The 140,260-nt window shown below is 44.9% G+C and overlaps 2 protein-coding genes across 2 annotated transcripts; both read right to left on the bottom strand.

Annotated features, from left to right (window-relative positions):
• Positions 1–32,713: 32,713 nt before the first annotated feature.
• LOC119182873 (solute carrier family 2, facilitated glucose transporter member 8) lies at positions 32,714–105,913 on the bottom strand. Its single transcript, XM_075888092.1, has 8 exons — positions 105,905–105,913; positions 105,568–105,686; positions 49,612–49,870; positions 45,616–45,777; positions 44,505–44,768; positions 43,459–43,752; positions 37,068–37,313; positions 32,714–32,932 (listed from the first exon to the last, which is right to left on the bottom strand). The coding sequence occupies exons 1-8, from the start codon at positions 105,911–105,913 to the stop codon at positions 32,714–32,716; spliced, it is 1,572 nt and encodes a 523-aa protein (XP_075744207.1).
• Positions 105,914–106,723: 810 nt separating this feature from the next.
• On the bottom strand, positions 106,724–118,540 carry LOC119170616 (uncharacterized). Its single transcript, XM_037421837.2, has 5 exons — positions 118,453–118,540; positions 115,674–115,767; positions 114,646–114,693; positions 109,053–109,118; positions 106,724–106,904 (listed from the first exon to the last, which is right to left on the bottom strand). The coding sequence occupies exons 1-5, from the start codon at positions 118,497–118,499 to the stop codon at positions 106,785–106,787; spliced, it is 375 nt and encodes a 124-aa protein (XP_037277734.2). The 5' UTR covers positions 118,500–118,540; the 3' UTR covers positions 106,724–106,784.
• Positions 118,541–140,260: the final 21,720 nt, after the last annotated feature.

Here is a 140,260-nt window from a genome sequence, read left to right as displayed (position 1 = left end):
GTATTATACGGGGCAACCAGACGTCTGCCCCACCGCGGAGGTCTAGTGGCTAAGGTATTCGGCTGCTGACTCACAGGTCACAGGATCGAATCCCGGCTACGGCAGCTGCATTTCCGATAGAGGCGGAAATGTTGTCGGCCCGTGTGCTTAGATTTGGATGCAAATTAAAGAACCCCAGGTGGTCGATATTTCCGGAGCCCTCCACTATGGCGTTTCTCATAAATATATGGTGGTTTTGGGACGTTAAACCACACATATCAATCAAGCACTCAACCAGACGTCTAAACAAAAATATAATGACAGCTTTTTACTTAACGTAAAACAAAAAAAATATAAACGAAGAATAAACGAAGAATGAACGAAGAATAAAATAACGAAGAAAATATTACGACAGGCCCATTAATGTTCTACAGCGAATAAGTCCTATAAAGAAACAACCTGAGGTACTTCAGTGAACTTCACGAATGTCACAATGGGTGATCTCATTCGGCGTCGTTACCAAGGCTCCGCTTATTGCCTAATTAGGAACGAGGAATGGCTGACATAAGAAACAACGATGAGGTGGTGGTGATGATAATAACGATGGTCGCTTCAAGTATTCTACAAGCATTTAACATAGTCATTTGTATTTTTCGATATCCCCTTAATCATTCCGCTGTCCATTGTGAATGGTCAAGGCCTGTTTTAAGAGACGAGTTTATCTGTTTTACTTGGATACACTAACTGCTTAAGTTGTTGCTAAAAGCGTAGAATAATAGATAATACATATGACAATGCAATCTGCCCCAGGCTCTCTTTATGTTTACTCTGCGACAAAACAAAACAAATGGCCACGTATATTTTTGCTGTACAGCACCATTTACGCTTCATGATGCGCGTTTTCTAGTCTACGTAGCGAGACGTCTAGTATCCTCTAATATAATATTATATATTATGCAAAGCTTCGATTGGTTGCAAGAACGAGCAAGTGGAAGCATTCCCCCAGTGTGACACTTTTAAAAAGCCACTCTCATGATACCGAAGTTTGTCATTTGAACTGGAAAGAAAGGTGTCAATGTTGCAGAACTATGATTGATGAGTAATCTAGAAGGCGTGCTTGCGTTTTAAAGCCTTTTTCACAAACACACACATAAAAAACAACCCAATTATGTCGCCTTGAGCACAAATGTACATTATAGCAGTCGCAAGTACTGTTAGCGGCTTATCGGTGTTGCTGTGGCGGAAAGTGCAAACACCGAAGTGATGGGGGCTCGTGTCTTGAGAAAAACAACGAGAGCGACTGTGTGAAAGTGAAGGTGAGGGTACAGAAGAAGATATATAGATATACTCAATGCTGAGAATATAACGTGAGAATTTAGTTTAAATGGATGACACTGAGCTCTATTGACAAAGTTGTCAAAGAGAATGTCAAAATGCGTAAGCTGTTTGAACGGAAACGTGGTATGATTACTGCGTATGATACCTTTGCGTGCCGTTTCTGTGTATATTTGTGCCCAAGGTGAAGTGGGTCTCATAGACTAATGTGGCTAGTCTCATGGGCAAATTCTTTATGTTGAACGAAATGGAGGGTTGAAGACCGTTGTTTTTCGGTCCGGATCACGTTGACTCACTGTTATGAAAGTCTGTTGAATCTTTGTGTTTCAGAATTTCTCTAAGATAAGTGACAGCAGCGAAGCGAGGCTCCGATGGCTATGGCACTTCCACATGCGTCAAAAAGAAATAATTAATATCTGTTCCTGGCCGGTGTGTTACAACCCTATCAGGTGTATAAAAACCTTGTAAATGCGTGAGAACTATTTATGTTACATCAGCGGCTTCACTATTTACTATATTGGTAGCACCGAGTAGAGAATTTCAACTTTCCATCTTCCTCTCAGACTCACCAAAGTTATTTTCCGCTTGCTACGAACGAGCCCGGGCACTGAAGAAAAATGCGTTACTTTCGAGGTTCGTTAAGCTTCTTAATTATGGCTGTGCGAGTGACGCACGACCACCTGGACTCGAAAATGGCAGTAGCCAGAACGAACGCACCATCACGTTTTGCTCAGCAGGCTGCACTGTGGGCGCTGTCCTCCTTCCTACTGCCTACATAACGTCGTGGAAAGTGCATGCAGGCTTTCTCTTTCGAACTGTGCCTAGAGTGTGCAGCATTTTATTCTCTTCTGACAGCCATCTCAAAACACTTTGTGTATTGACCTCTTGGCTGGTATATATGAAGGTTAAGGTAAAAAAACAAAAAATCACCGCAAGCAAGTTAAGAAGAAATGGCCCCAGTGGACAGACCAGAAGAAAAAGCTTTCAAAAATATTGACTGGCATTGCTATACCACCGGTATTTGTCTATCAAACATCAAGATCGGCTGAAATCCTTGCTCAAGCAAGTACGAACAGCGTCAGAGTGTCTCTGAAGATCAAGAATCTTCTTGTTAACCTCATAAGATATCACGTGAGAGATAAATTTGAGGCAAAACATTTAGAAAAAAAATAGGCCGATTCCTCTTCCTTAGAATCGGTAAAACACGAAAGTTGAACGTGCGTTCACGGAGATAGTTGAGCGTTTGTTGTGCACTGTTTCGCCACAAGGCCGGAGGAATGAATACTACAGCAGCAAATTGCAAAGTCACGCATAGAACGGCAGGCGGCAGCAGCTCGAAACTTGCAGCGTGCGCGTGAAGCGGAAAGCACGCACAAAATAAGCATACGTAAGACGAGTGCGAACTTACAACTGTCAGAGCCCTACACCTAAAGCGCACTGTTATAACGGTAAGGCGCCCAAAATGAGCGCACAAGTATACTGAGGACAAGCATGAACAACCGTCTCAGTTTTTAGTTGTGTGAGCAGCGTTCTCTTTTCGCTAGTGCCATCGTGGCAGCGTGCGAAGTGGCCTTCGTGCTTTCTCGAAACACGAGTCTGATAAGCGTGCACGAAGGAGAGACTACGTCCGTGGAGGCAGCGCTCTCCGAAGCGCCAGAGGTGACTTCGAGCAGCTTCAACGCGTGCTATCTCTATCATCTCGCTACTCATGACGAAAACGCCCTGAGTCAGCAGAGCTCCGAGAACTGCTAAATGACCTATGGTGTATATAAATGGCTTGCTGTTGGCACTCTTGGCTGCATGCGCACTGTGGCGTAGTGGTTAACGTCTCGCAGTGCTGTTCGAGAGGTCAGTGGTTAAACGCCCCGCAGAAGGGTTCTTGCATATCGTTTTTTTTTTTCATTACGACACATCTGACGGCATATCCATGACGAAAAAAAAACAACGTCAGCGAGCCATGGTGGACCCAGGCAAAAAACGATTACGTGTTGAAAGTTAAAACGGCATGTCTTATAGACGAAGAAAAGGCTTAAGAGTGCAAACGACAGGAGGGGATAGAAGAGACGAGAATATGCGCTCTGTTCTCGTCTCTTCTATCCCCTTTTGTCGTTTGCGCTGTGAAGCACTTTCTTCGTCTAGCATACAGCCCCAACCAGTCCAATCAAGCCCTTTGTGAAACTGAATGCCTCAATTCATTAGCTCTGATTAACATGAAGCACATGACCCAGAGTTTCTTAAGCTTGAGCAAGAACTTCTATTTTCGAAGCAATCTCTGAAGCGAGAAACGTATGTAGAACGTTTGCATTGTCGGAAGCAGGTTGGCTACCGCAGTATTGATGAAAGTAGCCAGTGTCACTGCAAAGCAGCCACCAAACAATCGCCGCCAAAGTAAGAGGTAAAGAGTGGTACTAGAGTTCGGGGTGGCACCAGACTCTCTGTCATAGTGGTACCAGCCCAGCGACCAGGTGATACGTAAGGCGTGGTACCAGACTGACCGCCAGACGAAAGCGTTTCAGTTATCTGACTGGTAAATAATTTTCGCCCAGGTTCAAGGACTTCAAGCGGCTACCTGAGACACTGTAATCATCATCGACGGAGGGCGGCAAGGGACAAGGGTTAATCCCCTTTTCCCCCAGACTCACCGGAAGGACACTGCCAAGCTTTAAATAAAGATTATTTATTTATTCGGACAGTGGATTAGAAAGTATGCAGAGTTCCTTTGCTATGATGGCTACACAACGATATGTATTGCTCCGGTTTCTGAGCACCATGCCAACTGCACAACACTTCTCGCGCGGCTGACAATAACACCAAAGCAATTTTTTCTTCTTGAGCCGGCGCCAAATCCAAGACTGTTTAAATTTTTATCGTGTCGAAAGCTTATACTCTCAAACTTGAAACCTCATCGGGACAATGGCTGCTGCACGTTACGCCACGCGATGTAAATTGGAGCGAAAGCCGTTGCTCAAGAATGGCGAAATTGGGATTTTGTGTGTGCCTCTTTCTTTTGTTTTTTTTATTTTCGCAATGCAAGGTGAAGAACTCTGAGGGGGGTGCGGTGCAAGTTTTAGTTGCATTAAACTTGTTTGGCCTCGATACGAGGCCCAGTTGGTCTTTGTGATTAACTCAAACAGCGAACCGTTTCAACTAGGCGTGCCATGCTTGAAATTGCTCCCGTTTTTGTCGAGAGCAGCACTCGACAATAGACATTGTTAGAGCAACTTGGCGTGGCCATAGAGACCTGGCGGGTTTCGAAGTAGCGCAGACGCCAAAGCAAACAAAAGTGAACAGTCACCAATTGCAGTCTTTTTCTGTGGGGATTAATGTTTAGGATGAATTACACGTTGAATTTTTAAATGTCATTAAAAAAGCTGAGACACTTGTTGAGCAGTTACACATCACCATCATCAGCAGCAGCCTGACCACGCCCACTGATGGCCAATGGCATCTGCCAAGATCCAGGAATCAACCCGGTCTTGTGCTTTCGGCTTCCACGTTATACACGTAAACTTTTTAATCTCATCGGCCTACCTAATTTTCTCTCTTCTTCGTGCAATTGCCTTCTATGGCAATCCTGTTTATCCTGAATTATCAGCGGCTATCTTGCCTACGTGCTACGTGCCCGACCCATGTCCATTTCTTCTTCTTGATTTTTTTATTCCCAGTTTGTTCCTTGATCCACTCTGCTTTCTTCTTCCCTCTTAAAGTTACACCTATCATTTCCTTTCCATCACTCGCTGCTCGTGCTCAAGTAAACCTGAACCCGCCTTGTAAGCCTCCAGGCCTCCGCTCCCTAGGTAACACCGGCAAGATCGATTAGAAAAAATTTATTGCCACAAACGTCAATAACACTCAACAGAACATTTCCGTCTTAGACATACTCTAACGACGATGACAAGACAGACGTCATTTACATGAACATGGATATGAGATGACGTTGAAAAAACATGTACATTCGATGGTTCACACAAACACAACCACAAAAACACCGGCAAGATGCAGATGTTATATGCCCTCCTCTTGAGGCTTACTGGTACACTACCATTCATGATTTGTGAATGCTTGCCAAGTGTGATCCACCCCACCCTTATTCTAGTTGTTTCACTCGCATGGTTCAGTTCCATGGTCACTACCTGTCCTAAGTAAACATATTTCTTTACAACTTTCAGCAACTCTCCACCTATTGCAAAATGCTGTTTTCTGCCGATACTTTAGCACTATATTTTAGGTTTGTGCATATTTATTTTCAGACCTAATTTTCTGCGTTCTATGTCCAATTCTGCAATCATGCGCTGTAATTCGTCCTCTGAGTTACTGATCAAGGCGATGTCATGGGCCAACCTCCCGTTAGAAAGATACTCTCCGAAACTCTTATCTCTAACTTTTCCGAATCTAGGGTCCTGAAGACGTGCAGTAAACACGCGGTGAATAGCATCGGAGAGATTGCATTTATCTGCCTTCCACCCTTCTTTATTGGAATTTTGTCGCTTTCTTCAGGGAGAACTATGGTGGCTGTGAATCCGCTCTATATTTCTTCTAGTATGTTTATGTAGGGTTTGCCGATGCCCTTATTTTGTAGTGCCTGCATCACTGCTGAAGTCTGGATTGAGTGAAGCGCCTTCTCGTAATCTATCAAAGCTATGTACAGGTGTTGATTGCATTCCGTGCATCAGTTAAGCAGGTAAGAGCATAAATAGCGAGTTTCAAAGGTCTGTGGATGCGTGCCGAAAATATGGTCTCTTTACAAATTCAGGTTCGTTTCGAATCTAGAAGAGTGAACTGATTCATCCAGGTTGATTTCACGCAATACGCCTCGAAGAGAAAGAAAAAAAAGAAACTACTCCAAACCTTACAATTCAACGCGACGTACATTTGTTTAGACAGCGTAAGCAGAGCAGATGCAAGCGGATGTTCTACCGAAGGGCATTTACCTATGATGTAAGCAGAGCAGCTCATTAGGAGAGCCACTTTTCATTTTAGCCTCGATGTAGAAAAGTAAAGAGTTCGTAGTTAACGATGCAGGAATCTGTACAACATAACTTCTACCATACGTGTTGTGCAGCGATAGTTACTACTTGAATATGTCTACTGAAGTTCGTTCACGCACTTTGTTTCTTTAGTATGCCGGCGCACGGCAGCAAAATACCACCGTCGCCGTCACGCTGAGCACAGCTGAGAAAGGCACCAGCGCCGGACGTGTGCGATGGCCGTGAAGTGTCACTCAAGCAAGTAACGAGGAAACCGCCCTGAACGGATCTGGTTTCTCCCGCGTCGCTTCTCGTACGACTGAAACACAATCAGAGGTGTGTTACGCGTGCACCAAGTATCGACGGGCACACGCTACAAAGCGGTGGCACTCCCGAACGCACGCAACCATTTCACGCATTCGAAGCCAATATGTGGCCGACGCCGTCAGTTGACGCAATATAAACAATGCTCGCCTCTAGCACCTGATACACGTGTCCTGTACAGATTGTTTCGATTCGTTTCACCATCTCCACTCTCCAAGGTCACGTGTCACGTGGCGCGCCCGATTTTATGACGCGGCACAACATACTCGCGCCTCGTAGGGGAAAGCAAAGTTCGGTTTTATGTCCACAATGGCGCTTCAAATTTGCCACGAAGGAATCGTTGTAAAGATCACGAAATCTGCAGTGAGAGTTTCGGGATTGCAGCACCATAATTCCTGAATTTTTTTTACTCTACATACTTAGTGATAAAACCTTGATAGCTTCCAACATTGAGGTGCCATTTCTGGTATCTAAGCATTCAAACTTTGTTTTAACGAGTAGAAGGATTGGGAAGTATGCATCCTACCAGACACGCATCTTTACTCCAGCAATTTTAGAGACGCCCTTTCTATATACGCAGTTTGTTTTGAGCATTCACTATCTAAGCTGGCCTTATAAAACTGCTTGATATACTTGCTTTATTTTTCGATCGCGAAAGAACGTTAAATGATTGAGAAGATGCTTATGAAATTGTGAGGTTCCTCGTGTTTCCGAGTCGTACATAGTTGCCCAAAACAGGGTGTTGCACTGGCCTTCTTGGCTTCCTATTGTGCTGATTTTTAATAGGATTGTGTCAAACAAAAAACAAGGTCTAAAAACATTCTGCCTTCGTTAATAAACTATACTATGTAGTCACGATTGGCAATATTCACAGCAGAATTTGACATTAAATACTGCGTGGGCTTTATGATTTTGCTTTCACCTCTGCTTGTTTTATGTCCCTCCTGGGAATAGTAGGTGGTGCTCCATCAATTCCGAGTAAAAATATGCTTAATAATTCACATTCACGGATTTTTTCTTCATGAGATCCCTACGAGGCATTTTACCACCCCATTCACGGCATATCAAGCACAGGTCGGAATAATAATAATAAAAAATTGAACTTGCAGCGCAAACAAAATTCCAAGAAAGAAAACAATGTCAGTGTCACTAATTAGTGCCGTAAAAACAAGTTTCTTCCCACAAGTGAACGAATCAAATACAAACGCATTATTTCCACAGTATGGCAATTGTCAGACTTTTCGACTGAGCGGCAACAGCGGAGGCCTAGTCTCTCTAACTACTCGAAGGGACGCTCTCGCCAATGTACTCTTAATTTCAGCAACACCACAAGGGCGTTCTCACACATGTCTGCTGTTTGAAGTCAAGCAGAGCAGCATGGTCTGTTTCGTCGGAAGTATTTCGTTCCAGAGGCTGCGCTCTGCTGCAATGCGACTACCAGCTGGTCGGTCTCGTTGGTGTGAAGGTGAATTAGGCTGAGAAGATAAGTCATGCATTTGCTTCGCGGACCAAACTCTAAGTGAATATTTACCCAGGTATGATACGTATACGTTGTATTACCGTCTGTATTTCATAGAAAGATGTGACACTTAGAGTAACCCTCCACAAGGTGCGAAGTGTACACCATTTAGGAGTGCGTAGAGCAGACCCTCATAAAACGGTACAGAGAGCAAAGCAAAACTCACGAGAGGCCTTATTGTAAATCATTACTGTCAACGTAAGCCAAAATTAGAACGTTTTTAAAACACGTTTGGAATTTTCTGATCGAATGAAACCCCTTAAAGCATGCGTTGGTTGGTGTCTAGGCATTGTTGTCGCGCTGCGTTTTTTTTTGTGAGAACAGCAATGTGAACACAACACGTACTCCTATATATGCGGCGTAAACTACTTCTCAAACTCCTAAGTTGAAATAGCGTAGAAAAAAGAATAAGGCAACCGTTCTCTACTGTTCATCAACAGCCTCAAAGCTTTCAGATGCGTCATCGCATGGCAATATACCCAAGAAAACAAGGTAGTTGCTGATGCACCAGATGTTAAAGAAGCACGTGTTCTACGAAGCAGATGTATACATTCAATTAGTTACATTTAATTATTCTGCCAGCCTACAACACAAAACTTTACGAAGTATTAGTGCTGAAGCTGTGCCATATCTTCCGATAACAGCTTGTGCAATGAACCTGACTTGAAACTGTCTGGGTGACGAGGCCGAGTCGTTTCTATCGGTGAATAAAATTCTACAAAAGAACCGAAGAAAGCATAAAATAGCCTTGAGAGAGCGTTTCTTTTATATATGCGGCGTATTGTCAGAGACGGCTAGGAATTTACTTTTCCCTCTTTTTAGGTAACGCGCCATAGACACTGTGGCTTCCTAAAACGATGTCTGCCTAGTCGCATTGAACCAAAACAGGTGGCGCTGAAAGCTTATAGAAACTCGATAGCAAGCCTCTAATCAAGAGGAGGAAAGCTAGCTCTCCTCCTCCCACCCCTTTCGTTTTGTAATGCTGATGGTGCGATGATAGATTAAATAAAATTAGGGAAAATAAGCGTGTGGTTTAAAAAGTCAGTGACTTCAGCAAGTCTTCCCCCACTGAAAAAAAATATGGCAATGAGTTTATTCAAAGGTTCCACATTCAGCTTCCTTAATGCAAGAATCTACAGGACCATTTTTTTCCTGCTCGAGAGAACAAGCTTCAGAAAATAAAAGTGTGGGAAAACGAAGGCTTCCATAACGAAAGTAATTTCAATTTTTTTATAATGCAGCTGTATAGGTTGGGCAAAATGAGACACAGGCCAATGCACGGCATTGCCACTTTGCCGACCTCTATAGGTAAGCGAGAAGGTACTTTTCTTTGTTTTCATATTCCAGTGATAGAAGTTGCTACTCTTAAATGCGAAGCGTTTCTTAGCGAACTTAAGCCCATTGAGTCTATCTATCTATCTATCTATCTATCTATCTATCTATCTATCTATCTATCTATCTATCTATCTATCTATCTATCTATCTATCTATCTATCTATCTATCTATCTATCTATCTATCTATCTATCTATCTGTCTGTCTGTCTGTCTGTCTGTCTGTCTGTCTGTCTGTCTGTCTGTCTGTCTTTCTCGCTGCCTACGACCTTTAGCTCCCCTGGTCGTTTCAATAGTGGTATCGATACCGAAATAGGTTTGGCAGAACATGAATGTATGACGAGCATAAATGCCTACTTAATAAATAAAAATCATGACATGTATGTCGTGAATGTCATGAATAGTATTTCATGGTCTTGCTGCTCTTGCGGTGGTTTCATTCACATGACATGTTGCAAAACTGGTATGGTATAACATGACTGCATGGCAAACACAAGCAACTGACCTTAACATGAGAATCATGACATGCGCGTCATGTAACAACATGGCTACACGCCACATTCATGATGCACTCGAGTCCGATTCGCTAGCTTCACATATGCCAAATTTGGTATTACGGGATGTGAATCGATGACGAAGGTATGTAACCGGTGCAAACATGATAATATTGAGATGCATGTCATGTAACAACATGACTACATGCCACGCTCATGATGCACTAACGGCCGTTTCACTAGCTCCACATATACCAATCTTGGTATCACATAACATGAATAGATGATGCAGGTAGATGACACGTCCAAACATGATAATCATGATATGCGTGTCATGTAAAACATGAGTACATGCTACGCTCAGTGTGCTCGCGGCCGTATCACTAGCTCTACATTTACTAAATTTGGTATTACCCGACGTGTATCAACGATGAATGCAAATGAACCATCCAAACGTGATAATCATGGTATGTGTTCCATGTATTACATGACTACATGCTACACTCATAGCACGCTCGTTGCCGTTTCACTAGTTCCACATGTACCAAATTTGGTATTACCTGACATGAATCGTCGATGAATGTAAATGACACGTCGAAACATGATATTCTTAATTTGTGTGCCATGTAAAACATGACTACATGCTAAGTTCAAGGTGCGCTCGTGGCCATTTTGCTAGCTCAACATATATCAAATTTGGTATTACCATACGTGAATGGTCGATGAATGCAAATGACAAGTCCAAAAATGATAATCATGATATGCGTGTCATGTAAAACATCACTACATGCTACGATCAGAGCACGCTCGCGGCCGTTTCTCCAGCTTCACATGTATTAGGTTTGGTATCAGGTGACCTGCTGAGATGACGAAGGTAAGTGACACGTCCAAACATGATAATCATCACATGAAAGTGACATACGGCATAGTTTACCTCTGCCTTCTATTATTTTGTTTATTTTATAGTGGCATCTCAACCTTTCTCATTCGTACTTCGCATATCATCGATTCCCCCTGTGCGTATCATCTGCCAATGTTTTTCATGTTTTCATGCAGAAACGTTTATGATTGCTTCCACCATATACGCAGAAAGAACTATGTCGCCGGTGTCGGTGTGTCAGCGGGACCAGTGAAAAAGGATGAAATTCTGCCCTGCTAAGTTTTCGGATTCACGCATGAAGCTACTCCAGCATCAGTGGAACAATGCAGGCATTTATTTTGCTACTTTATAAAACTGCCTACTTACCACGAAAGTTAAGTTAATTTAGTACCCAGAGCCAAAGCTGAATTCTTTTTTGAATTCTGGGCATGTCGGAGTGGCAAAAGGAGAAAAAGAGACATCAAGTGGCGTTAGAGAGTGTTTTCTGAAGCGAAACATTTTCTTACTAGTGTTGCAGAGCCAGTACTTGGGAAGTGGATTGAAGCCGCAATATTTCCACATTTTCGTGACCCCGGAATGAAATGGGAATGAAATGGCGGCAAAGCTTCTAGGAATGAAATGGGAATAGAATCAAGTGCATTTTCCGCGGAACGGAATGAATGGTGTGGGAATGTAATCACCACTTTTTTCCGAAAATAGAGCACATTTTTTGACGTGCTGTTTTTGAAACTGCAAACATTACGATATAAGCACCAGAATTTTACATTAAAACAGTAACTTAAAAAGATTTGTCTGACTACAAGCGCGAATATAAGCAAGGCACCTTCTATGGTTTTGTGCTTGTATAGACTATGTTGCTCTGAAGTTTTTTTTTTGTTCTATATTCTTCGCGTAACCGCTGTTCCATGCCCTGGTATCCGTCCTGCGGAACTAAATGGTGGTGGCCCACCCAGCTTACACCTATTGATTGTTCTCCTCTCGGGGGTGCCTTAGCCGCCAGCTTCGCCCCGTCTTTATTAAAGCGATATGCGGGGTTCAACGTCCCAAACCAATATACGATTATGAGAGATGCCGTAGTGAAGGGCTCAAGAAATTTCAACCACCTGTCATTCTTTAACGTGCACCCAAATCTGAGCACACGTGCCTACAGCATTTCAGCCTACATCGGAAATGCAGCCGCCGCAGCCGGGAATCGAACCCGCGACCTGCGGGTCAGCAGCCGAGTAGCTTAGTCACTAGACCACCGCGTCCAGCCGCCCCATCTTTCACTTTGCTTTTGCTTCTACCGCCTTCGGTGAGTTGGGCTCGTATATAAAAAAAGTGCTTCCCCGAATTGTGATGAATATTGACGCCAGTACGATGCTTGTGTTTGCAAGCTTTCGTATACCAGCTTGCGCACAGGGTGCCTCTGCCTGAAACTCTATTGCAAGGGTTTGAACCCGCTACCTGCGGATCAGCAGCCGAGTACCTTAGGCAGCAGACCACTGCGGCGGGGCATTTCCGATGGAGGCGGAAATGTTGTGGGCCCGTGTGCTCAGATTTGGGTGTACGTTAAAGAACCCCCGGTGGTCGAAATTTACGGAGCCCTCCACTACGGCGTCTCTCATAATCATATGGTGGTTTTGGGACGTTAAACCCCACATATCGATCAACCAATCTATTGCAAGGGTGTGTAGGCTAAGGCAGAGCCCATTCGTACATGATGAACTGTGTGCTGTGTGAACTGTGTATGTGATGAACTGTTGTACAAGATGAATCATACAGAAAGGTATAGAATAAACTTGTGAATTCATTTGTTCGGGTAGCTAGCCAAAGCAGTAGATCCAACGTAACCAAGGCGGCACATCGCTGAATCTCTATTGGACGATTCACTAAGTCGTAATTTTAGCATTGACTAAGCTAAGCTTAAACAATATTTAAACATAATTCTTTAAAACGCACACTCTTAAAAAATAAAGACCTGAGTATTCACCTACTAAACACTAACCATTTGCTTGGCGCAAAAAGCACTCACCTTCTAGTACGTTAAGGCAGTAAAATGCTGATTAGTGGAACATGCTAGTTTGCAAATCAGTTCGTAAATAGTACCGACTCGAATAATTGTTACAATACTGAATTTTCAGTTGACTAGCGTTTGTATGTACATGTGCCTTCCCACATCAAGATAAATCAATTCGAGAAGTATATATAGGATAATAAGCGTAGTACGATTGTTCACAAAGATTATTTAATGACTACTAATTACTTCATATAAATATCATTGCAAGTACGCATGGCAGCAAAATACGTAGATGCATTAAAAATTCACCAACGAGGACATACACGCGAACGCGCTCATAGAATATCAAGATGTTGCCGATGTCGTATACTGAAGCAGCCGTATGAAGGCTTTATATGCTCCTACTTCGCAATAGCTCACTTTATACTAGCTAGCAGCCATAGAATTTAGAGAAATAATGAACGTTTTGTACACATCATCGTCTCTGTTTCTATATAAGTGTGTCATGAATTAGCATGATATTTTCATTCTAAAGTAACACAAAATTAGGATTTCCGCATCATTCTTGAGAGTGTTACGATTACTGCAAGATATACTACTACTAATTAATATTGTTAGGCTTTAACATCTCAAAAGCACCATAATAATACAAAAGACGCCGTAGAGGAGTACTCCGGACTTTTCGACCTTATGAAGGTTCTTTAACGAGCACGTAAACCGAAGCACACCAACCTCAAGCATTTTCGCCTCTATTGAAAATGTGGTCACCGTGGCCGCGATTCCATCCCGCGATCCGCGGGTCAGCAGTCCAGTGCCTTAGCCACTAGAACAGCGTAGTTGGTTGCCGCCAGGTATACGGTGGTGTTTACGAGAGATTTGGCAATGTATGTGGCTTCGTAGCTACCAAGTTAAAAAGACCAAGAAAGCATTCCTGGTTATAGTGCCGGCAAAAGTATCAAGCTTAAAGATCTGCTTGGTAGAGATGCCGCGAAGGCAATAAAATACGCTGAAAACAAGCAGACGCGCGCGTTGCGGCACGAGGGGCTAGACGCGAGCATGCGCAGTGAGGGTATGGACAGCAACACGGATGCCAAAGCATGGCATTGTGCTACTAGATGATTTTTTTTAATTTAAAAGCACTGATTGCTTGTGATATGCCAATTGTCATCTCCTACCAACTAGCCCGAACCACCACAGTTATATTATAAGTTACTCTGATTGCTTTTGAGACTGGACTCACTCCATTCGCGCTACATTGAAGTGGTTTCACGTTCTCAATGACGGATGCTCCCAAGAGATGCATGAAGAATTGAAGAATATCCAAGCCAAACTCTTGGCAAACATGTCTTGAATTCGAGTTATAATAATTTTTTTTATTACCAGGAACCAAAAAACAGCTCGAAAATCTGAAATTGATCACTTCACAAAGTGCGGCTGACAAAGCTGAAAGCCACAAAAAGCCCGTGCAGTCCTGCATCAAAACGGTGAAAAGAAGAGAAGACACGTCAAAACATATCTAGCTTCCAATCTTTAAACAATGCAGTGAAGTGCAAGTTTCAGCAAAAGACAACATGCTGACGGTGTTTGATCTGGAAGGAGTTCTGGCTCAAGAGATCGCTGGGCTATGTCTGTATTTAAAGCATGAAGTGCAGGAACCGGGCTCATGAAGACTGCCTGAGCGCCCACTAGATGAAACGCAGGACGTTCCACCAAAACAACCGAAGAGTTATAATTTTTTTACGCTGTCTTGTTATGGCTCGCAGGTTGGGGCGTAATCCCACACCTGGTAGTTTTTTTAATATTTTTGTAATTAGGTTATATGCTTTTGAACTCTGGCAACGTGGTCATAGTTGTATATCACATACTTTGTTTCGACACGAAAGTTTTAGCATTTACATTTAATGATAACAAGTGAAAAATAAAATTTCTTCACTATTTTCACATTTTCTAACATTTGGCCCCGCCTTAAATAATTCTTTCCTTTATTCCTTGCGCATGGTTTTTAAAGTTGTAAAAAAATAGCTCCCATGTTCTTCCAGACCGAGCGCCTTATCCCATGCAGGCATTCACCGTTTCACTGCATTTATATAATATATCCAGAATACTAGTGCTGTGTTTATTTGCCTGGTTTACAAAGTAGCCCTGAATGCCGACTAGCTTCAATTGCACGCAGTCATCGTGCACGCTTGGCTTCCTCTTATCGCCACTTTCGCAGCGAGCCTGTACAGAGTGAAATGCAGGGACATAATAAATTGACGGGCACTAAGATGTCCCCGTCAAAGTGTGGCACGGCTGTTCCGGAGACAGACAGATGGACGATGAAGGCAGTTGAACAAAGCCCTTCCTTGTTGCGCAAGCGGCAACAGATAGGAGGAGGACAGAAACGTGATGCCGTGATGACGGGGCCTGCTCTCACACTTGTCCTTTTCTGCTTGGTCGCCGCCGCATTTTATGCCACGTGCCGTCAAAAAGGGGCCGACGTGAAACTGCGGTATACGACCGGTGAGACAACGCTTCACCTGTCATTGCCCTGTCGGCGGTGCTGTTTGCTCTCTTTGCATATCACTACCTCCATTAGCGTTGAGAGACATCTGTGTGTCCTCGAACTGCTTTTGTTTGATGGCTGTAGTGATTATCCGATCACATAACCTTTGAAAAGCTGTTCAAATTATGGTGTAACGGAAGGGGGGAGCAAATAAATAACAAAACGCAGGAATGGTAACCTGAAAAGAGTGTCTGAATAGCTATCTTGTACTAGGAGACTAGAATTAGAAAACATGAGCGAGACATAGTTAAAAGAAAGAAAAGAAACATTTGTGCACGCGTGCAGTCGGCGTCACACAATCCAAAACGTCGACATATACCAATACCCACAGCAGAAAACACTGGAGGGACTTGAATGCCTTGCGGAGCGGCGCATTGAAGCAACGAATGGGCTACGAAAGTTGCGCTGCGGTGGAGTTTCTGGAGTGTTGTCCGACAGTCTGGGCGTCTCTCTCGTGTACGTGATTCTGAGTGCTGCCCAGAAGTATATGCGCACAGCTTCATGGGAATGCGCTCTGTGCGTTCGCATTCGTGTGCAATACATGAAGTAGAACACACGTTTAATAGTGTGCCCAATGTAATGATAGCGCCATCGACCATCTGTAAATCTGTCCACCTGACTTTCCGTCTATCTGTCCGTATGTCTGTCCACCCGTCCGTCCGCAGCTGCTGAGGGAGTCATCAAACTAGGCGGTCACGTACGAGCTATAGGAGGGACAGACCCCTCGGCTCTATTAGCTTCGCCCTTAAAAACCCGGATTGAGCGACTGGGATAAGAGGAGAAATACTTATTAGTGATCTCCTTGAGTGGGTGTGAGCCATAGTTAAGGTATCATCATCATTATTATCATGAATAAAGTAGTGAGCTGCGGGCCCCTATTGCCATCGGGGCTGAGTTCTCTAAGCCCTGGGCGCTCTTTCAAGCGTTACCCAGTTTGAACGTTACCGGGATGCCAGTAAGCTAGCAAATTAACATTGAGCTTGACCGAGCAAGGTACACGGCAAGGCTTGTTCATACCATGGAAGCGATCTCGACGGACTCCGAGCCTGCGAGAATTATATCACCGAAAACTTGGTTTAGCGCGAGTTGAGTGTTGTATCTTCATCCTTTCCCACCCACGCTTCGGGCGCCACGCCTCGTGTTCTCCTTGCGTTGCGTACGACGCATGATACGACGTTGAGTATTAAGACTTGGGCTTTTGTCTCGTGTGGAATAAACTTGACTCTAGTCTTTTTATTTCTTGAACTGAATCATCATGATGTCGGTCTGTCCTCCTCTGATATGAAGGACGTCTTCGTGTTTATCAGGCTGTCTTGGGTGTGTCCGATCACCTGCACTTATCGAGTAAGACTCTTACTCAGCACAATAGCCAGTGTCCGCCCTATAGCGGTGTTTAAAACACGACACGTAAACACAGCAGGCACGCACGCACCCACATCATTCCGTTAAATGCACGTGTCCATTCGGTTTGTACTCGCGAGGCGTTCTTTCATTGCTTGATCTTAAAGTTTCGCTAATATCTTTGAACTTGATTTCCACATATGCAACTATGCTACTGGTTCATTTAATGCCGAACCACCTCATGAGGTCCCAAATATTGGGAGCGTCAACGCCGGAAGCACTTAGACGCATTGAGAACCAATCAGCGCTCGACGGGCGGAGACTTCGCCTATACGTAATGACGTCGTTGCTACTACCGAAATTGCAGCCGGCTGTTTCGACTATGTGAAGTAGTCGCCATGCACTGCGTGACACACATGCGGCCAACTAAAGGCTGGTGCAGACCGGTAACTAGCAGCGGTCGCGCGACCATACGCGACTGGCGACCAGAAGCGACTGATATTCACACTGGCAGAGGGTGCATGCAATGCGACCGGAAGTCGAAAACCCGGAAAGTCCTATCGGGATCTCGTTATCAGCGAGAACTCTGGAGACCAGCGCAGATCAGCTGATCGCCGTTAGCTGAGTGAGCGGAGCGAAACGAGCGCACCGCATTTGTCGTTTTCATTCATTCGCACACAGCGTTCTCAGCACCGTCAAGGAGTCCAATTCAAGCGAAGAACGAGAGATTGTCATGGCGCTAGTGTGCTATGCCTTGGCGTCAGCGTTGGCAGCACAGAAGCCCCCCAAAAAGAAAAAGAAAAGCCGGTGGTAGGTGTGACCGTGCCTTCGCTCGCGAGAGTTGGCCGGCCATGCAAGCCGCCTACCTCCCAAGCTGCGCTGAGACGACGAGGAGTATTTCCGAGAGTGGTACATAATCAGAAATGGTCCTTGAACTTGGCTTGCTACAGCCTACAATGCAGCACAAACGCGCCTCGAGCACGGTGTCTTTATAGATGCCAAGGCATGAAACACAAACGCGTTCCAAGCACGCTGCATTAAAGGCGGTGACAAGTCAAGGTCAAAACAAAACAAAAAAAGAAACCATTCTGAATAAGGGTGAAAGATAGTGCACAATCCATTTTATCTTTATTTTCATGGTGTTTAGCTTCTTGGAAATGCCGCCACGTGAATTCAACACTTTGCTCGAGCTGCTGCGCCCCGCCATCTCCAAGCCAAGTATTCCGTGGTGGCCATGGTGCCACAGACCTAGAGGAATGCACTCGTTTGCATCTGGCGGTATATGACATGCAAAAAAAAAGCTGGGCATCGTTGATTGGTTTCAGAAGCTTTGTGACTGCTGTGGAGCGAATTAAAAATCGGTCAGGAAGCGACTAACCAAAGCTGTCACTTTGCGACCGTATGCAACCGTTCGCGACTGTTTGCGACAAGTAGCAAATTGCCGCGCGACCACTGCTAGTCGCTTGTGTGCACCAACCTCAACGATTGCATGTAACTTGGATTTTTCGTGAGAAGCTTCGACAGCAAAGCCCCAGTGATTTTTCTGCACCGTTTCCGAAAAGCCTACATACAGGGGACGATACCGCCATCTAGTGAACACTGCAAGAACTAAACTAGAGGTGGCTACATACAGGGGACGCACAGCCCACGCCCTAAGGAGCTTCTCCCTTAAATATAAAATTGACGCGCATACAGAATGACATTTTTTTCTGATCAGAACGTGAGAAAAATTCAGAAGCTTCGGCAGAACAATGGAACACATTTCAACGGAATGGTAAGCCTACTTGCATTTTGCAAATTCACGGTAAGATAGACTTCGGTGAGACAGCAGCCACTTAGCGTTGCGGCGATTGGGGCAGGTTAAATGGAAAATAATAGTTTCAATAGAAAAATAATCGGGCGTATGTGTCCGGTTGACAGGCAAAGCGTTATTTTATTTTCTTTATTTAATTTATAGAATACTGTGGACAAAAAGTCCAAGCAGGGTGAGCTACATGAAACACACTAAATAACAGAATGAAACAAGGTTGCAAAGCGTTTTTTACACAATTTCTTTGCTATAAGACAGAGGGGTTATGACTTAAAAAAAGTAACAGCTGAACAACAAGGTTATAATACAATTCAAGGAAATCATGAAAGAAGAGTATTTTCCCAAATGGTCAAGGGCGTTGAAGAAATGCTTCGGTTAGTTTCATCCAATTATCTATTGTTTGTAGGAAGAAGGAGTACCGAAAAGTATCAGTCCTTGCGAAGATTAGCGTTATGGAATGAGGATAGTGGTGTCGAGTGGGTCTGCTTAACAAGGGGGTACGTATGCTGCGGTGTCTAAGGGTAGCCTGTAGTTCACTATGTCTGAAAGAAACTGTAGCCGACTTTTTGTTCTTCGAATTTGTAATGGTTCTATGCAATTTGCCGTTAGTAATGCAGTTGGGGAGTCGGTTGACATAAGTTTACTATATATGAATCGTACTGCTTTTCTTTGAATTCTTTCTAGGTTTTGAACATTAATTTTTGTGTGGGGATCCCAAACTATGGAGGCGTACTCAAGTTTAGGCCTAATTAAGGAAAAGTAGGAGAGATGTTTAACACTAGGTGGAGCAGTCTTGAGCTTGTGGTGGAGAAGGCATAATTTACGGAAAGTGGCAGAGCAGATGTTATTTATGTGCAAATTCCAGGATAAGGTACTTGTTAACGTTAAGCCTAAGTATTTATAGGAGGCTGCTTTGTGTAAAGGTGCTTCAGCTAAATTGTATGTGCAGTCTAAGGGGACGTTTTTTGCGCGTTATGGGGAGATACACACATTTGTTTGCATTAACAAGCATTCCCCATTGTTCACATCATTTTGATACATTGCCTAAGTGAGTATTAGGATCACATTGGTCACTAATGCAGGTTACATCTCTAAACAAAACACAATCGTCAGCAAATAAACGAATTTGTACCGGGGTGTTAATTACATTGACAATGTGACTAATGTAGACCAGAAACAGAAGGGGGCCTTCTACGCTCCCCTGCGGAACGCCAGAGGTCACAGGAAGGCAGCCCGATTGTTTTTCTCCTACCAGAACAAATTGTATGCGATACAGATTTACACAGACATATTTACAGTTAACTTGTTACGAATCAATCGATAAAACAGTCGCTGCCGGGCGAGCGTAGGGTGGTTTTCTGGTATGAACAGGGTGGCTGATTTGATGCGAGCGCCAGGAAAGTCTGTGAGTGGATATTTATTGAATATAAACCTTACTACTCTTCCTTGCACTCCATCTAAATTGATAATTACCATATCAGTCACCAGAAACCAAACATCCCACTGAGTTCTAGACCAGCAGATACACCCACACACGCACTAGAAATAAAAAGGGGTTGGACTCTCAATACCCGCGATAAAAGTTCGAGGTACATGCGGCTAAACTGTAAAATTTGTCTATTAAGACACTGTTGTTTCAGCCTGCTGCAGGTTGCTAACACGTTCCTGAACGGAAGAATAAGGTCAATTTTTTTTAGGGGCGAAGCTCCTTAGGGCGTGGGCTGTGCGTCCCCTGTAGCCTGTATGTAGCCACCTCTAGTTTAGTTCTTGCAGTGTTCACTAGATGGCGGTACCGTCTCCTATATGTAGCCACCTCTCGTTTAGTTCTTGTAGTGTTTACTAGATGGTGGTACTTGTAGCTGATGATGAAAAGATGCGAGATGTTATAAACTAGAAAGCGGTACTTGTAGTTGATGAAAGACGCGAGATCTTATAAAATAGGAATGATGTCACATATGGCGCGTGTCATTGGTTGAAGGCAATCGTTTATTGCGGCGACGTACGCTAGGGGGAGCGATGTAATAAAATCGAGTGGGCAAAATGTACAGAGGATTCATGGTTTACCAGGTTTACCTCCAGAGCTTCGCCCACTCATCATAATTCACTTCGTGGATATGGCGGAATTTTTTTTCTTTTTTTAGCGTTTTCAGAGTTGGAGTCACCTGCATACATTCTGTTTGAACCTATAGGTGGCTCCTTGAAAGCAGCACGCAGTACCACTTGTGGTGAAGTGGGTGAACAACGTTGATAGTCCCAGCAGACAAAAGCGCCTCATCAATTTGGTGGCACAAGCCGTCACGTTGAAGCATCAAGCAGGATATAAAGAAATCGTAGGGAGATTATTTTTTTGCAATGCCACCTTAAATAAATTTAAAAAGCGACAAAAAAGCAGCCACCTTTTCTTGCTTAATCAACGCTTTGTGGGCCGTCATCAGTACTGAGAGCTAAGTACGTGGGTGAGAAGTGCGTAAAGCAAGATGCTTGCTTAAGCTGTCATTCTTTCAAATTTAGAATAGCATTGGTGCTTGCCTACTACCCGCGTACATTCAAGGAACTCAGAGCATTCAGAGAGATTAAATGGCCCCACCGCAGCGGCCTAGTGGCTAAGGTACCCGGCTGCTGACCTGCAGGAAGCAGGATCAAATCCCGGCTATGCCGGCGGCATTTTCGATCAAGGCGCAAACGCTTTAGGCCCATGTACTCAGATTTGGGTGCACGTTAAAAAACCGCAGGTTGTAGAAATTTCCGTAGTCCTAAACTGCAGCGTCTGTCATAATGATATGGCGGTTTTGAAGCGTCGAGCACGGCATAATAATCAATCAATCAATTTATTAATCAATCAGAAACATCGATGGCTCCATGGCCACTCGCCGTTGAAATCATAGTGAGTCGCCGCACGGTGTGCTTCTTTACTGCGGCTTCGTGGAACGACAATTTTCGTCACCGAGTCTCGCGAAGTGGCTTGCTTGATTAGAACTAGGATGTTGTAAGGAGCTGGTAGATCTAGCCTAGAATAATATGCAGGCAATTGCCCCGCCCAGTTTCCTTTTTGCTAATTGTACCTAATGTCCTTTCGTTTTTTTTAACTAAGCATGAGCACTCTTAAAAAAAGCCTCCATAAGCCTCCGCAAGCCTCCATAAGCCGGTGGCCCCTGTGCTATTCCACATGCAGTATTGTGCCGGTACTCTATCTCGCTGCACCATAGTCCAAACCTAATTGTCCCTTATTACCAGTGACATACGAGCTCTGTAGCATTAAAAATTTTAAAAGAAGTCGCGACACCAGTTTTGTGAAGATCGAGTGAAGTTGTCGTGGCATCATCATCATCGCTCATCATGATACCGGTCTTTACCTCGCTGTTTGCACTCATGCTACGAGCTTGAGGCAAGATTGCGCTAAGATGTTGGCGAGAAAGGATGCCACAGCCCCATTTCGTCTTTCCCTCCTCCTTGTAAAGCGGCGACGATGACTGCACGGTCACTTTGACCGCAGTCACGTCACACTCATTCACTACAGCCTCTTGCCTTCATTATGTCGCTTTCCAAAACAAACAGTGGCATGCACATCCGCTGATACAGAATTCGCAAAGTTTCGTTTTTTCGCCCATTAGTTTGGCTACCCTACGCCCTTCATGATTTCGTCCTAACGTGGAGATTATTTACTAATGAATAGAAAAAATACTTCTGAATGAACCACTTTCCAGAATGGGATTCAATTCATCCCTCCCGGTGGTCCTTTCTTTGAGGTTACATCACTAGGTTATAGGCGCAGGAGCGTTTGTGATGTCGTATGCAATTTACTAAGCGAGACGAAGCGAATTTAATGCTGAGGTTTTGAGGTTATTTATATAAAGCATATTCTTCCACAACATTAGTATTTTTGTGAATTAAGCTAATTAGTTATTGCGGTAACGATCCACTCCTAAACGTTTTGATAATATTAAAAAATGTATTTGTATAATAAAGCACCGCCAATTTCAATATGGATTGCCCAAAGTGGGTGGCACCACTTTTTAATATGGATCAACCAACCAACGTCTTAGTTTGATCCTACCGAGTCCACATAGCACTGCTGGGCAGCTGGTTTTGTTTACGGCATTATGCTACGCAACTCAGTTCAGCCCTTAACTGATGGTCCTATCAGCCCAGCAAAGCACTAGATAACCTGGCACTGCATCACGCGCAATTGCGAAGGGCAGATGATGCGTTAATAAGTATTAGGGTCAATTAAAACGTTCCATCAGCTTTAAGTTTAATTATAACGCATTGCATACGCTTCTTTTCTCCCGAGCTCCATGACAGCAGGCACCTCACGCAAGGTGATTGCACATGCACAGGTGGTGTCAGAGACCAGTTCAAGCATGCAGAGGCAGAACTCAAGACGACCGAGGCAGGGGGAACCAAACATTTGCTACGTCGCGCTGCCATGATATATACTTGTAATGGTGCCCATTACAGCAGGGACGAGGCAAAGAACTGCGCTCCGACAGTGTGGTCTAGTGGCTAAGGTACTGGGCTGCTGAACCACAGGTCGCGGCATCGAATCCTAGCTGCGGCAACTGCATTTTCGACGGAGGCGAAAATACTGCAGTCCATTTGCTCAGATTTCGGTGCACGTTAAAAACACCATTTGGCGAAATGTCCAGAGCCCCCCACTACGACGTCTCTCATAGTCCAACGGTAGCTTTGGAACATTAAACTGCACATAACAACCAAGCCGAGAAACTAAAACGTTGTTCTCGCAGGACACGACGTGTACCTGTTCGTACAATCGACTGCGCGACAATTCATTGTTACGATAAACTACGCACTAGCGGACGTTGGGAGGGCGTTTGGTTCTACTCAGGCTCCAAACGACTGTCTGGCGTGACGGCCGCACGCCAGCGTGCCAGTCTAAGTGCATAGAGTGTATGCACACAGTTGATCTATGTGAACTAAATTTTAATGATAACCTTTCATTTGCGAAGGTACTCTCGTTATCGTACACCTTTTCTTGCACTCTGTCATTACATAATAAATTAAGCAACGTTTATAGAAGTATCTATAAACGTTGAAACGAATAAGCTCCTTCCACACATTGAGCGCTACCTGTACAAAGAAAGTCGAGTTTCTCGAATGCCGCTCAGTGTTGAGATCAGTAGATGGCGGCACTTATCTATTCGAGTTGCTGTTGCGGGTTTTTTGTGCCTTGATTCTTGATGAAGAACTTCTATCGCGTCTTTCTTGTCTATTCCCTCTGGAGAAAAAAAAATTGTGAAGGGGCTCTGAGATACCTACAACGCCTGATTTGCAGAACATATTTTATTGAAAGCCTATTTAAACGCGACACAACGTTGATTTCCTGCCTTTAAGAAATTCATGTCGCTGTTTACACATGTTCCCCAGGCTGCTTGTTAAATTAAGCTTATTTGGTATGGCAAAAAACAAGAGAATTGACAGTTGGCGTCAGCGTTCAGCACCAGTGACGTCAACAATAGAGCTGCAAAATAACATAACATGATGCATTCACCTTCTGCCACAATGGCTTCATGCATTCCATGAAGCCATTGTGACATCATGGATCAACGGAATTCGCGATGTCACCTTGACATACACATAACGTGGCCTCGCATAATAACTTAATTCAGATGACATCGTCACTTATCGCTGCATCAACTGGTTAAGAAATGAAAGCACATACGCCGCAGCTTCTCCAAGACAGTATGCACGAAAGGATAAACTCTATAGGCCCGCACTTGTGAACTGCAAGCGCAGGAAGTTGTTGCGCTAGACAAAAAGTAGACCTTATGCAAAGTTGTTGCGATCTGTCAGCCGTCGTGTGCATACCGCCATGTTAGAGGCTCAGCGCAGCGCAGTATGCACAATCCGCGTGTGAATTTGCGTATACACTTTCATAAGACGTATAGACGTGAGGCGCATATTGTCTCATAATCACAATGCTGACGTATTGTTGCCTCATTGCACAAAGAGAGGAACTCTCAAGGCTTAAATAAAAAAGGTAGGTCGTAATCCTTGCATCTCATTTTATTGTGATAGTGTCAGTGTCGCTGTCGCCGACACTCACCGTATATGTATACGTATCAATGTATATATATAAATATGCAAGAAAAATTCAGATAAAGACTACAATGCGCTTCATTGACTGATATGTGAGGTTTAACGTCGCATAACTCCATATGATTATGAGAAACGCCGCAGTGGAGGACTCTGGAAATTTCGACCACCTAGGGTTTTTTAACGTGCACCCTAATTAGAGCACACGGGCCTACAACATTTCCGCCTCCAACGAAAATGCAGCCGCCGCAGCCGGGATTCGAACCCGCGACCTGCGGGTCAGCAGCCGAGTGCCTTAGCCACTAGACCACCGCGGTGGGGCTCGACTCTGATGCGTGGAGTCAAACTTGGGTCCTCCGTATCGTGAGTGCGAGGCGTTAGCCACTGCCCTACAGAAAAACACGTCGTTCAACATTCAGACGGCAAGCTATTTATATCTATCATTTGCCGCTGCTGACGGGCATCTCGGTGGGATTTATGTTTTAGCCATACCTGCAAGATGGCACAATGAGCGCGTGTCGCCACATCGCGGGGCGGCGCGCTCTACGACGCGTATGTTGCCGCGCTTCGAGGAGGGTAGCGAAGCCCCCTCGCGCACCCTAATCTCGCCGTGAGGAGGAGGGAAGGGTCATACGTCTTGGCTGGCTTTGGGCTTGGCCTGGACTGATTCTGTTGTAGTTACCGGGCACACAAACGTCACTGCAATCATTGCAGTCTCTGTTTGCGAAAAGTGCGTGCTTTTCGGATACAGTCAAGTAACAATTGAGGCGCTCAATCGCGTGCAAATGTACCCGTGAGTACGTTTCGTGTGTCATGTGTGCGTAAAAAACGTGGGACACGTTTCAATATGCTTTTAAATCTGCGCCTGACCTTCCAGTTTGTTGCTATCGCGTTCAATGCAACGCTTTTGCGGCAAAGCTGTGACATTTCTTTTTCTATCTGACGTTTCCAGAATGTGTTCCGGCTACTGCTAACAAAAGACGCCTTTGCATTCGCCTTTATAAACACGTAAGACGTGCAATGCCATTTGTATTTGTATTCCCACAAATTGCTGCATGCTGAATAAAGGAAGTTTTGCGAAATATTTGCTAGCAGCCGTTTACTAAGGGAACGCGAGTCGTATGCTCTACGCAGAAGCCGCTTTCACGCAATCAGCTTTATCGCGGCTGATTGGACGTGCCTGCATTTGAAATGCAGGCACGTCCAATCAGCCGCGATATGAAACAAACGTGCTTCAGCACCACGTCGCTCTCTCCTCAGAATGAACCGATCACGCGCACTTACTTCTAATTCAGCGTGTGCCGTTACCCAAACGTGATAAACGAAACATATTCAACGAGATGTCGGCATGCGCAATTAGATGCAATCTAGTTTGTTGCGTGAAGGTGGCTTCGGCGTCAAGGGTATGAATCACCGTCACTTCGTAAACGGCTTCTAGAGTTTGTAACGTTGTAAAGACTATACCTCACTTCGGCGTGCAGCAGTTTGTGGGAACATCAATACAAATGCTGTTGCACGTCTCACTTGCTTAGAAAACATGGATTTCGGGAGCAGTAGCTGGAGCACATGCTCGAAACTTCATCAGTTTGAAAAAATAACCAGGGCCCCACCGCGGTGGTCTAGTGGCTAAGGTACTCGGCTGCTGACCTGCAGGTCGCGGGATCAAATCTCGGCTGCGGCGGCTGCATTTCCGATGGAGGCGGAAATGTTGTAGGCCCGTGTGCTCAGATTTGGGCGCACGTTAAAAGAACCCCAGGTGGTAGAAATTTCCGGAGCCCTCCGCTACGGCGCCTCTCATAAATATATGGTGGTTTTCGGACGTCAAACTTCACATATCAATAAAAAAGTAAGCAGGGGCAAAGTTTACAACTTACCTTTTGTTTCCTTCACCATTCTGAGTTCCTCTCCATGTGTTGCAAAAGACAAAGCGATACGTCGGCGTTGTGATTGTAAGTAAATACACGCCTCACCTCGATACACCTTACGTATGCGTATACATAAACACGCGCGGACTGTGCGCGTTGCGCCGCGCTGTGCCTCTATATAACGTGGCGCTATGCACACAATGGTCGACAGATGAAAAAAATTAGCATAATGTCTATTTGCGGCCGGCATGTGACATTTCATTTCTTATTCAGAAGCGGCGCGAGGATTAAGTGAACGTATTATAACTCACATATTTGAATGCGGCGTCAAACACGAATATGTCGCTGCCGAGGAGCGTACTGAAGTGGCGCCCACGAACGTGCACCCTAAGCGTATTCGCCCGTGCCGTTTTCCAATTAATGATGATCTCTGGATCGTACACTCACAGGCAATCAACCGTTCATGATATACTAATTCAATCTTGTATCGACGTGATCTGTCGTTGCGGCGTTTCGTTCTCATCCGTATTAGAATCTTCGTAGATGTGGGCACGAAAAGACAGGGAGGAAAAGAAGAAAGTGCGCTTTCAATGGCGCTACAGACCACAGAATATCTATATCTGTAGCCGAATAGTACATCTATTTTTAACAAGACATCCTTGTTGCCACTTTAGGCAAGCATGCTGAAAACACCAAGAAACGAACCGCAAAACCAACGTGACACTGCTGAAAACTCCCCGTGAGAAAATTGAGCGCTTCTGGATAGCCGGCAACATGGTGGGTCTTGAACTGTGCGCGAGTAGTACAATGCCTTTTTGCTCAACGACAGTGACGTTTTGTTAACACAAGTTTGGCCGAAGTAGCCTATCAACTCAGTTTTGATCGCAGATCTAGTGATCTCAGACGTACTCATACCACCTTGAATGACTACTAGCGCGACAAGAACAAAGACGAGAAAAGAACAACAGACTACAGAATTGCAGTCTGTCGCTCGGTGTAGCCTGGTTGCCGCTCGCAGGCATCCAGGTGGTCCACACCATGGCTCGAGATCTCACTCACCGAGACGCGGCTGATTCGGTGGCCACGTTCACCTACGAGAGCGGGGCGATGTCATTATGCACACAACAACTGAAATGGTCGTGCGGTAATCGCCTGACCACATTCAACGACATTACACAACACTACAGACTAAACAGACTCCATTGCTCACCATCACACAACAAATTGAACAAAAAACAGGCCGTAACTCTCAGGTTATTACAGATAAATACGTACCACAGCCTGGCGATCCTACCTTTGTTATCCGCACCTATACCCGACGGACATGTGTAAAGCGTGCAGGGAAAGGGCCGCACTGCGGCACAAGCTTTGGGAGTGGGCCGGAATAGTTAACGTCACTGCCACCACTCCCTACGAAAAGCATGTTAGGCAGGGATGAACTAAAGTGCACTAGAAGTGTAGACGAGCTACCACCGCGCGAGGGCAGGGGCCGGCCTCCGCCGCGGCTGCGGTCACGGTTGCCGATCGGCGGCTGGGAGGTGGCACTCGTCAGCGATGAGCTGACGAGTGCCACCTCCTGACGAGTGATTTTCTCGCGGGGAGTTTTCAGCAGTGTCACGTTGGTTTTGCGGTTCGTTTCTTGGTGTTTTCAGCATGCTTGCCTAAAGTGGCAACAAGGATGTCTTGTTAAAAATAGATGTACTATTCGGCTACAGATATAGATATTCTGTGGTCTGTAGCGCCATTGAATGCGCACTTTCTTCTTTTACTCCCTGTCTTTTCGTGCCCACATCTACGAAGATTCTAATACGGATGAGATCAAAACGCCGCAACGACAGATCACGTCGATACAAGATTGAATTAGTATATCATGAACGGTTGATTGCCTGTGAGTGTACGATCCAGAGATCATCATTTATTGGAAAATGGCACGTGCGAGTACGCTTACGGTGCACGTTCGTGGGCGCCCTTTCAGTACGCTCCTCGGCAGCGAGATATTCGTGTTTGACGCCGCATTCAAATACGTGAGTTATATTACGTTCACTTTATCCTTGCGCCGCTTCTGATTAAGAACTGAAATGTCACATGCCGGCCGCAAATAGACATTATGCTAAATTTGTTCATCTGTCGACCATTGTGTGCATAGCGCCACGTTATATAGAGGCACAGCGCGGCGCAACGCGCAGAGTCCGCGTGTGTTTATGAGCTTTGGGCCACCTGGCAAGCTGAAGATGCCACCCGGGTCAAAGGACTTCGAGCGGTACCCTGAGTCACCAACATCATAATCGACGGAGGATGGGAAGGAACAGATGTTCATCCTCTCTTCCCCCTTCGCGCGGTGAAAACTGCCGGACTTTAAATAAAGTTCATTAATTCATTTATTCATTTATTCATTCGTCGTTCTTGTCGGGCAGTATTTGTTCAAGTTGAAAGCACACGAACTCTCCCAATCGGCAGTTCTGATGCTACTCATGCCCACTATAAGCCTCTTGAAAAATTGCAGGAGCCTTGACTCCGCCTTTAGGAGCTGAACGTGATTGTATGCCTACGCACTATAGGCACATGAATGCCCCCATCAATATTTCCTAAATGCGGCAAATAAATAATGTCCTTCGATATACACAATCATTTCGCCTTTGGAGTCTTGTGTCAGATCAAACAACCGAGTGTACGAAAGTATGCAAGTATTGCTGGTGTGCGCAATCGCAATCACGTGTAGTGTGCGCTAGGTGTGATGATTGTACCTTTGGTTTGTCATATTTATGTCACTGTTCACATATTGCATTTGGCGTCGTTCTGTATGAAGGTACTACATGTCCATGCTGTGAAGGCAGAGTTTATATGGAGCCATAGCGTGAAACGTTGAAAACATTGGAAATCCTTTGGATCAATCTGATGCGACCAACTTTTTAGAGGCGCCTCTATTCATGAAAACACACAACAAAAGAAACTTTTACTGCAACTAATATAACGAGAATACAGGCTTTTTGTGGCTGCTTGGCAAGATTTAAAGAGTTATTTAGCTTCACCATGCTGCACAAATTATGTCATAGTAGAAGCAGAAGATTAAACACGTACAATAAAACAAGTAAAAAATACCCCTAGGCTTAGCTTCTAAGAGTTGAATGCAATAGCGATATTCGGTCCCAAGTGTATATTTCCACCGCTGTGTGCTCACTTTTTATTGCTTGTTGTTAATCATAAAATATAAATTGTAGATTACTATGGCTGCATTCTGCGTAATTTTCGCCGTAGTTCAAAACATGAGCAATTATGCTCGTAAATTGTTTTCGAACTTGCTATGCACCCAGTACGCGTGGTATCAAGGAAATACGTGCAGTAACCTGTGTGCCTTTTGTATAAAGGTGCAGCCTTTAAACCACGTATTCATTATGATAATCACATGTTCTCGTGCCCGACGACACTGTACGCTTGTACAATCCAATATAACTGATTTAATCCATTACATTGTGAAGCCTGTATACAGGAAGCCTGCGTTTCTAAAGCATGAACGTTATTTTCCCTTGAGTTCCGAGCAGAGAAAGAAAGCATGTGCTCGCTTGGGTGTACATCCATGCAAGCACATGGCTGTTAACCAAAGTAGGCGCATGAAACCATGCAAACGACGTAGGTGCGATTCTCACCCAGACCCGTATTTTTTAATATTTACTTTATTTTAAATAATTGATTGATTAATTTGAATATTTCTCAAATTGTGGGCCACACGGAAAATTTTCTTGTTCACAACCAATGATGCCGATTCCGACATCGTTGCCGACTCCAGAACTGCTGCAAAAAGGAGCTTTATTGCGTTAAAGCAAGTTTAACAGGCAGTAGCGTAGCCAGGTAGTAAAATAAGCCCACACAATCCCCCCCCTGCCTCCAGAAAAAAAATTCCCTACGCCTCTAGTTGGAACGTGCATTTAAGGCAGTGTAGCGCCAAATGTGCATTAGCGGTAGATTTGACTTTCTTCTTGTGCTCTCTGAGGGTATCGGTGAGGCATGGTCGATTTGTCCAATGTAAAACCAGTCGCCGGACAAACAAATCTAGAAAATGACGCATGTTCTGCAAGGGAGAAATGGCTTGCTCTGCTTCTTCAGGCATACATCACTGACGTTCTTATTGAGATTTGTTTTCTTGCACAACTATGTATGATTGCACTCCAGATGTTAACACAATACCGTCGTTATCGCCTACAGAAACAGAAGCGTTGCGCTGCTATATAGCCTTGTGGATGATTGTCCCATTCGCGGCATGGCGGAAGAATCAGCTGGGACGGAGCACTGCGCTATGCGACAGAAGCGAAAGAAAGTAATGCGTCAGACACGAGCATGCTAAGCTTCATCAGCACCTATATTCCTCAAAGTTGTTTGCTCCTGAAAAATCTTTCTTAGGTGGGAACCACATTTTCGTCACAAAAACGAAATTTGACCGTTGGCGTCTCGGGTCAGTGGCGTCTTCTGTCCCGTGGCGTTGGGGTCACGTGAAGCAAGAAAAAAAATCAGTAAATGGTCGACGCCCCCATAAGATGTCAAGAAGATGTCACAGGGCCATCAAAGTTTGTGACGTCGCAAATACGTTTTCATGACGTTAGGGTGACGTTGTGTCACTTTACGTCACATGATCAGGTAATCGCATCCCATCGCGGTTTGGTGAAAGTTGATTTGATCTTGGATGCAGCGCAAAACAACATTAGGCGCAGAACATCGAGTTTCCTGAAAAAAATGAGGGGACTGTGGAGCTCCTATCATTCCGCGACCATGGGTAGTATACAAATTTGCCTAGTCTTCACGCTTGCGGGATTGAAACGCACCCTTGGCTTTGTTTATTGCTGTGCTTTGGTTTAGTTTCGAATAAAAAACAGGCCGTTGGGAACATTTAGAACGTCGTGACGCTAATTGAATTAATGAGTTTAAAACGTTAAGGTGGTGAAACGTAACTGCTTTACTTTTCCGATAGTTGTTTCGCAACAAAGTAGCTGCAAGGCACGCGAAGCCAACCGGAGCCGAACGTACGAAGATTAGACAAATTAGTGTACTACTCTTTGTCATGCTTGCTGAAACGACGTGCGTTGCACCTCCCGAAGCCACTAGGGCCGTAGTTCATTATAGTATATTTAAAGAAAACTGTGAGGTGCAAAAGCTTTCGAAGGGTGGCGGAGCATCATAGATAAGTCGGCTGAAAGTAAAAATAAGAGGCCTTGTTGCCTTGGAGCCGTTTCAAGCGAATGCTTAAAAAATCGTGCGAGTTGGTTTTCGGACAGGGTGCAAAGAATGTCTGGCAGCGAGACTGAGAGCTTATGCGTGCACGCGATAATAAGGTGAAAGGGGTATCAGTGTTTTTGTTCCTTTTACGAGAACAATACAGTGATGCATCTACTTGCATCGGTTGCACTGTGGGGCGCGAGGCGAAATGTGCAAGAGCTAATGCTTGCTTAAAATAAAAATTTCGATGACGCCATTGTTATCGCACCCCAGTCAAAGCAAGAACAGTGCTCACTATAGTGACAGGTGATCGGGGCAAGTGATGTCAAATTGAAACGACATGTTCATGCGCGTAATTCGCTAAGAGCCCAGTTACAAGTAAACACGAAACTTTCTCTGATTTATTTACTTCCAGTAGGCCTGTGATGTACTAATGAATCTCAACACAATGTATGAGGTCCGTCAATCAAGCAGTTCATCAATTAGGACGAACAGTTTACATTCATTACCAGTGTGTGGCCCAACATTGAAGAAAAACGAAATTCTTGTTTTGCTTTGGTTGAGGCACATTGGCACAGTGATACTCACGTACAAATTTGGGCCGGCAATAAAATGAGTAATTTGAGACATTTAATGTTATTTTCCTTTTATTGCTTGGTGTTTTTTGCCCTCTGCATTTATTTTTTCGACCACTGTGCAGAAGGCGCAAGACGTTGTGGTCAAATTTTTTAGAGTAAACACCGGATCTCTAGGTAGCAGTGGGGTATATGGACTACACGTGGACCATCTCCTGAAAACCCACAGTTTACAACTGCACTGTAAAACTAATTTTGATCGTAGCGCTGTGTTAATGATAACGGCATCATAAAAAAGACAGCGCGCATTCGACTCTTCAACTATTTCAGAAGGATTCACCTGGAGTGTCATTGCTTAAAACGAAAAAAAAAATGGGGACATTGCAATTGACGTGGCCCCACTGGGTTTCTTTCACTCTATATTTTTTAACGTAGATAAAGTGCGTACATAAAGGGCGTATAACGAAGCATATACGCGCAGAATCCTCTCAATAGAAGTGAGTGGAAGGGGGTTGTTCTTGAGTAACGCCCGGGGAGCGGTCACTCTTGAATGGGCTGGGCACCTCGAAGGACGTGCTGTCGGACTTCACATGCGGCCCCGAGGATGGTAGGGAGACACCGAGTCCGTAACCCACAGAGGGAAAGGTTGGCCGCTTGCCGCGACTCAGAGAACCCAGGGTAATCGACCGTCGTCGTCCAAGCATATCCTGTGCATGCCAGACCAACGTGCAAAGGTTGAGACAAAGTCCTTTTTACTTAGCGAATCTTAAGAGCCCAATGTAGCACTGACATTGGCATTACGGTATTCCGCGCGCTATACGTAATTCCTCGAAGCACGCTTTTTGAAAAAGTTTAACCAACGCATCCTGAGGCACTGGGTTGACTATACTGAGCACAAGGCCAGCGTTGCCATTGTACAGATACAAAAAGGTGACAAAATACAAAATATAGGGTGGCCAAAAATAGCTAAACCACTTCCGTTTAGTGACATACTCGTAGTCGCATAACAGAGCATTGATGATACTTACGAATAAAACTAGTTGTATCAAGAAAGCTATTCAATCCGTTAAGTTAAGCGAAGCGTAGAATAAAGCCCATATCTGTTTTTCGGGCGCTTCTTGTTCAAGTGAATGATAAGTTCGAAACAGATAGTTATCGTAAGATCATTTCAAAAAGGGAAATCTTGTTGGAGACAAGCATTTCAGGTTCACGTTGTAGGTGATCTACGTTTTCGCCAATTGCATATAGGAACACGTGCTGTGCATAGGCAATGAAACCTATCGCATGGCTGTATACAAGTGCGCCATTCTACTTCGTCCTCGCGTTGTGCCATGTCTACAGAGTTGCAAGCTTATAAAGGCGGCAACCCTATGTGCACCAGCCAGCTATCTGAAGAACGACATCTACATTTTTGATGGGGGTGGAAATGTTGTTGGCCCGTGTGCTTATATTTGGGTGCACGTTAAAGAACCCCAGGTAGTCAAAATTTCCGGAGCCCTCCACTACGGCGTCTTTCATAAACACATGGTGGTTTTGGGACGTTAAACCCCCCCTATCAATCAATGAAGAATGACATGTGTACGCATCCAATTATGCTTGAAAAGCTTGAAAACCCTCAACAATCAATCAATCAATCAGTTGACCTATCAATTTTCGCCACGTATGTGTGTAACGCGAGTAAATGTGCAACGAAAGTCTCACAAAAGCAGGCGTTTTGAGTGTGGGAAGTAAAGCACACGCGTGCAAAACGACGACTGAAGCATCAGCGCCGCTACCATCGCGCGGTGAAACTGACACGCGCCACATTGCATGACACATCAAAAAAAACGTTTTTTAAAACAGTCACGTCTGCGAATGCTTTCTGCGGAAGATTGCAATACATCTCAATGCAATACCTCTCAAGTCTCATTCACTCCTGTGAATCGCAATTAGTCGTGCGATTAAGTTGCAAAGCCACTGGTCGCAAATGGCAGCTCTAGTCGCAAACCCACTGCTTTTGCTTAGGGTTCGTCCACACGTGCGAGTAGAGCCAATCGTGTGACCATTTGGGAATGGCGACTAAAAAGTGACTGAAGGTGACTGATTGTCACAGCTTCACGAGAGTTATAAGAAATCGCGAAAAAAGAACTCACGTCTGGTCACACATAACTCTCGTTTCCCTTAATCAGCAAAATAACTGACTCTATGTTCGTGCGTGTAGGGTTGGTTGAGCGGTTTGCGAGTGCAGTCGCACGACTGAAAAATTGAGCAAGTAGTCGCTTTGGGCCTAAAGAGGCCACTTCTGCATGTTTGTCGCAAAGCGGCCATATACGACTATTTGTGACTAACTCGTTCGCGCGAACGTTGCTACTCGCGTTCTTGAATGAGTCCTATAGTCGCTCGCTGCTGAACTTTTTCAGTTGCCACTGCACTCGCCAGCTTCTGAACCAATTCACGACTCAGGTACGCAGGACATGAAGTTGTTTTACGTAGCAACTAATCCGATGTGCGGACGCGTACAGGTCACACAAAATTGTGAAGATCAGTCGCCTTGAGTCGCTGTTGGTCGACAGTCACGAGTCCTTGCGCAAGCCACGCTAACCGCAAGTGGGAATGATCTTGAAAAGGGACCAGTTTTCCAAGTATTCATCGAATGCACAACTCAGTATCGGAGTTTCTTTTGTGTGCACTACGATGCTTTTCCGCGAACCACCAATAACGAGTGGTGTTGCAGCAGTCTGTTGCGTACACTTTAACTGCTTTCTCAATGCTCTTGTCACGAGCAGTGTGCTGGAAGCTACAGAAGGAGAGATGGCGCTGGGGAAGGAATTTGGGTCTGGCAGAAGGAAGTTACTTTGAGTGCATGCAGTGAAACGCAATTTCCCCCTCCCGCAGTATGAAAAGCCCACGCTCTGGCTGGTGAGAGTATTTTGCAACAAGAAGCAAATACCATCGAAACGCATATCTTGAGTTGTGTCGGCTATTGGCCAACACAACAGCATGCTACCTGCGGTTTGACGTAAAAAGCAGGCTCTGGCAGCCTCGCAGAGTGAGCATGGAGCGAGAAAATAATTAGCACACCGCTCCTGAATTTCTATTTTCCTGCTCGAATACATGATCTTAGTGAGTTCTTCATAACAGTGTCTGTCGTTCACATAATGCGCTTTCTTGCAAAGCGTGAGCGTGACTCCTGACAAATTTAAAGCATCGTGCCCATCTTGTGCCCACATGCATTGCTTTGATTCTCCCTGTAACAGTTTTTCAACTTGCCAACAATGAATTAATTATGTAAAAAGCTTATTGCCTCACGTACTGACTACTGCAAAAAACTTTAGAATCTATCTAGTACGAGCGGAAGTACAAATAGTAGCCAGACGCGGCAATTGGTTATTGTTTTCTTCTCTCGTCCAGATGAAAGCGCTGGAAGCTATGTAGGAAAAATAACGTGCGATAAATAACAACCGAGAAATTGCCTATATGATTCAGGCGAAATATTCGACATACCACCTCCGAAAAAAAAAGACCACCTTTTCATTAGCTCCTGATTTATCCTTCATATTGTGCAATTGTCATTTGCTCTATTTCCCTCTTATGTCTTTTGTGTTATTTTGTACCATTGGTCATCAGGGCTTGTAAAAACAATTGTACAGAAGTGTTACATTGTTGTGTACTGAATACAGCAAGTTTTCTTATTGTGCTTGGATTACCTATATGGTAGGGGCTCTATGTTGACCATATAACGTTACCTATGTTTGCATATTTTCCGCAGTGTTTTACCCCTAAGCAATGTATGGGTAGGGGGGGCGTGTGTCAGGCAGTCGTATCTGCCTCTAGCCGTTTCATCCCATACAATCATTGACTGAAGAAAGTTCAAGTTCTATTCAATTCAATTGGCACGGGTGAGGAAAATACATCGCGCGTGCCTATTGACAGTGAACACTTTTTTTTTCTTTAAACAAATGACTTTTTAGTGTGACAGCGCGTGCGCGCGTGGACAAGCCACAGCGTCCCGCGGTGGCCTCAGAAACTTTAGAGCGTGTTGTGCTCGAATCAGCTAACTGTGAAGCTTTGGCCCGTGACGTAGCGATTTGTGAGCCTATCGTGAAAAAAAAGAAAGAAATTTTAGCTAACTTAGAGAAATTATTGCATGTGCCAGGGCGCCCGCAGCGCTCTAATATTTGGATCGCGTGTTCTCTTTCTCTACTATCGATAGGCAGCGTTTTCAGACCATGCTCGAAAAGTGTTTCAATGTCCGTGTATGAGCTTCCCACACGCCACTGATTACAAACAGGAGACCAATAGTTCAACAGAGACACAGAAAGGTGAAATTAATGGACTGAACTACACGATTCGCGGTACGTGCAGTGCATGGTCAATCATTGCCAATCACACTTTATATTGCCTTCTCTGCTTTGCCGTTATGATTTAGCTCCACAAGAGGATTCTGCGTTCAACGGCTTTCGTATTGAATTCATTTAGAGCTGACACGTCGGTTAGTGGTGATACCGAGATGTGTATATAGCATAATTGGATTGCTCGACGCATCAACCTCAGCCGAGGTAAATGCAGCGTCTTAAATGAGCAGAATATTCAGAGGACGTGCATCATCGTCCACATCTTTAACAAATCAAGGAAGGCCGCGGCACACGCCTAACATGCTGGGAATATCAGTAGAACCGCTACGCAAATAAAGGGAAAGTATCTCACAGCTTATATTTTATCTCGATCAAGGAAGCCGCTGATAATCGTAGTCTCACTTATACGCTGAGCTCGTCACTAGGGAAAAGAATTCTTAAGCAATTTTCTTACAGCTCGCGCTCAGTTCACGTGATGGTCGAAAATTGTCGCCTCGCATTCACGTACCTCAATGGGGCACTCGTCAAGCAAGATGCTCTCCAGGGGGAGGTGCTTGGTCTCCGGCATGAAGTAGTAGAGCACCAGTCCGTTGGCGAGCGTTAGGGTGCCGTAAAACCAGGCCATCTCACCGAAGCTGAAACCTGCGCGCACGCGCTCGAAGAAGGTGACGCTGCAGAATGCGCACGCCCAGTGGAAAGTGCACACACTGCCGAACTCCACGCCATGGCCTCGGAGAGGCGTCAGCTCTGCAGCCTGAAAAAAAAAACAGTTCGCAAGGACACGGACAATAATAGCCGCTCTGGTTTAACGTACAAAATACACGAAATTAGATATGGATACCATAAGAACAATGGTGCCCAGCGTTTTACGTGCCTAGACTTGCATACGAGTATAAACGCTGCTGTAGTAGATGCTGTGGGAAATTTCGACCATCTGGTGTCTTCCGACATTCACGGACATCGCTAGTTACACAGGCTTTAGGCACTTTGCCTAGCCCAAATTCCGGCGGGATTGATTCCGTGGCCTTCACGTTAGAGGAAGAGCACCACAGTGACTCAGTTAAGCCCACGTTACCTCGCAATCTTGAGCTCGTCATAAAAACAATTTACCACAGGAGATACGGATTGCTCCAAAGAACAAAATTCAAAAAAATGGTCCCGTATCTGAATGTAATCTGCAAATGTCGTCGAAAGACGATAGCTTCGCGTGTGGAGAAAATGAACAAAACAATAATTAAATGTTCTGCGCAAGAAATCGATGAATGGTATTCTGGAGGCGCTGCGTTAGAGTGTCTCGAGCGTGCAGCGGAGGCGAAAGAGCGCATCAAGTCACGTCGTACGTGAGACATGAGGCTATCTGGCAGCTTCTTGGAAAACGAAGCGCGTGGCTCTTAAGGCGGGCGTGTGGGCCCGTCTCAAAGGTGATAAGGTGTAGAACGCAAAGCGACGGGTAGGTGCCACCACCGTGTCGTCTAAGCAAAGCGTTGGAAACACTCGCCTTTTCGTGCAAGCGTTGCATGGTCAGCGCAGCGTGATAGACGCTACGGTCCTTAGAATTACCTTTGCATCCATTTTTTAGTAAAAGACTCACATACAGAATATATGCGTGTTGTTAAGGTGCCTCAGATATGTGCAATAATTGCTTTTCAATTGACAATCGTAAAAGTATAAACGCTGAATCTTGAGCAACATTGGTGGGTGCTGCGGATGGGGTCGGCCGTTCGGGGTATGGGTTAGTGCATTCAGAGTATACGAAACCGTTAGGCATGTACAAACAGACACGTGTACAAACAGACACAAGTACAGAGAGACAGACCAAAATGTTTGAGTGGAAGGTCCCCAAGAAAGATTAAAAAATTAGCAGATCCCACGTATACAGTCGGAACTGATGATATGTGAAGCACAAATGAGAATTGTTGATATGTCACTTTAAAATCAGCACGTTACGAGGCGGAGGTGCATCATGGCGTACGTGACGGCCGTGTTATGAATATAAAGCTTGGTTGTCTTGTTTACCTTCGTCGTCTGTTCACGTCACGTGGTAACAAATTTAGTATATGTAGAGGTAGCGAAACGGCCGTGAGCTCGCTATAAGCGATGTATGTTGTCATGTTCTTACATGACACGCGGGACAGGATTATTATGTTTTATATTTCACCATCCATTGACGTCACGTAACAACAAATTCAGTATATGTGAAGCTAGGAAAACAGCCACGAACACATCATAAAGAGCCCAATATACTCCAATGTAGCATTGATGCGTGCGCAGGCTGGGCACGATGACGCTACGTTTGCAAAGACACCCTGCGCAACCAGCGTCCGTCAGCGCGGCCCGACGGCAACCGGCGTGAAAGGCGACATGCTGCATTTCGTGCCAACGCGTTACCCAGACAGCACTGCCTCTCCCTCTTTTCGTGACTGAGGGACGCCAGACACGCTGAAACGCACATGCGTCAAAGCAACGCAGCGTGGCGCGCGCCTGCGAGTATATGGCAGGATCGGTGCCTGCAGTGTGGCAACACCAGCGTGACGCGACGAAATGAACGCCGGCAAGCACGCGCACCACGTCACGTCGAAATGTATCAGCGCCTTCATTGTGGCATGTGGTCATGTCCTCACATGACACGCATCTCATGATTACCAAGCTTCTGCCAGTCACATACCTTCGTCATCCATTGGCGTCACATAATACTAAATTTGGCATATGTGAAGCTAGCGAAAGGGCCGCGAGCGCATCGCAGTAGTCATGGTGTTACATGACACGAATGTCGTGATTATCATCCTTGTATGTGTCATTTACCTATGTAGTCCGTGCGCGTTGCGCAATACCGAGTTTGGTACGTGTGAAGCAAGCGAAACAGCCGCGAACGCATCATGAGCGCAGCATGTAGTTATGTTGTTACATGACATGCATGTCATGATTTTCATGTTAGGCTCTGTCACTTGTGTTCGCCATGCAATCATGCCATACCATACCAGTTTTGCAACATGCCATGTGAACAAAGCCACCGCAAGAGCTCCAGGACCATGAAATATAATTCATGACAGTAATGACATACATGTCATTATTTTAACGTTATGACTATGCAGTTATGTTCATAATACATTCATGTTATCCCATACCAAGTTTGGTATCGATACCATTATCGAAACGGCCAGGAGAACTAAAAGCCGTAGGCGGCTAGATAGATGGATGGATGGATGGATAGATAGATAGATAGATAGATAGATAGATAGATAGATTCAAAGTCACCGAAGTTTGCCAAGAAATGCTTCGCATTTAAAACAAGACGTCACACAATGCAAATGGCGCAACAAGTGGGACGTCGAATGCTCAAACCCCCATTAAAAAAATGGCAGCATATCCACGGAGTGAATGATGGAGAGTGGGGCGAAGCATTCGTCCGTCCATGCGTCCGTCTGTGTGACCGTCCATGCGTCTGTTTGTGCGCCCGTCCCTGCGTTCTTTCGTGCATCCGCCCCTGCGTCCGTTCATGCGTCCATCCATGCATCTGTTTGTGTGTCCGTTCGTTCATCAATTCAACACTCCAAGTCCCACCATCTCGCATCTTTTTATCATATATTCCCCATATAGAAGCACCGCCATCCAGCGGACATTCCAAGGACTAAACGAGAGGTGGCACACGCACACTTTCTTAGGGCCTGCGCTTTGGGTTCACTTCCCACCTTTAACCACCTCGAGTTCATGGTATATTCTAGTTCACTGTATTCATGGCACTGCGACCAAACGCTCGCTAAACCTTTCGAAAACCAAGGAGGTTACGCCCAGCGAGTATAACGTAGCAACCTTTCCCTGTCAGATAGGGCTCAATTTACATGCCAATGGCTGCTAATGAGAAATGAGAGACAGGAGAATTCGGCTTTTACTTTCTTACGGCTCGCGCTTCGTATCTACTTCTCATTTTTAACCACCTTGAGTTCATTCATGGTATATACAAGTTCATTGTATTCATGGCACTGCGGCTCAACGCTCGCTAAACCTTTCTAAAGCTAAGGAGGTTACACCCAGCGAGTATAATGTAGCATCCCTTTCTTGTGCTCAATGTACATGCCAATGGCTGCTAATGGGGATCGCAGCGTGTGCGTTGACTAAAAGCCGAATGCTCATGTCTCTCATTCTCCATTAGCAGCCATTAACATGTACATTGAGCACTATTTTTTATTGTTAAACAACGCACAGAAGAAATCTCTCACTGGCACCACCTTGGAGGTCAAGTGTTATACCTATTTCGGGTATGTGCCACTGGTGGTTACATACGAGGGACGCCCAAGCTACGCCATAAGGAGCTTCGCCCCTGAAACGTTATATCCATAATTCTTCATCGTAGGCAGCCGCAGCATCAAAATGTTGCACAATTCTTTGCAAGTGTGCAGCTGGTATAACGCTTTGCCGAAGAATGAAAGAGTAAATGCTTTCCCTTGGTATGGTACGAAGAATTATATTTGAGAATCCGAATATTCACACAAGTAATATCATTATTTATGACGTAGGGGAAAGAGTGTTGAACGAAATCACTGCATTTCCACAAATCTATTGGCGTTAGGAGAGCTTGCTCGGAGGTGCACGCTACGCTTTTTGGAGAGTCTACGGTTGTAAGAAGGCTTGTTGATGAGCTGGCGATTGTGTACGTTGAACGCATCGTTTTTGGGCACGTCCTGCGGCTGACACTGCACAGTGTTAGCCATGTCAATCGGCACGTTAACCACCTGCCCATTTATGCCATACTGGCCACTGCCGTGAGTCAAATGCCTAACGCTCATAAATGGCAGACGTGTAGCTATCGCGCTCGTCAACAGTGTTGATAGCTGGCAAGTGCGCCAGTATCCTACATTCGTCATCTGTTCACGTCCCGTAATACCGAATTTGGTATGAGTGTATATGGTATAATACCTAGACGACACAGCTTCTCCCTCTTTTCGTGACGGGGAGACGCCGGACGCGCTGAAACGCGCATACGTCAAAGCAACGCAGCGCGGCGCGCGCCTGCGACTATATAGCGGGACCGGCGCCTGGCGTGGCAAAGACGGCGTGACGCGACGAAATGAACGCCAGCGAGGACGCGCACCGCGTCAAGTCGAAATGTATTGGCACCTTGACTGTGGCATGTAGTCATGTTCACACATAACAAGCATCTCATGATTATCATGGTTGCACCAGTCACATACCTTCATCATCCGTTGGCGTCACGTAATACTTAATTTGGCATACGTGAAGCTAGTGAAACGGCCGCGTGCGCATCATCAGTGTGACATGGAGTCATATTGTTAGACGGCGCGAATGTCGTGATTATCAAGTTTGCATGTGTCATTTAGCTATGACGAATTTGGTATAATACCAAATTTGGCTTGGCAGAATACTGGTGCGTATACGTATACGGCGGTGGGTATTGTGTTGTATAACAGTGTGATCTCTGTGGACTAGGGCTGTAAGGGTGGTAGTATCTCCAGTGGCACAGCCAATTCCGTAGTACCCTGCTAATTTGGCGAAACCACGCGACTCCTGTAGAATAATATTAACCGGCTTGTTATTAACACGGGTGTATTGGGGTAAAACAGTTTTCTTATTTGCGTAGTTTCGACAATTCCACTGCCAGACGTAGTACGTAGGCTGCTTAGCCGTGGTGAGGACAGGGGGTATAAAAGTTGCCGTCTGAATCAAACCGGTGGGTGGCGAACTGGGTTGCGATGACTGAGTTTCAGGTGCCATTCCATTCAATGGCTAAGAGGATGTCCACGACTCCACTGCTATCATTCTTTGGCTAAAGTGTTTATTTTGGTGTTTTAATAATTGAGTAAGCGTGTCTACACAATCGGTGAGCGTAGGCATGAGGCAAGACGTTGTGGTCATCTATGCACTGAATTCTCTAACTGATTTCATCAGGTCAATAAATGTGGTATTACGGGTGGTAGAGTATGTCGGTCTGTCCTCACTATCCGAAGTTTACGCTTTACGTTTAGGGGGCGGGGGCGTTGCCCCCTTCTCAATTTGTTCCAGAGGTGTTTTAAGCATGGTTCGTAGAAGGTATTTACTGGGTGCTGTTCTGGGTTATTAAATTTATGAAGCTCTTTTCAAGCATGCGGTTTTCCTCGCTTAAAGCATTAAATCGGCCGGCATTTTATAATCATCACGGTTACTCTACCACTATGCCTGACGAGGAAGGTGTATAACAACTGTATCTTGATTTGATTGATATGTGGGTTTTAACGTCCCAAAACCACTATATGATTATGAGAGATGCCGTAGTGGAGGGCTCCGGAAATTTAGACCACCTGGGGTTCTTTAACGTGCACCCAAATCTGAGCACACGGGCCTACAACATTTCCGCCTCCATCGGAAATGCAGCCGCCGCAGCCGGGATTCGAACCCGCGCCCTGCGGGTCAGCAGCCAAGTACATAACAACTGTATCTTGTCTGTACTTACTTACGCAGCACAAACCTGGATGCTTAAAAAAAACTGGGTTTAACCTAAATTGACTGATACAGTGAGTGATAGAAAGGAATGTCATAGATGAAATATTAATAGGCATGAGGGAGCAGAGTAGGTCAGAGAAAAAAAAACGGGGCTAAGGATGTAATACTTACAAACAAGGTCAACAAATCGATATGCGGCGGGCACGTAGCGCTAAAGCAGAATAACCGCTGGTCGTTAAGAACAACTGAGTGGATTCCAAGAAAACGTAAACACGTTAAAAGGGAGACAATATTATGAGTTTGAGGAGATGTAAAAGTTTGCAGGTATATCGTGGCAGCACAAAGTATAGGAATGGACTGCTTCGACGAACATGGAGGCCTTTTCCCTGCATATGACGTAGTCAGGCTGTCACTGCTGTTGATGACTATGATAAAGATGAGGAAAACTAAGCATTTTATATTACCTGTATCCAGGTGACAGATCCAATACCCAGTGCATATCCGAAGAAAAAGACGATCAAGAAGACGAGTCCCAGCCGGCTCCCAGGAACGCTGGTCATGCCCACATCGAGTTCGGTGGCATTCGCTGCTGTAGATAGCGTGCTGGTAGCGGTCTCACTGGCAGCGTCAATTAGCATGTTCGGGTACATGCTGCCCAACGATATCATGCTTGCGACGCAAACGTTAGCAGAGACCACTAGCAGCCGCAGGCGACCCACCGTGTCTACCAGAGGAAGAGCAGCGAGAGCCACAGCCACCTGTAGGTGAAAAAAGGTCTTTCACTTTGACTGACTTCATACACTACTGAAACTGGCACCATAGTCTAGCGTCTGTCGCAAAATCAGTAGCACTTCTTGCTTGACTTGTCGGTTAAAACTGCGTTACAGACCGTAAATACTATTGCAACCTATGTTCAATTGACTTGATGCAAAGGCATTGGTAAGCGCTCCTCTTGTTCATTATTTTGTGCATATTTCTATTGCCTGAATAGATTGTTCATAGAAGACTCTGATACTTTCTAATGGGTGGCAGTGATATTGGTACTCGCAGTACTTGAAGTTGCGCCACCCTTGTTACGTAAGTAATGAAAAAAAGCCCCACTGCATGGCATGAGAAGATATCACAACCTGGTGAGTTTTAGATCTAGCTGGACCCTTAAACACTAGTCGACGGCAAAGTTGAAACTGGGGCTAACTTTTGTGGCAGCATTGACTATTTCTTCACCGTCTCTATCTATCTATCTATCTATCTATCTATCTATCTATCTATCTATCTATCTATCTATCTATCTATCTATCTATCTATCTATCTATCTATCTATCTATCTATCTATCAACTATCTATCTATCTCTGTCTGTCTGTGTCTGTCTGTCTTTCTGTCTGTCTGTCTGTTTGTCTGTCTGTCTGTTGGTAGTGGTGGTGGTGATGCCGATAGCAGGTCTTTTAAACTAACTCATACCTCTGAATATGCGCAGTACAGGGGAAGTCGCCTGCAGGAAACGAACATCACCTGAGTAATAAGTATGGCCAGATCGGCATCTTCTCTGTCTGCATAGACTCCCGCGGGACCCATCAGCACACTTGCGCACGTTGCTGCCATATTGGCTCCACAGAACTGTTGCGTGAACATGATGTGCGTGGATAGCCAGAAGTGTAGCGATGGCATGGGGGTTCCAGAAAATGCCTTCTCCATAAGCTTGAACTCTGCGTTGGCTTCCACTGGTTCTTTGCGCAGGTTTCGCTGCATTTCCATGGCTCTTTCCCGCTGGCCAATCTGCGAAATCAGTTTCATCGCTCATTGAAGCCCGTTTACCAGATAGCAAGGCTTTTTGTCAAGCAGCGTGGATCCTTGTGCACCCCCCCCCGTATTGATTAGTACTATGCGTGTAAACCACAGCTAATAGAACAAGACTTCACGCATATAGAAAACATCGATTTGATATGTTTCAACTGCGACAATTGTTATTTTTCATTTTAGGGTGTTCTTGTGAACATTAACGTCCTTGTGATATATAGCGTTGCCAACTGAAGTCAAAAAAGGCACTTGATGACCGCAAGTCGAATGATCCTCCTTGCCACCTTTCTACCTAAGCAAGAAATCTACTGAACAGCTAAAACCATTTAATGCTGTTTAGCAGAGGATTAAAATAATTTCTTTGGTGGTCATTTGTACATTCTCACACAATGATACTTTAAATTTTCTTTGTTGAATTCAGACATGCCGAATTGCTTGACGCGTGTTCTACGTTCTCACCCTGATACTTTGAAATATTAGGATCTGCGCTTTATTCATTATGCTAACATTGGTGTTTATTCTCACGCTGACACGCCAAAGACAAGCTGTGCTTTCAAGCTGCGAGTTCGCCTTCATCCAGCAGACGTTTTTGCCTAAACACAGACGAGAGGACTGACACGGTGACTATAATGAACAACTCTATAGAGACAAAAAAGTTCCTCTTGCGTGTACGTTATTTACGTTTACGCAAATGGAGTAATGGTGCAAACGTACTTGATATTTTGTCATTTAAAGTGATTGCGAGCTGTGCGCAGACTGAAGAAATCTCAAATGAATTTCTTTACTTCAAATATATAGACTGTACGGCTTCCTGTAGCTTTCGTACCTGAAGAAGCCAGCGTGGCGATTCAACAAGGAACCAGCACAGAGGAACCAGTACCGCCGCTGGAAGAAGACACGTGAATGCCAACGTGGACCACGTGACATAACGTCCCAAAAGTGTCACGTATATCGAGCCAATGAGCATGGCTATAAAATGCCGGGCACCCTGCGCAAACAAAGAATGATTAAATTGGAGGAAGTTTAGACACTCCTCGCAAATTTCGTACATGTTTAAAGCACGAAATAACAATGATCAGCCAAGCAACTTGTATATTTCAACTCTCTTCAAACACTGTTGGCCCTCTGATTGTATTATCTGGCGTTTTCCGCCCAAAACTGATGATATGATTATAAGCGGTGCCGCAATGTAGAGCTCCAACCACTTTTACCATAGGTTTTGTTTGAGGCGCTCTCACAATGCACGGTACACGTGCCTCTGGCATTTCACATTTGAGTCCTGGAAAAATTAAAAAAAATGTTTGTTGGTCAACATAATTGGTCACATGTACTCGGTGGTCATTGGGTGAAACGCATTCGTCTCGGAGTCTCCCATTTGTGAATAGCTCTTTGTTGCAGGAAAAGCCTAGGCTGCAGTTTGCAGTTGCACGTCGCTAGGTCTTAGTGTTGTGCTGGTTGGTGGCGGATCACACTAGAAATATGTTGACGCAAAGAAAAAAACATAATGGAAGCATAAAAAAAGTGAAGGTAGTCTAAGGGCAAGAAGACAGTGCGAAGAACGCTGTCTGCAGTCTTCTATTTGCTTCGTTATTGTTTAGTTGTTTGCTACTTTGCACTAGAAGTTCCCTACATGATTAAACGAGCACGTGTACGCATGGAATCATAAACGCCAGAAGGCGTTGAACTGCTGTTGTCGTTGTAATCATTGTCATTTGTTGGGCATGTTTGTATTGATGAAACAGGCATATTCATTAGTATCGCGATTACGGGCTCCTGTTTGTGCTCATTCAAGATAATATATTTTTTGATAGAGTTGATACATTATTGTGGTGCACATATTCTGCTGTTTTGCAGCTATTAATTTAGGCGTCATTATTACCAAACCACGTACTTCTGAGTCCTAACGTTGTGCCGTCATTTTCTTCATAACGTTGCCCTGCCGCGGTGGTCCAATGGCTAAGGTACTCGGCTGCTGACCCGCAGGTCGCGGGTTCCAATCCCGGCTGCAGCGGCTGCATTTCCGATGGAGGCGGAAATGCTGTAGGCCCGTGTGCTCAGATTTGGGTGCACGTTAAAGAACCCCAGGTGGTTGAAATGGCCAGAGCCCACCACTACAGCGTCTCTCATAATCATATGGTGGTTTTGGGACGTTAAATCTCACATATCATTCAATCTCTTCATAACGTTAGCGTCCGAAAACGCTAGGCCTGCGCGGAAGGAGCAGCACAGTCACAGCGAATGCTAGACGAGCCGCCTTTCATGGCCTTTTTTAAACTTTTATTTGGCAACCACTGGAAGTGCACTTGCTTGATACCCACTATGGCATTAATAAAAAATATTGGGTAGTAGGCCAGTAGTAGCTATGCTATTTTTTGTCATTTTTTATGAAAACCTTGGTATCTGCTAAACACTTGCTAGGAATTATGTGCCAAATGTTCATGCAGTGGCTGAAGACGGCTAGGAATTATGCCTGAAGTGGGTATATGCCACAGTTATTGGGTGAACAAGAAGTTTTTTTAATGGGTTGGGGCATTGGACGACCCACTCGTTAGGCTGTTCGATTTGTGCGATGACTGGTTGTTGTTTCGCTGTTTTGAAACGCTTCATAAGTGATATTAACTTGGTTGTTTTCCCGTTATCAAGCCTGCCTGAGGCAAGTTTGCGAACAGATTCCATGCACCGGCGTGGCTCAGTAGTAGAATACTGGGCTGGCACCCAGTGGATCCTGGTTTGAGCTCCACTTTGCAATTGGTACAAGTTTTTTTTTCTAATTGCATAAGAAGTGGTTATGAACACCGGTAGCGGCGGATATCTATGGTGGAGTGTGACCCGAGTTCTGATCTCATAATAGCTTTCGCTGCAAAACAGTCAACTTTACGAATTTAACAAGTTTATATAGTAGAGCAAGCGTATTCATTGCCCGGTTGCAGGTCTCGTCTGCACAAGTTAAAGCGAGAATCATGCTTTGTAGGCTTGACAGCAAAGAGTTCACATTAGCAATGCATGTTACCAGGAATTGGGGGGGGGGGGGGGGGGCTCCACAGATAATTTCTTCTATTTACTACACAGGAATGCACACTTTGTCAAAAAAAAAACACCGCCACTGTCCTATGTCAAAACAAAAATTAAGGGTTCGGAATACGTGGAAATTCCGAATCTGTTTTGTTTTAATTTTAACTATTTTTTCACAACACCTTTACTTGTGCACACAATATTCTGTTGAACTGCCTACCACGAATATACGGGCGAATAACCAAGTATCCACGAAAAAGCCAGGTGTATATGCTTGGCTCAGCCTGGTTACAGTAACAGTGCTTGTCAACATTGAATATAGTGACATATACTGCAATACAAACTTTAAGTAACTAAAACGTCATTTTTGAAACACGCCCTGGTCATTTTGCTGCGACAATGAATATTAATAGGTAAGGTCATAAAATAAACATCTAATATGCAACGCTCCACCAACCATACGTACAAAGTTCACGTGCTCTCTCAGGACTTCGCTGAACACGGCTTGAAAGCGGTATAAATCCGGTTTTTTTCGCACTCGGTGAATTGATATTCTCCAGCCCCTCTCTGAAACCTTTCTGTACCTAACCTAATTTGGTGTTGCCTCCAAAACCGGAGGCATTGCAAGTGATCTGCATCTCATCTGGTTTTGCATTGCTTCCGTAATCGCCCCGCTATTACCAAGCGACGATGCCATGTAATTACCCAATAAGATGACCTTACGTTTTGTGACGTCATATGGACATTATTGTGGCATCTAAAGTTTTTGCGATCCGTGAATTCTTCACGACGCCATATACCGATGTCACATTAGAATGGGCATCTAAGACTTTCACCTTGGTAATTATTTATCGTTACAATACAGCCACCGCTAAGGAAGTTTGGTTCTAAGCAGTGTTATGCAACATATCGCTAGTAATCCTTCAAAAAAAAAAAGACTGTTGAAAAGTGAAATGAATGCAATATCCTTTTATTTAGAGGTAGACTTCCAGATTGCAGCTTTTCTACGTGAAGATAGCACCTATGAGGACCTTAAGATAAGAGGGATTAGTAACAGCTCTATTAGGACATGAGCCAGAGCATAATTTATCATATATACAGGAGCACAAAAAGATCATGCCGACTCCTGTATTTCTCGAAGCCCCATATTCATGCCACAAGCTGCTGTCACGTACTTGTGCGAATTCAGTACCATTCAAAGAATTTACCCGGAAGCTTAAGGTATGCTGCGTTTCAATCCATAGCATTTGAGCAAATCGCAACACGCAATCCTACTATAGCGCCCGTATTTCAACTTAAGACAGCTTTTCTTACTGAGTGCATGGGTTCCAATATTTATTTTTTACGGGCATTTTCACCTGTGCATTTCCTGTGGTTCAACTGAATTCCAGGGTAGTTACACAAGTAGATAGAATTATATATGCAGAGAAGCAATAACGTGTGTACCGCAATCTCTTTCGAGACGGAAGTGCTGTCTTGAAGCCCCTTTATGTTTTTCCAGCGCTCAAGCACATTTTTTTATTTTGCTTCATCTCTAAAGGTGGTGCTTGCATTCGTCCATTCTGTGTTTGTGTATGGTATACATCGAAGTTTCCTTTCCTCGTCTAATATGTGTGCTCATAATTGTGGTCAAACAACAACTACTGAGATTTCACAGTGTCGCACTGAGGTAAATGTTGCCTAACCATGGATGTTTTGCAGCAGTCAACGCACAAACACTCTTTACCCTTGGCCTATCCTCTATTCATAGACTGACAATACATATAGGCTTCCAAACAGCTGACTAAAGACGATAATCGCGAGAGCTTACTTGTAGGCCTCGGTTTCTTGGGTCGGCAAGCTCTGAGATCTGGGCCGGCACCACAAGAGATAACATGCCGGCGAAGAAACCGTTAATGAAGCGTCCCGTGTAGAGATACCACACCTCCTGCGCGCAGCCGACGCACAACCAGGTGCAGAGGATCCCAATGACGCTGACTGCCATGGTGCGGCAGCGCCCAAGTGACTGCGCCGACAGTGCGCCTATTACAGCACCGCCAACGGCACCGACTAAACCGAGGGAGTGGAACCTGGAATGATAGCATATGAAAAAATCAAGACAAATGTCATAAGATTGTTTTTGTGAACGCACAGAGAGATAATGCAAAATATTATACCCAGATGTCAGCCTAAGTACGTCCAATACAGGGCGTGTGTAATTGTAAAGTACGTCCAATACAGGGCGCGTGTGCAATACAGGGCGTGTGTAAACTGTAATTACTGCCGTAAGAGAGTATACACATATTAATTTCAATTCGAATGCAGATGACGCACCATTCCCAATCAAATTTTTACTTAAAACGCTTGATAACGGGATCGTTAAAAATATTTTAAAAGTAAATATGGAGTGCGGCCTCACTGGCGACCACTAGCCGGTAACGCACTTCTTCACGAGAGCAGGATTGGCCACCCTAATGCAGCTCTTGGCAACTACCTTCCGTGATTACGGCAATTAAACCTTGGCCCTCAGGCCCCTGCGGCTGTGAAGCAACTTTCCAAAGCGTCGGTCAGACCTGCGGCGCAGAGGAGGCTGCTAAGAATCTCTGGATCTGGACAGGCTAAGATTATTTATTTATTTATTTATTTATTCACAAAACCCCCACAGGCTCCATCAGGAGTATTGTTTGAGGGGGGGGGGATATACAGTGCATATTCACATTTATTGAACTATCAAAACATGATTATACTCGTCATTTAACATAAAACTAACGTTATATATTTGTTAGCGAGAGCAGACATGACATGCAACTAATAAACAAAATGCAGAGAAACTCATTCGAAAGCGTGCAGCACATAACTACACAAAATTATACAATATACAGCAAACACCAATATACATGGTTTAGTGCAAGGTTCATGCCACTGGAGATGAAAAAATGATTGTTACTTCGTGACGAAACAATACAGGATCATGAATGTTGACAACATTATCGGGAGACCATTCCATATTTCAAGAGCTACTGGTAATGCTGAAGAGTTGAATGCGTTCGTGTGCCCGAAAATGCGTTTGAAAGAACGGCTGTCGTGCAAATAGCGAGAAGTGCGTGTTGGCTGGGTGAGAGGGAGGGTGGTTTTGTGCTTACCGGATGCTATTTTGTGAAACAGGCAGATCAAGGCGATCTTTCTGCAAGAATTTAAGAGAGGCAGTGATAGTGATGATTTAATATGAGTGATACTGGAATGTCGGCTGTAATCTTTCGCAATGAAGCGTGCGGCGCGGTTTTATACACGTTGGGGGGCATTATTTGGTAGGCCTAATGAGGTGACCAAACTGATGAAGCGACTTCAAGTTGAGCACGAACGAAGGCTAGATATGCAAGTGCTTTGGTTGAAGTCGGAGCGTAATGAAGGTTACGTTTGAGGGATCCGAGAGTGCAGGATGCTTGTGCTAAAATTTTCTCTATATGCGTGGACCATGATACTGAGGGTTAAAGATGCACGCCAAGGTATTTATATGATGATATGTGCTTCACGTAACAGTTCTTAAGGGTATAACTAAAAAGAAAAAATGATTTCTTGCGGCTGAAGATCATGAGCTTGCATTTGTCAGTGTTAAGCGACATTTGCCAGCGAGAGCACCAATTAGTTATGAGGTCTAGGTCTTCCTGAAGAGCGAGGTGATCTAATGTTGAAGTTATCTTACGGTAGATAATACAATCGTCTGCGAAGAGTCGTATGTTAGAAGAGATATGCGATGGTAGGTCATTGATGCAGAAAAAAAATAACAAGAGACCGAGAACACTGCCTTGCGGCACACCGGAGGTGACATCGGTTAGAGGAGATGAAGATGAATTAGCAACGGTATACTGTTTACGGAATGAAAGTTTCTTATCCAGGATAATGTCAAGGAGTCCAGATTTAATGATGACAGCTTAGATATGAGGTGGCAATGTGGAACACGATCAAGCTTTAGAAAAATCGATGATTATGCAGTCATTGTCAAGGTATTTATTCATGAGCATGAACATATCATTCGTGAATTACATTAGCTAAGTGTCATATGAAAAACCTTTTCTAAACCCGTGTTGGTTCCGGTAAAAAAATTTGTTAGCTTCGAGGTGCTGAGTGACGTTAGAGGCAATGACATGTTCTAGCAGTTTGCGCGGGACACTAGTTAGAGATCTGAACACGGCTACGTTCAACGCTTGAACGCTATTAAGGGGGCCTAGTGTAGTTGTGCTATTGCAGGTATTGGAGAGAGCTAAATGGGATGTAGTAGGGCACACAAAAGTTAGGAGTACTTGTGATTGATTGATATGTGGGGTTTAACGTCCCAAAATCACCATATGACTATGAGAGACACTGTAGTCGAGGGCTCCGAAAGTTTCAACCACCCTAGGATTCTTTAACGTGCGCTCAAATCTGAACGCACGGGCCTACAGCATTTCCACCTCCATCGGAAATGCAGCTGCCGCAGCCGGAATTTGATCCCGCGACCTGCAGGTCAGCAGCCGAGCACCTTATCCGCTAGACCACCATGGCGGGGCATCGTCTTCGGAGCCAGTGCGATACACTACCTCGTTTCGCTATCTCTCTATAATAGAGTTAGCATAAAATAGTAACAGCTCCCATTTGTCTCTATTCAAAAAAAAACAAAGCGTAAACTTACATTCAAGATGGCAAATAAAAAGCTTGCGTTGAAAGGGAAAGTACAGGAATATAGAGCGCAACGTAGCCAACTTTAGAACGTTTAACATGGAGAGAATGAAGCAGTCTGTAAAAAGTGGCAGAAGCCTGAAAGATGTGAAGGCAAACCTGTGCATAGGCAAAACTCGTATCTATGATTTAAAGGATAAGGAAGGCGATGTCATAACTATTATGAATAGGATAGCTGAGGTGGCGGAAGAGCCCTACACAGAGCTGTACAGAAGCAAAAACAATCAGTATGAAATTATAAGAAACAATTTTAGCGAAGAGGTATTCGACATCCTACCAGTAAGGAGCGGTGAAGTAAGGCAAAGACACTGATTAGAATACGTTAGCAACGGACCTGCTGAAAGACAGTGGAAAATACTGGGAACCTTATATAAACAGTGTATCTCGATAGGATAGTACCAACATCTTAACAGAACGTCAATATCTTTTCAATTTATAAGAAAGAATTAAGACGTCAAATACTTGAAAAATTACAGGCTGATTAGTTACTGTCTGCTCTCCACAATTTATTTACAAAAATATTGACTAGTAGAATTATGGCGACATTACGATTCAATCAGCGAAAGGACCAAACAGAATTTTGTACAGGCTACTTCACAATAGATTACATTCAGACTATCAATCAGGTAATAGAGAAATTCGCGAAGTAGAATGAAACCCTTTACTTATCTTTCAAAAATTACGTGAACGCGTTTCACTCAGTCGAGACTTCAACAGTAACGCAGACACTGCGAAACCAGGGCAGCATCGAAGAACCCTACATGAACATAATGTAAGAAGTCTACAGTGGATCCACAGCAACCATAGTTCTCAATAAGGAAAGTGACAGAATCCCAATTATGAAGGCGGTACGCATGGACACACGATTTATCCAGTGCTATTCACCACTTGTTTATAGAAGGTTTTGAGAACCCTTGATTGACAAAGTTAAGCATAAAAGTTATTGGAGAGCATCTTAGAAACCTTCAATTTGCTGATGACATTGCTTTGACGAGTAACTCTGGAGACGAGTATAAGCTTATGATTACTTAACTGCACATGGAAAGCAGTAGAGTAGGTATGAAGATAATATGCCCAAAACTTAAGTAATGTGCAACACTCTCGGTGAAAACAACACCTTGTGATAAGTGAAGAGACAGCAAGTTTTAAAGGAATGTGTCTACTTAGAATAGGTAGTAACCGTGGAGGCGAACCATGAGAGTAATATAAAGGAAGAATAAGGATGGGGTGAATGATATTCTGCCAGCATTCTGAAATGATGAATGGTAAAACATCACTAACACTATGGAGAACGGTATATAACATCTCCATTTTGCCGGTGCTTACCTACTGAGCAGTAACCTGGAGGCTCATAAAGAGGGTTCAGTTTAAATTGAAGGCAACGCAGCGAGCGATGGAAATCGAAATGATAATAAGAGATAATAAAGAGAGAGCAAAGCGCGTTAGGAAACGAACTGGGGCTATGATTATAGTAGTTGAAATCAAGAAGACGATACGAATACGGGCTGAGCACGTAGCCCGTAGACAGGATAACCACTGGTCTTTAGGAGAACTGACTAGATTTCCAGAGAAGGCGAACCTACGAAGGGGAGATAAAAAGTTAGCTGAGAATGTGGGATTAAGTTCGCAGGTATAACGTGGCAGCAGAAAGCACAAGACCAGGGTGATTGGCGGATCATATGAGAGACATTTGGCCTGCAGTGGGCGTAGTCAGGCTGCTGCCGATGACGATGACACATCTTAATATGCATTCTGCCAAAGTGAAGCAAACACCGTAGGTAGCATGAATGCCCACTTTCTACAGATGCTTCATTTTTGCCCGGGCACGATCCGTGGGCCGGGAAATGGCCTGGCTCGTCCAATGCTCTTGTGTACATGCGGCCGGCCACAAGACAGGCTACGAGTTTAAGAACAAGCTCCTAAAAAATGCCTACAACAAGTCACGTCTCTTAAAATGAAATATCACACAAGAGAAAATTGCGCTAGCACCACTTTGTATATAAACAAACTGCACAAAATTACAAAAAATGGAACTAAGGCAGCGATGTGTGGAATACAGGCCACCAGTTTCCTTATATCGTCAAGGACTCTACAGACTGATGGTGGCACTCGAGCAAACAACGTGTTCAGGAGGAAGGAAAAAAAATAATAATGGCTAACAATTCACACAGATTTTAATAAATGGCCCAAAATAATTTAAGACCGCAGATTATAAAAGTAAGAAAATACCTAGGGATCGGAGTATGCACACAAATTTGTATGATTTCTTCACCCCTAAATACGTTCACGACTAGAGACTTATATCTACGCTAGGTTATGTTATATTTAGATCATTACTATTTGGTATGTGGCGAACGAATAAGGCTACTAACGTTTTGCTACATATCAATTGGTACATTACAGTTTCTAGAGGCCCGATTATTGGCATCGATGTGATCTTTTCTTATGCCTTTATTGATGTAGCTTACTGCCACGAAAAAAAAGCGTTGGTCTTTTTGAAAAAGGAATGAGCCACTTTATATAATTAAACAATAAGAAACAGGTGAATAAGACCTAATATTTACATTCAGACGTCTCGCTTGTCATGAACTGTTGTGATAGTTATAATTGCCGATATCTGTGGTGTGCTCAATGTAATGGGGCATACGCCACAATAGTTCTAAGATATTGTGATTCAGATACGATTTCCGCCCCTCGTAGTACCGTTTATAGAGCAATGTCATCCTGTCCTTTTTGTGTGTGCGCATCTCTATTACATTTGCAGAAGCTTCGTAGAGCAAGCCTCACGCTTTCGTTTCGTTTGCGAGTCACAGCATCGTTACAGTTTTGTTTGATCGACGTCGGTATCATTTAGTGCCTTCGTAATTGGCAGCTTGTATCCACTTTCGAGAAATTACAGCATCCGCATTTTGCCCCCCCCCCCCCCCGAAATCAATGATCTTGTCCTGAATACTGAGCCTAAGGGATAATAATGAAGTAGATATAGTACGTATGTGAAAGCTATCAAAACAACGAAGCTTCTCGTGACTACCCCGCGGCCACTGGCGGCGAACGGTTAATTTCTCAGGCGTATGAGAATGCTGGCTCATCTTCAGAAAGAACAAGGCACACACAAAGTGCACTGCCCTCTTATAACCATAGCTGGGCTCTTCATCTCCAAGACGTCTCCTATCCTTACGTCTAACGCGGCCTTGCACTGGTTACCGCCATTTTGGTGAACACCTCTTAGAAATACACTTTCGTCTTAAAGCGAGGCACTAGCGCCACCTATGGCTGCATCTTGGAACAGTAATCCAAGAGACAGTAATTGGTCACCAGGCCTAGCCCTAGAGCAGCTAGTTTCTAAAAGATGCCTACCAGAATGGATCGATGTCAGCGAAGTCTGGGTCTCTCTTTAGGGACCTCCAGGCGGATGCCGCGTATCCGATCGACGTGCCTATGCACAGAGAGCCCGTCCAACAAGCGACCAGTGACTGAAGAAGCGCCCGACTTGCGGGCGGTGCAGGACCTGCAGTTGTCGTCTCCCCGACAAAAAAGGGCATGTCTTTCATACGTGGTGTCGTAGTGCTGTGACCGGGAGGCAAGTCCACCGCAAGAGCCGCAGCAGTAGGGGTTGTACGGGATTGGAGAGCAATGGTGCAGGTTGCGGATGTGGCATTCATACTTTTTTCTTCTTGACGTCTTAAACAAGGTGCATACCCACAGGGTAGTAACGAAGAAAAAGATAGCGATGCAAATTCATTCGTGGGCGTACACCCACTAAATGGATATTATGTACACCTAAACTGAGCTAACTAGGCACTAGAGCAAAAGCAGACAGGGCGAGGAGGAGGAGAAGAAAAACCTTATTACGTACAAAGACCAGACAGACCTGAACCTCCGTGTACCGTAGATAACATAAGGCTGAATATCACAGTCAGACTTGGTAGTGCCCCTATTCCACAGCCCCACTTGCACAAGTCATGGGTCCGGCCCTTGTGATCATTTGTCTCTCTCTTTTAACAAGCATTGTATCAAAATATACGTTACAAGGTACAGTGCGGTCAATTACCCTTGTGTGTATGAGCTAAGATCTTCTAGGTGACAAAAAAATGGCAGGCGTGCGCGGTATCCCCAGCAAAGTCACAGCGAAAGCTAGAAGAGCGGCCTTCCAGAGCCTTTCGAGAACACTCATTGGGTAACTACTCCAAGCACACTTGCTTGGTACCCACTAGGGCTTTAATAATAAACTTTTGGGTTGTAGGCCAGCATTCAATATGCCATTTTGTCATTCTCCTGAAAAGCGTTATATCCGATAAACACTTGCTAGGAATTTAGTACTAATTGTCCATGCTGTGGCTGACAACAATAAGAAATTATGGCTGAAGTGGGTGTGCGCCACAGTTAATAAGAAAACAAGAACAAGCTTTTGTAATGGCTTGGAGCATTGGAAGGCCCACTGGTTACGCTAATCACATTGTGCGATGACGTGTTTTTTCGCTGTTGGTATACGCTTTATAAGTCGTATTACTGCGATTGCTTTCCCGGCATCAAGCCTGACTAAGGCAAGTTTGACAACGAGTTACAAGCACAGGCGCAACTAAGTGATAGAATATTGGTCTGGCACCCAGTGAACCCGGGTTCAATCCTGAATGTGTCATGGTTGGAAGGTTTATTTTTCTAATTACGTGCGATGTGGTTACTGACACCGGCGGTGGCGGCGGACAACATTCAGCTGCACGTGACCCAAGTTGTGATCTCATGACATCTTTCGCTGTAGCAAAAGAGTCGTCGCTGATCTTTTAGGGCTGAGCTAGACAGCAGCGCCTCCAATTCATCTTGTGTGTCATTGGTGTTGTGCTCTTCTACGTGTTTTACACTTTCCCACGTGATATGAAAAAGTGTCGGTGTGGCTCCACATCACCATCAGCTGTCCCTATATGCCGTGGGGTACATCTGCTAGAGAGTGTGCAGATTCATGTAAGGGTTCTTTTGTAGCTTTCGTAGCACGGTCGCCTTTACAGTGTTGAGTAGATTTACCTATTTTCCCCATAATATGTGGGAAGTGTTGCGTAGCAAGCGTGAAGCTTAACAGGGTTCTACACTGCAGAATCTGTGGTGGCTTGGTGGTTGGTAAATCCTCAAGCCGCATCATCTGTGTGCAAGTTCTCAATGATGCCTTGATGCCCCTGTCCCCAAGAGACAATGTGGACGTATTTCAGTGTACGGTCCCATTTAGTGCCAACCAATTTTGGAAGCGCCTTCACTGCACTTTTTCTCTTTATATAATTCCTGCAAGCTTTTCGTGAGTCTGTAAAAATAGTTATACGAGCATTTCGATTACATCCCTTTTTTGTTGCAAGTGCTATGAAAACCTCTTTTGATTGTTTTGCCGATGCTCTATTTATTGATGCACCGGCTGTTATTTTTTCTTACTGTCTGTGACTACACGCACAGCTTTCTTTGCATCGACCTGGTAAAACGAAAGTGATAGGCAGCGTGTTGATATACCTTGTCATATTGTCAATAAATTCGGCCCTTGCCTTCCTTCTCCCAGCATACAGAAAAGGATCTACGTTTTTCTTTTGTATTTGCATTACGATGCACCATTCTCAGTCAGTTTAGTACATGTTTAGTTTTTTTGGTGTTTTTGTATGAATTTTCCCGCCCTAATTTTGTTAGCACTGATCGTCCAGTTGGAGTCTGGAGAAGTCAATTTTCTTTTGCTAGTAGCTAGGCCTCAAATAATTCCTAAACGGTGTTTTGAACCTCGAGCACCAGCCGCTTATCATGTCGAGTATTACGTGGTAATCTTAGGGCTCTTTTGTAAGCCAATCTCATTAGTTTTTGTCTTTTATTTCTCTTAGGTTAACATAGTATGGTACCGAAGTGAGTATATATTACGACCGATGATGACACTTTCGACCAATCGGAAGGTTTCTAGCTCTCTCATATGCCCTTACGGTTGAATGTTACACGTGAGATCATGCGCGATACTTTCTGTACCGTTGTTTTGAGTATTTTGAGTGTGTGTAGACATCTATGATTAGCTTGAAACTACATACCCAGTATTCATGCGGCTTCTTTTTCCGGAATAGTTTTTCCTTGTCGTCTGACAAGCAGTCTTAGACTCATGTCCGTTCTTTGCGCTTTTCTCTTTGTGAAGCGATGAAACTCCTACTTTTCGGATAAGCATTCAAGTCCCCTGATCCTTGCGTACTTCCCGATAGAACTATAGATGTCGGTTTTACGCAGACTAATAACTGTTAGTCTGCGTTCGTCTTGACTGCTTCTACTCTAGTGTCTTGACTTTAACAAATTTTAAAATACACATAATACACCTTACTAACCGGATAAAACAGAACCTTACCGAGTCAACTTAGGCGGATCAACTAACAATCGGAGAGCGGCACCTATATGGAAGAGTGTATTGAGTTACAGAATAAGCGTAGCCAGGCGTGGCACTAGAGACAAGTAGCCTCCGCCCCCCCCTGCCACCAAAGTTTTTTGACAAGGCATAGAAAGCAAAAAATGACCATTTCAAGGAAGTACCCCTCCAAAAATATAAAAGGTGCCCCCCCCCGAAAAACATTGCTTGCTACTCACCTGAATAAGACCGAAATCGATGATGGTGCGCTTCTAGTAACATCCTAGTATGTTTGATAAGAGAGCCATCCCAAAACTTAGGTACTCTAGGTATAGTCAATAAACCTGGTTAAAGAAATACAGTTGATCACTACGCCAAAGAAATTTGTCTAACACTGAAGCTAAACGTGCTGTTTCAGAAGAAGTTCAATTTTTTATTGTGCACTTATATAGGGTTTGACAGCTACAGCACCATTTTCGGTGAATGCAACCATACTGTTTCTCGGGGCTACATCTCCCTCCCGACGACTAATCTACATGATCAATGAAACAAAACATTGTGATAGAGAGCTGAAGCAGTGTGAGAGCCAGAAGAGCATCGCCATCTAGACGTCAAAGCGGGCTAAGGTCACTTGCAATTGACATGTTGAAATTATCAAACGCCACAGCTGGAGAACTTCTCTGGTCAACTATCAGGACGGTAATAAAGTTCATTGTCAGTCTGTCTGACCAATGCCCGACAAGAGGGAAACGCGACGTGGGCCTTGTCTTCTCTGTTGGCCGGGCGCGATTTGTTGAAGCGTGAACGTAAGTTTCAAACTTGCAGTTAAAGCGTCTTGAAGCAGGCGCACGTCACAGAGCAGTTTTCGGTATACACAGATGCTGTGAGCAAGGCCGGCGCGTAGAATGAGGTGGTCGCCTGACGGCTGGTAATGCGTTGACAGAACTGCCTTTCTCCGATTGTAAACTTGCCGATTGGTATGAATGACTAGAAATGGCGTATTGAAGGAAGTAATCGTTCATGTCATGGTCATAATGCATTACGTTACGTTAGCGAAAACGCAGTGTTAGTACAGTGCTAGATGCCCCGCCGTGGTGGTCTAGTGGCTAAGGTACTCGGCTGCTGAATCGCAGATCGCGGGATCGATTCCAGGCTTTAGCGGCTGCGTTTGCAATGGAGGCGAAAACACTGTAGGCTCATTTGCTCAGACTTCGGTGCACGTTAAAGAACTCCCAGGTGGTCGACATTTCAAAAGCCCTCCACTACGGCGTTTCTTAATCACATGGTGATTTTGAGACGTTAAACCCCTCATATGAATCATTAGTATAGTGCTAGATATAAAAAGGCGCGTTTTCAAAACCTATAGCGTGCGATGTATACTTATAGGACGTTTTTTGCGTGCGAAAAATACCCTGGCATAAAGCACTTTTGAATAAAAAAATCTCCAGGCCTACGCAGAACACACCGCGAAGCCACAGCGAAAGCAAGAAGAGTCTTTTCCGGAGTCAGTTGTGAAGTCTTTGGGCCACCAATAAAGCTACACATTCGTAGTGTACTTTTACCTTCATGTACGAAGTACGAAAATACTCACTACGCCATTATTCGTAACTCTGTGCATACGCGAGATGCCAGTAACACATATGTAAGGTATTTTGTGCACTTTTTGCTGTGGCTGATGACGATGAAGAATGCATGAGCTTTTTTTAATAGGTTAAAGTAATTGAATGACCCACTGGTTGCGCAAATCGGATTGAGTGACGCTGTGATTCTATTTCACTTTTCAACAGCGTCATTTCACGAACGTATGGTAACACTGTTATGCCCGACAAGACTGTTCTATAAGATGTTCTTGCGGAGGAGTACCAAGCGCCATCTTGATTCTACGGTAAAATGCTCGCCAGCGGCGCAATGGTCCGGCGTCCAATTCTATCCGTTTTTGAATTTTTTTCTATTTACACTTTTTACTATTTCTCGTGACAGCCGCAAAGGATAAACCTTCACACTCACCAGAGAAGTAAAAGAAAGAGCAGAGTGGCTGCATCCAGATGGTGGATGGCAGAAAAGAATAATAGCCAATAGTGGTGGTACTATATGTCACCAAAGTTGACGCCATTGCTTCATCATAAAAGCGAGGAAAGTGATTGGGCTCTGTAGACTACGCTTCAATGCCATTAGATGTCATCGTCGAGTATAGAACAAATATTTGACTATTTAGAGTTGGCAGGAATGCACCATTGGACAACATTCGGCTGTCCCGTTATTAGTAGTACGACCAATATTTTTTCACAATGCTACAATATCAAATAGCCAACAATGCAATCAAAATTGGCGGGGGGCCTTCCTGACGCTTGTACGTGGTCTGTTTGTGAAGCACTTTGAAACACGGTCATTGCTGGAGGGTAGAGTACGACACTGCCATGCGGAAGGCCTGGGTTTAATTGTGGGTTGAGCGGTGATATTACATTCTGTTCTGGCAAGAGATATTTGATGTAACCAGAACGCAACTGTAGCCGTCAGCACATGTTCGGTTATGGTCGCTGTTCTGTGCACTGGCTCCAACACGTGGTCTTTTGAGATTTCTGAAGACTCTATTATAGATACTCAAATTCACCAGCTGCGTATAACCGAACTCAATGGGTCCAAGTATACAGATAAGTGCCACACGCGTCGGCGAGAAAACGTTTCATGATGTACGTGACAGGATAGTCCGATTAATAATATTGCCATGACTTGCAAATCGTGCTCTTTACGCTTACGTCCTCCTAACTTTAACTGAGGCGGTTGCATTTTTATAGAGGCGACAATGTTTGAGCTTTTGTTATTTAGATTAAGGTGCACAATAAAAAAACCCAGGTGGTGAAATTTTCGGGGCTTAACCTACGCCACAACTTCTGAAAAAGGCAGCTCAAAAGTTTTTCATTCAACTTAAGACAATATGAAGGCAAGAGTGACGAAATTTTTAAAATTTTATGTGGTTATGGGGGTGCCGAAAAAGGCAGGCACGTTGAAACTAAGTAAACGGGAATCATTTTGCATTAGTTTTTCGACTTTTCCGTGCAGCAGTAGATGTATATCAAACGAAGTATTGTTGAAAGTGTGTAGCAAAACTATCCTGGTTAGAACATGTTTACGAAAAAAAACACAGGGGAAGTGGATTTCATAGTCTATAGCAGGTAATGTGAGGATGTAGCGTAGAAAGAATTTTCATAACTTGGGACACCTTAAGCCGCACTTTCGTGATGCACACATCAAAAATTGTAGTCGCCCTTGACCAATGCCACCTACACTGCAAGGCCTGCTACCGCCGTGACGTCACTCGTTTTCCACTAGTGATCGGCTGTGAATCTATTGCCACTGTCGTCTTACAGTAAAAGACAAAGTATTGGTGGCAAGTTAGACACAGTTAACAGCTTTACTCTGCCTTTTGAATCTAAAAGGGCACTGGTTTAAATAATGGATTGCGCTTCAAAGCATAAACAGGTTCACGTGTAGGTCATTTCTTCGACGAAACAGCCGCAGACTATAGGTGATATAACGTGTGGTTGAACTACAAAAGCAAAATATGATGTACCAACAAAGTGAACAAATAAATAAGGTGAAATTTATTCTTTCTTTAATTGTTTGCACACACAAACTATGCAGTGCATGCAGAGAAACTGTTCCTACGCACTTTAAAAGATTCTGCAGTTTTATTAGTACTCTTTCTAACATCTGTTTTCATAGACACGAAGTTAATGAGGCGAGCTTTGCTGCTGCCACAACTATGTTATTCAGATAACTATGAGAGTCAGGACCATTGCAAAAGGAAACAAAATCTTGTGTTTCAGAAAAAATCTTGTGACTGACAGAAGAAGCGGCGCCCCCTCTTTTGATTTGGGCACTCTCGAAGTGGTGAGTAGTCAGTCATAAAACTTCGGGCGTTAGAAAAATGTTAGTACTGGATTCATATTGAACCGCGTAACCTCTGTTGGTGCTTCTACTTCACTACCGGTTCTTGGATCGGTATATTTAGGTAGTGGTTCTGGAATATTCTAGCTTGAAGTGGAAATCACACCTGAAACCAATTAAAAAGCGCTTTACCGTAAGTGTCTACACGCATATAAATTTAATGAAAACACATTATGCTAAGGTGCTCACCGAAATAAAGTGGTATGAATACTGCAAAAAATATACAAAAAACCTGTACATTGGGTCATTCCTTTGATTTTTATCAACCAAGTGAACTGAAGTAATACGTGTCCGTGGCGCTCATCGCCAATAAAAAAGGTTTACAGGAAAATCGCATGTTCTGAAAATGTACTGCCATGCGCGTTTATTGTTTCAGTGCCAGTGCTTACGCCAAAAAGTCAGCATATATGACACCTTTATCTTAGAGAAAGAAAGAAACGTGGTGGATATGGGGTCATTTGAATCAATTAGAAATATGTAGTACGGACACACGTTCGTACCTACAGGTCACGGAATGTCGACGTCAGCTTGACGAATGACGCACGCTCATTTTCTTCTTCGGTTGTCCTTAGGAAACGAGAACAATCGGAACTATGGTCCCATTGCCACGAAAATTTGCAACGCAGCATCGCTCAGCTGTTTGGACTTGCAGCCGTAGAGATTGCGAATATCCCATGCAAAAAGCACGTCACATATTCACACTGCAGTTCACGGACACAGAAAAAGACGGTCTTCTCGAGTTGCCAACAAGTACACAAGGACACCACGAAAATGTTTGTCGGTCTTGCCAATCCTTGTTTGTCGAGTAACGAGAGCTAGCATAGGCACGCCTGTGCAGCGAAACGCGCCGGTCACAACGACGTGACGTCAGAGGCCGAGGCAGACACAGTGAGCAGGCCTGAAGTTATCTAGAGTGCATTGGCCTCACAAAGCTTTTTGGCGCAGGATTAAAGAACATCACGGTGATGACGCATACAATGAATGCCTATCCAGACCTCCGACCTAGCGCATGTCATGTCAACGATTCAAACAATAGAAGATGCAGGTGCCCACTTTTTGAAATTGAATTCGTGAGCCTCGATGGCTGAGTCTACAAGCTAAGTATAGTGAAGCACAGCGGCTAAATGTTCTGAAATACGTGCATGCGCACCATGAAAAGTCCGATAAAACTGGGTTGGCAACCGAGAACCACCGACAGTTCATTTGTTTGTTTCTTTGAAAGTGAGGCACAAAAACACTCGGGGAAAATGTTCAAGAAAGCGTAGCAAACATTTTCTATGAGCATTTCAACAATGTTGATGACCTGAAGAAATGGTTACCTTCATTCTCGTTAATATTTGATAACGTTGGCATCGAGTTGAAAAGACAAAGTCATAGCTTTGCCGCAAAGGCGAAGCAATAAACGCGATAGCAACAAATGGGAAGGTCATGCGCAGAACGGCAAGCAGATCGAAATGTGCCCCGCGTATCTCACGCACCAATGACGCACGAAACGTACTCACCGGTACAGATGAACACGAATAAGCATCTCAGTTGTTATTTTGCTGTCTCTGAAAAGCGTGTCCTTTCCGCAAATGGAGACTTTTCAACAATTGAAGTGACCTTTGGGCGCCCGGTAACGATACCCAAAGGCTATCCAAGACGTACGATCCTCCCCACTGCAAGATAAGGGCACGCGATCGAGCGTACACCCCTTTATTCTCTACGCTGACCAAAGTACGCATGAAAGTTGACAACCACCGTGCGCTCACTGGGTCATCTCGCTTATAATGCTGAAAACAGGATAGTCCCCCTCTAAGATACCCGCCAAAAGCGGTAAGTGGTAGATATAAATAGCTTCGCGTTTGGACGTCGAAGGAGGTATTCCTCGGTGGCTAAGTGGTTAACGCATCACATTCACGATGCGGACGTCCCACAGTCTATTGCACGCACCGGAGCTTTTTTTCTAGAATTTTTTATCTTGAGTTTTCATATATATATATATATATATATATATATATATATATATATATATATATATATACGTGTACATATACGGTGCATCACAATGGCGCTGACTCTCACGCCGACGCCGGAGGCGAAACACAGCCGAAAGAGTTCATAACATTGCTATCGCAATAAAAGGAAAAATGAAAACACTTCCTAAGCGCAAAAACGTCTGGAGGAGTGCCAGCCCCGTATATCTACCACTGAGCTACTCCGGTGCTTCTGGAATGTACCATTATTTTCAGGTGCGGCTTGAGCAGAGTGGTAGATAGACATCAGAACAGATTTAGTTGACCAGACTTGGTGAAAGTGAAAATAAAAACTAGCAGCCATGTAAATGACCCTCGCCCCCCCCCCCCGTGTTTATGAGGCACACACAAAGGTAAATGAAAACGAGAATGAGGTATCCAAACGAGTCTTGTTAGCAAATATTTCTACCCTGGTTTGTTCTGGTCAGAGTTCAAGAGTCGTCGCCTGATACCCTGAGTGTTAATGCATTATACAGGAAATTAGCATCAATGAAGTGGCACGGCAATGGGGAATAGCAGCTGATGACATAGATTTGCACCACTTGGAGAAAAATTTAGGCTTTCTGTTAACCTGTTCGGATGTAACCCTAACGAGCATGCTCACCGGATAGCGCGCGATTTTACGTATTTAGCTGTCCGCGAATAGCCATGCTCGTAACGAGGTCGACATTTATAAAAATTTGTTGTGTACTCTTCATGAAATTGTTTCCCACTACCGTCTGGCCGGAAAAACGTTTCCAGCCCCCAATCTCGATTTGACCAAGCCTCAGGGAAGCACACTCAGACTACTTCAAACCTGTTCGTATCCTACTCCTCGATCCCTTAACCTGATAGACGCCGACCATTCGCAGTCGTGCCCTAAATGTGCCCAAGACTCATCTTCTTTTGATCACATGTTCTGGCTGTGGCCAGCCCTTGATGCCTCTCAACCCATCGCGAAGGAGCAACGGGATGCATATCTGAAGAGCAGCAGCCTCCATACACAACTCCAGGCAGTCCAGAGGGCCCACGAAATCGCGAAGAAACTTAAATTTCTGGTCCCATCGTGAGCGGAGCCGCTGACTTGATATAGCGGGACGCCTATCGCTCCACTAAATATCTCTCTCTCTCAAGACTTAAATAAAGTTCTTGTCGTTTCAAGCATGTGTCAACGCGCTAATAGTTAATTCAATAGGCGAGACTCCAAAACAGGTGAGTAAAACTAAGCAGCAAGTTGCGCCAATAAATGTCACACCTTTATGGCTTGGGGATGCTCATTAATAAACATGAGACACTGCGACGCTTGGAGGACTTCAAAGCCACGCGATTTCTTTAGCATAGACACCATAAATGATACACTAAATTTTCGAACCCTTGACTCCGACGAAAGTAAGCACTATTGTCTCGACCGAAGTGTGAAATCTCGTTAACTAGAAGAATGAGTCAGTAGGAATCCGAGCCGAGCCACTACAATGCTGTGTAAAAAATTAGTCAGGCTGATCTAACTGAAAAAAAAAAGAAATGTTTATTCCTTTTGTGGGTGCATATTAGGCTTTACTTACTCTTAGCTCGTAAAGCGAGACTTGTAGTCTTGCTCATTGGCACATAACTTTCTTTTTGTTTTATTCTATTAAACATTCACAGTTTTCGGGACCACCGTCATTCTTCATGCTGTGCAGAAAATATTTCATATATAATTAAGCCGTTCCAGTGAGAAGAAACCTCATCACAGTATAAGTCAAAATGAATTGGTGCCCCACACAACTTTAGTAATAAATATGATTCACGCGTCATTATTATTGCGATAGCAATTATATTGGCACCCTCAGGTGGATTTTGCCGCCGGCCTCAGCGTCGACGTCATGCACCATATATGTATAAGTATCTTGTATATGAAACCTTGAGAAAAAAAGAAAGTTGAGAACGAAACACTCCGGCAAGCGGAATTGAACGTGGGGCCTCTGCGTCCTGGAAGTAAGGCGTTAACCACTGAGCCGCCCCTCAGCCTTTTTTTTAATTTATTGCCATCTTGACTAACGGTCAAGTTATTCTGACAATCACACATCACATGTGCTCTATGTGTGTTAACGCATCAAACAAAGATCTTACCTCTTTAACACAGTTGTTAGTCTTATACACATCTCGCACTTTGCTAACAGCTTCTACGAAACACTCATGAACGAATAGAACTTTTACATCACAGTGTTTGAACAATAGCATGCTATGCCAAACCAAATGAAGACGAAGTAAGAAAATAACGCCCAAATGTTGAACATGACTATCTTAAGGCAAAAAACGAATTCCATGTGGAGTAAGAGGTAAATCTTCCTTTTCAAAGTACTGTGTAAAGTGTACCCCAAAAATGGCGTTCTTACAGAAAATAAATACGCGTTCAATGGTCTCAGGTTTGTTACGCAGGAGAGAGCTGCCTCCCCACGGTACATACGACCCTCTCTCTTCAAGCCACGCTTATCGTATGAAGTTCCTCGTATGGTTCACATGAAGTTTGTAAAACAACGTCATAACAATTGGAGGTGTCCGCATGTTTTTCACTCGCTTTAGTGCGTCTTGTTCATATGATTTTTCAAACTTTGAATGATAAAATGGCACAGGAAAACATTCTGTAATACGTCTTTCATAGGGCGCTTTCTTTTCATTTTAGTTAGGTAACCTACCGAAAACCTTGCTCTTAAGAAACAATATGAGACCACAACTTCGCGATAGAACGATGACAAGATGTGTCGTTCATCCCTGTCTGAAGATACAAAGAAGTCAAGCATGTGGTGTGATAGCGTTGTTTCAAATACAGCACCTAAAAAGCGTCTCTCTGCTCTCCTAATAGCAGGAAACGTGATATTACTTGTCTTAGAAGCAGATGATACAAAGACCGCCCTTCTTGCTTAACACGCTGGAACGAGTTCATTCTAGATGTTCGCTCCCGTGTAGAGCTCCAAATCAACGAGGCGAATATCCTGTGAATTTTATTGATGCTTTTGCGCGTACAATTGCGTACAAATAAGCACATCCTTCACAGTTCACACGGCAAGCTACATATATGCATCACTTACCGCTGCTCACGAGCATCTTGGGTGGGGGCGGGTGGTTATGTTTTCAGCATTACCAGCAAAATGGCGCATATATGCGTACTCTGCCCAGCTTAGAGAAGAAAAGCAATGCTCCCTCACATGCCCTTATCTCGCGGTGGCGAGGAGGGGAATGCTGTATGCCTTGGCTGGCCTCGGGATTTACCTGGAATGATTCTGCTGTAGTTACCAGGTGCGCAAAGGTCATTTTCATCATTGCAGTCTCCGTTTGCGAAAAGCGCGCTCTTTTCAGACACAGCAGAGTTACAAACGAGACGCTTATTCGCATGCATCCATACCTGTGAGTACGTTTTGTGCGTCATTTGTGTGCGAGGAACGCGGGGCATGTTTCGATCTGCGTTTCATTCTGCGCGTACCTTTGAATTCTTTGCCATTGCGTTCATTCATTACTTCGTCTTTCCGGCAAAGCTGTGGATTTTTCTCTAATGCCACAATATGAAATATTCTATCAAGCCATTTTGTCCTACGTTGCCTTAATTTGAACTACAACCGTCTAGAAACAGAAACAAAATAAAGCCTAGAGCAGAAACCTTGCCTGTTGTATTTTCTGGAACGAACCAAGTTTCTGTATTTCTGTAATTTAACGGGGGCTTTTATTTTTATTGCTTCACTCGAGATTAATTCTGACCCCTGTTGCAGGCAAATATTGAAATCGAACTTGAGGACGCTCAAGTGACTTATTGTCTCGATACTATTGCTCAAGTGGCAGTCCACATCTCGTATAGTTCTCTGTAACTTGAAATGAGCAGCTATGTCTTCGCTTGCACTGAGCACAACAGTGTCATAGCAAAAAGAGGCAACAAGCAAGCATCACAGGGTGAAGATGCTCGCATCGTAAATGACGCTGTAGTGGAACGGAAGATTTAGTAGGCTTCTGCTCCATGCGCTAGAAAAAAAATTGCACCATAAGCACGGAGTGATTGATGATGAGTGTGGTGAAGCATCCATCAATCTGTCCGCGCTTCTGTGCATCCGTTCGTTCTTGCTTCCGTTCATCCGTACGTCCATCCGTGCGTCTGCCCGTTCATGCATCTATCCGTGCCGTGCGCCCATTAGTTCGTGCGTCTGTTCCTTCATCTGTCCGTGCATCCATCCGTCTTTCTGTGCGTCAGACAGACAGACAGACGATGAACAAACGTGGCCAGCAGATGATTCACAGTTTGCCGATAAAACCCTCCGAAGGTTTGCCCCACTCATCATCATTCACTCCGTGGATGTGCTCTTATGTGGTTACTACATACATGCACACATACAGATGAGGACCGATCCAGGCCTTAAAGAACTTCACCCTTAAAACAGCTGCTTTATTTGATGGCCCACGTGCTCGCCTCTTCGCGACTGCCTCCACCTCGTCCCCTTTGCTGCATCGGCAGTGTAGCAATCGACAGGGGCGCCTCACTCTGCAGACGGAGTCGTAGTCCATAGGGTTCAGTTTGATGGTCCTAGTCAAGAAGGCGGAATGACGAAAGAATTATCAGTTTCCTTCGGTATGGTAGTGCTGGGAGTGGTGCAGAGGACGGATAGAGAACTTTTTCGCATTTTGAGAGCCGTTGCGTTCACGACGTGTAGATGTAGCTGTAGCGTGTTCTTTCATATGCACTTGATTTTGCATCTAAAGACGTCCAGCATGAAATGGTTATAAGTGCTCGCAGCCTGGTGGCGAGGCTGAGATCAGAAGAAATTGGGGGCCTAAACTATAGTCTGAAGGAAAATGCTGGTAGAAAGATGCAGTGGTGCAAGAAGTGTCTCAGCTGACGCCTTCCATGAAAGCGTATAATTTTTGAAGTTCGGCAGCGTTGGCACTGGGACAGTTAAGTACAGTGGGAGCCCAGCATACGTGCTGCAGAAGTAGTCGCTCGTTGGCTGCAGCACGTACGCTGTAAGCGTCGAGAAAGCTCGAGTGGCATCGTGGCTTCTGAGCATAGAACTGTTCTTGCAGCCGACGATGAGGCATGCGTAGCTTCTGAGAGTTTTCGTGCGGCTGCTTGCGTTGGCGCAAATGTCGTGTCCAGTTGACTGAGTTGCACCGGTAAATGATTGTTGGCGTCGACAATGGCAGATGTGGTAGACAAAGCTGTTGGCGTAAGACGAGACTCATTCGTGGCATGTGACAACCTTAGCCTCATCTTGGGAGCCGCGTCTAAAGGGATGTCTTGCGACGACTCCACGGCTACCTGTGAATTCTTCGATGCCATAGTTGAAAACCTGGTGGAATCACAACTTGTGTTGGCTTGTCTGGACAGCAAGGAATGAATGATTCGGGGTTCGAAACTAACGTTTAACTGGGCAGGGAGTATGGACGTGGCACGGCCAGTTGCAGTAGGCCTAGCACAAAACCTCAGAGTTAGTCGCATGCTTGCGGCCCAAAGGGCACGACGCATCACAGATCAAGAGGAAGCATGGTTACTGTTATGGCATACCTCTCCTACTGTTTTACGCAGTTAGAAACCAGCTTTCCTTTTTATCAGCCAGATGGCCGGGAGTCTTTGGCAGAATGCGCGAAATCACGGTGGTAACACCATGCGGAGTGCAGAGATCGTCGTATGTAGTCGTCACGCCATAGTAAAAGTGGGTCAGAGGTTAGTGGGCCTAGTACGAGTGGCTGGTGAAAGATTATGCAATGTTATTCTATGTTCCAGTGACCAATATAGTGGAGAGGCCGAGAAAGAAGGCTGGTGAAACATTCCTTAGCAAAAACCAACAGTCTTTGTTCGGTGGCCCTCATGCTCGCCTCAATTTGTTCTTGTACACCTATTAACTGTAGCGCATACTCATGGTGACGGATTGGCTAAGAATCGGGTGGTTGGCTGGTTGGTTGATCCTTCAAATTTTGGCACAACCCATCACGAGGACCGGCCAGGAAACATGCCGTACTTTATTTAAGCATTGAGTAGTCCCCGACTACCTCTACTTTGTTTTCTTCACTGCGTCCGCACTGCAGCACGCGAGAGCGCCATGAAAAGTAGGAAGGACAGTCTTTATTGAGCGACTGAGTTTAAACCTTTTACGGACCCTGGGCCACCACACAGCCATAGCATTGCGATTTGCGCTCAGACCACGCCGGGCTAAGGCTCTGGCTTCTGGGTTCACACAGAAGCACTAGGCCCACATCCTGCGAAGCAAGGAGGCCTTTCATTTCTGCTATGTGCTGGTGTTGGGCTGCCCCCGCGGGGCTGGATCGGCAGTGTAGTCAAAAAGAATGTGGTCCAGGGTGGCCGGAGACTATTCAGATAAATGAAGGCAAGGTCAAACTTCTTGAGCTGTTCTTTCAAATGTGTCTTTTTGAACGCCTGCTGATTTTGCGGAGCTGTTTTTTTTTGTACCAGTTAGACCTATCTTTACTCCGTTTTCATTGTTTTGTTCCTTAAGCTACAATATATGACGCAACAGCCTTTTCTTCTTAGTTCAACGCTTTAAAAATTTATGGTGTGACTATTTGTTTACCCTTAGAGTGGCTGTAATGTGAAGATAGCAAAAAGAACCACAGTTAAAAATTTCTTGTTGCGCAAAATTTGAATAAAATACAGCATAAATGCCACGATGATCAGTCTGCTTTGAGCTGTGCAGCAAATGTTCAATTGGCCATCTAGTGCATTTCTTAAACTTTGAGGCATTGCACAAAGTGATAAAAATTCAGAAAGTGTAAACTTAGTTTATTTTAAAAAATCTAAGGATATTTCTCATGCTTTTATCGGTGCAGTGGGGAGAATAGTGGAATATTTGTGCCAGTCATCATCAAAATTTGTCTTGTAAAAAATAAAAATGTTGATATTTCGAAGCCATGTTACTCCCTTCAAGGAGTTGTATAAGATCGTGCCTAAACCGTCATTGCAGAACAGCCGACATCATCACGGCCAAGTTCGTGTGGTCAGCGTAAATAAAGTAGACCTGCAGGAATGCGGCTTTGCCACAATGACCGTCTCGGCTTTTGTAGGCCTGTGTTGCTGAGCTCACAAAGCGTGGATGTGGGTGCCGATGGTTCTACATTGTCGTTTTAGGATCGACCTTGTATGACCACTTTGTAACGATAACTACACCCAGTTTTCAAAAAGCTGAATAAAATAAAAAGCGTCAGTTCGTTCTTGCACAAGAAAAAGAAGCAAATACGAATAAGGAAAGTGCTCGTTTTCTAAAAGGAAGCCACAGTTTCGGCATAAAGCTAAACCAATGAGTGCGATGGCAACACATTGGGCTGTTCTAAGACCAGGACATTTATTAACCATATGAAGTGTAGTGAACATGGTCGATTGTGCTTTAATTGACAATAATGTTTTAACCACAGTATCTGAACAGATATTCTTGCGGATACTTAGCTGCGTGACGTCCGACAGGAGGGAAAGCCCAAGCTCAGCATCGACATACCAAACAAGCCGTTGGTTTTCACGTCGAAGTACATAAACAATAAAGTTTCCAGTGACTGTCATTGCCACATCCTTAAGGCACACCACAGGGATGTTGTGCAGCAAGAAGTTCCAGACCTCAGTCCACAAGATTTCTGATGTGATGTTCACTGTTGTGATGACGAAGCTCTGTGATGTTTCAATTATGCAAAGCACACCAAAATTCATCTGTTGCAGCGATTTTGGTTTTTGTCTAAAGTGTTAGTGGTGGTGCGCATTTCAACGGTAACTGAATTCACAGGCACTGGATTTTATGCGAGTGATTTATCCTGTTGCGTCACAGTGAAAGTAGAGCCACAGACATTTTCGAATGTCCTTTTGTTCCAACTGTATGTGCTTCAGTGAAACCACCTCCAATGACCGAGCTATCAGACATCTTAGGGATTGTGGAGAGAGTGTATGACTTGTCCAAAGTACATGCCTTGTTCCAGAATGTATCTCTTATATCTACTGGCAGTAAGCCATTGGCAAGTGGTGCATATACATATTTCGCCGTTAGCAAGTTGGACAGTATGACTTGTGTGGTCTACTTGGTTAATGCCTCGCCCCGAAGAGCGAGGGGTTCCTGTTTCGAATCTCTGGTTGGTGCCTTAGACTTTTTCCTTCAGATTAATTTTTTGTGTCTTTTTATAGACATATACACACTTATACATATCCGGTACATGACTAAGACGGCAATGGCAGAATGAAGCCGACGGTGTCCATATAATAGTCTCCAAATAAAAGAGTGCAACACGAACCCGACGTAGACGACGACACCGAGCGTGGAAGCGAGTACAATCAATCGAACTTGAAAACGACATCACAGAGCTGCAGCAGCACATGTATATCTGTGTATGTGATGGGATCCTTATGAATAAATAAATAGAAACAATGCGTTGCGTTGGTGACAGCAAAATTCTTAAGAAAATTAGTGAGGCTGTTGTCTGTTTTTTCCGCTTTATGGGAAACACATGAACTTAACGCGCACAATATACAACACGGCGCTATTGCAACATAAAAAAAACTTTGACAAGTGACCAAATTGATTATAGGCATCAGTAAAACAGTCTCACCAGTTAGTGTTGCTACGGCGATGAGAGACTCACAAGTGTGCGCTGAAGGTGCAGGCAGGTGATGAAAACAGGAGTTGAAGAAGTACCAGAGTGTCTGCTCGCACGAGCGAACCAGGAACAACACTCGGCGTACGTCCGACATTGTTACCTGTGTTGTTGTTGTCGTTCTTCTCCTATGGTATGTGGCGCATACCCATTGGGGTGGATTGGCCAAGAACCGAGTGGTTTAAAAATTTACTGTTCAGATTTTGAATGATGGAGGTTTAAAAGAAAGATTACCGATAGCCTAGGAAAGTGTGTTGCTTAATGTATTGCATGCAAATATTTACATAAAAGAATTTATTCTTAGAATAGAGGGATTGTCTGATTTTATACCTATGTAATTATGTGGACTTGTTAGGATAATAAAACTGGTTATTAGTCATACTATTAGTTTCATCAATATAGTCCCGGACGGCCGCGCATACTGTCGCATTAGAGAAACCAGAAATGGAAGCTCCAAAAGACAAAATTACAGGCAGAGATAAGTCCATACCAATACCAAGTAAAGGTATTTCTAATAGGGTTTTTCGTAATGTGTTAAACTGCCTGCAGGTCAAAAAGAAATGGGCTATTGTTTCCAGTTCGTCACAGAATGCACACAGTGGCAAAGGTGCCTGAGCAGACCTGTGTTTATAGAAATTTAGATTTGGTACCCGGCAGCGCAGCCTTATGATAGCTACTTCTTGTCTTCGAGTGCGGCAAAAGTCTCTTCGCCATTGATATAATAAATGGCGATATTCTGTAGAGTTTGTTAGTGCTGAATCTTTAAAGACTTGCATAAGCGTACGTCTGCGGAATCGAGCAGCAGTCACATAAGCGGATGATGGACAGAGTGGTAGAATTGGTTCGCTGATTGACGACTCAGCTAAGGAATCGGCTATTTCATTTAGAAACAAACCCTTATGTGCAGGCACTCAAACTAATCGTACTTTTCTCAAATGCACAGGTACTAGAGCACGGAACGCCTTTGTTACTTGATTATCAGCACCAACAGAAAGTGTCGCACAGAGATATAGGGAATCCGGTATTATGACAGCTGATGTAATTGCTGTATCTAACTTGCGTAAAGCGAGCACCACTGCCAGAAACTCAGCCACAAAAACAGGTATGAAATCGGGTAGTCGAAGGAAATAAATCCAATTTAAAATCAGGCTGCAAATACCAACCCCTAACTTTTCGTCGTATAGCGATGCGTCTGTAGCAATAATAACGTTCGTTGTAATACGGCGCAGGTGATCTTGTAGTAAACCATCCAAAATATTATGGGGAAGTAGTTTGGCATTATTAGTAAAAATGTCGTCGAATTGAATTTCCACCGGGGCTAACTTATCAGGACTCGACATGGTTACTTGTGGTTGTAGTAGCTTCCCGCTGGCTTCATGGACCCGACCCACTATTCAAATCGTCAAGCCAAGAGAAGTTTACCCTTGACCTCTGCCAAAGACTCGGGACAGCCTCCGAACGTGATGCTAGTGAACCATCAATGTCTTTCTAGCGCCAAATGAAACATCACCATCTGAACGACGCGGCACTCTCCTCCATGCGCACTTTCCTCTTCTTTGTGGCCTCCTGTGTCAACCCATCGTCGTTTTCTTCTTCGGGTAAGTTTTGTCACCGCACGACCCCGCCCATTCTTTTATTGTCGACTTCGGTCACGCCGCACGCGTCAAACACGCTCATCTCTCATTGCAGTGCCCCACCGCGGTAGTCTAGTGGCTAAGGTACTCGGCTGCTGACCCGCAGGTCGCGGGTTCGAACCCCGGCTGTGGCGGCTGTATTTCCGATGAAGGCAGAAATGTTGTAGGCCCGTGTGCTCAGATTTGGGTGCACGTTAAAGAACCCCAAGTGGTCAAAATTTCTGGAGCCCTCCACTACGGCGTCTCTCATAATCATATGGTGGTTTTTAGACGTTAAACCCCTTCTATCAATCAAATCAATCTCGTTGTAGTGCAACACAGGCGCAACCAATCAGAAACATCCATGAAAGTGTATGGGATTGAGATTGTTGGTGCGGCTTCAACTTCGAAAAAGAGAGCAAAAACGAGTATGACTTCATGACCGAAGATGACTATTGATACGTTCAAAATAGAGTACAGATCTGGCTGGAGCGACAGAGAGAGGCACTGATACGGCTGAGACAGAATGGGGTCGAGGAAGTGCTGAGGTCTTTTCTCAAGCCGCGGCTATCTCTCGCTTTCACGAAACTTATGAAGCTTTATGCTTTGTGTGCCACAACATGATTTTCTGGTCAATATAGCGTTTAAATGCCAACCACACGCCACAAGTTTCAATTCTGGCCACAGCGGCTCCATTTTCTATGTAGGCGAAAATACTTGAGGCCCGTGTGCTTAGATTTAGGTGGTTGGTAATGAACCCCAGGTAGTAGAAATTTTTGAGCCCTCCACTGAGGCATCTCTTATAATCACATTGTGGTTTCGAAACGTTGCAACAATCATTATATGTCAAATCAGCCCGCAACTTCTATGCAAGCCCAGAGCCTGTTATTTCGTATCAAAACTACGGCTGATAAACAACTACAGAGCAGCTATACGTTGATTTCTACTCGCCCGGCGCTTCCTTCTGTGTCCACCAAGACAAGATGAACTTCTCTGCTATATTAGTGGTCATGATCATCTGAACTACCGCGCTCATGCCAGTCGCCGGGACTCGGGCTCAATTTTCATTGTGGTGGCAAATATATGAACACTATAAGCTAGTTGAACTGGTATAGCGCATTACGGGGAAGAAGAAACGGCCGAGCAGACCGACACAAGAGGACAGAGCGCTCTGTCCTCTTGTGTCGGTCCGCTCGGCCGTTTCTTCTTCCCCGTAATGCGCTATACCAGTTCAAGTACGACGAACCAACTCGCCCAATCTTCAACACTCGTGGACTATAAGCTAGATTTTGCCGCTGGCATCGGTATTGACGTCAACGTGGGTGTCGCCATCTCTCACCGTATATGTATACGTATCTATATTATGAAAACGGAAGAAACAAATTAATTCAGATGAAAACTCAAGTGTGCGCAATCGATCTTCGGACTTCGGAATCGTGAGTAGGAGGCGTTAACCACTGAGCCATGAAAAACCACGTCCCTGAACGTTCAAACAGCAAGCTATATATATCTACCACTTAGTGCTGGTGGCGGGCATCTCGGGGAAGAGGGGGGGGGGGCTATCGTGTTTTCAGCACTACCAGCAAGATGGCGCTATGAGCGCACGTCGCCACATTGTCACCACGCGACGGCGCGTGCTCTCATCTGAAACAAATTCTTTGCCCCATGTACGCTCAACAGCTCTCCTTTTTCTCGCAGTGGGGAGGATTGTATGTTTTTTCTGGCCTTTGGCTTTTACCGGAACCATTATGTTGTAGTTACGGGCGCACAAAGGTCAGTGCAATCGCTCCACACATTCCGTTTGCGAAAAGAGCACGCTTTTCGAACACAGAGAAGTAACAACTAAGACGCTCATTTGCGTTGATCTGTATTTGTGAGTACGTTTTGTGCGTTATTTGGGCGCGCGAAACGCGGGAAACGTTTCGATCTGCTTGCCGTCCTGCACGTGACGTTCTAACTTGTTCCTATTGTGTTAATTGCTTCATGTTTACTGCAAAGCTGTGAATTTTAGTACATTTATATTTTGTTTTTTAGCATTGCGTAGCCTTGTCCTGTACGAATTTTGACTTGTTCGTTTTCTCTCTGTGTGTGTATTTTCATATTTTAGGAGTTCTTATTCTCCGTGAAACTACATATGCGTGTTTGTTCGTGCGTACCAAAAGTACTGCCATCCTTAAAACAGTTTCGTCATCAGCTTCCTTACGAACGTACATCAGGGCATCTACATTGACTGAATGACCTTTTTGACCTGCTAAATTCACAATGTAGGATTGGTAATAAAACGAGTGATGCCTTACTACATAAAAGATTTTGTTCATAATGTCAAAATAATAAGCAAGAGGTAGTTTTGACATCTGTAAAGATCCTTGAGATTGTGAACGAGCCTTGCTCACAATCTTCATTTTTTAATATTGACATTAGCACAATGATTAGCTTAACAATTTAAGAGTGGGACGCATCTGACATCGCATTCTGGCCAGTGCAACTCTGGAAATCAAAATTTGAAAGCCGTGCTAGATTAGTGAGCTAGATTTCTTTGAGAAGACTGTTTGTCAATCAGTTTTATCGGGTTTGTCTCTGTGAGCGACACAGTTGATCTCACGAAAGAATGATTTAGCGTAACTAGGAAAGCACGCATTTTGGACTGTTCGGTAGTTAACATGAGGTGTTTCTCTCAGTCTTTAGGCAAGTTTGTATAACGGTCATTTCTGGATACTTTAGTACTATAAAAGTGCATCCGAAGTTCCGCATCTCACACTGGGCTCAATGCCAGAACCATGACCTGCATTGGACTCTGGATCGTGCTGACGAGCCCCACGTTGCGGTGATGTAGGTGACACTTTGTTTGGGCATCACGTTTACAATAAATAGACTACGCTGCTTCAAGACGAATACTGGTGCAGGAGTAAAAACATTATTTCTGCATATAAGCATGAGGCAAGGTCCATACTTTCGTAGCTATCTCAATAATAAGACTTGTCATTTTCATTCTGGACGCATGTCATACCTGCTTCGTCTAGTACGTAGGCAGTTGCATAGCTCACGACATTCTCCGCGTTTTTTTTGCACTTGAAGAATTATGACACTTCAAAGAAGTAATCAGTATGATAGAAAAAGCTTTTTTTTTCAATAAATAGGAGAAATCATGGTGGAATACAACTTAATGAACAGAAAAGAGAAAAAAATGAAATAATCGAATAATTACGTAGAACGTGAAAAAAACAAGCTGACGAAATTGCTAGCCACACTGGATCTTTACTGAGGTGCAATAAAAAGTTGTATGTAATTATTCGCCCTAAGGGGTGGAACCTCTCTGGATTGCTAAATAAAATTCATCGTATTGTATCATAAACCACACCCCTTAAAGACTGCCTTCCAGTAATCTCTCTTTACTGTAAAATATTTTCTGAGCATTCAAGCAGGTCGGGGAACACTGCTTGGTTTCGGATCGTAATATTAAAGTGCTAACTTCCGACAAAATCCTTCTGAATTATTATAACTAGATTCACTGCCATTATTTGCCCTCGACGATCGAATAAAAGAAGTGAAGCAAACGGCGGGAATAACGGAAAAAAAAATGGTGTGGCATGCGCTTGCTCGGTCATTGGCGCGTATTTCAAATTTTCTATAAAATAGAGGAAGGCGCTTTCTCGGGAATTCACGGCTTTTCGCATCCTTTGTTGAACCATGTGAGATTGTTGTCTAGAAGACTTCGACGAGGAATTGTAAATATGAGGCCAAATGCTGAGCTTTGGCCCCGTGTTCTGAGAAACCTCGAATAATAATCAACAGCATTTGAAAACCATTTTAAAAAATGTTGCAGAACACCTCTAAAGTGCTATTGTGCATAAGGACAAAACCTGGAGAACGTTAGCTGAATGCTAGAATGCCCTGGCGCCCACTTTATGAATGGGGTGCGTTCAGTTGAAAAGTTTTTGCAGGAGCTTTGGTTAGAATTTCGAATGCCTTCGTACCCTTTTTACGCCTTTTATAGTTTCTACATTCATCCTACTAATATGTGATTACTGCTTGTTCGGACTTTTAGTTCTCTGCCCTCCTTGTTTGCGAGTGGGATCGGTATCTCTTCAGCTCCTAGAATTGAACCTTCGTTTATTGGGACACAGCTTGTAATGCTTGCGTTTTGGCCTATGACCACGCCCAACTTGTTCACTGCATTTGACGAATGGGTTAAAGCGTATGCATATCTCACCGTATTCAAATATTTCGTCGTTTTATCTATATAAGCTGTTCTTGTTTTATGCCATTCCGCCTGTAGAATCAGTCTACGTTATTCGATCCAGGGGATTTCTTATACCAGTCTTTGTCTAAGCGGGATGAGTTCCGACTTCTTCCATGTGCATATTTTATTTTATTTTTATTTTATTCATACTGTTAGCATACATGCCCAAACAGGAGTTGCTCATCTGGGCACACACATTTCAAAAGTAAATGCAAAAGTGGAACATCTCATATATACGTTTTCACCGAGGCTGATCCTCTCGGGATGTTCTCTGCCGGATGGCGTCTATAGCAGGTGGCTAATTCGGATGGTAACTAATCAAATACTGTGGAGTCCAAGTGCTAATAGCTTCTCACTTGAAGTAGCGCAGACACAATGTATGCTAACTTCATTGTTTCATGCACCTTTTTCTTTCCCTTCTCTAATCCGGTTGAGATAGTAGAGCGATTATGTCGGTCTGCTGAAGAATATACTATTTATTAGACGAAGCGCACTTTGCCGTTTCAGTCCACACAATTGTTTCTTATCAGACTATCATACGAATAAATTGTTGAGCTGTTCATTTTGGTGTTTATTGTGTGGAGGAATTGTTGATTGCAGTGTAGCCATGTCCTGAGGATTCGAAAGTTCCTTTCCACTGGAATATTATTGTTGTAGAACTTGACCTAAGGAGGAAGTTTTGAGTCTGTCTCTTGTTTTATACTTTTGGACCATCAAGTGAGTTGCGATTGGCATGCTGACTTACTGAAGACCCCTTTCTTTAGCTCATTCTTTGACAAATAGCTTTGGCTGGTCTAACAAGCAGAGATAATATCAAAGGCCAGCAGAGCCCTGGAATAGGGGCCAGACCATTTGGAATGCTCCGCATTGTGCGAAAATATTTTTTTTTCTTTGGGAGAGAAGCGACCTTGGTGGGTCACGTCTTGGACACGCCACTGGTTCATAAGTCACGCCTGGTTGTCAATGCTGCAGTCACTTTGGCCTATAAGAAGCCTTGATGCAGAGAGGGCTATACCCGTGTACCTTGTCAATCTACCGAGTGGCTTTGCCAAAGTCGAATAGTCTTTGAGCTCTCTGTCTGCAAAATCTCACAAAGTATCAAGAATAAAATGAGATCGTCAGATGCAAGTGCGTTTGAAAACAGTCCACTTCCTTTCTTTCTTTATTTTTCTTTAGACTTAGGCAGCTGCTCACAAGAATATTACATTGCAAGTCATGCAAGCTTTATGGTCATAATAAAGAGTTTAAAAAGTTGACCGCATGTTTGTTTGCTTCGCTGCTAATCTCGTGAAAAAGCGATGGTGTTCTGTCATCATAACTATGGTGCCGCTCTGGTTGTTCTGCCATCATACACACATGTCATTATAGAAAAGTGTTGTATGCGTTTTGAGGTTGATAGGTAGGTAAATATATAAGTAAAGAATAAATTAATAAATAACTGCACAAACAGAATTGTGGGTCTTTGATTTTCAACCATATTTTTTGCAATAGAATACCACAACCATGTAGCGCCACATCCCGTAAACTGGAACTTAACAGTGGCGCAGGTTTTCTTCGTAAGTTGATTACACTTACCTTCTCTGTCTGGCTGCCGGAAGTTCAATTTGAAGGGACAGTCACAAGAAAGATAGTTTATTCTTGCTATAAAAAAGAATTGTTATATATACACTTGTCTCACAATAAGTTACAGTGCCTAAGATTGAGAAACTGAACAGCACAATACAAATAAATGTGAACATGGGCTTAATACATTGAAGGTAGAGAGAGAGAGAAAATTTAATACGGAAAGGCAGGGAGGTTAACCAGAAAACATATCCGGTTTGCTACCCTGCACTGGGGAAGGGGTAAGGGGAGACAGAAAAGTAAGAAAAAGAAATGGGAAAGGGAGGAAGAGAAGCACAAACACACACACACATACGCGCACACAGGAGTGTCACAAACGTTCAACGAGGCGGGTCGCTCGCAGAAACTTCATCAGCGCCTTCGTTGCTTTCTGGCGTGAAGCTCGATCTTTCCGACATTCCAAGATTGACTGCTCAGAAAGTGGCTGGTCGTCGAGGCGAGCAAACACTGCTGAGAGGGACTGTCGCTGAGAGCTGTACTGGGGGCACTGACATAAAATATGTTCAATTGTTTCGTCATTGTCGCAATGGTCGCATGCAGCGCTGTCTCTCATTCCGATGCGGCAGGCAAAGGCGTTCGTGAAAGACACCCCAAGCCACATGCGGCAGAGAAGGGTCGTCTCGGATCGGGGTAGGCCAGATGGGATAGTAAGTCGTAGGCATGGGTCCAGGCGGTGAAGACGGGTGTGGAGAAAACCGGGCGTATTCCGCATAGACCTTGCGACATCCTGCGCAAGCGTATTAATCTTTGCTGCTGCGTCGCTTCTTGATAGTGGAATAGGTTCCATCACTCCATTTTCGTGAGCATTCTTAGCTGCATCGTCGGCATGCTCGTTACCGATGATGCCGCAATGGCCTGGTAACCACTGAAAAGATATGTCATGTCCTTCGTCTATTAGGTGATGGTACAGTTGTCGTATTTCGAGCGCCAATTGGTCTTGAGGCCCACGACGTAGAGCATTGTGTAGACATTGGAGAGCTGGTTTCGAATCAGTAAAAATGCTCCATTTTTGTGGTGTCTCTCGATCAATCCTGCGGAGTGCCGCGAGCTCCACGGCTGTCGATGTCGTCTTGTGTGACGTTCTGAACTGGATGGTTTCGGCTCTTGCTGGGAAGATCACAGCTCCTGCAGATCCTCCAACAGTTGTCGAGCCATCCGTGTAAAGTTTGACATGATCTTTGTATTCTTCGTGTAGCATGAGTAGAATCATCTGCTTTAAAGCTGGCGCCGAGAGCTCCGCCTTCTTGCGAATCCCCGGCACTGTCAAGCGCAGTTTTGGTCGGTCCAAGCACCAAGGAGGTGTTAGTATCCGTTCCGGAGGCGTGTAGACTGTTGGAAGGCACTCACGGAAAGTCAATACTCTCTTACAGAAGGAGGCACTCGGTCGATCTTCTGGAAGCGAAGCTAGGTGGTGGGCAGGGGCGCGAGCAAGGTGTCTAATATGAGCTCTAAGCACCTCCAAAGTAATGTGCACTGTGGCCGGATGATCTTTGGCGATTGCGATGGTTTCCGCTGTTGATGTACAGCGTGGTAATCCAAGACAAACTCTGAGTGCCTGGCCCTGGGCGTTTTCTATTGTGCGTATACTGCTTTTGCAAGCGTTCGTCAGAACCGGCAAGCTATACCGCAGGTACCCCAGAAACAGCGTTTTGTACAAATGCAACATCGCGTGCACTGATGTGCCCCACGTTTTGCCTCCGAGGAACTTGAAAAGTTGTGCGATGGCCGTTAGGCGCTTCTTTAGAGTGGCCACATGGGGACTCCAGCAGAGATTTCGATCGATCGTGACCCCCAAAAACCTGTGGGTCCTGGCGTAGCAGACACTGTGTCCATCGATGGCGATGGGATATGACGTCATTGCCTTCCGCGTGAACGCGACCAGCGCCGATTTCTCAGGAGAAATCTCGAGGCCTTGTTCTCTAAGGTACGCCGATATTGAATTCGCTGCTTTCTGGAGTCTCGCACGTACCTGAGGACGTGTTACACCTGACGTCCAGGCACAAATATCATCTGCATAGAGAGATATCTGCACGGAATCTGGTATGCGTTCCACGAGACCGATCAGAACCAGGCTGAACAGTGTGGGGCTCAATACACCACCTTGAGGAACACCACGGTGTGTATAATGTTCAGAAGTCGGCCCATCATCAGTTTGCATAAACAATGATCTCATATGTAGGTAGCATTGGATCCAGCGGTACACTCGCCCACCCAAACCAACTGACTCGAGGGCGTCAAGTATGGCTTCGTGAGAAACATTGTCATATGCTCCTTTGACATCTAAAAATAGTGCGACAGATAACCGTCTGCTCATTTTCTGGTGTTGTACGTAGGTCACCAGGTCAATGACATTGTCAATGGAGCTCCGAAGACGACGAAAACCGGCCATGGCGTCTGGATATATTCTATGGCGTTCTAGGAACCACTCGAGTCTGGCAAGGATCATTCGCTCCATCAGCTTCCCTACGCAACTAGCCAGCGCTATTGGGCGGTATGATGTCAGCTCTAGAGGCGATTTTCCAGGTTTGAGAAGTGCAACCAACCGGCTTGTTTTCCACTCTCTGGGGACCGTTCCATCTCTCCAAGACTCATTGAATACTTCCAGCAAAGCACTTCGTGCTCGATCACCGAGATTGCATAATAGGCGGTATGATATGCCATCCGGCCCAGGCGATGACGATCGATTGCATGAAGCAAGAGCCACATTCAGTTCTTCCATTGAAAAAGGCAGGTCCAGGTGCGGGTCAAGTGAATGTGGCGTGTAATCAGCAGTAAGGGCTTCTGTGCAATTTGACGGGCCCGCAATCTTCCTACAAAAATCTTCCGCTACCTCGATATCCCTTCTATTTTGGAAAAGGGCCAAGGCTTTAAACGGAAAACGTTGTTGGGGAAATATGCGTAGGCCTCGCACGGTTCGCCATATTTGAGAAAGCGGCTTGCGAGGGTCTAGACTCGCGCAAAACTTCGCCCACCGTTGAAACTCCAGTTTGTCTATACGACGCTGGATCTTCTTTTGCATGCGCCTGGCCATCCGTAGATCTTGAATGGATTTTGTGCGTCGATATCTGCGCTCCGCACGCCGACGAGTCGCACGGAGTCGCTCTAACTCCACGTCCGTTTCTGAGGGCCTTGAAGAATATGCCAGCGTGCGCATCGCACTCTGCGCTGCTTGTTTGATCGCTTGCTCAATGCCAGAGGTTAAGCCTTTTTCACAAGCGTGTTCAATGTTGGTTGTGAATGCTGAAAAATCGATCCTCCGTACGGTTTTCGGCGGGTGGTCGCTAGCAAAGCCTTCGATGGTGAGATAACTGGGGATGTGATCGCTACCATGTGTCTCGATGTCTAAAAACCACTTAACGCTTGTGGCGAAGCGACGTGACACAAACGTCAAGTCCAAACAGCTGCTGTACGTTGATCCTCGCAGAAATGTAGGGCTCCCATCATTAAGTAGAGACAGTTCATGAGTCGATACAAATGAAGCCAGCCTCCGGCCCGTGGCATTGACTTTTGAACTTCCCCAGATTGGGTGGTGGGCGTTGAAGTCCCCTATAATTATCCACGGATCCGGGACGCTCGAAAGAATGTCATCCAGTCTTTGGCAATCAAAACGGGCTGAGGGAGATAAGTAGACACCTATTAATGTGAAGGTGAGGGTTTTCTGCTTCACAGTCAGGCAAATATATTGGTTCTCATCATGAGGCGACACAGGTTGAATGATGTAGGTAAGCTCCCGACGAATATACACAATGACCTTGCTGCTTTCGTTTCGGGTTTTGGACGGGATTGATTCGTAGCCGGATAGCCTGATCGGGTTTGATAATTTCGGTTCACATATTACGATGATTGGGAAACGGTTAGAAAACACGTACTGAGGAAAATCGGAAATCCGTGATCTAAGTCCTCTTGCGTTCCACTGGATGACTGATGCTTCTCTGACGTCTTTGCGGAACGATTGTTGATCTCCTGCCATGACTCTACGCGAGGGAGGCGAGGACTGGGCTCAGCGCGTCCAACACCTGTAACCCGCTTCGAGCGGTTGGAGTTCCCAGGCTTCTTAGTATGTCTGCCATGACAGCGACGAGGGATCGTAACATCGGGATGATCTGTCGATCGACCCTTGACACATCCTCAACGGAAGTAGACTCGGTGGAAGGTGTAGGGCGGCGAGGCCTCGCAGGAGGCTCCTTTGCAGGCTGCGTACGCAGAAGCGTAGGCCACTCATCCGCAGCTGTGAGCTTCTCCACTTCATTTCGCTTCGTGCTTACTACTTCACTCGTGCTCGGAGGAAATGGGTTATGCGCAACACTTTGTCCTACACGCCTCCGTCGGCGACTACGCCGCCGCCGTACCCTTTCAGCAGCCTCTCTGTGGGTTGAATTGTCCCTAACCATTTGTTTGATAATGGCGATTTCCTTCTTAATCCGAGGGCATTCCTTAATCCAAGGGCATACATTGAAGGTATGTTCTACAGTGCGCTTGTGCCATTTTTTTCAGAAAATGATATTGCCACAGGCATGGAACGAGGTTTAGCTATGCCAATACGAGTATGTGCCACGGTGTGAAAAAAGAAGAAGACTGCTGGTGTGCTCGTGCTCTAACGTTCGGTTCGGCTCGACATCCTGCGCTGCTCCCATGAACAGACGTTGTAATAGATCTGTGATCGCGTGACATTTTCTGGTGGAGGTGCTGGGTAGTGTTGTATGCACTGAAATCAGCAGCAAGGTCCCGACACTAGTCGCGACTTGGAAGAACCAGCTGACCTATGGCGTAGCAGGCGACAACTAGGCCTACCCCCTGAATTCGGACCATTTCCACAACGCGGCAGTACTATGGCTAGTGCGGGAGCGCAAACCCAAGAAACATCAACGCTGCCTCCTCTATGGTTCTTCAACGCCCCGCGAACCTCGAAGCCTTTCCACGGTGATCCATACGAGGACGTCGACGACTGGCTTGACTACAACCGTTGCGGCAGCGTCAACGAGTGGAACAAGCAGCAAAAGCTTCGGTATGTCTACTTTTATCTCGAGGACTCTGCGCGCACTTGGTTTGAAAGCCATGCAGCCACCATGACAACCTGGCGAGAGTTTCGCAACCAGTTGCGGAATAGCTTCCAAAGCTCTGACCAAAAGGAGCATGTTGAACGGCTCCTCCATTCCCGAAACCAGCGTCCGAACGAGAGTGTTGCCATGTTCGTTGAGGACATGTCGCGGCTGTTCAAGCGGGCTGACTCCTCAATGGCGGAAGAGAAGAAGGTGCGCCTCCTAATGCGGGGAGTGAAAGAGCAGCTGTTCGCGGGACTAGTGCGGAACCCTCCCAGCACTGTAGAGGATTTTCTCCGCGAAGACACGACAATGGGGAGAATGCTAGGGCAGCGTTCGTACCAGTATGAGCGTCCTGGCAGTCTTTCGTTAGTGTCGTCAGCCCTACCAACACCTGACGTCACGACCATAAGAGACCTGACGGAGCTCGTGCGCAGTATTGTGCGCGAGGAGCTGCAAAAGCTGAACGGGGTGTGTTCTCCGCCCCATGTTGCTGCTCTAACGGATGTCGTTCGCGAAGAGGTCCGGCAGCTAGTGCACCCCATGACGACTCTGCGTGCAGCCGAAGTGCAACCTATGACGGCCCCGCGTCCAGCCGAAGCTTCGCTATTGACGTACGACGAAACAGTACGTACTCCTGCACCAGCTGTTGGCTATCCGTTCCGTCCGTCCACCCTGCAGACGGCGCCGTCATTCTACTCGGAACCACCGCAGTACGGCAACCCACCCCTTACACGGAAATCCAGTGTATGGCGTGCTCCCGACAACCGGCCTCTATGTTATCACTGTGGTGAACCAGGTCACATCTACCGTGAGTGCGCATACAGGTACATGGGTCTTTCTGGCTTTCGTCCGGATGCTCGTCGACCCAGAGATGGTGAGCGGCTCCGTGCTATTACCGAATACTTGGCAAGCCAACGATACTCAACCCTTGCGCGTCGCCCATCCCGCACACCATCCCCATGGCGTTCCACGTCACCCGGCCAACAATCGACCTTTGCAGACATCCTTGCAGGAAGATTGCCTAGATCCACAAGCCCGCGTCGGGGAAACTAAGAACAGTGACCTGTGGTGGTGAGGCCGCTGTTGATCGACAGTTACAAGACCCTCCCCCGATCTGCCTGCCGACATCCGACGTCGTCCTTTCGCCGACGTGTGCCATCGACGACAAACGTGTATCTGCTCGCATCTCTGTCTTTGTCGACAACCACCCGCTGACCGCTCTGGTAGATACGGGTGCCGATTATTCCGTTATAAGCGCTGACCTCGCTGCACAGTTAAGAAAGGTAACGACACCTTGGGGACATGGAACCAACCTGCGGACTGCATGAGGTCACCTATTGACACCGCTGGGAATGTGCACTGCCCGCCTCCGAATTCGTGAGTCGACGTACATAGTTTCCTTCGTTCTATTGCGCGAATGCTCCCAAAACCTGATTCTCAGAATGGATTTTCTCCGCGAGCATGGAACTATTATTAACCTTTGCGACATGCTCATAACATTAACTAACGACCATACAGCCCTACGAAAGGATGCAGTTGCGCAGACTACAACACTTCGAATTGCTGACGACACCGTCGCACTTCCGCCACGAGCCAGTATGTTGGTACCTGTGGAGAGCGACTGTGACAACAAGAGTTGTGGCATCGTGGAAACTAACCTCTCAGTGCTCTTGGCTCGGCAGATTTGTGTCGTGCGCGCCATCGTCCAACTGAAACATCGGAGGACTCCACTTCTGATCACGAATTTCGGCGGCCAGTACCAACACTTGGCAAAACGAACAGCGATCGCGAGCTTTGAAGCCATCGATGACGAAGAATGTTCCACTATCGCTCCGATTGCCACTGCTTCCGAAGGTAACACTGCATTAGCCAGTACAGTTGACGTGAATTGCCAGCTATTCTCTGCGCAGCAGCAGCAGATACGCATGATTTTGCGTACGTATAGTGACTGCTTTGCCTTCACCTCCAAAATCAAGCAGACCCCAACCGTGAAGCACCGCATTAAAACGCATCATACCGAATAGAGTATCCGACAGCACGCCTACCGCGTGTCACAAAAAGAACAAGAGGCAATGCGTTTTCAAGTGAAACAGATGCTCGACGACGATGTCATCCAACCCTCGAACAGTTCATAGGCGTCACCCGTCGTACTTGTTAAAAAGAAAGACGGCACTCTTCGATCTTGCATCGATTACCGGAAGCTCAACAAGGTGACGAAGAGAGACGTCTACCCTCTCCCACGCATAAATTATTCACTGGATTGACTTTGACATGCCCGATATTTTTTATCAATGAATCTACGCAGCGGCTACTGGCAGATCGAGGTCGATGAACGCGACAGAGAAAAAACAGCATTCATAACTCCCGATAGCCTCTACTAATTCAAAGTGTTACCATTTGGATTGTGCTCTGCACCGGCAATGTTCCAAAGGACGATGGACACCGTGCTGTCCGGTCTGAAGTGGGAATCCTGCCTCGTGTATTTAGACGACGTGTCGTTGTTTTTTTTTACAAAACATTTGAGCAACATATACACTGACTTCAGTCCTTCTTCGTCGCTATTCGATCCGCAAGCTTATCGATAAAACCGGAAAAGTGTCATTTCGGCTACGAAGAACTGAAGTTCCTCAGCCACCTTATCAGTCACGACGGCATTCGACCAGACCCAGAGAAGACCATGGCCGTTGCTGCATTTCCTTCACCTTCGAACAAATGGGATTTTCGCCGGTTTTTAGGTCTCTGCGCCTACTACAGGCGCTTTGTCAAGAGCTTTGCCAACATTGCTGAACCCCTTACCCGTTTAACGAAGGAGGATGCTCCTTTTGTGTGGGGTCCAGAGCAGAGAGCCGCTTTTTCCAAGCTTCAACAGTGCCTTCAGAGTGAACCCTTACAAGGGCACTTTGATGAAGATGCCGCCACCGAACTTCACACTGACGCAAGCAACATTAGTCTTGATGCAGTGCTAGTCCAGTGGAAAGACGGCGCTGAACGTCCCATCGCTTATGCTAGTCGCATTCTGTCATCTGCGGAAACTAACTATTTGACCACGGAGAAGGATTATCTTGCTGTTATTTGGGCGATAACAAACTTCCGACCGTATCTGTATGGTCGTCCATTCAGAGCAGTTCCGGATCATCATGCCTTATGTTGGCTGGCCAATCCCAAGGACCCTTCAGAACGCCTCGCGAGGTGGAGCCTATGCCTTCAAGAAATTGAGGTTACAGTCGTCTACAAGTCGGGGCGCAGGCACACTGATGCTGATTGCCTTTCACGCGCTCCCCTCACGACGAAATCAAGTGAGGATGATACCAATGGCCATTTTCTTTGTGCACTCAGTGAATCTGACTTAGCCCGACAACAGTGGAATGATTCAGAGATCCGACAACTTATCAAATACCTTCAAGGTCACAGCTCGAGTCCACCATCGGCATTCGCACGTTCAGGGTAATTTGGTCTCCGCCACGACATCGTCTACAAAAAGAACTTCGAACAATTAGCGACTGAATACCTCGTCGTCGTTCCACCAGGGCTACGTGCTGGCATTTTATTTGCCTGCCACGACGAGCCTTCCTCCGGCCACCAAGGATTCGCAGGTACCCTTGCCCGGATTCAGACTCGCTACTACTGGCCAAAGCTCACCCAGGATGTCAAGCATTACGTTAAAATGTGCAATCATTGCCAGCGCCGTAAAGCTCCATCTGTGCGCCCTGCTGGTTTATTGCAGCCTGTTGCACCCCCGTCACAACCATTTGGACGAATTGGCATGGACTTGCTTGGGCCCTTCCCGAAGTCCATCCTGAAAATGTATGCGCAGGCGAACAAGGACAAAGAAAGGAAGACAAACTGGCGCAATCTAACAACTGATTTATTAATCGAAAAAACATTGACTTTATAACCCTCGGAACAGCGCTCCCTGGTGACATACACAAAAAACAACACACTGCACTGCGCACTTACGACAACGATAACAGTTTCATTGATTAACAGACAAAAGCGCGATTTCTTTTGTTAGTAAAGCTACTGAAGGGTGGCTAACACAGTTTTCTTTCTGCTTGTCTATATGATACGCCTCCATTATCTCCCTTGACGTCTTGTTTCTACTCCTATACAGCAAGGTAGTGTCGCTAAAGCACGGAGAGCATGCGCACTTATTGCAATGCATTGCCAAATGGGTTTCAGGCCGACCTTTCAGGCTTGACATATGCTCTCTTAGCCTCGTGTTAATGCACCTGCCAGTCTGCCCTATATATACACACCCGCATGATAAAGGTATGCAATACACCACACTGTGTGCACATTCAACAAACCTGAGCTTATGTCTTATGCTACAACTCTTATGTGCGCTGGTCCCTCTGTCGCATTTTCGGTTGACCAACGCGCACACTCCTCCTATTTTGTTTTTGGCCGAAAACATGCTCTCCGTGCTTTAGCGACACTACCTTGCTGTATAGGAGTAGAAACAAGACGTCAAGGGAGATAATGGAGGCGTATCATATAGACAAGCAGAAAGAAAACTGTGTTAGCCACCCTTCAGTAGCTTTACTAACAAAAGAAATCGCGCTTTTGTCTGTTAATCAATGAAACTGTTATCGTTGTCGTAAGTGCGCAGTGCAGTGTGTTGTTTTTTGTGTATGTCACCAGGGAGCGCTGTTCCGAGGGTTATAAAGTCAATGTTTTTTCGATTAATAAATCAGTTGTTAGATTGCGCCAGTTTGTCTTCCTTTCTTTGTCCTTGTTCGCCTGCGCATACATTTTCAGGATGGATAGATTCCAACTAGGCCGAATCGCAGTTATGCTTCCCGAAGTCACATGAAAGCAACCGCTGAATCGTAGTCGCTATTGACTATTTAACGAAATACTGCAAAACGAAAGCCCTACAACGAGGCACCGCCAATGAGATTGCGTATTTTTTCATCAACAACATCGCCCTCCGCCATGGAGCGCCAACAGCTCTCATCACGTACGGTGGAACATCCTTTACAGCCCAACTGATGCAAGACGTCACGAGACTTAGTGGAACAGCTCATCGCAAAACGACCGCATACCATCCACAAACTAATGGTCTGACGGAGAGATTAAACAAGACGCTCGCTGACATGCTATCTATGTACGTCGACCACGATCTAAAAACTGGAATGAAATTTTGCCATACGTAACGTTCGCTTACAACACTGCGGTTTAAGAGACTACGGGTTTCACTCCCTTCCGGGTGCTTCACGGTCGAGAAGCAATTACGATGCTGGATGCCATGCTCTTGCCTGACATGACCGATATTCCTACTGATGCGAACATCTTTATCCGGCTTGCCGACGCGGCCCGCCAGTTTGCACTCGAGCGGATCCAAAAATAACAACGATTCGACTCGCAGAGGTACAACTCCCGTCATCGCCATGTTATTTACCAACCCGGTGATCTGGTCTGGCTATGGATCCCCGTTCGCCAAAGGGGCCGCTCGGAAAAGTTACTTTACCGCTACTTCGGTCCTTATATAGTACTACGGCGCCTCACAGATGTAAACTACGAATTACTGCTTGAAGACACAGCTCGGCGATCTCAATATTCCCAGCAGGCCGACATTGTTCATGTGTCACAAATGAAGCCACACTACCCCCGAGCCACCTAACACTGCTTCTTCATGCGTCTTTGTGCGTGTACGCGATTACTTTACCTTTTATTCCGAATTGGTCATCGGGGTGGTACTTTTTTTCAAAAGGGGGGGGGGGTAATGCTACAGGCATGGAACAAGGTTTATCCATCCCAATGCGAGTAAGTGCCATGGTGTGAAAAAAGAAGAGGACTGTTGGTGTGCTCCTGCTCTAACGATCGGTTTGGCTCGACGTCCGGCGCTGCTTCTGTGAACAGACGTTGTGGTCGTTCTGTAATCACGTGACAATATGTAGATAAGGCACGTGTTAGCAAGTGACTCTGCATAAAATTTGACCAGTGGAAGCTCTTTAACACGAAGCGAAATTGAAATACACTGGTGTTCTTATCTCACAAAATTTCAAATGTGGTCGTTATGCCCGCAAACTGAACCCATGTCTTCGAGCTTAGTAGTGAAGAATATAAACGTGCTGAGCTACCATGGCAACCATTTACACATGAACGTTCAGATATGAAGTGACGGTTATATTATGTAGAAAAGACGCAGATTTCTGGCATGAGTACTTAGGAAAGCACTTTATATGTATGAATGCATTCTATACTTCAGTTTTTTTTTGAAAATGCGAGAAATTCTTGTTGCCTATGCGTATAGCATTCAAGAAAACAGTAGCAACGTTTTGCTTTCCTAAATAGACCTCATGCTATTCACGCATTAAGGCGATACAGTTATAAAAATCGTCTTGCCGAAACTTTGGTGTTTTTGTCGACTTTGGCTTCAATGACTGCTAGCGTCGGCTTTGTTGGCTTGTTTATGACTAAAAACTGTTAAAGCTTAAAACATAAATCAATAATTGGGTCCCAGTGAGGACAGACCACGGGCCGCCTGCGTGCCAATGAGGCGCTTTACTAAACAGCCACACGTCTGCTTGCATATAGAGTGAGAACAACTTGTTCTTAAACATCCAGTGAAAATAACAATCGTGCTTTACAAACACGAGTTTTCTATTGAAAGGCATCAAAACACAACCTGCAATATAGCAGTAATATTGGGTGGTACAAGCGTACACTGCCATCGTACGCCTGAGAAGAATATTACCATAACTATCTCCTAGGTTAAAACGGATTGAATGCACATTACTGCGCGTAGTCCCTTGCATACCTCGCAGAAGGTGGACAGGAAGCTAGAAAACAATTCACACGCATATTTATGGATGGTTTATAGCACGCTAACTATCGCATGGAATTCAGCCGTATGCAGAAGCCTCACTGACAGAAGCCACTTTCAATTTTATGAATTAGAATTTAGTAATCCACAGTTTAAAGTTCTCGGCTAACATTATCAACAAAAATTAATGCACCATGTTCTTGAAGTACAAAGAAAGAACAGAATATCGCTTTTATTTTTTAAAAGCGAAGCTTAAAGCTCCCCCAATTTTTTTCTTTCTGTCATGCGTGCGTGTATTATTTCATCGAGGCTTATCTGGTACATGAGGGCTTGAGTGTACGGGTGTTAAAATGCTCGGGTATATGGTTGTTCCGGTGTAAATGTATATACTGAGCTTGGGTTTATGAGTGTGTCAGACTTGCTAGTTCATAATCTGCGCCTTCTACCTATGTAACATAAAACTGGCCAACAAGTGGCAGAGAGCTGTCCAACCAGTTGGTACCAATGTAGTCAGTCCACTCAATTTTCAGCTGGCATGCCTGTTTTTACTATAAGACCATTTGTCCTCGCGTGTCACTAGCGAATAGACCACTCACCTTTTTTTCAGCCACAACGTTGAAACCGAACACACTTTGACTGACATTACAAATAGTGTTACATAATCTTAAAGGTGTACTCTTCAGAGCTGCTTGGAAGTTTAACGTCAGGTGGCTAATGTGATTCAGGAGTTCAAAACGCGATGTCTTTGTTCCTTCGTTAGGATGAGCGAGAAAAATTATCGTTCAATGAAGTTGGTTTTCCGACCACTTTCGAAAAGCATTTTTGCAGCCTCCAGAACCTATTGAAAAGCTACTTTTGCAACTTAGCCAAGCGTCTACCCAAAATAGCCGATGCCTCGAGATGAAAGTCAGTCGGAGAAGAAAGAGATATTATGGAATCTCTTCAGCACATCAAGAGAGAGAAAATAAAATTAGGGAAAGGAGAAAGATTAGGAGAAATTTGCGCGTCCGGTTTGCTACCCTGCACTAGAGGAAAAGGGAATGTGGAGAAAAATGAGAAAAGTGAAAAAAAATAGACGCGCTAAAATTAAAAAAAAACGTGAGCTCGGGTGTTATAGGCTAATCAATAGGCGACTATCACGCAAAAAATTATTAAGGTCTTTACGGATTTTCTATGCAAAGACTGATCATGTCGGCTTTCAAGCTCAAAGATTGCTTATCAAACGATGGAAACGGCGAAAGCTCAACCGCAAGCTGAAGCGCAACCTCACCGTACTCACAAGGCAGCCACAGGAGTGCGCCGAAAACCTTGCAAGCCAGAACTGGTGGTCCTTCTGCGGCAAACTTCAAGGAACACTGAGCACAAAGAAGACTTGGCGCATTCTTCGAGCCCTTATTGACGACACTCACACCAAAACTAATCAAAGACATACAATTCAGCGGTTCCAGCACAACTATGAGGGCACAGAGCACCAATCACTCTACGAACTTCAAGCAAAACTGCGTGGCTCTGTTAACAAGCAAGCTACCTCCATCAGCACTTCTTCACACAGGGAGTACCGACGAACACCGAACGAAGCACTAGACCAGCCTTTCACGCAGGCAGAGCTACACGTGGTCCTCACTAAGCTTACGCGCAATGCGAGTCCAGGAGAAGACAGAGTGACCAATAAGCCCCTACTACAGCTATACCGCCCCGTGCGTTGAGAGTGCTTCTTCGGCACTCTAACGACTGCTGGAGCAAGGGCGAACTACCACAAGGCCGGAAGAATTCGGAGGTGCCCATGGTGCCCAAGCCCAACAAGCCAATCTCGATTGCGAATCCTCGTCTCATTTCCTTCACGTTTTGTGCTAGGAAACTCTCTGAGCACATGGTAAATGAGCGGCTCATCATACACCTTGAAGACAATGGTCTCTACCCGAACATCATGTTGGACTTCCGCCAAATGCTCAGCACACAAGACATACTTTTGCACATAAAGGAAGATATTTCTCTCCGCTTGAACAAGCACAGTAAGTCATCTGTTCTAGCTCTGAACGTGAAGGGTGCATTTGACAATGTGAGCCATGAAGCCATTCTGCGTAGCCTTCAGAATGTCGTCTTCAGGACCAAAACATACGCGTACATGCTGGTTTTCCTCACCAACCGCACAACCACTGAAGGGATTGCCAATATCCGAAGTGAGCTTTTTCAACTCCCTAATAAGGGCACGCCTCGAGGCTCAGAGATATGACCACTACTTTTCAACTTCGCCCTTCATAAGCCACCACGTTTCTTGGACGCTGTACCTGGGATACATCACGCGTTATAGGCCAATAATATCACTATGCGGATAAGAAGTGCAAGCACAGGTGAACAGGAGGACCGACTTCAAGAGGCGGTTAACATCAATGAAGAATATATCAAGACCTCCGGAAAAGCCGGAACTGTTAGTACTTGTGCTACGCACCCGGGTAGACCACCAAGCTACGATGCACCTGACCCGCAGAATTTTCTACAAAGAGCTCAAATACCACACGTTGACACACTTCGAGTCCTTGGACTACATACACATAAAGATGGGTATGGCTCCGCTGCCCTACCTCGGCTGCAGAACACCGTGACACCGCTCACTCACCTAATCCAAAGGGTGGCAAGCACCACAGTGGCTTCAAAGAGCATGACACCCTAAAATGGTACTAGCCCTCCTTCATAGCCGCATAACGTACAAAACTCTCTACCTCAACCTGAAGACAGCGAAGAAACAAAAACCTAATCTGCTGATACGAAAGGCTACAAAGCTTGCCCTAGGACTGCCGCCAGTCGTCTACACTGACCAATTGCTTTGCATGGGAGTTCACAATACGTAGGAACAACTTACCGAAGATCACCCCATCAACCAGGTCGAGATACTGAAGGTGTCACTCACAGGCCAAGCCATCCTTCGACACACAGGATAGGAGACCAGCCTAAAATCCAACGAAGAACGCAATGGCAAAATACCGTCGCTGCTCCAAAAATTCCCTGAACTTCAGAAGATCCTTGGAAACATGCATCCTCAACATCACCGAGAAAAGCGGCTCACCAGGGTTAACACGATCCAGAAAAACCATGACAGTGACCCGCGAGGGGCGATACGTGGACGCAGCCAAATATCCGGGACGTGACGCCTTCACGATTAACGTAACAGATTACAAGGGTGCGGTATTGGCATTGGCGACTATTCGCGCTAAACGTGCGGAAACAGTTGAAGAGGCTGCTATAGCACTCGCCACCCAGGCGAGTGAGGATCCTATCGTGGTCTTTACCGACTCAGAAAAAGTGGTACGGAACTACCTGAAAAGCAGTTTCTCCACGATGGCGATTAGGCTCCTAAAGCACATGGACAATCCTTCTTCCTTCACATGCATCGTGTGGATTCCGGGTCACAAAGGTAAAGAGAAAAATAAGTGGCACACAACGCAGCCCGCGAACGTGTCAACCGGGCATTCCCGTACGAAATGCGAGGCACCTCCCACTCAACAACAGAAGCAGAGGGGAGAGAACCCGTACCACTAACGTATCATGCATTGCTGCATGTCACAGACGGCCAATTTTGGCGACCCCGCGTCGCGGCAATTAACGGGCGCCGTACTCCCCCACTGACCATGGAAACGGCGGGAGCATAAAAGAGAGCCGAGAAGTGCAGAATGGGGTGCTCTTCTTCGAACATCGCCGCCGACGTTTGATCCTTTTGTAACTGCGGCGGCGTCTGCAGGGTCGTGGAAGGCCGCGATGTACCCCGAACAAGTATTAGACTACGGGACACACCGGCTGAGAGCCAAACAGTCTGACCGCTCCTACGGGAGAAACCGTGGGAAAACCTCTGGTGGCCAAGTCACATGACAACACCCCAACAGGTTGTCACTCTCGCTAGTTGAGGGCCCTCGCCTAATAAAAAAGGGGTGGGGTCAATATATTTTTAGCGCGGAGTTTCCATCAATGAAACACGCATGATTGGACCCATGTAGAGGTCTCTTGTCCCCAAGGAAGAGAGCGAGGAGACACGAAGGGAATTTAAGCGCAGGATTTTGCCCTGCTAGGCAGACTAGTCACTGACCAACATGGTGTAGAAACAGATCAACAAGCATCTCTTTTAGAAGTTTTTAATGTGGCTCTGTATCGGCTGGCCACCTGAACTTAGCCGTTCGTCTAGTTGTGACGCGATATTAACGTCTAGAACGTAGGCATTGGGACTTCACCTCGAGTTAGCTCAACCTGCCCGAGGTCATCTGCAAGCACTAGCCTCCCGGAGCCACCAGCGTAGCAACACCGCCGACATCGCTGTCGTGCAGGACTCTCTTCGACTTCTCGCATCTGATCGTCGGGGACGCAACGCTGCCGGTCATTACACGTATGGCTTCACCTGTTTATATCTTCGAACTTTCTCCTCCATAGTCTATTGTTGTTATTTTGGGTAGTTTGTAATAGTTTTCTCGCGTAAGCTGATTTATTGTTTTTATATGTATTTTTTAGTCGTATCAAGTGTTGATGTATTTTGTTAGTTGTATTGAAGTGTTGTATTAGATCCCGTGTGCTGCAATATCAGTAGAGCAAAGTTTGTTTTGTTTTCTCACGTCTCTGATCTCTTCACTGTCTCTGCTTGCGTGCGGAACAAACTAACCTGCTGTCATTCCCATCACCGACTTCGCGCTGGCAACACTAGAGTGGCAGCTTGTAACGAAACAGGCGTCCGCAACGAGGACGTTCCGTACAAGAGTAAGACAGTGAGGGGTGAACGAGAACCGTGCGGACAGCGTGGTGATAGAGCCGCACAGTTGAAGCGGTTGCATCCTGCATATGAGTGCGCTGGTTTTATAGTGGCATTATAGTGACAGTTTGCAGTATGGAGTGTATGGATTTTGATAAGTGGATCGCACACGGTAAACAGTTAGGCCTCGAGGGCGCAGAACTGAGACAATGGGTTAAGGAGCAGCAGGAACAGGCACAGGCGTTAGCCAGAGAAGAGCGGGCACTGGCCCGGGAGGAAAAGGAAAAAGAAAGGGGGAGAACGCTAAGAAAAGGAGAGAGAACGCAAAGAAAAGGAGAGAGAGTGCAAAGAAAAAGAGAGAGAAGGCGAAGAAAGGGAGAAAGAACGAGAAGTGGCAAGGGAAGCGGCTAGGGAAGCCGGAGAACGGGAAGTGCAGTTACTGTAATTAAAGTTTCGCCTCAGTGAGAGTAGCAGTGTGAGCCGATCCAGCAGTGAGCACGGCGATGCCGGGGAGAAGCTGAGTTTGAGAATACACGCAGGTAGACTGCTCGTCACCTTTGACGAAGGAAGGGACGACTTAGATGCGTTTATACGCCGGTTTGGGAGCATCGCCAGAGGGCAAAAGTGGCCTGAAAGCCAATGGGCGACGGCGCTTTCGACATGTCTGACAGAAGAGGCGCTAAGTGTTTAGAGCAGGCTACCACCTACAGATGCAGCGGACTACACCAAGGTTAAAGTCGCCCTCCTTAAGCGCTTTCGCATCACGGCGGATGGGTTCCGAGACAAGTTTAATAAGGAGAGGCCAGTAGGGGGTTAAACAGCAACACAGTACGCGGCTCGCTTAAGACATTACTTCGATTGATAGGTTGAGCAGTCCAAAACTGAGACAGAATTCGAGTCCCTCCACGCACTGTTGATTAGAGAGAAGTTTTTGCATGGATTTGGTTCGAACCTGGCATTATATTTGAAAGAAAAGAGGGCGGAATCCCTGGGAGACATGCTTGAGCTGGCAGACCAGTTTTTGGAAGCTCAGGGTGGAGCAAGCCTAGCGAAAACAAATAAAGATTGTCCCATACCGGACGAGAAGGGGAAATACGAAAAAGGAGGCAACAGCCACTCACTACGGTGCTATATTTGCAATCGTGGGAATCACCCGCCGCACTTGTGTCGCAACAGACCTGCCGCTAATATAGCCATCGTCTGCTTCAAGTGTGGGAAAAAAGGACATAGGGCAAACGACTGCCAGTCAGGAGCAAATAATTCATTCCAGGCGTCACTACAAAACTGCGCGAAAAATCGACAAGAAACAGAGAAGGCACACACACAAAATGAGTGCGGAGTTTCTGTTGCGTCCTTCCTGGAACTGTTGTCGATGTATCTTCGCTCGACTTTGGTAGAATGGAAAGGTGGTGTGTATAGGCAGAAATCGGGTGTGTGCATAGGTTCCCGTGTTGCCCCTAAACTGAGTGAGGTATACTTGGGGAGGATAGATCGAGACCTTGAGGGAGGCTTAGAAAGTTTAGCGCTTAAGACAATGAGATACGTTGATGATTATCTGGTGTTTGTTGAAATGGACAACTGTGTCAGGTCCAGGGTCAATGTGCTGAAAATGTTTAATGAGAAAGGACGGGGTTTGAAATTTACCTTTGAGGTCCCGAAAGATGGCTGCATTCAGTTTCTTGATTTGAAAATTAGGATTGGGCAGGAGCACATGTGCTGGCGGTATTCGCCGAGGTCGATTAAGCCCATTCTTGATTTTCATTCCTGTAACTCAAAGCTGGTCAAGAATGGTGTCGCCACTTCGTGTCTCGAATCTGCTTTGTGCAAATCGTGCCCGCATCAGATGTCGGAGGCTTTTCATGATCAGCTTACTAGGCTTAGGTTATCGAACTTCCCAGAAGGAAGGCTGGGTCTTCTAAGTGAAAGATTATTGAAGAAACTAAAACGGGAAGGTAATGACAGAGCGGGCATAGATAAACGTTTGCCTTACACGTGCATTCCTTATCTTCATGCCTTCTCCCACCGCATGAAAAAGGTGGGACATAGATTCGGTGTTAATGTCGTTTTTTCGTCCAGGAATAAGTTGGGCCGAGTGTGCGCAATGGTGGATAGGAAAGCTGAAGGAAAAGAAAAAAAGTGGTATGTTTGTGTGGTCAAACACCGGGAAACGTTTGTAGAGTGTGGAATTGGTGCGGTGTATCTTATCCCCTTATCATGTGGTAGGTGCTATATTGGGCAAACTGGAAGATGTTTGAACAACCGACTAATGGATCACAGGGCATCGCTGAAGGCCCACCCTTCGTCGAATCTGTGCCTACATTGCAGGGATTGCAAGTGTTCCCCTTTATTTCACGAAACAAGGGTGTTGTCACGGCACAGGGATAGGACAGCGAGAGAAGTTGCGGAGGCTTTTTATATACACAAGTATGGCGACACGTGTGTTGCGAGGCCTTCGGTGACTTTGCACCAACTAGAGATTGATTATCTCACTGCCAACTTCTAATCTTTCACGTCATAGTTTTTCTTTAGGTATATAAGTGTTTTCTTTCAATAAACTGTCAGTTGCTAGTCTGCGCTTGTGTGTGTGCCTTCTCTGTTTCTTGTCGATTTTTCGCGCAGTTTTGTAGTGATGATTTACCAACTCGCCCAGCGTTCAGTACTCTTAAATATATTCCAGGCGTCCTGCCTCTGCGCACCAATGGAAACGCGTGAGGATCCCATATGCGACGGGTATATCGAACTTAGGAATGGCGAAACAGTCCCCGTCGTCAACGCCGTAAGGGGGACACCGCCGAAAAATCTGGCCGAGAACCTACCAGTGGCCACAGGGATTCTCCGAGGCACAGACATATCAGTGTTGCGGGATACGGGGTGCAACACAGTAATCGCGCGGAGGAAGTTGGTGAAGGAAGACGAGCTGACAGGTACAAGCAGACTCGTCTACTTGGTTGACGGAACAGCGAGGATGCTGCCCGAAGCACGAATTGAGGTTGACACCCCCTACTTTACTGGCAAAATGACAGCACTATGCCTGCAAGATCCGCTGTATGACCTCTGTGAGGATTCGAGAAAAAAACGACAACGATGAAGGTGCCAGCAGGTGGCACAAAGGCGACAACAAGAAATAAAGAAGAAGAGAAGAAGAAGAAACGTCCGATTACGAGGCAACTGTGCGCCAATCAGCTGATGACCAGTGGTGGCCCATAGAGGTGGCGTGCCACGATTGGGCCACGTGCGATCGTTACGTGGCAGTAGGCTGTGTGTCTGGGGACGAGCCGAAGCAGCGGCAGACGGGAGACAGCGGGCCGAAGCGTCGGACGCAGGCGAATTAGGTTCCGGCCAGGGAACGCGGCTGTCCACGCTACTGTCGTCCAACTACCAGCTGGAGCGGCATTGCCGGCACGAGTACTGCATCTCGGGGCGCGGCCTGGCCTGCTGTTCTCTTCCTTGCCGAGGGTATCGCGGATCTCGGCGAGGCGTCTCCACGGTCAGCCGTTCGGCGCAGCGACGTAAGTGGCCTGGGTAATGGTCACGGTTGCGCCGAGCATCGCGTCTCGACGCAAGCTGTTCGCTGGAAGGGCTGGCCACTCCCCGCATGGAGCATCGCGTCTCCGATGCGGGTTGACTGCTCCGTAGCCGCACCCATGCCATCAACCACCGGTGTAACCAGAGCGTCGCATATCGGAAAGGGACGAGCGAGACGTTCTGCCGGGCGAGACACGGGCGTGTGTACGGAGGACCACGAAGCCGGGCGAGGCTCAGGGCGGCTGAAGATCCAGGTGCCAGAGAAGTTGCTGGCTCAATCGAGGATCGCCAGCAGTGCCGGGACGAAGCGGTGCGCCGCTCGAGAGGACGAGTTCCTGGCAGCGTTCCTGGCAGCGTTCCTGGGCCGGACGTGGGACCCGTACGTGTCGATCAGGTCGAGCTCCGGTGTGTCTGTTCGGGGTCGAGTCCATCGGCCTATACAAGGTCCAAGGATGGGGCCTGCCGATTGGCTCCTGCCTGGGTGCAGTGGCCGGGAGCAGGTGCGAGGCCTACCGGGTGTGGTCCTCGTGAGCCGTGGACTGATCCTTGACCTCGGGAGTTGCAACCCTGACTGCTGGGTTGGCCGCGACGTTCGACTCAACGGCGCTGCACATGGTAGCGCATCCGTGTGCCGTCAGCAGTTCCAGCCGTGCCACCTTTGCCCTCGCACACGTCGACGACCGCATCATGTCGGGACGACGGGGACCCAAACTGTGAGTCACAAAACTTGCCACCATAGCAGAGATGTCCGCAATCTCCTTCGTGAAATCTCCTGTCACTTCCTTCTCTAGTGTGCAATATAAAGCTTCTTTTGGTCGCATCACATGTTGATGTCAATCCTTTCTCGTCCGCTATCAACAAACGTAGTGACGAACGTCCTTAACCATTACAAACTCATTCTGGGCAATATTGATGGCGTAAGTCCTCCTAATGATCCCAGAAAGGAGACTGAAAAACCTGTTTTGACAAAGGAGTTAAGGGAAGAGCCTGTAGCAGCAGCTATCAGCCGTTCCCAAGCACATGCACAGCCCGAAAAATTTGCCAAGCTTCGTACGCCTGGGACCATGGTGGGATTGCCGGGAGTTAACTATGGCTGCGAGCAGAGGGGAGATGCGACACTCAAACAGTGTTTTTAGAAGATCGGCAGGAAGCAAACATGCCGAAATGAGAAGGGAAGCGTCGAGTGTAAACAAGAAGAGGGAATGCTGTACCGACAGTACACAAAGGCCAACGGACGGCTTGTACGCCAATTAGTCGTTCCGCACTGCCACCGAGATGATGTGCTTAAAACAGCACACGATGGTATAATGGCAGGACACTTGGGCACGCAGAAAACCAAGGACCGAATCTCGGAGGAGTTCTTTTGGCCAGTCATCACAGCTGACGTAAAAAGGTTCGTCGCCTCATGTGACATTTGTCAGCGCATCGTACCAAAGGGCCGTGTACCACATGTTCCACTGGGGAGGGCACCCATAATCGACACCCCGTTCAAGCGAGTGGCGATCGATATAGTGGGACCGATTCACCCGCTTTCAATGCTAGGGAACCGATACATTTTGACTTTAATGGATTATGCCACCCGGTATCCAGATGCAGTGGCGCTCCCAAGTATCGAAACTGAGCGAGTGGCCGAAGCCCTGGTCAAGATGTTCTCCCGATTGGGCGTCCCCCGCGAGGTACTGAGCGACAGTGGCACGAACTTCACTTCGGACCTGATGAAGGAAGTAGTGCGGCTCCTTTCCGTGCGCCAGCTCCACACCACCCCATATCACCCCATTGCTAATGGCTTGGGGAAAAATTCAACGGCACCTTAAAATTTTTGTTGAAGCACATGTGCGCCGAAAACCGAGAGATTGGGACCGCTACCTGGCACCTCTCCTCTTTGCCTATAGGGAGGTTCCGCAGGCCAGTATGGGGTTTTCACCATTCGAGCTTGTCTACCGCCGCCATGTGAGGGGACCCTTGGCGTTACTGAAGGAGCTGTGAACGAACGCCGACTTGGCTGAAGAAGCTAAGACGACGTACCAGCATGTCTTCGACCTTTAGAACCGTTTGGAGGAAACATGCCGCCAGGCACACGAGGAGTTGGAAAAAGCCGGAGCACGGTACACGAAGCTGTACAATCGAAAGGCGAAAGAGCGGAGTTTCAACCCCGGAGACAAGGTACTGATTTTACTTCCCACCGACACGAACAAGCTGCTGCTGCAATGGAAGGGCCCTTTTGAAGTCCGGGAAAAGAAAGGTGAAACTGACTACGTCGTAGACACGGCTGGCGGCAGAAAAATCTTCCAGGCCAACCTACTGAAAAGGTATGAGGAGGAGGACAGCAGCCCACGAGGAGGCTTTTCGAAGTCTCAAACAACATGTCTCTACGGAGCCGATACTACGGCTACCAAATTTGCACCAACCATTCGTTCTTCGAACGGACGCATCGGACACAAGTCTCGGAGCCGTGCTCATGCAGGCTTATGAAAGCAAGCTCCACCCCACAGCTTATCTCAGCCGAAAGCTGCTTCCACGGGAGGCTTCCTATAGTACAATCAAACGAGAATTTCTCGCGTTGGTATGGCCAATTCAGAAATTCTCCATGTTCTTATATGGAGTACATTTTTGTGTCCAGACAGACCACGAGCCTCTGAGTAATATCCAACAGGCAAAACAGCTGAACGCTCGAGTACTTCGATGGAGTTTACTACTCCAAGAGTACCAGTTCACCATTACGCATATTAAGGGTAGCGAAAACGTGGGAGCCGATTACTTGAGCCGGATATAATTCTTGAGGTCTATGAGCATCATAATTTTTTCCTTTCGTTTGTTTTCTGCTGGTATGTGCATATTTGATTGTACAAGAAGTGTATTTTGAGTTATTTTCTTTTTGCTTGGTGCATTGGTTGTTTTTACATGTTGTAATGCACATTGAAAGATTTCACAACAGTAGAGGAGCACACCTGTTCCATTTTGTTTCGTAGTACGCATTCATGCAGCGTATTCTGTATTGATGGCTGCCGTACACGGCTATTTCTTTTTCTTGTTTGTATGGCGTATTGATATTGTTGCATGTAACTGAAGCTTGTACTCCAACAATTGTTTTTTTCCCTTTTGTTGTTACTTTGATGCACTCTGCTTATTTATGTTGTGTATGAGAGGGACAGTCCTCATGTCTCGCTTGTTGGTGGTGTTTTGTTCATTGTTGTCGAAAAATTCCCCTCCGTGTTAAAAAATGTTATGAATAACATTCTGAAAGTGGAGGCAATGTCACGGACGGTCATTTTTGGCAACCCCACGTCAGGGCAAAAAACGGGCGCCGTACTTCCCAACTGACCGTGGGAACGGCGGGTGCATAAAAGAGAGCCGAGAAGTGCAGAATGGGGTGCTCTTCTTCGAACGTCGGCGCCGACGTTTGGTCCTTTTGTAACTGCGGCGGCGTCTGCAGGGTCGTGAAAGGCCGTGATGTACCCCGAACAAGGTTTAGACAACGGGACACACCGGCTGAGAGCCAAACAACAGTCTGACTGTTCCCGCGGGAGAAACCGTGGGAAAACCTCTGGTGGCCAAGTCGTATGACAACACCCCAACAGGTTGTCACTCTCGCTAGTTGAGGGCCCTCTCCTAATTAAAAAGAGGTGGGGCCAATATATTTTTGGGGCGGAGTTTCTATCAATGAAACGTGCATAATTGGACCCATGTAGAGGTCTCTTGTCCCCAAGGAAGAGAGCGAGGAGACACGAGAGGGATTTAAGCGCAGGATTTTGCCCTGCTAGGCAGACTAGTCGCTGACCAACATGGTGTAGAAACAGATCAACAAGCATCTCTTCTAGAAGTTTTAATGTGGCTTTGTATTGGCTGGCCACCTAAACTTAGCCGTTCGTCTAGTTGTGACGCGATATTAACGTCTGCAACGTAGACATCGGGACTTCGCCTCGAGTTAGCTGAACCTGCCCGAGGTCACCTGCAAGCACTAGCCTCCCGGAGCTACCAGCGTAGCAACGGCGCCGACATCGCAGTCGTGCCAGAACTCTCTTCGACTTCTCGCATCCGATCGTCGGGGACGCAACGCTGCCGGTCATCACACGTATGCCTTCAGCTGTTTACATCTTCGAACTTTCTCCTCCGTAGTCTATTGTTGCTAGTTTGGGTAGTTTGTAATAGTTATCTCGCGTAAGCTGATTTATTGTTTTTATATCTATGTTTAGTCGTATCAAGTGTTGATGTTTTTTGTTAGTTGTATTGAAGTGTTGTATTAGATCCTGTGTGCTGCAATATCACTAGAGTAAAGTTTGTTTTGTTTTCTCACGTCTTTGATCTCTTCACTGTCTTTGCTTACGTGCGGATTGAACTAACCTGCTGTCATTCCCGTCACCGACTTCGCGCTGGCGACGTTAGAGTGGCAGCTTGTAACACTGCAGCATTCTGGACTCGAGCCTAGGTCGTACAATCCGCCACATCTAAAACTATCAAGAGAATAAGGCAGTGACTATAGGCGTCTTCAAAGCAACACGTTAACCCACGGTATACTATTGCACAATATTAGGTCAACGTTTCACAGCGACATCTGTCCTTATTGCAATGTGGAAGACACTCTGGTGCACCTCCTACTACAGTGCAAAGTAAGCATCCCAAGTCTACAAGCAGCAGCACCAGATGTGGACCAAGACGTCGTCAATGAAGCGTGGGAGACTGCAATCTCCCAGCTGGACCTGGTCGAGCATCGTCAACTCGTTGCTCGAGCCCAGCGGGCTGTCCAGGCCAGAGGCTTCCTGGAATAAGGAAATCTCCCATCTTCACTCATAAGCTTAAATCAATGAACGTTTTTTTCTCTCTTTCTCTTCGCGCATGAAAACACTCGAGCCTTCGGCACATTGTCAGTATCGGTGACAGTCGACCCTGCAGCGCTGCCCCACTGCGAGAGTGTGGAGCTGTATACTACGCAAAAATTTAGTGAACGTTGCACATCACATCACCAGGCAGAACTCACCATCGTCATCCATTAATCTTTCTTTTCTCCTTTCTCTTCCCGCAGTGTAGAGTAGCAGGCTAGAGCAAGCTATCGCTCAGGTCGACCTCTCTGCATTTCTGTAAATAAACTTACCTAGCTACATACCCAGAAAAACATGGTCATCTTCCTGGAATAACTCAAAGGAGGCTTAGCAATTCTGCTTATCTCGTTTTGCGGGAGCATGCATGCGCACGTCAGCTCGGCAAGAGAACAGTTTCAAAACTGACGGACGTCACAGGCCGTTCTCGTAGTAGTGAGCAGGCCTGAATAATTTCTCTAGGCGGCATTGTACTGCGCACGCCCCGGCTCCGACTCAGTCGTCCACCGCATGGGCTCTTCCCATCGCTACGACAACCTCCACTCAGCCGTATGCCGTGTGGACGGCGCACCTCGCTGCCTATGCCTGGCGAAAGCGCGATAAAAAGCGCACCCCACCGCATACCCTGTTTCTTCTTGCAAGAATTTCTACTTCTTATGAGAAAGGAATATAGAGACCATGCAGTTGAACCTTACGAGAAAACGTTCAGTAGAAGGAAGCCTAGTGCATTATAGTTTTCAACAGTCTCGGGCTTGTTGTGTAAATCGATGTGCTAGTTTGAGGTTTACGTAGCACAGCAGCCCTTAACAACCACGGGGGATGCAGCAGTGTACGATGTACAACACATGAGTATGCTTGCATCCAAAGTTAAAAAAAAAATCAGGAAACAATGTCCTAAATAATCTCACGAGCTTGGTTTCAAGGTCACGCAGTTACCGCTACAGCTCAAGAGAACGTTTGCACGAAAAATAACGCAATAATTTGTCACAGAGGATAAGTTTATTGCTCTGTGAATGCAATAGTCAGGCCTGCAGACTGATGCTACTCTGCAAGGTCCAACTCGTTCTGGTCACCGTTCTTGCGCAGACGCATGCAATATTTGGTCCCGCTTCCATCATCCCGACATTCGCACTTCTTTTTGCAATCGCCGTTTTCTGTGCACTGCGAGAAACAATGCACGTTTACGTAAGCAAGATTAGTGGCCCAAACATGATTATTCACTGAGAAACATGATTTTTCTGGGACGTGCTGGTGGGATGTGTGTAGTAGCACATCACGTCAATGAAACATTTTCAGACGACGCAAACGAAGACATGTTGTAGTGTTGCAGCCCAGTTTGTAGGGGTAGACATGTGTTAGTGTGACACAGATGGGGAACAAAAAATTAACTCTATATCACTAAGTTGTACATGAAATAGAAGAAAAAAGGGCGGGAATGGATGAAAGAGCGTCGGAAGATATGAAGGCACTGCAATTTCCTTACTACCACGTCTGCGCCGAATGCACAAAAAAATAGTGTCTCTGGGAAATTTGTGTCTTTTGTGGTCTCATTTCTCTAACATCGCAAAGACATTATAACGACTCATGCCAAACTGTCCCAAACATAGTGACATAAGAAGAGCATGTTTACATGACTAGAATGTACGAAAGCCCTACCCAAATAAGGCGTCTTTATCTGAAGCTTTTATCAATTATTATGTTTTGAAGACTCCAAGTAAAGTTTTGAGCTGAGTTTTTATTGGCTAAGAGAGAACAAAAGTGGCACTCGAACAGTGCGCGGGATCTACACGGAAGAAGCGACGCAAATATTCGCACCTCAACGCTTCCTCCGCTTACATTCGGCATTCTTCAGCTTTCGTCACATATGCAGCTAAGAAGGATATCCCCCAAAGCCTGAATTACCATCCATCAAATATTTGAGGCGCTTTTATTGTTATTTGAGCTGCGTAGTCTGACGTCAAGAGAACCATAGCTTGCGCAGTTGTAAGCTATGTTTGAAAACAAAATTGTAATGTTTCCGCAGCAGTACTATTTCATGAACATTGCACGATATTTTTGCTACTACTAGGCGTTTGAAAAATTGCGGGGCTCACGCTTTGAATATTTCGGTTCATAAAGAACGAGTTCTCATTCTATACTTCTACCGTTGCATCATTTGTGATCGTATGTGTTGATGCACATCTTACGAGTGGGAAGAACAGATTTTTGTAATTTCGACATTACATTGGCTAACTTCTTACCCACGTATTAAGTAAGAAAGTGCACGCCAGTACACTAATGGGGCAGTGTGGATCACTCTGCTGAATTAACAGCGATTAATAATAAAAAAAGCAGCGCCTCACTGGCGACGCCTCCTGCACCTGTTCATCTGTCGAGTACATCATACAAAAATAAAATCTCCCGTTTAGCGCGTCTTACTTTTCATACAAGGTGTTTTATAGCCAATATATGTTTTCTAAAAACAGTGCCCTAAATTTGAGCGAATGTTCTTTTAGACAACCAAGTCTACACCACGGTGCATAAACTATGCCGCCCAACATTTACTTTCCAACAAGTATTTACTAAATTTCGCTAGTTAACTATTTAATTGACGCTTTTATGACCATTAGTTTTTGGACCTTACTTTTTAAGGTATTCTCAATTTTAAGTTTAAAAAGCGCAAGGACTTTCAACTAAGAAACACGATAATTTATGCCCCCGATCTAGGCGGCACCCAAACTGAGTGCACCGGGCACGCAGAGATTTCGTATTTGTGGTCTCGGTCGGAAACTCTTCCAGAAAACATTATTTAGAAAAAAAGAAGAAAAAACAAAGAAAGGCGCAACACGCAAATTCATGACCCGGAAAAACGACAAGCCGTCTCCAATACCCCACTGTACTACTTCTTACTTGCGTTTGGTCTGCAGTGGTTATCTGTTTTCTTCTTAAAATTGAAAAAAAACGCAAAGAACTCGTTTGCTTGTTTCTTTATCACGTCGTTTCATTTCTTAAACAACCCTGAAGTGCTTATTAATTTGCTGGGTTTACAGTACAGGAAAGTGACTGCATTGGGAAAGAAATTTGGTTACATTGTCCAAGAAGTTTGACAAAAGCGTAATGGGTTCACTTTTGTTGGAAATGAGCTGCTTCTCATTTGTCTGCGAGAACTTGTGCCGCAATGGTTGCATTCTAGTTTTAAACGGTTCAGTGAAGCGAGAAATGGATCTTGAGGTGCTTCTGGGTTCAGCGTGAAAGAAACATATATTCACTACATATATAACGCCGAGAATAGTCTTGCAAAAAGCAATGACAAAACTGAAAAACACCCACCTCTACAGGCGTCTTCTTGCGACCTTTACCACTCTTTTTGTCGCTGCTCCTCTCGGAAACGTCATCCTAAATACAAAATAGCGTCATGTACATGAACCTCAAAACACTAACAATCTTTCAGAAAAGCCACGAACACTTATTTTGTCCCGTATTAGCTGCGCTTCTTCCGGATTCCAACACTTGAAAAGACGAACAGCTACGCTAGTAAACGAACAGTACATACTGCATATAAATTTGTACCGCATAAGTGTATTGGTTTCAGGCATTAAATTTCAGGAAGGTGGAGACCGGGTGAGTGAAACCGGGGGTTTCAGAGCAGGGCTGATAATCCAGCTGCCGGGATTTCCCTCTCCTAAATATGCTAGCGTTTTGGCAACAGAATATATAATTACGATGTATTGTTGAGTTTGATAATGACATTGATTCACTACACCTTTTGCTATTCTCGATTCCATAACTTCGTGGTTTACCGATTTTGTTGAAATACTATTTGTTATTTTCTCGTGCGTTGGTACATTAGCCCAATACATTTCGTTCATCTTAGCCTGCGCAGTAGGCGCTCACTACACTGTAAAGACATAATTTTACGAGAAACGTATATATACAGATATTTACGCTATTTACATGCGACGACAATGGCTGGCACGCTGGCGGGTTGGTTGGTTGGTTGGGCTCAAGAGGATTGGCTCAACGCGCTACGGCGGGATGAGCCATGAATCGCGCGGCAGCGAGATTTCGGGGAAAGATAAAAAAAGAAGAGGGGGATGTGTAAATAGATTTTTTCATATTAACTAAAAGCTTAGTTGTGCTAACAGGCTAATATAAATTGTTTAAAAATCTAACAAATAAACAATAAAGATATGAAATAAATAAAATATAGTAAAAAACATAAAATTGTATAATGACAAAAATAAGCAATTGAGTATGTACTTATGAGGTTAGCATGGTTGCCATTTTGATTCTTTTTTATAGTTATTTATGGCTCCATATATGACCCTGTTGCAGTGGCCTAGTGCCGAAGCCCCTGAGGAGAATAGTGCCCATTTCGATAGCTGAAGCCCGTGTTTTCAGAAGGATGATATGAGAAATTTTTGCCTTAAATTTCAATATCGGTGGTTTTCTGCGAACAAGTGCTCTATATTTTCTGTTTGTGTACAATAGTGACAAAATGGGGATCAAACAAACCATGTCTGTGAAAATAAAAGTTTAAAGGTGGTATCCTGCACCGCAATTTAGTGAAAATTTATTAATATCACTTCGAATTCTCTTGTAGCACACCATGAGCTGTACCACTGAAACTTAAGGTGCTGAAAATCTGTGCCATTTAGAAGAGAAAAGTTACTGTGTTTCTGCCCTATACAGAATTTTTGAAATCGCGTGATTGTACATAGGCAGCAGTGTCTTAGAATATTTATGACGAGGCTTTGAATTGATTCTGCCACCAGTGTATTCGCTGCTTCATTCAGTATTAGTCCCGCGTGTCCTAGCACCCAAATCAATCGGATAACACGAAAGTGACTGGGTATATACGTATGGAATTTCAGTAAGCAAGGCGATTTTTTCGGTGCTGTCAGAGCAGTGCAAACTGACAAAGAGTCAGTCAGTATAAAAGCCGAACAGATATGTGTTGGTTGCTTGCCTGTGGCCAGAATCACTCCCATTAATTCTGCATTGAATATTGGCGTAAAATCGGGCTGTAGCTGTGGATAAAATTAATCTATTCCTGTTGAGTAGATGCCCACTCCTCCTTTCTCGTCATTAACGAAAGCATTGGTAGCTATAACTAAACTGATCTGTAGGCTATTGACATGGTCTCTGAGCAACCCATTCAAATACTTTATCGGCAAAAGTTTAGCACCTTTAGGAAACATATTGTCAGACTCTATTCTTACCGTAGGATTCCCTAACTGTCAGAAACTCACACCACTAATATCACATCAGACCAGTCTCTATCCGTCGGTAGTCGTTTTTCTAGACAGGGATGCTCTACCGCTTTTTGCCCCTATCTCACTACTGCCTTGTCTCAATATTTTGACAAAAAACTCAAGCTTCCACTAGGTCTTCACACTACTTCCTTTACAAAACCACTCATTCTATGCCATTTTAAAAAAGATAAAAGAATAACCACGATTTCTGCACTCTTCTTTAAGGTAAATCAGTGTGCAGCTCTGCCTGTAATTTCGTATTCCGATATAACAAGCCAGAAACATTGCGAGCAACAAACATGCTGATCGGTTCTATAAACATCGCCGTACAAGTGCTTCACGGCAATGACTACACTTACTTTAACAGGAGTTGTCGTAGCACAATTATTAAACGTTTCTTCATCTGTTTCAAGCACTGTATAGTTACTGTCAGAACCAAAAAGTACACACGGCACGTGAACATGTGCTGGATCCAGGAGTAGGTTTTTTTATTCTAACGTACACTCACGCGCCGTCTCCGCCGTAGAAAAGAAAGAATACACATAAAAACATGTTGATTTCTTCGTTCCAAAAATCGGTAAAACACGGAAGTAAAACTTGTACTTACGCAAGTAGTATAAATGTTACTGTACACTGATATAAGAGAGCTATAGCTCCACTTAACGTGGATGCATCCGCTTTAGCGCCTAAAGTGGTACGGACACCTTTTTTCAGAGGCGAGTGTACTCTGGCTTACAGATCTCTTGTATACATAGGTGGCTCTGACCAAGTGGGCCGCTGAACGAATGATGATATTCATTTTCGATATTAAAGTCGAATTTCTTGTGGCGCGCTCACCGACATTGACACTAACTTGACGTCATGCAACAGTACTAATTCTAATGACTTCATGCCGTAGTCTGGCAAGTTTTCATGACTTCAGGCGCCAAAACACAAAAATGGTACTTGCGCGTCGCCCTCTCGATTGTGTGCTCGCGCCGTGTGGTCACTGTCATCCGGCGTACCTGTGAAGCGAGCTAGCGGAGTCTGGGATAGTGTACGTGCCCGCGAACGCGCTCAACAGAGGGCGCGGGAATCGTTAAATTTCGATTGTGCCGTCATGTCGACAATATTTCACCCCAGCTTGCGCCGCTGAAACGGGGATTAATATGTGTGAGCTCCACCGAGTTCGGTCCGATCTGGCACTGAGGCAGTCGTGGGTCTACTTCTAGCACCGTGGACTAGGAGGAGGTTGGACGCTAACCAAGCGGAGTTAGCCCTGTTCGCTGAACTTCACTCCGGAAGCGTGCACGCACAACGTGCAGTTGCTGACCGACTTGCGATTGTCAAGGAAGAATCTGCGCGTTAAAAAGCACTGGAAAAATGGTGCGATTCAAACTAATGGTGAATTCGCCAGACCAGGCCATTGTAAAATGTTGATTGATTTATTGATATGTGGGGTTTAACGTCCGAAAACCACCATATGATTATGAATGACGCCGTAGTGGAGGGCTCGGGAAATTTCGTCCACCTGGGGTTATTTAACGTGCACTCAAATGTGAGCACACGGGCCTACAACATTTCCGCCTCCATCGGAAATGCAGCCGCCGCAGCGGGGATTCCATCCCGCGACCTGCGGGTAAGCAGCCGAGTACCTTAGCCACTAGACCATTGCGGTGGGGCGTTGTAAAATGTTACCAGCTTTCCACCAACCAATCATTACGCACTCTACATATCGGGACGCCTCGTTCGTTTGCGCGTTTCGGCCACAGATTACTATGTCTACTAACGCTACACCTTGCCATACACGACGATTGCATTGTGATAAAGCTTTAAAACGGCGACGTAGTTGTTCGGCAGAAGAGACCCGCGCACACTGCTAGGGTTCGATTCTAGTACGAAGCCTGATTTTAACTGCGTATAGTCAACTATCCAGATGCCTCATGCTTTTTTTTAAATGCGAAGCATTTTTAGCGAACTTCAGCGACTTTCAGCGTATCTATCTATCTATCTATCTATCTATCTATCTATCTATCTATCTATCTATCTATCTATCTATCTATCTATCTATCTATCTATCTATCTATCTATCTATCTATCTATCTATCTATCTATCTATCTATCTATCTATCTATCTATCTATTTGCGTCTTGGTTCTTTGATTATTGTTAAAGCCATATTGTTGGCGTTTCAGATAACTAGCCTCCAAATAAATGTTCAAAAGTAATGTAGTGCCTGCGACCTATACAGTATCCCGCTAACTTCGTAGCGCTGTGCACTAACAGAACAATAATTGACCCTTCGCGGTAGTCTAGTCGCTAAGGCACCCGCCAGCTTACCCGCACGTAGTGGTATGAAATCTCGGCCACCGCAGCCGCATTTCCAAAGAAGGCGACAATGATGGACGCCTGTGTGCTTGCATTTAGGTGCAGCTTGTTAAAGAACCTTATGTGGTCAAAATTTCCAGAGTTCTCCACTACGGGGGCGCGCATAGTCGTATAGTATTTTTCGGAAGAGTGAGCTCCAGCAGTAATGAGAACAATAGTTCAAATTTTGAGTGGTCGCCAAGTTTCATAAACTTTTGTGAGCGGGTATACTTAAATTGTCAATCAAAAAAGCACGTGTGCGACGAACGAGTTTTACAAGTCTTGAAAGGCATTTGCTTTCAAAAATAAATGAAACGTCCATGACATGGCATAAATAAATGCGTGATAAGCGCCATCTTTGTATATATCGCTGCTGTATTGGTGTTTTTTCTTCCACTGCTGTATTGCAGGTCTAATAGGAGAATAGGGGTGTGGAGTAAAAGTATTGGAGACAACACTGTGGGAGCCTTTTTCGTAGGCCTCTGTAATATATAGGTCACGTTGTAAAAAAGCCTCGCTAACAACGCATATGTGTTGGCGTTTGCCCACCATTGCTTTGAAAGGCAGAATATATGGAGCCCATAACCGAAGTATTTCATAGTTACTCAGTCTTTGCTTCCTTGTAAGTGTCACTCTCATTGCTACTGAACTAGCTATACTATTCAAATACAGACATTACCTTATAGATTGCCCAACTAAGAATAGACGCGTAAATAAAGTATTGCTTTTTGTGACAGATGTAAGACAATACTTTCACCAGTCACACACATATACCAAAAGTGCTATATTTTAGTGGTTTACTGTAGGTATGATAATGATTTTTAATTTTGTATACACAAAGCTTTTATTGTAAAAACGTGAGAGCTATGCTTATCATACGACAACAAAAATGTGCACTAAACATATACAGCGTTCTTGTTATATGCGCCCTTTCCCATATGTTCCTCACGAGCCCATGCGTCTACATTGCGCATTTCAATAGACGTCACAACGGAACGAAGGCGGAAATCCATCAGCCGAAAATCAAGTGAACGTAACAAGTTCAGGCATTCTTGGACTAAGCACCACTGCATTCCTAATACTGCTTTCTCATAGGTATACGTAAAATCACCGTGTTTGTTGCATAAGTATTCACATCTAGTATAGTGTATGAAGCGCTGTTTTAGAAATAGGTGAAGACAAGTGGTCACGTTGGCTCTAGCTCGCCGTTTTTTGCATAACCCATTCCTTGCTCGGCCACATGAACGCAGCAATGTGTGGCCTCAGCGGCAAACATTTGATTAACAAGTGAAAAATTTGCTACTGTGCAGCTATTATACTTACCATATCAGGCCCCTCGAAGGGAATCGTATAATCTCCACTGTCAAGCTCCTGCGAATGATACATTTTGAGTCACCTTCTGTGTTTTGTAAGACTAATAACTAATCCTGGAAAAAAAAAACTACGGCAAATATGGCAGCGCTAAAATGATCTTTGAATGTATCAAACGCGTTGCCTTATTGAGTAGCACGTGAAAGTAAAGAGATCTCTCGTGATACGTCACATGAGAAATCTAGGGCAACTACTTGCTACCTAGTAAAGTTCCATCGACAACGTAGTACATAGCCGACTCAATACTCTATTTTAAATACGATGAAAAACATTATTGAGGCTATGCACTGATGGTGTCAAGCCTGAAAAAACAGCGAAATCGGGTGGCCCTTGTTTCTGTCCATTTGAAGCAGTTAACACTCTAGGCGCCCGGGCTGCCGTATTTTGTCATTTGCTATCATTGTCAGTTGGCGTGAAAAAAAGATGTAAAGTGAGAAATACGGAAATACGCAATGAAGAAAGGAAAAACATCGGTGAGCAGCCTTCTCTACTTGTGACGCAACGGTGAAAGCAACCTTTATATATTAGGCCTCGAATGCACGGTGAAAAGACCGGGCACACCCTAGGCACATATCACGGGCACGCCGGGTCCCAACAACAGAAGAAGACGATGAACACTTGTGAGGATGAGCATGCTTGAGAAACATAACAAATGCCCACAATACGAAGCAAAAACAAATAAATAAAAATAAAAATAATGTTAAACAACTGTAAAACACAAAAAGTACGAAGATAGGTTGGAATATTTCCGCTGCAGTCGAAACAGAAATCCTAAAATGCTATAATTATTTGCTGCTAATATCCTTTCATGCAGGCGTAAAAAAGAAAGCAACGACATGCAAATGTTCATTGTAAATTTTGGCCCGACAAACCTATGAACCTGCTTCTTCTATTGTCATGAATCACAAAAATCATAGGTCTGCGTATTCCAGGTTATCTTGATAGAGATTACCCACAATTCACTTTCATGCAGTACTTACCGAGTTTCTTCGATGACCCAATCCTTTCTTTGGATTGCAGTATTTGTAATCATCCTTTCCGGCTTCTGCGATTTCGCCTTCGAAGATTGCCCATCTGGAATGTAGAATTTACTGTTCGTTACATGGTACCTGGATCAAGTGACCCATGTATCGAGCGGTTGCATTTTGTAGCGATGTCACTGTACCAACACAAATATGGCCGATCAATTTTCCACATAGACAGAAAAAAACAGCCCCAGCATTCTTTCGTGTCTGGTTGTCTCTACACATATTACTTTATTCAAAATTGTGACACATCAAAATGACAATATTTTGCTATTGCAGCATTTTTATATAAGCATGCTTTATAAAAACAGACGCTTCAATAAGGAGCAACATGAAGTAGCAGGATATGTGAGGCACGTGTAGTATCCAAGCAATCCCAAGTATCCCAACCTACTCACGCCTTACAGTGAGACATCGGCCATTATAAATAATTTGAAGAAGTATTGCAAAACAAAAGACAAGAAGAGAAACCTTCAAAATTGCACTTTTATTGTGGAGCAATGTGAGCTAAAGGGCTAACATGAACCAGCGTAAGAAAACAGAGTAATATAATTTTTAAAACATTCAGGTCTGTAGAAATGGCGCAGCAGTCGCAGTGTGAGCATGCGAAGCCGCCTTTAGAGAGCCCTCTATAACTCCTAGTTGAGCGTCTGCTTCAAGTGTGATCGCTAGGAATTAAGCACAAAATAAAACCCATGTTCAAGAAAGCTTTTTTTAGCCTAATAAATTCGGTGCGATTGTACGAAAAAAAAAGAACCTGAGCCAGCGAGCGTACCGCAATATTACCCATGAAAATGCACTGGTCACTTGCAAATTTGTGTGTGTCATTTATTAATAATTGATGCTCTCTGTATCACCGGCTTGTTGAAGAACAGCCGTACCTAATATGACAATCTGATCTTCTGTCAAAATTGTTTGGCAATGTACGTTGACACATTTCGATGTTGTACGAATATGATTACATGAACATCTCTGCTGTTAGCAGCAACTGAAGCGTGCCGATGCTAAGTTCATAAATTGAGGTCTCATTTTCGCCATGAGAAAAAATAAAAAGGTGTCGGTAGGAAGACTATGACTGAGCACTGGCCAATATGACATGAGGAGAGGAAGGGAGAGAGAAAAAGAGAAAGAAATTGAAGCCAGCCTCATGCCTTTAAAGCCGTAGTAAACAGTGAAGCTGGCAAGCAAGGCCTGTGAACTGGCAAACTCAGATTAAGTCCTTTCTTCGTCTAGTGTCTCCTTTTTGTTCCTTCATTTTTGTCTGCTTTCTCAACCTCTTCTTGTTTATTTATTGTTTTTACGTCTCTTCGGTACTGTTCGCCCTCTGCTTACAGTCTGCCTCCTCACACTCCGCCTCCTTCTCATGTACAGCATTCTATATTGTAGACGGTTACGCTAAGGTTAACCCGCACACCGTCTCCTCCTGGTTTTTTTGCCCTCCTCCCCACACTAACCTCTGCATTATTTGCTCATTTTCTTTTCATTTTGTTTTTTAACTATACCATACAACGCCACGTCATGATTTACTCTCTTTTCTCTTTGTTTTCTTCCTCCATCCGCTCACTAAGCCTTTGCTATACAAATATATTCCCGATTATGCTATACTGAGAGCTGCTTGGCATACCTTTGTTGCACATAAACAATACTACACAGAAATATGCACCATGATTAAACCTCAGCTTTCTATTTCCCTTCCCCCTCTCTCTATATGGCTCCTACTCACTCTCACTTCCAGGCCATAACTTTTTTTTAATAATGAATTGGAAGCGGTCAAGGCGTATACCTGCTTTCCGTGGCGCACACCCGCCGAGTTTAGCGCGGAATAGATACGGTGCTACTCGAAACTTCGCAAGCTCCGCTGTTAAAAGTAAGTAATATGTCAGGAACGCACACGCCACTTTTCGTGTTTGGCAATTTTCTCGAAGCGCCAAGGGCTTTTGCTTGTCTTTAGGGAGTACCAAAGCACTCAATGCATGCCTTGACGGCAATGTACACACCTGCGTCTAAGCGCATTTTCTTGTCTTTGTGGTATACAATCATAAGGATGAATGGTGGCTGAGCTAATGGAAAGGAAGCTTCACACCACCCACGTATTACGCTGGTCCGATGGCCTGACTCCTGATGGGATTGCGCTGTTCTGTCTCTCAGCATTACACCCAATATTACTTTTCGTTGCCCTACATATCGCATTCATGGGTTCCTTTTCCGAAACAGATTCAAGAACTCATGGGTTTGTGCTACCGCGCCTGGCTGCCAAGAAAGAAACCTAGTATTCAGGGTACCTCCAAACCTGGTTTCTTGCTGTATGTATGGATAGCAGCAACGAGAATTGGTGGCAGCGGAAGTGGACAGTCATGCCAACAAAAGCGGCCATTCATAGGCATTATAACTGGTGACGCCGTAAATTGATGCAAAACGGAACACTGGCAACAAATGTTCAATGTAGCACTCCGCATGATTTGCTGATATAAAGAGGCACTTATTCTGAAGGCAGAATTTCAACTGCTCTGCACTTTCCTAGACGAGAGATGATGCACAGCCATCAGTTCGTTAATGTATTTGGTGCTGAAAACATGTGCATGAAAGCATTCTTAGGTAGTTGATTCTTTGATGACCCAAGGTAATCAAGCAATTGCGCGAGATGTACTAAAAGCATAAAATCGAACTCTTTAAAATTAGTCTTTTACATCCACGCTATGACAGAGTACGTTGGTGAATGGTTAAGCATACTCACAGTACAACCAGAAGCAAAATGTTCGCGGAAAGCAGCAAGGATTTCATTTTGGTCGAAGTCTTGGATGGTCGACAGAGCAGGAAGCTTGCTCAATGCTCATGACACAGGAGCCTAACGTCCCTTTTTATATACACCTTCGTACAGTGGCATATGGTTACAAACATGCGCAATTGATGAGTTTCTTGGAATTGATGAGTTTGATGAGATTGATGAGTTTCTTGGAATGCGTTTTGGTACATCTGGTGCTCGCGTCCGTTCAACGCAGTTATGTATGTTCACCAGTCATTTCATAAGTAATGAAACTTTGAAGCGCTAGTTTGAATGAGAAAACAAAAAAAGAAATAGAATTTATGGAATTATTCACAATACTGTGATTCATTATAGAAATTTTTATGATGACAAGTTCTTCTAAATTCATGCTCTCACTGACATTTCATTAAGGAGCGACTGGTTGACATTTTCTCAGCATTATGATAACATGGCAATCGTCGCAATGGACGGCCTTCTATGACAGAAATTCAGGAAGTATCAGCTTTGAGAGTAAAAGCTTCATGATTAACGAGTGCGCTTGTACATGAGATATTCTGAACAGTGATCTATTCAGCCTGAGGAGGCATGCTGCTGTGTCACAGCTGGTAACTTATTCGTGCCTACGTACTACAACTGGAGAGCTAAACCCTGCCACCAGAACCCATTTATTGATTTGTCTATTTATGTGTGTCTGATATAGCGTGTACATTACTGCGATTACTAGCAGCTACAATTTTGTTACTGGTATTAGATAATTGCAATATACCCTACACTTAAGCACAAATACCGGCACAAACATAACGCATGCGAACAAATAACACAACGTGCTACAGTAGAACACGCGTCTCGACTTTTGCTAATTATTGACATCTTTCAATACAGTTGCGCTTCATTTACACAGCATTGAAGCGACCAATAAACCTAAGAAACAAAGTCATCTGATACTAGAGCAGTGAACCCCTGGCCACTGCAATCACCGCGGCATTATTTCAATGCGCGAAGAAGCTGTACGAGCGCGTTTAAAGAAGATGCACTGCCACAAAATAAAGTGCAAATTTAATTACGGCACACCTTGTCGCAAGTGTCTCCTTGTCAGTTCAGAGCGACATTACTGGGAAAATAGACAATATTCGAAATGTTTTGGCATGCACTAGACTATTGAATTTCAGGTCCCTTTAACGGAGAACACAAGGAAGACGTTTGGAACGAGGGTACATCGCCAGAACTAGGTATAACGTATGCAACACTCTGCTTACACAATGTTTAAAAAATAGAAAAATCAGACTTCGGTTGTGCAGACGTACATGTGTATGTAACTTTTTAATAGATTCGACGCCATAACATCAAATAATAAGAGATTTAAAGACACCAGGCTGTAGGTCATTCAGGATCTAAGAACTCTTGGGTTCATGGCAAACAAGCGATTTGCAAATAATGGCCTATTTTTGGCCACCATTTTCCTAGAGAAAGGGGTACACTAGGAAATGTTTAGAAAATCTTTTTAAGCTCCTTTAGTAAATGAAAGTTGGTCTTACTGTGTTAAGTTTATTTGCTTCGTATTCGAACGCAATATTTCTCTCAATGAGTCGACCTGACCCAATACAGTAATGGCACGTGACTGGACCTTGCGTAGTAATATTCACGATGTATGTGTTCTTTGCCTGACTGTATGTTTTTGAAGTACCTTGTTATGTAAAAGTAAACGTATTTGTGCAGTTCTTGCATTATTTGAACGAATATACGTGAAACCTCTCTAGGTGTTCTTTTGTGTGTCTTTTTTTGTGTAGTTGGTGCCATTTTTAATATATTCTTATCTGTGAAATCAAGCAACCAAAGGCATACAAAAAATTATAACACCTAAAAATCATAAAATCACACAGCAGAAATCAATTAACTGCTGTAGTCATGCGTAATTGTTTGTGTGACAGTTTTCAATAACATCGGAAAATATATAGATGTTGCAATTGTATTTAAAAACACAAATGACACTGTGTTGCAGTAGAGAACATTGACAGGCACATCCACCTCTGAAACGCACTTTTTACTTTGTCGCTACTATTTTTCACTGGGTCGAGAGGGCCAAGTGTTTACAGCAGCCCTTCATGAGGCACCCAGTTTGCGAGTGTCTGTAGTCAAAATCACAATGGACTCTAACACGTAAACTTACGGTGCTGAGTATATATGCATGCTACCTGTTCATAATATTACGGGAAAAGTATATTTACGCTATATATGAGTGGTGCATAAGATGGCACTTGAATCGGAGGGACTGTGCCAAGTCATCTTCTTTCATACCCTGTTCGTTGACCTTTTCAGCTCGCTATTTGATTTCCTGGTGGGTGGAGCACCAAAGCGGTGTTAATTAGGAGCTGGTTGAGGTACAGGTCATGATATATGTTACATGCATTAATCAGTTTGAAGGATAAGGATGGCGGTTTCGTCGGCGGCCATTTTAAAAGTGAGTTCGGTAACTGGGCTTAAGATGCCGTAAGGTCCGGAATAGCATAGAAGTTACATTTCTGGATGTATAGAACTACACGAGGGGCACCAAAACAGAACCAAACTACTGGTACTGTAATGGGCGTTATGATGATGGGCGTCGTATATGCACCTCTAATTGTCCTGTGAGCTCATTAGACGGTGTCGAGCAACTTGGCGCACCTCTTGGGACTTCGTTATTGCCTACCTAGCGTTTTCCGTTGTATAGCTTAGTCTGGATGGCAGGCGTGCGTCGTAAGATAACCTTCTTATTCGCAAGTTTAGCACATTCCAAGCAAAAGCCATGAATGGTATAAAGGAAGCTGTTCACTACACAGTTAAAGCACCATCTAAGGAATAGAAATTTTACAACTTCTCACATTAAAAAAATTGCATTCTCCGACAAGTGCACATAAAGTTCAAGTTGTAATCAACTTCGATTAACGAAGGCTTCATTGCACCTAACACAATAAAACGAACTTTTGTTAACATTAGAGGGAAGGAGCGCGGGTTTATTTCCCAATTTTACTCAGACGCATTTTTATTTTTCGTACATGCACTGTAACGTAGAGCGCTAGACACTCTTCGCGACACCAGCTTTATTTTTACGAGGCCACACGCCACATTTGGTAGCACTGTTCGCATCAAATGTCACTAATTAGTAGTGCTTTGTTGTCTTTTGAAATACTCGCACCGAAATGTAGTGGTTTCACTATTCAATGGTTTACACTACTGATGGCAATGAACTTCACATGTCTTGCTTTTTGCTCATCATGTGGACAACTTTTTGTCATGCTTGAATATCAGCAGCTTGTCGAAGGTCAAGTTACATTCATTTGACGTACCGTGTTACGGGAGGAATTCATGGTCCTGCCACGCAAGCCGACTGTTTACGTGTGGACGTATCTATTCATTGCAAATAAAGTGCCATGGTAGGTTTCGGCTGGTGCCACCTTAAATATTCTTTTAAAATGACCGCAATATATCTTGCTCGATATAGCGAAATACTTGGATAAACCACACAACTTCGTTAAATCAACTTTGTAGTGTATTTAATTATTATGTGTGCCGCGAGTACCAGTGACACACTGAAATGTCAACTAAGAGTGTTTTTCACGGAATGTAGGAACAGCGCAACCTAGAAGTAGTTACTGCGTAACTATGGAAGCGAAAAAAAAACAAGGACAGAAAAGAGCACTGATTTTCAACAAAGATTTATTATCCGATTGGTGCACATATATAGGCAAAAAAAAGGGAAACAAATGGCATGCGTAGAAGGGTGCAGGAACAACCACTGAGATACAATGTCAGCAAAACCCTTGTCTCTTGTTAAATGAGCTGAACACAAATACACATGTAGCTTAAAAAAGATCGAGATACGCAATCTTTTTTTGCAACAACGCGACCGCTCGGCAACTTACAGATTTACCGTGAGACATTCAAAAAGATCTTGAACTGTCTGTTGTTGTGAAGGTCTGTAGGTTGGTTGATGATTTCATAATGTTTGTTGACTGTTTGGATACTGCTTTTCAAGTTGTTGCCCCTAGTCTTCTAGGTTTTTTAATAAGCACTTGTATCCTCTCGAACTTACTCATGAGCTACCGTCTGGTTTTTCGATTAGGTTCTTAGACCTAACACTTTGCCTTTGGAGCAATCATTTGGGCTGGCTGCTTTTACCGAGGAGTGGTAAACCCCTTTTACCTTTCCACTCAACTCATTCAAAATTGGTGAAAAGGGGTATCATTAACATTTGCCTGGTAAACACTCTTCAGATGCCGTGCCCCCACTCTATGCAATGCAGTTTAAGAGCGCCTCTTAAGTGATGGTTACTCGAACGCCCTGATTTCTGCAGTTGAGGAAAGACTTTTGAAGCAAATTGAAAATCAAGGAGGGAAATCTCAGCCTCGAAATGCATCAGTTCCTATGAACTGTGCTGCAGTCCCTTATCTGCATAACGTGTCGCATCGGCTGAGATCATCGGCAAATGCACTGGTGTCACTGTTGTATTTTCCGCCCCAGAAAGACTGTCAAAGCTTCATAGGTTGCTGAATAATCCAGCTGCTATTAGAGTAAAATGCACGGTAAAACACAGAACGCGCTTTGTACCTTGTGCTACTGGTAACGTGTATCTTATTCCACTATCGTGCGGAATGATATACTTAGGGCTTACCGGAAAGTGCCTCAACGACTGTTTAAGAGAGCACAAGAATAATGTGCGCAATGTGGTAAAAGGAGACTTCGTAATCCACTGCCGAAACTGCGACTGCGTGCCCCTCTTTTAGCGTCGCGAGGTATTAGGCAAGCGCCATTCGCAGGCCATGCGTGAGATAACTGAAGCTTATTATGTATATGTTTGACGGTATATGTGTAAGTTGCCCATCTGTTGCGTTGTTGCAAAAAAGATTGCATATTTGATTTTTTTATGCTACCTGTGTATTTGTTTTCAGTTCATTCAACAAGAAAGAAAAGTTTTGCTTACATTGTATCGCAGTGGTTGTTTCTACAACCGTATACGCATTCCCATTTTCCCCCTTTTTTCGCCTATATATGTACACCACCCCAATACTAACTATTTATTCAAAGTCAGCGCTGTTTTATTTTCTTGTTTTTTCGCTTTCGTAGTTCCGCAGTTACTAGTTCTAGGTTGCGCTGTTCCTACATTAAGTTATGTCTTACCAACTTGCTTAAGTTTCCGCGCTTCTTTTTGAACGTTGTAACCATGAAATTCTAACGTAATGCCTAGTTACTGCGCATGTATGATTCTTTTTTGGCAAATTGCAATGGTGTAGTGCAATCCATGCCTCAGTGCAACTACTCGCAGGAGGCTTCTGAACCCTGCAGATAAAAACAAAACCCGTCTGCAACACAGGACTCCACAACACTCCTTTCCCTTCACAATCATTCCTTGTCTTTGTAACATTCGCCCCCTATTCTGCACCATTGGTTTACTTTCGCTCCTTTAAAATTGCAGTTCGGGCAAAGTAAACGAAGCTTGCACATGAAGCTCTTAAGAAATGATGCGTATGCCTTAGCGAAATCAGTTAAGCATACCGAAATGCTGGCTCCATGTAAATTGTCAGTTTCAAGCTTTCTCGTCACTTCCATCGTCCTGTGAACCGCTGTCTTAGTCCTCACGAGCTTTTGGAAAAAAAAAGAACCTGAACGAAATGTAGCATCTCCGATTGGGATGCACAACATTTATTTAACACAGTGCAGCTCCTCCCAAAAGCATAGGTATTTTAAGCATGTGAAAGTACTCTTACTGCATCTACAGGAAATACATGTGTTTTTAAATCTCTGATTTTGTGATGTTTCAATAAGTGGTAAAGAAAATTTACACCAAAAGTGAACTCCGGTAAATTAAAATTTTAGTGACAAAGATATAAAAAACGCTGTCTAATGTTATTCTAAATATTTGTGTTTGAACTTTATTATGGTTTCTCTTATTTTATTTATTATTACTGTGAACCCTATCTAGAGTATCCTTAGAGCAAGCGCACCAATAAATACACAGCAAATATACTGGTTTAACAAGTGGCACCATAATCATAAAAGAAACATTCCCAACAAGTTTTCAAAAAAGCACACAATGATTTTAATCACCAGAAACCTTGGCAACGCATTCAGAAGTTCAATCACAGCCGGTAAAAACAATAACAGATCATTGCGAACAAAGTATAAAGTGATCACTTCGTTTCTCTTGCACTTTGAAGTACCTCTAAATGTTATTTTTTGTAGTCCATGAATTTTCAAAAAAAAACTGGAAAGTTTTTTTTTTCACCTTTTTGCATCTAGTGGTTCTGATTTGCAGGGCTAGCATTTCGTGACGGAATTTAATCGGTGTTTCTTTTGCAGATGAAGCAAGATGGCGCCACGGCATTGAACTTTTCTAGTTTTGTTATCAGGTTATCTTCATGAAAGCTCCTTACGACCGAGGCATATCCTGAAAGTGGTATAAGAAAGTTTTGTAAGCCGCTAGCTTTGTGTCTCGCGTTCATTGATGTAAGTTGTGCATCAAGAAACCAAGTATCTGGTGCGCTTTGTAGCCCATGTTGTCTATGTGTCGATGCCAGCCTAAATTTCACGTAAGAGTGACTCCTAAATACTAAATTTGGTTAGGAGATACTAAAAAGTTACCGTCAATATAGTAGTGATACCGTTTTGTTTTTTTATTCGTATGTGTATGTTGCCTTTTTGTTTGTTACTTTCATATTCATAGGCTTCACAATTGGAATAATTTTTTGAAACATTTACTGATTCTTCCTTGATCGCACGCACCCGTTATGGTTGAATAAATTGGTCAGGCATCTGAAAAAAAAAGCTACTGTAAAGAGCAACTGCACACTTCAATATGATCTATGTGTCCAGCAACCACCCATTCTGTCAACTTATGCCACATAAAAGTGCATCAGGAACTGAATAAATCAGCAATTGCCAAATTTAGGACTTGTGGAGATGTTATGAGTGCTGTCGTTAAAGTGTGCGTCGCAATGTTTATAAGAATTAAACAAGCTTTCAAGGAAGTATGTTAAAAGCACCGCGTATCTGTTAGAGGTCTTATAATCATCGCCGCCACGTCCTCTATATGCAGCGAACCACAACGTAGGACTTTGATGGCTGTATATAGCTCTGTATACCACAAAAAAGAAGTACATTTCTCAAGACAAATGTCAACGGTGCTTGCCACTGTTGACGTCAACTTGCCACCATGTTCCTTTTGAACAATAAGGAAAATGGCATGTGTCCTTGTGCTGGTGATTACGTAAGCATGTATTCGAAACGGAGATGATAATAAAAACGTATGCTGAGGAGCATGTACTTTTGACCTTTCATCGTCTCTAACCTTAGTGACGCTTTCGAATACATTAGGCGGCTATTACTGGCGCTTGCTGACAAAAAGAAACTGCACAGAAAATATATTTCTTGATAAAAGTACTAAAGCGATAGTGTTGAATAGCTCGTTTCGCAGCAATTCTGATGCCGGCGTCGGCTTCGTCAGTTTTGAGCAAACAATTATTGTGTTGCGCATGACCGAAAAATTGAGAGTTGTGCAAGTGAAATTGTATTGAGAGAGTGACGTGACATGCACTCATGAGTAGCGATTGCATACTTCCCCCTTTAGTTGGCATTACACAAGTATATGAGAGCACAAGGACGCAGTGTTGTCAACCTAAACACTGAAACCTTAACTGCAGGAACAGCCCCACCGCGGTGGTCTAGGGGCTAGGGTACTACAGGTCGCGGGATAGGGTACTACAGGTACAGGTCGCGGGATCGAATCCCAACTACGGCGGCTGCATTTTCGATGGAAGCGAAAATGTTGTAGGCCCATGTGCTCAGATTTGGGTGCACATTAAAGAACCCAAGTTGGTCTAAACATCAGGAGCCCTCCACTACGGTGTCTCTCATAATCCTATGGTGCTTTGGGACGTTAAGCCCCACATATCATCCCCACATACCAATCACGCGTGGTTTCGAAAATTGATCATCAGATTTCAACGCCGCAGTGGCAGAGAAACCGAAACTAATACACCGAGTTTGTTAGCTTGTGTTTCTCCGGCAGTGCAGTCGAAATTTGATGATAGATCTCTGGAACCAACCATGATGTTTCCAATTTATAAAACCTTCCCTTATGCGCACGCGTTACAGGAGGAGGAGCCCCAGCTCTTTGCAGGTACCCACAGATTGTCAGCAGTGACGACAGATCAACAGCGATGCCGACAGACCGACAGTAATGCCGGCAGACCGACAAACGTGACGATAGCCTGACAAACCTGACGATAGCCCGACAGGCTGACAGGCCAAAATGACATATAACGACTGGCTAGCAGAATGACAGCCTGTCGGATTTTTTAACTGGGGAAGTTCGGCAACGTCGGCAGTGTGCGTATTATACTTAAATCACAATACAAAGAATAAAACTCGTCACGTACCGGGTGAGTTTGGGTTCTTAAATTTTGAGGTGCACTGGCACAAAGCCTCTCGAGCTTCGTTTTCATTTCAACCTACTTTTGAGCAACCTCAGCCATAAAACACGGCTTATGGTTACCTGCTTGTAAACCATTCGTGATTTTTAGCAGCAACAAATTAGAGCAGTGACGGTAAGTTTCTAGCGCACTTGACATTCTTTTTGTTTTTTACCACTTTTGTTACAGCTCACTGTGCCCCTTTACGAAATACACGTTCTGGAATTCTCTTCTTACGAATTTATTTACAGTGAAAGGGATTCACTTGTTTCACACTTTGCTCGTTTTACTAGTTTCCCACGTTCACAGTGTTTGCCGACTGTTACGAAACAGCATCCAGAGAACAGAGATATTAAATGTTGTTGCGTGGTTTTCACCGACATTATCAGTGTACTGTGAGACAGATTCTAAAAGGCGTGCTGAAGCATGTGGAAGAGGTTGACGTCCGTGCGTGATCTTCACTGTGGCTTGCGCGTGGCTATTATTGCCACGTAACGTTTTTGGTGGATGTTCTTGCTACCTAATTTGACGAGAGAGCTCCGCATTAGACGCATACTGCTTTTTGCTACCATGGCTCGAGGTTAGGACGCACTTTTACCGACTACGTCGGCACCTTTACCGGCAACAACTTCGTCCTTAGCCATAACGCAACCCCAAGATTCTGGTACCTTTTCTGGGGAAAGCAACAAATATGTGGATAAGCGGTTTGGCGTGTGCGAGCGCGTCAACAAGAAATATGGCTGGCACCCACCCATTATGTTGGCAAATGTGGTACTCAACCACAAGAAAACTCCTCGTATGTGGTTTGGGACCCACAAGCAAGAGGTTACAAGCTCGGACATGTTCTAACAACAGCTCTGCGAGTTTTCGGCAACCCATTTGGTGAGCAGCTTGCTGCCTGGAAGTAATTGCCGTACATACTCTGACGTCCACCAAGCCTAAAATTACTTATATTCAAGAAGTGCTAGCATTGTGCCAGAATACCGACCACAACATGTCCTGGGCTGACAAAATCTCGCAAACTTAAAGGGTATCGCTGACGATGCGTACAAATTCCTCAATTTTACTAATGTAACGACCATCTATGCCGTAAATATGTAGTGTCGCTCCCTCGAGCAAGCGAAGAGTAGACGTTTTCCAGGTCCATGATTTTTTCAACATCAATGTCACGTTGTCTTGCGAAGGAACCTCACGTCAGCTGTCCCCATCTGAAGTTGTAATACGCGTTTTCCAACGTGAACTCAGGGTGCGTGTCCGGCGGCCGACAAATCAACGTTAACCAAGAGACCGGTGCCCACTGCATCTTTCATCCAGGCCGTCGCCAGCTTAAAATTGTTTAACATGGATCTGTTTTCTACCGTTGGCACCATAAACAACAATGCCACTGTAGCCTCTGTAGAGCCACCACGCCACCATCAATACCTTTTCAATTCAGGAACTCATTCGGATGGTGAACAGAAGTTGATAAGCCAACATCCTTCCGCTGTGGCCGTGTGCAACCATTGCTCCTTAATGTCACAGCCAGTGACCTCTACGCCTTCTAACCTGTATTCCACACACAACGCTCTCTTAGAGAGTGTGCGTTGACGTTATCTGTTCCGCACTGAGGCTTCCGCATTCACCACTCCTGAGCATTATGGCCCCACTATCCCCTCATCGCGATCTCTAAGCCATCTGTCTCCCTTCCCCACACGTCGCCGCACTTATTTAGCCATTATTTAACCCCTGCATGTACTGGGAATACTAAAGTATGCAGCTTCTAGAGGTGAGGGCCTTACCCAAAAATATTGTCCTTGCGTGCACACCTAAACGGACCTCAAGTGCATGTTTACGGCCCTATTTCCCAGTTTTAATCGACAAAGGCACACATACGTTTCCGTTATAAGTGCGAATTATAGTCGTCGCATGAAGAACATGCTTACGCCATCCTTGACCAGTGTGATACAGGTCGCTAACGAAAGTGTTCCGTAAGAATGTTTACTGCGTAATTTACCAACACAGATCATCTGGTGGTAGTCCTGTTTATTGTTTTGTCGCACGCCCTAAGGCCTGATACTTAGGCTGGCTTTTCTCGTCGCCATTTCTGCGCTTATTGAATGCTTCGCTGGTGTGCTCCGCCTTGAACTGCCACAACGCAGTGACAGTCCGTGGCAAACTTCGTGCGGATTGAACTGCAGCGACTTTTTATATCTAGCTCCAGAAACTGTCACGTACGTCTACATGTCATTCCAACCAGCTGTGGAATTCGGCGGACACAACGCTGCGCGTCTTCCTGATTTGCTGATCACTTATTGTGTTGCTGTTCCTTATGCAGTTCCGAGCATCATGGCCTAGAGAGCCTAGCCGCCCGTAGCAAACTTCGTCTTCACAAGTGAAGTGCTCCTGCAAAGCATATCCGTAGCCCACCTTTGTACACAGCAGAATTCACAGATTGAAGTGTTCAATCTGGATGCACCCCCGAAAACTAAATATGGGAGCCACTACCAGGATTTTTTTTGTTTTTGTGATCGACCAATGGAGCTCTTGGTCGATTGGCACTTTGTTGTGGACTATCGCCACCTCAGAAATATCACAAGAAAAGACAGACACCTTCTACCATGAATTCACGATGACCTTGATTGTCTGCATAGTGCCGCGTACTTCTTTGCCATCGACCGTCGGTGCCGGTATTATCAGATTGCTTGAAACCCCATAGACCGAGAGAACATGACCTTTCTAACACTTGATGGCCACCATCAGTTGAAAGTCATTATTTCGTTCCATGTACGCCCCCCCCCCCAGGAAAAAAACTTGTAAGAATTGTAAGCTCTCGGCTTCATGGACTAAAGCGGCCCACGAGTTTGTAGGTGGACCTCGTCATTCTGTTTTTCCCGACATTCGAAGCTCACCCTGAGAGACTTACAGCTATTGTTGACGTGTTTTGTCTGGACGGACAGATAAACACGCCTGAATGCTGGTTTGGGCGTGGCGCATTACAATACTTGGGCATATTGGGGATATTTTCAGCCCATAGCCTGATGCGGAAAAGATTCGAGCCGTGAAGCCCTGTCTGACAACCACCAAGGACACTCGCAGCTTTATGGGGCTTCGTTTCAACGTTGGGTAGTTTATCAAAGAATTCGCCGACTTGGCAAGACCTTTCACAGACCTGCTTAAACAAGCCACCCTCTTTCACTTTGGTCCCTGCCAAGCAGAAGCCTTCTACAAGCTCGTCTCTCTGCTCACTTCTTCTTCTGTCCTAACCCACTTTGCCCCTTCAGTGCTGACAGAAGTTCGCACTGACGCCAGTGGTCACAGAAACGGCACTGTGCTGGCTCAATAACGATGTGGGCAGAATAGCGCGATTGTTTATGCCAGCAGGCTGCTGTCCGCCATGAAGCGCAATTACTCCATCACAGAGCAGAAATGCTTCAGTCTGAAGTGGGCTGTTGCGAAATTTTGCCCGTCATTATATATGGCCATCATTCAAAGTGCTTACCAACTATTACGGTTTTTGCTGGTTCGCGTCTTTAAAAAATCCTACACATCGCCTCTCTCGCTGGGCACTCTACCTGCAAAGTATATCTACATGGTAGCGCATAGAATAAAATACTGCACCAAAACACGGATGGCTTATCACGCTACCATGTGGCTGACGGAGATTCTGCAATCAGTCACTCCATCGGCTCCATATTTTTCCTTTCCCGGCTATTTTGCCTCACTGACGAGTGGCGTAGGGATAGCACCAAAGCCAAGTACTACGACAGATGCAATTCTCCTGGCATAACGCCTCTGGGCGCATATTTGCCTTAAAAAAGAACACCTAGTGTCGGCAGAATTTGGCACCATTCGGTCCCTATCTACTGCTAGTCTCACCAGATAAACTGCGCTCCACCGTCGTCCGCGAGCTTCATGACGCACCAACCACTGCTCACCTTTGCGTTTCCAGCACGTATGACCGTGGTGCGCCGCGGCTTCTACTTGCCTCACCTTACACGCTGTGTGAGTGGTTATCTTAATGCCTTCAAAATTTGTGAGGCCCACACGAAGCCATCTGGACATCCTGTCGGTAACCTGTAGTCGATTGACGTTCCATCGGAGCCTTTTTTCGAGTCAGTTTGGACCTACTTGGTACTTCTTCAAAACCAGCTTCGGACAACGAGTGGGTTGCCGTTGCTACCAGGTTGCTACCAGTTAAGCCACCAGCTACGCACTCACATGACTCAGTGACGTCCATAGCTGGGCTACAGACGTCACTGACATTTTAATTGAAAATCTTATTTTAATGCACGGTTCCCAACGTCAACAGCTGACAGACCGAGGCCGTACATTCTTTGCTCAAGTGTTTGGTGATATCATGCGTTCTTGCTCCACGCAGCATAAGCTCACGACCTCGTACAACTCCTAAACAAACGGGCCTACGGAGCGCTTAAACCGGACCCCGACAGACATGCTTTGCAAATGTGTGTCGACTGATCACCGTGACAGGGACTATGCACTGCCATATGTGACGTTCGTGCATCACTACTCTCGGCACTACTCTGCTGGATATTCAGCGTTTTACCTTTTCTTTAGACATAAACCAATGTTGCCACTGGGCAAATTCCTTCCCGTTTCTGTAGAATCAATCACTCAGTACGCTCGTGATGCCATTGCTCGCACTGACTACGCCCGTCAGCTCGCCCCTAACAGATTGACAGCTTCTTAAGAAACACAGGAGCACCGTTACGACGAACGAAATTGTGAAGTGCGATTCCCACCGTGTTCCGTCGTTCTACTCTGGTTCCCAACGCGACATGTCGACCTTTGTGAGGAAATACTTTTTCGCCCCACGGGCCCATACCGCGTGGTTCGACAGGTAACAGACATTACATAGGAAATCGTCCTGGACATTTCCTTGACCCCGTCGCCACTGTTAACTCGTGACGTGCTCTCCGTATCAAGGCTTAAGCGCTACCAGCCTCTTTGTGCTGTGGCCCCTTAAGCGGGCTGGATAAGTGATTTTGCCTGGGGGTTGTCTTGCGTGATTTTCATTGACACTCTCGGCGTACAAGGAGAACTATCTTAATTGGCGTGTAGGATTAAGTGGAAGAAGTTGACGTTCGTGTGTGAGCAGTACTGTGGCTTGCGAGCGACTCTTATCGCCACGTAACAATATTTTGGTAGTTCAAGCTAAACTGTGGTTCTACGAAAGCTAAGTTGCTTTGTGTTGCAGCTCTCTTCAGGTGATAGCGACCAACTGATTTCAGTTAATGGAAATGCGCAACGTCATTGTTTCAGCGTACAGTTAAATGTAATGGATTGCAAGTCTCCTTTAAAGTGAACAATTATCTGGTTGAACGTTGCGAGACCACCAGGTAATTAGGAAAGACGCCGTGGTGGATCGCTTCAAATATTTCAGTAACCTTGAGTTTCTTGACGTGCACTTATATCTATGTACATGGGTCTGGAGAACTTTCGCCTCCATCAAAAATGCGACACCCACAATCGCGATGCTTTCCCACGATTACTTTTTTCTGTGCAAAATAATCAGTGGTCTCTTATCTGCTCTATTTCATGGGCATCTTTGTAGAAATTTTTGATGATATCTTACGCACACTAATTACAAAGAGTGGGAGTGCCAGAGCGGAATTCACGCCAAGTTTTTTTAGTGCCTTCTAATAAAAATATACCAGCATCAATGCTATGAATACACTCATAATACACGTGCTTAACAATAGGTATCTTTGTGAAATATTAAATTTCATGACAAGGAATGGTTCGAGATAGCAGTCACTTTAACATTTTAGTTGGTAGCTCAATTATGAACGTCTTCTTTTCTGAACTTTAACTATGCAGAAACACACTAAGCTACTCGGCGTAGGCTTGTTTGAGTATGGGAAAAATGCAATGGCTATTATTTTCTTTTATCGTTCTGCAACTCGACAACAGAAGAAAAGGACGTTTCATAGGAGAGTGAGCTTTCCAAAGGGCACGGAGCTGACATTTAAGTGAGAGAAATGTATGAAGCGCTGCGTGCCAATGTAACGACATCATTATAGGGCACACCATAATGAAGTGCTCCTGGAATTACTGTAATCTGATGTTCTTTAACAGGCTGTGCTTTTCACCTTTATCACCAGCGTCAGAATGTGACGATTGCGGCTAGAGTTGAATCCCCAATGTTCGACCTAGTGGCTGAACCCCGAAACTGCGCAACCAGCGAAGCCGACCGGTCGATACATTAAAAGACTGTGAGGCGGAAATGTGCCATAATATAGCTCATACTAGCTTTAGCAAATGCGAGAGCAAACGCATTCGATTTTCTATGTTTATATTGCTGATAAAACTTGAAGCAAATAAAAATTGCGACTGTATAATTATAAGAGCACATTATTACGACTTCGGACAATTCTGTTATTTATGATTTACTTTTACGAAGTCGAAAAAAACGAATAATTGGATAGACTAATCACACGCCATGAGCTAGTGCTATTCTGCAACTGCATGACGGTCGCTTTAAAATACTGCCTGTCTGTTTTTAAGTGCGCAATATTTTCAATACCGGGCTTGCTGTTTGAGTAATTGTAGTTCAGCTGGAGTGATCACGCTGAAAATCAATGGCTCAAAAAGGGTCTAAAAGAATGCTAGCAGATTGTAAGACCATATGAAATTGGTGAGCATGGCCTCTAAAATATAACTGACAGAAGCAACCAAGACGCTGCAATAATTAAATTAAAACAACTGAAAACATTTGAAAGATATGCATTTGACAAACGTGCATGCAAAAAAAAGGTGCGAACACCAAAACAAGGACCGACTGTTCTTCCTAACCAACAGCCGCTTGTGGCTCCGTAGTTTAACACAGCCACCCCCACCGGTGTCCCAAACCTGTATCGCGTGAAATCAACGAAATATGAAAACGAAATATGAAAACAAGCAAACGAAATATAAAATTGTGCAAGTTATAACAGGGTCCAAACCCGCTGACACTTTTCGTGGCAGCATTACGGCCAAGTATTCTGCCTGAGAGCAACGCCGGTGCTAGAGCTCTCTTCACACACACACACACAAAAAACCTTATGCAGGCTTCATGTAGAGAAGAAACCCCACTTTAACATGTGTAATATAGGGTAGTACAAGATTGAAATAACAACCAGGCGTCACACGAGGTGATTTGTGCAACGCGTCGGGTGTTAAATGCTCTCAAGCGCTATAAAAGGTTATGCCATAATTATTCGTCGTATTCAGACGTAGCATAAATAAATTGCTCATAATAAGTTACAGATGTGTCGAAGCTACCAAACATTTAGGAAGAAACTCCTTGGGCTCGTGATATGTCTCTTGACGTCGTCGTTGTCGTTGCTTCCCATCGGACCGAAACACTGGTGCTACATATACCACACGTAGAGCCTTCATATAGCGCGCATGTGATTTAAATATACACCGCATTTCTTCGGTCTTTCTGTCCATCTACCCGTGCGCCTGTCTGTCAATCTATTCATACATGCATCCATTCGAGCAACTTTACGTCCATCGGACTGTTCGTCTGTGAATTCATGCGAGAGTTTCCTTCTCAATTCGTGCGTCTGTTCATGCATCAGCCTCTCCGTTTATCCGTCGATCTGTAAAAAAAAAGGTTGCAATGTGGTTTCAGCTACAAATTCTCACACATTGATACAATATTGTAAGGTACAATTATTTTTCCTTGTGGGCATGATGTTGTAACTAACTTTGAGCATGATGCTTTCACACTTGATTTAACAGCGTAGCAAGATTTAAAATCATTTACCTACGAGAATAAGTTTGGTGTTGTATGCTGCCTTTTGATATATTAAAAACGAACTGTGTAAAGTCGTAACAATCTGCAAATTTAATAAATCCTTGCTTCTAGCACTCGTGGAGTGATCTCAAGATACTAAAAGACAGGTTTTTTTATTTAAAAACAAGAAATAAACATTTTTTTCTTATGCACTTGAAAAAAAGCTTGCGGTACCAGCACGTTTTAGTTTTTATTTTGGTGTAAGCAGGTCGTGATCATGAGGACACTGAAACTTCTTCATATTGGTGTGAGTAGAGAGAAAACACACAGAAGTCTGCTTTGTGTCCTTCTCAAGTCTTATACTGAAAAAAAAAAGCTAAGGCTATCCAAGCATTCTCACACCAACCTAGCTGGACGTCGACAGGTGCAGGCAAGTTTGCCGCATTGAAAAAATAATATGCGTAGAAAGGTGCCAAACGATAAGCGCTCTGTAACCGGGCAGGCTGAGTATTTATCCATGACGAATCATATGAGTGTTGGCAGCTAAAAGGTGTCAGGGGCGCTGGTCTTATTCACATATATATGAAAATAGTAGACACAAGAACCGCAAGCTGTTTTAAGCTGTCCAGCGCTTTGCGGTTTTTGAAGCGCCCTATTGTGCTGCCTGCGTCTGTGCCCTGGGGCAACTTTGACATCGATGGAAGTCACTATGCGAGTCGCTCGATCCCCACAAACCTCTTTCGCAAATATGGAGAATAATCCGCGGCCTACGAACATTGCCACAACAGAATTGTCCGTTCAAATGCCTTGCTCTCCACCAAGGCCGGCGTGAAATCGATGTAGCGGAAGACTTCTGTGCCAGGGTTGCAAACAAGGGGTCCGGAATCAACATGAGTAACCTACGAAACGCGCCGGTGTCCAGAGACACTCGGATGGACAATATGTTTTCTCTAGAGGAGCTTCAGGCAGCATTGGCAGCATGCAAGCGCTCGTCATCGCCTGGACCCGATGGAGTCACTTACATGACCCTTGCTAACCTAGGACGAACAGCTCGGCGTGCCCTTCTAGCTGTATACAATGACTCGTGGAGCAACGGTTCGGTTCCTCCTTCGTGGAAGTGCAGCCGCCTTGTGCCCCTGCTCAAACCAGGCAAATCGCCTCTGGACATGGCCTCCTATCGCCCCATCGCGCTTTCCAGCTGTTTTGGAAAGGTGATGGAGAGAATGGTGCTGACTCGCCTGGAGTGGTACTTGGAACATAACAATATATACCCCAATGCTTTGACCGGCTTTCGACGTGGACGATCTTCCATAGACAATGTTGTTGATCTTGTCACGTCTGTACAACAGCAGAAGAGCCTTAAGAGATTATCAGCGGCACTTTTCTTGGATATTAAGGCTGCATACGACAATGTATTACATGAAACCATCCTGGACGCCTTGGGAAGCATTGGATTGGGAGGCCGCGTTTACCAATGGATCTACAGCTATTTGAAAGACAGAACCTTCTTCGTTCAGACAGAAGATGGCGCAACAAGGCAACATCATACTTATCGCGGCGTACCTCAAGGTGGAGTCTTAAGCCCCATACTTTTCAACCTTGCGCTCATCGGCCTCATTGACGTCCTGCCACACTCCGTACATCTGTCGATATACGCGGACGACATCTGCATCTGGGCATGAGGGGTCACGCGTCTACACGTACGAGCCAGGCTTCAGACAGCGGCTACACTGACGTCAAACTACCTACAAGGACGAGGACTGGAGCTGTCATATGAGAAATGCTCAATAGTTGCGTTTACGCGCAAGACAATGACGCCATACCGCATCAGAATTAATGGACAAACAATCAGCTATCAAAAGACTCACCGTTTCCTGGGAGTAATAATAGATCGTGATTTGTCTTGGAGCCCTCATATCGCTTACATGAAGAAGAAGCTGACCATGATCACCCACGTCCTAAGGTTTCTTGCGGGAAAATCATGGGGTGCATCGGTACGAGCCATGCTTCAACTGTATGCTGCACTTTTTCTTGGCTTCATGCGCTACAGCCTACCTGTGCTTGGCAAGGTTCGCATAACAAACGTTCACGTCCTCCAGTCATTACAAGCTCAAGCACTGAGAATATGCCTCGGGCTGCCGAGATGCGCATCGTCAGCAGCGACTGTCGCAATCGCTCATGAACACCCTATCACAACCTACATTCGTGTCGATGCTTTAAGAACGCACATAAGACATGCCACCCGGATTCAATCGCATCACCTTGCCTCCCTTCCAACTTCCAGGCCACGCTCTGCGTTCTGCTCTATTATTGCCCCACATCGCACGGTGATTCCCACGAACTTCACGCACGCAGCAAGACCGTCGTTACCATTGTGGTGTCTACATCCACTGGAAGCCCTGACAACCATCCCCGGAATGCAAAAGAAGAAAAATTTGTCAAATTTGGCCCTAAAACAAACAACATTACTGTTTCTGCATGAGAAACACAGTGGACGCATTCACATTTACACGGATGGGTCGGTCACTTCAACAAGTTCAACAGGCGCAGTGGTGATTCCGGAGAAATCCATCACAATAAAGTTCAGGACCTCGCATTTGACATCATCCACGGCGGCAGAGCTCGCCGCCATTCGTGCCACTCTGGAGTTCCTAGTTGAAGAACCGCAACAGACATGGTCAATATTCTCCGACTCCAAAGCAGCTCTCCAGGGAATCGCCTCGCCATATCGTCATGGACCAAACGAACAGCTAATTGCTGAAATACGACTGCTCCATCACCGGGCTATAGAGAAACAACATGACATAGCATATCAATGAATACCAGGCCACTGCAGCATTGATGGAAACGACCGTGCAGATGAAGCAGCCCGAACTGCTCATGACGATGCCCCTTGTGTAGCTATAGCATTATCAAGAACGGACGCCGCTGCAAGGCTTCGATCACTTGCACGAGAACTGACACTCGCTCAGTGGAATTCACCGGCATTCACCAACGTCCGCCTTCATAATTTGGACCCACACCTACAGCTCCGTCTTCCATCAGGAATAACCAGAGCAGAGGAGACACTTTTGTGCCGTCTGTGGATTGGGGTGGCCTTTACAAATGCTTATTCGTTTCGAATCGGAATGGCCAGAAGCCCGACATGTGACAACTGTGGCTGCGCAGAGACTTTCTCCCATCTTCTCTGCGAGTGTCCCCGCTTCAGCGTGCCAAGAAAAGAACTGTCAAAAGCTTTAGATAGAATAGACAATCGCCAATTGTCGGAAGAAAGGGTATTAGGACACTGGCCGAGACCGTCCTCTGCACGCAAGGCATTGAGAGCGTTGTTGCGCTTTCTGCGGGCAAGTGGTCTTAGAGACAGACTGTAAACAGCGTCGTGGATCGTCTGATGACTTTCTCTCTCTTTTTTTTTTCAACGTCTCTTTTCTCTCATCTTTTATCCCCCTTACCCCTTCCCCAGTACAGGGTAGCCAGCCGGTCTGAGAACTGGCTAACCTCCCTGTCCTTCCTCATTTATTCCTCCTCCTCCTCCTCCTCCTCTACACCATGCCGTTGATGCAAATTTTCAGGTTTCCGAGCAAATTATCTTTGGATAGTTCTAAAAATAGCAAATTAAATCGTGTGATTCTGAACACAAAGTCATTATCCTTTATGTCTAGACGCGCTAGGTCACCATGAGCATAACGCAGCTTCAGGACCGTAGACTTGAGCAAGCACGCAGCATGGTCAGCCGAGTGATTTGTCATGATCGCACGCTTCTGCCCGCCTGGGCAAATCGCATGCTTGCCGAGGTTGTGGCGCCGTATCTAGGGTAACGTTTTTCTCTGCCGGATGCTTCTCAAGCGTTTGGCGTAATATTCGGTAAAGAATGCATTATTTAGAAAGCATGCCCTTAGGCTGAGTGTCAGGTGGTATAGGACTACTTCACTCTTAAATCTTCTTGGTGTAAGAATTTTATAGCCAATAGTGGTTAGGGGCCCTGGTTACGGCGCTTGAGGCCATGCAATAGGCCTGGTCTGAGGACCGTTAACATGCGGTCATGGATACAACTTAATTGTATGCCTCTGCAAGTCCAGAACAAGAACGTGGAAGTGACAGATTGTGGCGTTACGAAATGGGCGAGATGCACTGTATGGGCCGTAGTAATGTTGCACGAAGAATTTGTCACATCTTCGACAAACGGTCTAAACTAGTACTCCCTAAAATTTCACTCATTCTCGAGCAGATATAATTTTTGAACACAACTTCCACAATTTATTAGATATAACATTGACAAATACTTTGAATCTGCTGTGACATATTTTCGTGCAATCATAAGGAAAGCAAGTTTTCTTAAGCTATCTAGGAACAGCATTTTATCGTCAAAGGCATTTCTATCGCTGGTAATGCTTCCTTTATGGGTCATATAGGGACCATATTGCTGCTGGCTGCTACCAAGATGAAGTGAGTTAGAATATCAATAATACGTGATGATGATGATCTGCTTCATCGACACAAAGATTACAGTCCTCGGCTGTTGACACTGATGAAATGTGTTTAATCCTGGTCGCCACAGTCGTGTTCAGGACTAGGTGAGATCCAAGAGCTTTGTGTGTTGCGCGAAGTTTGAGAACACTTCTCGATTAAAATACACATAACCGTCACTATGGCGTGCAGCTCAGGATGATATACCAGTTTGTACTAATGAGACTTCTAATATTATTAGTTATAGCGAATTGTTGTTCCTATTATCATTATTTTTAAAAGTGAAAATACTTGTATGGCTAACGTTGCTCGACAAGTGACCAATGTCAGTACCTACTGCAAAACCTAGATACGATTATATGTCAATGAGATAAACTCCGAGCACGACCAAATGCCAAATAAGTGTGTCTTTGGTCACAAACAGATGTACAGAGCTTGGGCTTCAGAAAGAAGTGATTATCTTTAATATGAAGATAGTAAAATGACCACTTCTAATTCCTAAACATTGTGGAGCAAAGCATTTCATTGAATTGATTATGGTACTTCTTTACAAAACCGGAGTACTGCTTGTACAACCATCACTCTCTGTCGTAGTCTAATCTTAAAGGTTGGTAGCAATGCAAAGAAGAATATTAACTCCACGCCGTCCCAAATATCTCACGTTATGCTGAGTCAAGTTAAGGTAGACATTTCCACCATTTTCTGCCCAATTATGCCTAGTTATGTACCCTCAAGTTGAAAATGCGTTCCAATGTCTTATGTGAAACAAGGCTTTGCTCTGCGTTAGTGAGGCAAATTTTTTTTACTCAAACATTCCTCTGTAAGACGAAAGTAATAACGCGCTCACAAGTAGCAAACATAGATGATGATGACGATGATAGTGATGATGATGATGTGTTGTGTTTTATGGCGCAAGGGCGATTTGATGGCCAAAGAGAGCCATGTCAGTCGATAAGTGATGTGGACAATATTATGATAGGTGGCTGCAAAAGGGCCTTACAATTCGTCGCGCTAACGCGGGTAAAAACATAGAAGCGTTAAAATTATGACATTGATATGAAATATGTGCAATAATCGTAAATAACAAAAGGTTGTGAGAGTAAGACAATGACGGCGACGCAGCTACCACTGCAGTCACCTTTATTCA

Source organism: Rhipicephalus microplus, chromosome 3 (assembly GCF_043290135.1).
Source record: "Rhipicephalus microplus isolate Deutch F79 chromosome 3, USDA_Rmic, whole genome shotgun sequence".
Lineage (NCBI taxonomy): Eukaryota > Metazoa > Arthropoda > Arachnida > Ixodida > Ixodidae > Rhipicephalus > Rhipicephalus microplus.
The sequence above is the reverse complement of the archived record's forward strand: the minus strand, read 5'-3'. Positions and strand labels throughout refer to the sequence as shown.

What these genes read in the sequence shown, in the direction of transcription:
- LOC119170616 (XM_037421837.2), bottom strand. Translation starts at nt 118,499, where the DNA reads ATGAAATCCTTGCTGCTTTCCGCGAACATTTTGCTTCTGGTTGTACT. An exon ending in CCTTCGAGGGGCCTGATATG is followed by an intron (nt 109,119 to 114,645) that starts GTAAGTATAATA and finishes TTTTGTATTTAG; the next exon opens with GATGACGTTTCCGAGAGGAG. An exon ending in GCAAGAAGACGCCTGTAGAG is followed by an intron (nt 106,905 to 109,052) that starts GTGGGTGTTTTT and finishes TGTTTCTCGCAG; the next exon opens with TGCACAGAAAACGGCGATTG.
- LOC119182873 (XM_075888092.1), bottom strand. An exon ending in GACGTCTTGGTCCACATCTG is followed by an intron (nt 49,871 to 105,567) that starts GTGCTGCTGCTT and finishes CTATCATTCCAG; the next exon opens with GTTCCACTCCCTCGGTTTAG. An exon ending in CAAGAAACCGAGGCCTACAA is followed by an intron (nt 45,778 to 49,611) that starts GTAAGCTCTCGC and finishes TTGTTTGCGCAG; the next exon opens with GGTGCCCGGCATTTTATAGC.